The sequence below is a fragment of the Oncorhynchus gorbuscha genome, linkage group LG03 (genome assembly GCF_021184085.1).
Source record: "Oncorhynchus gorbuscha isolate QuinsamMale2020 ecotype Even-year linkage group LG03, OgorEven_v1.0, whole genome shotgun sequence".
Lineage (NCBI taxonomy): Eukaryota > Metazoa > Chordata > Actinopteri > Salmoniformes > Salmonidae > Oncorhynchus > Oncorhynchus gorbuscha.
The window spans coordinates 20,055,789-20,199,967 of NC_060175.1; the positions used below are offsets into that span (position 1 = coordinate 20,055,789).

The following is a 144,179-nucleotide window of genomic DNA, read 5'->3' on the forward strand; positions in this document are numbered from 1 at the left end:
TTAGAAATGAGTGCTAATTGGTATTGGCAATTAAAACATTAAATGAATTTAGAATTCCTCTATCAGTCTGGCAGACATATCAGTGTGGATGACGGATCACCACCTCAAGCTGAACCTCGGCAAGACGGAGCTGCTCTTCCTCCCGGGGAAGGACTGCCCGTTCCATGATCTCGCCATCACGGTTGACAACTCCATTGTGTCCTCCTCCCAGAGTGCTAAGAACCTTGGCGTGATCCTGGACAACACCCTGTCGTTCTCAACTAACATCAAGGCGGTGGTCCGTTCCTGTAGGTTCATGCTCTACAACATCCGCAGAGTACGACCCTGCCTCACACAGGAAGCGGCGCAGGTCCTAATCCAGGCACTTGTCATCTCCCGTCTGGATTACTGCAACTCGCTGTTGGCTGGGCTCCCTGCCTGTGCCATTAAACCCCTACAACTCATCCAGAACGCCGCAGCCCGTCTGGTGTTCAACCTCCCCAAGTTCTCTCACGTCACCCCGCTCCTCCGCTCTCTCCACTGGCTTCCAGTTGAAGCTCGCATCCGCTACAAGACCATGGTGCTTGCCTACGGAGCTGTGAGGGGAACGGCACCTCAGTACCTCCAGGCTCTGATCAGGCCCTACACCCAAACAAGGGCACTGCGTTCATCCACCTCTGGCCTGCTCGCCTCCCTACCACTGAGGAAGTACAGTTCCCGCTCAGCCCAGTCAAAACTGTTCGCTGCTCTGGCCCCCCAATGGTGGAACAAACTCCCTCACGACGCCAGGACAGCGGAGTCAATCACCACCTTCCGGAGACACCTGAAACCCCACCTCTTTAAGGAATTCCTAGGATAGGATAAAGTAATCCTTCTCACCCCCCTTAAAAGATTTAGATGCACTATTGTAAAGTGGCTGCTCCACTGGATGTCATAAGGTGAACGCACCAATTTGTAAGTCGCTCTGGATAAGAGCGTCTGCTAAATGACTTAAATGTAAATGTAAATGTAAAACAATTGGATACCACGAAATTGGGGAGAAAAAGGGGAAAATAAAAAATAAAATAAAAATTGATACTTAAATGAATGACTGAAGGAATGCCACTAACATAAAACTCAAATCCTTTTATAATTAACAACTATAATGTGTTTATTGGTGCACCACATCTGTAAAATAATCAGTGTTCCTTGCATGGTGAATGAAGGTTGTGCTCTCATACAAAGTATCATTAATTACATGAATTCAGGATCAAAGCACGTTGCTATTGAGGATGTCAGGCAGCCATTTCCTAATGATTGTTTGAAGAAAGGAACTGCCTTGGTAACTCAAATGCCTTAAATGCCATATTAGTTAGGAATGTGAAAAGTGTCTGTGCAAAAAATTATGCAAATTTCTGTTGAACGTAATTACAAAGAGGATTCCCTTTTGCTGGTGGGGCAATTGCTGTCCATTTTAAGGACCGACTATTCCTATGAATTAATGAATGAAGACACAAATTATCTGCGTTGATATATTGTCAGATAAGTCATAAGTTTACATACACCTTAGCCAAATACATTTAAACTCAGTTTTTCACAATTCCTGACATTTAATCCTAGTAAAGATTCCCTTTCTTAGGTCAGTTAGGATCACCACTTTATTTTAAGAATGTGAAATGTCAAAATAACAGCAGAGAGAATTATTTATTTCAGCTTTTATTTCTTTCATCACATTCCCAGTGGGTCAGAAGTTTACATACACTCAATTAGTATTTGGTAGCATTGCCTTTAAATTGTTTAACTTGGGTCAAATGTTTTGTGTAGCCTTCCACAAGCTTCCCACAATAAGTTGGGTGAATTTTGTCCCATTCCTCCTGACAGAGCTGGTGTAACTGAGTCAGGTTTGTAGGCTTCCTTGATTTTTCAGTTCTGCCCACACATTTTCTATGGGATTGAGGTCAAGGCATTGTGATGGCCACTTCATTACCTTGACTTTGTTGTCCTTAAGCCATTTTGCCACAACTTTGGAAGTATGCTTGGGGTCATTGTCCATTTGTAAGACCCATTTGCAACCAAGCTTTAACTTTAACTTCCATATATCCAATCCAATGTTACTTCCATATATCCACATCATTTTCCTACCTCATGTTGCCATCTATTTTATGAAGTACACCACACCCTCCTGCAGCAAATCACCCCCATAACATGCTGCCACTTCTGTGCTTCACGGTTAGGATGGTGTTCTTCAGCCTGCAAGCATTCCCCTTTTTCCTCCAAACATAACGATGGTCATTATGGCCAAACAGTTATATATATTTTTTCATCAGACCAGAGGACATTTCTCCAAAAAGTATGATCTTTGTCCCCATGTGCAGTTGTAAACTATATTCTTGTTTTTTTATGCCAGTTTTGGAACCATGGCTTCTTCCTTGCTGAGTGGCCTTAAAGGATATGTCGATATAAGACTTGTTTTATTGTGGATATAGACACTTTTGTACCTTTTCCTCCAGCATCTTCACAAGGTCCTTTGCTGTTGTTCGGGATTGATTTGCACTTCTCACACCAAAGTACGTTCATCTCTAGGAGACAGAATGCGTCTCCTTCCTGAGAGGTATGACGGCTGCGTGGTCCCATTGTGTTTATACTTGCGAACTATTGTTTGTACAGATGAGCGTGGTACCTTCAGGCGTTTGGAAATTGCTCCCAAGGATGAACCAGACTTGTGGAGGTCTACAATTTTGTCTTGGCTGATTTCTTTTGATTTTCCCATGATGTCAAGCTAAGAGGCACTGCATTTGAAGGTAGGCCTTGAAATACATCTACAGGTACACCTCCATTTGACTCAAATTATGTCAATTAGAAGCTTCTAAAGCCATGACATAATTTCTTGGAATTTTCCAAGCTGTTTAAAGGCACATTCAACTTAGTGTATGTAAACTTCTGACCCACTGGAATTGTGATACAGTGAATTATAAGTGCAATAATGTCTGTAATTGGAAATATTTATTGGGTCATGCACAAAGTAGATGTCCTAACCGACTTGCCAAAACTATTGTTCGTTAACAAGAAATTTGTGGAGTGGTTGAAAAAATGAGTGTATGTAAACATTAACTCTACTGTATATATAGAAAACATTGTGAAAAAATAAAGAATGTTCTTCACATTTTCAAACAGTCCATTTATATTTTCCAACGGGGCAAAACATTTGGGTGGATTTTGTTCTCGGCTGAATGATCTGAATCTAGGATTTACATGGACTCTCCACAACTATTTTGAATGTGCGGGACAAAATTGAGGCTATGATTATGAAGCTGGAGCTCTTCTCTGTCTGCATTAACAAGGACAACCCACAGGTCTTTCCATCATTGTATGATTTTTTGTGTGCAAATGAACTCAAGCTTACAGACAATGTCAAATGTGATATAGTGAAGCATCTGAGTGAGTTGGCTGTTATGCCCTGCCTCCAGTCCTCTTACCGACATCTGAACAAGAGAGCCTCATCAAAATTGCCAGAAGCGGTCCGGTGAAATTTTAATTTAATCAGAAGCCACTGACAGATTTCTATATATCCTGCCTTGGCAAATCGTGCTATTAAGACACTGATGCCCTTTGCAACCACGTACCTACGTGAGAGTGGATTCTCGGCCCTCACTAGCATGAAAACTAAATACAGGCACAGACTGCAGGTGGAAAATTATTCTCTCCAATACATCCCAACATTGCAGAGTTATGTGCATCCTTTCAAGCATACTCTTCTCATTAAACTGTGGTGAGCTATTCACAATGTTCAATTAAACAATCATGTTTAATATGTAAGAAGGCTAAAGAAAGAGCAAAATGATTGATTATTATTATATTATTATTTGTGCCCTGGTCCTGTAAGAGCTCTATGTCACTTCCCACAAGCCGAGTGGTGACAAAAACTCACACTCATCATTATGTTTAATAAATGTATTGTATAGCGTGTGTGTGGCAGGCTTACAATGATGGCAAAAAACAACATTTGAGAGTGCCCTGACCCTTGTGCTAGAGGGTGTACGCTGCTGGAGGTTGAATGTTTGAAGGGGTACAGGACTATAAAAAGTTTGGGAACCACTGCTCTACAGGGACTGTTAAGCTAACGCAGGCTAATGTGATTAGCATGGGTTTGTAAGTAACATTAACTTTTCCCAGGGCATAGACATATCTGATATGGGCAGAAAGCTTACATTCTTGTTAATCTAACTGCACTGTCCAATTTACAGTAGATATGTTTAAGGAGAGTGCACAATTATGAACTTGAAAATGTATTAATAAACCAATTTGGCACATTTGGGCAGTCTTGATACAACATTTTGAACAGGTAAAAAATTGTTCATTGGATCAGTCTAAAACTTTACACATGCACTGCTGCCATCTGGTGGCTAAGAAAATTGCACCTGGGCTGGAATAACACATTATGGCCTTTATCTTGTGTTTCAAAGATGATGGTACCAAAAAATATATATATATTGTCTTTGTGTTATCTTTCACTGGATCTAATGTGTTATATTCTCCTATATTCATTTCACATTTCCACAAACTTAATAGTGTTTCCTTTCAAATGGTATCAATAATATGCATATCCTTGTTGCTTCAGGTCCTGAGCTACAGACTGTTAGATTTGGGTATGTTTTGGCAAAAATGTTTTAAAAAAGGGTTGGATACTTAATTAAGCACATTTTTACTCCTGAATTATTTAGGCTTGCCATAACAAAGTGGTTGAATACTTATGGACTCAAGACATTTTAGCACTTCATTTTTGATTACTTTGTAAACATTTCTAAAAACATAATAAGACTTACATTATGGGGTATTGTATGTAGGCCCGTGACAAAATATTTCAGGATATAATACAACAAAATGTGGAAAAGGTTAAGGGTTGTTAATACCTTCTGAAGGCACTGTATTAAAATACATATGATGCTAATGTAAATAGGGCTTTATAAATACATTTGATTGATTGATATCCAAAAGATGAGATGAACCAGCAAACAATATACACCCCAAATCAGTGTCTTCTAATCCTAAAACCATTCCAACCGTTCAGAAACACGAGGAAGGATATAGCTGTAGGGACCAAAAGGCCTTTGATATAATCTAACCATGTTGAAACAGTCAATAGATGAGCCCTCTGATGATAAAGTGGTGAGAACTGACAGGCCAGATAATGGTCCAGACATAGAAAGTGAAGATTAAGCGTAAGAGTTAAGGCTCCTTTTCAGAGAGTTAAGTTGTCTGCCCAGAGGCCACTCAACAACATGGTTCATCTGTCACACAGAGAGTGACTGAATACCATTTTTTTTATACCTTTATTTAATTAGGCAAGTCAGTTAAGAACAAATTCTTATTTACAATGACGGCCTACACCGGCCAAACTATGGGACTCCCAATCACGGCCGGTTGTGATACAGCCTGGATTTGAACCAGGGTATCTGTAGTGATACCTCTAGCACTGAGATGCAGTGCTTCAGACCACTGCTCCACTCACCAAGCTAGGCTTCTCTCTTGTCAAAATAAATATAGATATACAGTGCATTCAGAAAGTATTCAGACCCGTTGACTTTTTCCACATTTTTTTTACGTTACAGCCTTACTCTAAAATTATTATTTTTTAAATGCTCATCAATCTACTCACAATACCCCATAATGACAAAGCAAAAACAGATTTTAGAAATGTTTGCAAATTTGTTATAAATAAAAAACTGAAATATGACATTTACATAAGTATTCAGACCCTTTACTCAGTACTTTGTTGAACCACCTTTGGCAGCGATTACAGCCTCGAGTCTTCTTGGGTATGACGCTACAAGTTTAGCAGACCTATATTTGAGGTGTTCCTCACATTCCTCTCTGCAGATCCTCTCAAGCTCTGTCAGGTTGGATAGGGAGCGTTGCTGCACAGCTATTTTCAGGTCTCTCCATGGATATTTGATCGGGTTCAAGTTTGGTTCTGTCTGGGCCACTCAAGGACATTCAGAGACTTATCCCGAAGCCACTCCTACGTTGTTTTGGTTGTGTGCTTCGGGTCATTGTCCTGTTGGAAGTTGAACCTTCGCCCCAGTCTGAGCTCCTGAGTGCTCTGGAGCATGTTTTCATCAAGGATCTCAAGGATGATCAATGAAAACAGGATATACCTGAGATCAATTTCAAGTCTCATAGCAAAGGTTCTGAATACCTATGTAAATAAGGTATTTATGTTTTTTATTTTTTATACATTTTCTAAAATTGTCTAAAAGCCTGTTTGTCTAAAATCCTGTTTTTGCTTTGTCATTATGGGGTATTGTGTGTAGATTGCTGAGGATTGTTTTCAATATTTAATACATTTTAGCGTAAGACTGTGACGTAACAAAATGTTGGAAAAGTCATCGGGTCTGAAAACGTTCCGAAGGCAAGTATTGTTCTACACAGCATCAAATCATTTATTTTATTTTGGCAGTTTATGGACTTCATATGACATGGTACTGAAAGTCAAACCCACTAAAATCCTGTAGATGACCATGAGATTTTTGAATTTATACTAAAATGCTAGAAGGTGCAATTGATAGACTAATTGTATATTTTCACCAAATCTGAAGTTAATAGCCTTTATGTTGAATGTAATAGCATGATGTATTTTTTTCATCAGCCTACTTTACATTGCTATATACATGGTAAAGCAGAGATTGTATGTTGTTATGATGAGAATGGATTTTTGCCTGCAAATAAGTCAAATAATTAACAGTGGTACAGGAGGCTATAGAAACCTGACATAAAACATACAGTAACTGTCACATCTATCATGCCAATTTCAAGCAGCTTTGAACTAGGCCTAAATGTTTGTCTATATATTCCAACATGGTTATTTCTCCTCTGGGCAATCTTTATACAAACTGAATTTTTCAAGGCAGCTTAAGTTAACAGCAACTACCATAACTCTTCAAGAATGCATGATTTTCCTCGATTTGGAATACCATTTTTGGATACCCCTCAAATGAACATATGGACGTCAAACCACCAGTCACAGTCTTGTGTCCATATAGCCTCAGTTCATGAAAGGAGCCTCTCTTTTGACAGGCAATGCTTGCCGAGGTGGAAAAACAGCTGACATGGAAGCAGCTGAGTGCTGAAGCTGCAGAAGACATAGTCACAGCGCTCTGTAAATGTCTGGCGCAACACTAACAAAGGAAATGAGCAAACCGCTCAGCAAATAACAGTGTTTTATTCACCATTTTGGGCCCCTCCCTCCACTTACATCTGGGTGCCAACCCAAGTGAAAAATATTATGTACAAATTACTACATTTGTCTAGACAGGACATTATTTTAGTTTTACTTACCTTGGCAATGTTGTAGTGTAATTTTTATAAATATGTATATTGGTTTATGTCAAACATTTACAGCATCCAAATGTGCACTTAAGCATAAATTACACAGCCTACTTCAACCCCAGCAATTAAATTACTTTTTGTACAATGCAGAACTATTCACATGCTGAAGAAGGCTCAGGATCCCACATTCTACAGTGCACTTAGGTAAGACTCCTAAAGAAGCACTCCTTCTAAATATTTGTATAACTAAACCAAGATAGACCACAGTCTGTCGTTTCCAATGGGAGCAAACTAATCATAGTGGGCAGAACAAGCAAGGAGGTGGGCAGAGTCAAACACGAGCTAGTGATGTATTTGCATATTTCCCCTAGGGGAACGCCTGCTCTGTTAGGTGCGGGTGTGCAATAACCAGGGTTGGGGAGTAATGGATTACATGTAATCTGTTACATGTAAAGGATTACAAAAATGGTCAATGTAATCAGTTACATTACCAGAAAAATATTGTAATCAGATTACCGATACTTTTGAAAAACTGGATGATTACTTCGAGGATTTCTATTAAATTCAGAAAGGAAGTTTTAGAAAAAAAAATCTTTGACACTTTTCTCAATGACATTCAAATCAGCATTGAAAAAAGGCACATTTGTTCCACCTGAGAGAGTCTGACCACAAGTCAGGTACCACTACGATGACACGCCAAATGTCTTTGATGGATCACGGGAAAAGAGCAGGGATAGCTTTTGTAGGCTACAGTACAGTGCAAGCTATGTCTTCCAATGGTGCAACTGCTGTCGGCATCCAAAGATTATCCAACTTGAGTAAAGGCTTGGAGGTAAGGATGACAGTAGTGGTGTAGTCTACAGTGATATCACTTATTATTGACATCTACAAAGCGCATTGATGTGAATCACACTCCTGCTCTGTGCTCTCTCATTTAGCTATTTGCGCCTTACGGATTGTGGTTGTTGTGGATGGCTGTTCACAAATCTAAATGTGTATTTGAACCCAATAATGTTTGATTTCAAGAAGTTTAAACTGACTATCAATCATTGTTTTTGAAACCAGTGGACAGCCAGTGAAAAATGCGCTCTTGCAAACAGCTGCATATTGCAGATCGAAGGCTATGGAATAAAAGTGGGGCTTTTATTTCTCAATCTAATTCATGCTGATAACAAAAATATATCCATAGGCTTAATGGACACATGCTCAATCTTGCACAATTTTGATAGACTTAAAGGGGCAATCTGTAGTTGCTACATCAATTTTTGGACTTGTAAATTATATATATATATATGTATATCCATTGATACTTGAAGAATATAATTTATAAATGCCTCATGAGCTCACAATCCATGAGAACCCAAAATACAAGCTTGTTTTTCTCCAATGTTTGTAAACATTGTAAATGTAAACAAACACTGTTTAGCCTCATAACATGGTTAAAATAATACTTTTTTATATAATGGATGGTCAATCCTTGCATTCATAGCTCTGTCTATTAATCTGAGAGTGGTTACATTTCTCCAGGCCCATCCCTCAGATATTTACCAAAACAGAGGCGGGGCAGTAATTTTGTTGTTGTTTCATTTTCCCTTCAGCTGCATATTATCAAGATATGAAAGTATCACCAACAAAAGGTAAACAATAGGCCTATACCGAATGCAGCATATGGCATTAATTTTTCTAATGTAAATAGCATTTTTCAGTAGTGCTCAAAGCATGCCATTCCATGAGTGCAGAATTTATTTTTCGACTTGAAACAATGAGCCAAATCAGTCCTCCATGACAACAAAATCAAAATCATAAACAACAGAGTAGGGCATTTTTGTCTTCTTCTAGTGGATTTGGCTAGTTCAGCAACACCTATTGCAGACAGGTGTATAAAATTGAGCACACAGCCATGTAAATTAACATAAACAAACATTTGCAGTAGAATGGCCTTACTCAAAAGCTCAGTGAATTTCAGCGTGGCACCGTCATAAGATGGAACCTTTCCAACACTTCAGTTTGTCAGTTTTCTGCCCTGCCAGAGCTGCCCCTGTCAACTGTAAGTGCTGTTATTGTGAAATGGAAAAGTCTAGGAGCAACAACGGCTCAGCCGCGAAATCGTAGGCCACCCAAGCTCACAGAACAGGACAGCAGAGTGCTGAAGTGCGTAGCAAGTAAACATTGTCTGTCCTCAGTGGCAACACTCACTGCTGAGTTCGAAACTACCTCTGGAAGCAACATCAGCACAATTGTTTGTCTGGAGCTTAATGAAATGAGCTTCCGTGGCTGAACAGCCGCACACAAGCCTAAGATCACAATGAGCAATGCCAAGCGTCAGCTGGAATGGTGTAAAGCTCGCTGCCATGAGACTCTGAAGCATTGGAAACGCGTTCTCTGGAGTGATAGATCAGGCTTCTCCATCTGTCAGTCTGACAGACTAGTCTGGGTTTGCTGGATACCAGGAGAACGCTACCTGCCCCAATGCATAGTGCAAGGTGAAAAGTTTGGTGGAGGAGGATGAATGGTTTGGGACTGTTCTTAATGGTTTGGGCTAGGCCTTTTCCAGTGAATGGAAATCTTATCACGACAGCATAGAGACTGGTCAAGGAGCATATCACCTTCTCCCTATCTGATACCCTAGACCCACTCCAATTTGCTTACCGCACCAATAGGTCCACTGACGATGCAACTCGGTCCTGGACATTCTGACAGGCCGCCCCCAGGTGGTGAAGGTAGGAAACAACATCTCCACCCCACTGATCCTCAACACTGGGGCCCCACAAGGGTTCGTTCTCAGCCCTCTACTATACTTCCTGAAACCCAATGACTGTGTGGCCCTGCACGCTTCCAACTCAATCATCAAGTTTGCAGACGATTCTGTACTTCCAACTTTGTGGCAAAGCTTTGACCTCAACGCCAGTTATGCCTTCTTCACCACTCTGTCTGTGTGGGTGGATCATTTCAGTTTGTCCGTTATGTGCATCCCGAGGAACTTAAAACGTTACATCTTCTCCACTACTGTCCTGTCGATGTGGATGGGAGGGTGCTCCCTCTGCTGTTTCCTGAAGTTCACGATCATCTCCTTTGTTTTGTTGACGCTGAGTGAGAGGTTATTTTCCTGAAACCACACTCCGAGGGCCCTCACCTCCTCCTTGTTGGTAATCAGGCCTACCACTGTAGTGTCGTCTGCAAACTTGATGATTGAGTTGGAAGCGTGCAGGGCCACACAGTCATTGGGTTTCAGGAAGTATAGTAGAGGGCTGAGAACGAACCCTTGTGGGGCCCCAGTGTTGAGGATCAGTGGGGTGGAGATATTGTTTCCTACCTTCACCACCTGGGGGCGGCCTGTCAGAAAGTCCAGGACCGAGTTGCATCGTCAGTGGACCTATTGGTGCGGTAAGCAAATTGGAGTGGGTCTAGGGTATCAGATAGGGTGAAGGTGATATGCTCCTTGACCAGTCTCTCAAAGCACTTCATGATGATAGAAGTGAGTGCAATGGGGCAATAGTCATTTAGTTCAGCTTTCTTGGGAACAGGAACAATGGTGGCCATCTTGAAGCATGTGGGGACAACAGACTGGGATAGGGATTGGTTGAATATGTCCGTAAACACACCAGCCAGCTGGTCTGCGCATGCTCTGAGGACGCGGCTAGGGATGCCATCTGGGCCGGCTGCCTTGCGAAGGTTAACACGTTTAAATGCTTCACTCACGTTGGCCACGGAGAAGGAGAGTCCACAGGCTTTGGTAGCGGGCCGTGTCAGTGGCACTGTAATTTTCCTCAAAGCGAGCAAAGAAGTTGTTTAATTTGTCTGGGAGCAAGACGTCGATGTCCGCGATGGGTCTGGTTTTCATTTTGTAAACCATGATTGACTGTAGACCCTGCCACATACGTCTCGTGTTTGAGCTGTTGAATTGTGATTCTGCTTTGTCTCTATACTCACACTTTGCTTGTTTGATTGCCTTGGGGAGGGAATAGCTGCACTGTTTGTATTCGGTTATGTTTCCGGTCGCCTTGCCATGATTAAAAACGATGGAATGCGATTTCAGTTTTGCGAATCAATCCATGGTTTCTGGTTAGGGAAGGTTTTAATAGTCACAGAGGGTACAACATCTATGATGCACTCACCGAGTCAGCGTATAAATCAATGTTGTTGTCTGAGGCTATCCAGAACATATCCCAGTCCACGTGATCGAAGCGATCTTGAGGCGTGGAATCAGACCAGCGTTGTATTGACCTGAGCACGGTCGTTTCCTGTTTTTGTTTCTGTCTATTGGCTTGGAGCAACAAAATGGAGTCATGGTCAGCAGACTTGCTGAAGGCAGGGCAGGGTTAGGGCTTTGTATGCATCGCGGAAGTTCGAGTAGCAATGATCCAGAATGCTACCAGCTCGTGTTGCTCATTCAATATGCTGATAGAATTTATGAAGTATTGTTCTTAAGATAGCTTTGTTAAAATCCCAAGCTACAATAAATGCAGCCACAGGATGTATGGTTTCCAATTTACATAGAGTCCAGTGTAGTTCTTTCAGGGCTGATTAGGGATCTGCTTGGGGGGAGATATACACGGCTGTGACTATAATCGAAGTGAATTCTATTGGAAGATAATGCGGTCGGCATTTGATTGTAAGGAATTCTAGGTCAGGTGAACAAAAGGACTTGAGTTCATGTATGTTGTTGTGATTACACCATGAGTCGTTAATCATAAGGCATACACCCCCACCCTTCTTCTTACCAGAGAGATGCTTGTTTCTGTTGGCGCGATGCGTGAAGAAAACAGATGGCTGTACCGACTTTGACAATATATCCAGAGTGAGCCATGTTTCCATGAAACAGAGAATGTTACAATCTCTTATATCTCTCTGGAAGGAAACTCGTGCCCTAATTTCATCCACCTTGTTATCTAGAAATTGGACATTGACAAGTCAGCGGGGGATGGTGTGCTCGGCCTTCTGAGTTTGACCTGTAGGCCGCTCCGTCTCCTTAGTGTACTTTCTCAGTATTTATCTTAACCTCATGTACTATCTTTCAATAAAAATGCCTTTACATAGCTAAATGAACCATAAACCAGTACAGCCACCTCAATACTGAGCCAGCTAATGGTAGCCGTTTAGCTAATAGCAACCCTAACCTTGACAAGCTAGCATTAGCGTATACAGCATTTTAAAACTCTGTAATATATAACACTTGGATAGGGAGATGTCCGTGCCTAGACCATATAAAGGGAAAAGAAAAACCCCAATAGATCAATAAATTGAAATCAAAATATTATTTTGCGCCATTTGTTCTTGTTATTCTATGGACTCGCTATGCTTAGCCACAAACCCAGTCATCTCTTATGTCAAGATTGTTAGCTAACAGTATCCACTAGATACATTTGCACATTTAAACTTTACAATTTCAACATAAAAGGTAAGTATCACTCAGATAACCATTTAGACTAACATTTTCTATAGATAATGTGCTAAAACACAACTGTTTAAGAGAAGAAAGAAAAAAGAGACAGGAGCAGAAACGGTAGAGTTGTCACAAGTGTCATCGAGGGGAGATGCAAACCACTGTGCTCCCCCGCCCCCTGCAGGTGGCAACAGGCATCAACAGTTCCCAATAGAAATCCTTGGATGACAGGCCAAAATAATAATGGATTGCAACCATTGTTGACTACAACAATATCATGTTTTATAAATACAATGTGATTCCATAAAATTAAATGGAAAGTATCATCTATAGTGGATAGATACGACAAAGTAGATGTAAGGTTGCCTAATACTGAATGCAATTAGAAGATAATGAATCATGTGAGATTTATGTATTTAAAAAAAATATATGCCATGTAAAAATAAAAAATAAAAATTCTGAAACAAAAATAAACAAATGTTTTGAGTACATTTTTCATAATTAAAATGCATATCCTTATGATAATTGTATGTATGGGGGGTGTGAGATTTATATATGTTATTAAAATATATGATCATATGTTTGAAAATATATGTCACTTTTATATATTGGTTTTAAATACATGATCATATATTTTAATTTATAAACTGGGTGGTTGGAGCCCTGAATGCTGATTGGATGAATGCCGTGGTATATTTAAGCAATACGGCACGAGGAGGGTAGGGTTGCTATTAGCTAAATGGCTACCATTAGCTGGCTCAGTATTGAGGTGGCTGTACTGGTTTATTTTTTAAATAATATATGGCCAATATACCACGGCTAATGGCTGATCTTACGTGCAACAGCTGTGATATACCACTGCTGTCAGCCAATCAGTATTCATGCCTCAACCCACCCAGTTAATAACAGACCATATACCACGGGTATGACAAAACATGTATTTTTACTGCTCTAATTACGTGGTTAATCAGTTTATAATTCCATTAAGGCACCTCGGGGGTTTGTGGTATATAGCCAATGTATCGTTCCATAAGAACAGCCCTTAGCCGTGGTATATTGGCGATATATCACACATTGCATAAATACTATATATGCCACTTTATATATATATATATATATATATATATGGCCATATATTATAACAGCTCAGTTTATAACAGACCGTATGCCACGTGTATGACAAAGCATGTATATTTACTGCTCTAATTACGTTGGTAACCAGTTTATAATAGCAATAAGGCACCTCGGGGGTTTGTGGTATATAGCTGATATAGCATAAAAACAGCCCTTAGCCGTTGTATATTGGCTATACATCACACCCCCTCTGGCCTTATTGCTTAAATATATGTCACTTTTTTAAAATATATAAGGCCATATATTACTTTTCCATATGGGATAATACTGTGAAATTGTTGAAATTACGATAATTCACTTTTAGTTTAAGATCTGTTTGAAAAGACTGCCTAAAATGTCAGTCTGGGGATGGAGTTTTGGCCTGCTTTGTGACATCACCAGGTGGTAAATGAGTTAATAGACTGATAAGAAAGAGTTTTAAACCTCTCTGCCAATTGATTGATTGATTTTATTTGTCAGTTAAAGAAAATACATATCTATATATACATACAGTACAAAGAATATAACAACTAGTTTTCCTATTTCCTCTCCCTATTCAGACCACTCCCAGACAGTCCTAGCTAAGTTTTTGCATGAGAAATTGCTCTTGCTAAGAAGCTTCTTTTTTTTATTTACCATTTTGATCAAAAATAATTACAGTAAGTTACTTAATTGTTACTCAGAAATGATTTAATATTGAGATAAAAACGGATGCATTGGGCCTTTATTAAAATTAATCTGTCCAACATATTAAGGCCACCACAGGTGGCTGCCGGAACCTTAATTGGGGAGGACGGGCTCATAGTGGCTCGAATGGAATCAATGGAATGGTATCGAACACATCAAACTCCCTCCATTCCAGCCATTATTATGAGTCATTGTCCCCTCGGCAGCCTCCTGTGAAGGAAGGCCACACTTGTATTGGCCTAATAGTCAGCAACTACCTGCACATCGCAAATATGATATTGAAATGGTCCTTCTGTAGCTCAGTTGGTAGAGCATGGCGCTTGTAACGCCAGGGTAGTGGGTTCGATCCCTGGGACCACCCATACGTAGAATGTATGCACACATGACTGTAAGTCGCTTTGGATGAAAGCGTCTGCTAAATGGCATATATTATTATTATTATTATTGAAATGGACCATTGATCCTATATATGAATGCTTTGTTTCTCGTGTTCTTATTTCTCATGTTTATTTATTGTGTGTTTTTGTTCCACCTTATGTTATTTTTTAGTGCTACATTGATATTGTTTACTGCATTGTTTGGTTTGGAGCTTGCAAGAAAAGCATTTCATTGTATTTATTCATGTGACATTAAAACTTGATACATTAACTATTCCTTGAAAGGATACATCTCTGCCTCCCACTGAATGCATTTATAATATCTGAACCTACTGGAATAAAACTAGCTAAGTCCATTCATTCTATTATTTTCTTATTTTGATCCCTAAATAATATTTCACTGGAATACTGCTACCATGATCTCATACTTGTCTCAAACACGCCCATGTGTCGCAAAAATATGACGTCAAATTGCTTACACGTCTGAGGGAGTTCTATTACGCGGGTTCAACCGGGCAATGTTCCTTACCATCATCGGGTGAAAGCGGTGAGGTAATCTTAGCAGTTCGGTAATGTTGTTGACAAGGCAGCATGGTGCATCGTCCAGAAACATATAACATCTCTTTTCCATAAAACTCATGTTTGAATTGTCGAACTATTTTTCATTGGGAAGGCAGATAAAACGTTTTTTTCAAAAGCTGTCACTTTTGCATGTGAAAACACAGAATCCTGCTCATTACATAATTTTGTTTTGAGCCGATTTCGCTATCGGACAGAGCAGGGCACCCCAACGGCACCTGGCTCAAGCCCGGGAGGCAGGCCGTTTCCTTATCGAATGGGATCAACTTTTAGACATTGAAAATCAAACCAACACGGGCGCCCGCTTGAAATTAATCGAACCTCCTCTCTGTGTTGACAGTGGACCTCCTCGGTGTTACTAACAGAATGGCTGTTGATATAACTTTACTGTTCAAAGCCAGTGTAAAAACGGTCAAAACCAGAAATAAAGCTATGGGAGTAGTGTTTGATTCGCCTAAAGATGAAATATTCAAGAAGAGCAGACCGAATAACGGATTTTCTCTCAAGGCGAAAGAAGTGGTGAGTGTCCATTCACTGGCAACACTGCACTGGCTAACGTTAGTCTTGCTAACTAGTTCATTTAGCTAGCTAAGATATTTGTTGTTGTAATTTATTTCCATAACATTTGTAGCTATAGATGGGGGAAATAAAATGTAGATAAATCAATAGAGTTCGGTTGCCGTTACAGGTAACGTTAGATAACTTGTCGACTAACTAACGTTAGCTAAAGGTTTCTTAACTAGCTTAGTCATGAACGTTTCCGAGCTAACCAACGTAGATGGCTATCTAATTTAGGCCTAAAGGTTAGGTCTATGATGTGCTCTTAGTCATGAAAGTTTCCTAGCCATCTACGTTGGTTAGCTATCTAATTTCGGCCTAAAGTTAGGTCTATGATGTGCTCGCTGCTTATATTATTTGACCTCTAACTTGCTAAGTTACCAAACCAATACAACGTTGCTCAAACGTTCAGTACTTTGCATGTAACTAATTAGCTACCTGGCAGCATTTGACAGGTTAGTGGTGTCTTCCAGAAAGATAAACAAGACGAGCTGTGGTTTAACGTGACCACGCCCCCGAGTAGGGTAGAGCGTTAGTGCATTCCTGCTACTCCCATGTAATTAGCCTAACTTTGGCGGTATCCTGAGTAAACTACTGACACATTATTTTTTTCGTTTCAACAAACGTTTTCAGAAGCCTCATTTGTCTTTATTAACATACTTGGCTGTCACAACTAAACATTAGCATGACACTTATTCTGCCACTCTCTGGGGAGGTTCCCATTGCTTGGAAGGCAGCCATTGTGTCCTTTATTTAAAGGGGGTGGTCAGGCCAATTTCTATTTTGCCCTGATTATCAAAAGTGTTGGAAAAACTTGGCAATAATCAACTGACTGACTTTCTTGATGTCTATAGTATTCTCTCAGGTATGCAATCTGGTTTCCGCTCAGGTTATGGATGTGTCACTGCAACCTTAATGGTCTAAAATGATGTCACCATTGTCCTTGATTTTAAGCAATGTTGTGATGCTATTTTTGTCATACCCGTGGTATATGGTCTGATATACCACGACTGTCAGCCAATCAGCATTCAGGGCTCTAACCACCCAGTTTATAAGTCCCCTTTTAAATATTGTATTTTCAGTGTCCCCGTATCTCATTGGCATTGGCTAATTATAACATTACTTCCTAGAGAAGAACAGTTACTTGGAGACAATAGTCTATATTCTATTAGGGGGAGGGACTATTGTCTCAACTTACTAGAAGCTTGCTTGTAAGTTTATCTATCAATTTTAAAAGCTTAATTTTTGTTTTGTTGTTTTAAATTTTACCCCCTTCTCCCCAATTTCGTGGTATCCAATTGTTAGTAGCTACTATCTTGTCTCATCGCTACAACTCCCATACGGGCTCGGGAGAGACGAAAGTTGAAAGTCATGCGTCCACCAATGTGTTGGAGGAAACACAGTGTACCTGGCAACCTTGGTTAGCGTGCACTGCGCCCGGCCCGCCACAGGAGTCGCTGGTGTGCGATGAGACAAGGATATCCCTACCGGCCAAACCCTCCCTAACCCGGACGACGCTATGACAATTGTGTGTCGCCTCACGGACCTCCCGGTTACGACAGAGTCTGGGCGCGGACCCAGAGTCTGGTGGCGCAACCCGGGTAGCCCTTAAACCACTGCGCCACCCGGGTGGCCCTTAAAAACGTAATTTTAACTATGTTGTCTGGCTTCTACATATAAACACAGTTTTGACGGTACATGACGGAGTTACCATCTCCCATGCGTCATATCGGTACGTGCATGTGCCTTCCCCTGGATTTCTTTCAGGTTTTTTTCAGGCCTAGATCGCAAACACATCATTGGTGTTGAAATAAAGAGAATAAGTGTGCCGCATGCAGCATGACCACTGTGATATGGAGAGGTCAGTTCCCCGACATGAGTGTCATGGATACAAGTCCCATCAAAGGCCCCTTGAAGAACTCCTCTGGATTTCCCAGGGGCTTCAGCTCTTGATCCGTTCCTGATGTTCCCACCCATCATCGGCAGGAGAAACGAGCCCAGTCACACAGCTCCACACAACTATACTTTGTTAAGCTTTGCTCACCCCTGTTGCAATGATATTGGAAATGGTGGTGTAATAAAAGCAGGGATGCTGATTTGAGGGAACTCAAACATAGCCTGTGGTGCCTGTCCATACTCTCCCCACCCCGGGCCCACACCCTCCCGCTGTCTGCCCTACTGCTACTGATATCATCTGAAATGATCTCGGTGAACCAACGTTTGGAAAAATTTCAATTGTGACTTTGGAATGTCCTGACTACATACAGTTATGTTGTGGTTTTCATCCGCCCCCGCCCGCTCATCGTCCTCTCTGTACAACTTCAGATACGGGCTACATTTTTTGTGTGTGCGAGCCCTCTCTTCGCATGTTTGATTCCATAAACATGCTGCAATAACATTTTTCTTTCTGCTTTCCAACAATTTCTTGAGGAAAGCCGATCCTCCCAAGAGCCAGTGATTAAAGGTGGAAGATCAAAAAAGATAAAATATTAAATTAGGTCCCCAGTAACAATGTTGATGGCCGGTTCCTAATGCTGAACAGATGTGGCCGCCCTCCCAACACATGTACTGCCTTCTCAGTTTTCAGTGACACTTCACTAAACAGATGAATAAAAATGTCAAAAGTAAACAAATATAAAGTAATGTGTATAGATTGCTTTTTTCATTTAAAACTTTACCCTTTGTGGAAAGTTAACTTCTTTTTGAAGAAGGCGAAGCGAAAGGCTCTATGGACTAGTAAGAGGGTTGATGTGTGCAGGGTGCGGTGGTTGGGGGGGGTTCTTTTACCTTGTTGGGGGCACTGTGATCTCAGTTTCACCGCTCTCCTTCTGGTCTTCACAGCAGGCTGGCATTCTCCTGTTTAAATGGAGGAGGTCACCCCAAAATTGTTAAATTGTGTGTAGAAAAATAGCCTTTGGCTACCCACCGTGCCTTCAGCAGTGCTGTTCCAAAACGGAACAGCTTTTTACTGTGTTGTCTTTGAATCTCCAAAAAGTGTGGCGATCAGCCAGTGCTTAGAAGTATGCATTATTGCTAAACTTGAGCGGCGCAGGGGGTGACCTCATATGGCGAATTTGAAATGGAATTGATAATCTGTTAAATTCTCAAAACATTGAGTTACATTTGGAAAACTCTGGTCTATTTTAGCTTAGTGTTTTGTGTTTGCAGTGAGCTGTGAGCGTCTCTCCTATTGGAGAACCTCGGGCTCTTGAACAGAATAACTTTGGATTCTGTCAGAAAGTTTAAGTGCTTCTACCGCGCCGTAAATGTGACACTCTGGTGGAATTTAGCTGCTCTGAAATTAGAATACCATAGCCTAGGCTATATTTATTGGCCCTATTACATGAGAATCCTAAATTGAGCAGTAAATAAATCTCTTCACCCCATTTCTTCCAGTTGACACAGACCAAGTTTTTACAAGTCACCCCACAATAATTGCCATGAACCTGCATCGGCTGTCATGATGATCAATGAACCCGCATCAGCTGTCATGATGATCAATGAACCCGCATCAGCTGTCATGATGATCAATGAACCTGCATCAGCTGTCATGATGATCAATGAACCTGCATCAGCTGTCATGATGATCAATGAACCTGCATCAGCTGTCCTGAATCTGCATCAATTGTTTTGTAGTCTCACTAGTCTTCTTCTGTCTGTCCCCCAAACTATCTCTTTCACAAACACACGCAGTGATTAGAGCGTTGGGCCAGTAACTGAAAGGTTGTTAGATCGAATCCCAAAGCTGACAAGTTAAAAATGTGTTGTTCTGCCCCTGAACAAGGCAGTTAACTCACTGTTCCTAGGCCGTCATTGTAAATAAGAATTTGTTCTTAACTTCTTGCGTCGAGCCATCCCGGATCCGGTATCGTGACTACAGCCTCAAGCTCATTACCATAATGCAACGTTAACTATTAATGAAAATCGCAAATGAAATGAAATGAATCTATTTGCTCTCAAGCTTAGCCTTTTGTTAACAACACTGTCATCTCAGATTTTCAAAATATGCTTCTCAACCATTGCAAAACAAGCATTTGTGTAACAGTATTGATGGCTAACGTAGCATTTAGCATAGCATTTAGCGTTAGCATTCAGCATGCAACATTTTCCACAAAAATCATAAAAGCATTCAAATAAAATCATTTACCTTTGAAGAACTTCAGATGTTTTCAATGAGGAGACTCTCAGATAGCACATGTTCAGTTTTTCCTGAAAGATTATTTGTTTAGGACGAATCGCTCCGTTGTCTGCGTCATGTTTAGCTACGAAAAAAACCCTGTATCCAGGATTGTGTAAATCTATCAGCAAGCTCATTAGCATAACACAACGTTAACTATTCATGAAAATAGCAAATGAAATGAAATTAATCTATTTGCTCTCAAGCTTAGCCTTTTGTTAACAACACTGTCATCTCAGATTTTCAAAATATGCTTCTCAACCATTGCAAAACAAGCATTTGTGGAACAGTATTGATGGCTAACGTACCATTTAGCATTAGCATTCAGCATGCAACATTTTCCACAAAAACCATAAAAGCATTCACTTAAAATAATTTACCTTTTGAAGAACTTCAGATGTTTTCAATGAGGAGACTCTGTTAGATAGCAAATGTTCCGTTTTTACAAAAAATATTATTTGTCGACTAATCGCTCCGTTTTGTTTCATCGCGTTTGGGTAAGGAAAAAATAAATCAAATAAGTCATTAAAACATTAACTTTTTTCCAAATTAACTCCATAATATCGACAGAAACATGGCAAACAATGTTTAGAATCAATCCTCAAGGTCTTTTTCACATATCTATCGACGATAAAATCCATCGTGGCAGTTTACTTTCAATTCTGAAGAAATGGAACGCGCATGGACTTACTGATTACGCACACAGGACACCGGGCGGGACACCATGTAAATGTAGTCTCTTATGGTCAATCTTCCAATGATATGCCTACAAACATGTCACAATGCTGCAGACACCTCGGGGAATATACAGAAAGTGCAGGCTCATTCCTGGCGCATTTACAGCCATATAAGGAGACATTGGAACACAGCGCCTTCAGAATCCGGGGCATTTCCTGTATGAAACATCATCTTGGTTTCGCCTGTTGCATTAGTTCTGTGGCACGCACAGATAATATCTTTGCAGTTTTGGAGACGTCAGAGTTGTGTGTTTCCAAGGCTGTCAATTCCATGCATTGTCAAGCATCTTTTCTTGAAAAATTATTGAGCTTAAAACGGGCATGTCTTTTTATCCAATAATGACACAGCGCCCCTATAGGTTCAAGAGGTTAAATGACTTGCCTAGTTAAATAAAGGTTCAATGGGATTTTTATTTTTTAACTGCGAATCATTCTCTCACAACAGGTTGTGATTTGAGGGGATTTACCTGAGCTGAATGTCCTGCTAAACAATTTTTTTACCATTTGGGTTCATCTCCGCTCTCTTTTCGTATTGAAGCCAGGCAAATTCCCAAAGATGTTTCAAAAAAGGGATTTCCCCTGTTTGCAAAAATGAAAAGAACAAAGTGTAAAATATGGAGACAAATGCACAAACACTGTCTGTAGACTAGTGTCAAACTTAAGGGCAGCAAGACAGAATCCAGATACTCAGCAAACTAAACAGTTTAATTCTAACAAAAGTACTGTACTGCTTCAGAGAGACAGGCTTTATAGGCAAAATTCTGATTGATATGTGCCATAACGGCATTCTGTAATTAAGACTCTTTCCTTGACAAATAGGCATAGGCCACATAAGACTATGTTATCTAAAGGATAATTGATTACTCAAACATGATCAATTCCGCTATCATTTTGCATATCTGTATTAAAATAGGCAGAAACATTTCCTTAATAATCACAAACTGTCAAACATCCACTCATGCTCAGGGAAAACAGAACAAACCTCGAGGAAAAGTGACATTTCTTGAAACAACTGTAAAAGGTTTCAAGACTTAAATGCCTGTCTCTTTCACAAAGACATAATAACCATTAACTCCTTTAAACAATTTTATTTTTTAAATAGGATAGCCTTAAATACAGATGGTGACCAGTTAACATTACGTTTGGGTAGCCTACTGTACATTGGTACACTCTAAGTCTGTTCTACTGTTTACCAAAAATGTGCATAATATACACAGGCATAAGAAGAGAAGAATGTGTTCCTTCATCTAAGTGTTTTGTTAATGAATGCCTTAAGTGCAACGACACCAAACATAAGGGTTGCTCAAATACCCAACAAACACCACATTCCAGTCGTGTTTTCCATCTAACTTCAAAATAAAAGTCTGGCCAAAAATAATTGGAGGGGTAGAGGATGATCTGACGGGAAGTCTGTGGTCTCAATTTCTTTCTTTTTCAGTAAATCTTCAACATGAAATTACTGTTTGCATCTATGGGAGTCAGGACAGACGGAGAGAGAGGTAGCTGCCTTGAATAGGATAAAACTGAGGCTTTTTTCATCATGTGAACACATTACTTGTTTTTGCCCCCAAGTGATATAGGTTTGTTCAAAGGGGGTAAAAAAAAAAGTCCCAGCTAAACAAACTGCTGTTTTAGAAAATAAATTATATATAATACAATTGGGGAGTATATCAACTTTAATATTTCAGATATATTGTAGCTTCCATCAATATAATTGTCTGCATCATTTTCAATCCCCTGTGTGTGTGTGTGCGTGCGTGCGTACATACATACATACAATATAAATATACACACTATACAGTACAAGTCAAAAGTTTGGACACCTACTCATTCAAGGGTTTTTATTTTTACTATTTTCTACATTGTAGAATAATAATAAAGACAAACTATGAAATAACACGTGGAATTATGTAAACTCAGCAAAGAAAGAAATGTCCTCTCACTGTCAACTGCGTTTATTTTCAGCAAACTTAACGTGTAAATATTTGTATGAACCTAAGATTCAACAACTGAGACGTGAAGACATAAACTGAACAAGTTCCACAGACATGTGACTAACAGAAATGGAATAATGTGTTCCTGAACAAAGGGGTAAAAATCTAAAGTAACAGTCAGTATCTGGTGTGGCCACCATCTGCATGAAGTACTGCAGTGCCTCTTCTCCTCATGGACTGCACCAGATTTGACAGTTGTTGCTGTGAGATGTTACCCCACTCTTCCACCAAGGCACCTGCAAGTTCCCAGACATTTCTGGGGGGAATGGCCCTAGCCCTCACCCTCCGATCCAGCAGGTCCCAGACATACTCAATGGGATTGAGATTCGGGCTCTTCGCTGGCCGTAGCAGAACATTGACATTCCTGTCTTGCAGGAAATCACGCACAGAACGAGCAGTATGGCTGGTGGCATTGTCTGCAGGATGAGCGTGCAGGAAGGGTACCACATGATGGAGAAGGATGTCTTCCCTGTAAGGCACAGAGTTGAGATTGCCTGCAATGACAACAAGATAAGTTAGATGATGCTGTGACACACCGTCCCAGATCATGACTGACCCTCCACCTCCAAATCGTTCCCGCTCCAGAGTACAGGCCTCGGTGTAACGCTCATTCCTTCAACGATAAAAGCGAATCTGACCATCATCCCTTGTGAGACAAAACCGCGACTCGTCAGTGAAGAGCACTTTTTACCAGTCCTGTCTGGTCCAGCGTTGGTGGGTTTGTGCCCATAGGTGACGTTGTTGCCGGTGATGTCTGGTGAGTACCTGCCTTACAACAGGTCTACAAGACCGCAGTCCAGACTCTCAGCCTATTGCGGACAGTCTGAGCACTGATGGAGGATTTTGCGTTCCCGGTCTTTTGTTTTTTTTCCAGGGTCAGTAGTGTTCTAATTTTTCATAGCTGACCTTAATTGCCTACCGCCTGTAAGCTGTTTATGTCTTAACGACCGTTCAACGGGTGCATGTTCATTAATTATGGTTCATTGAACAAGCATGGGAAATGGTGTTTTAACCCTTTACAATGAAGATCTGTGAAGTTATTTGGATAATTTAATGTAATTTTTACGAATTGTATTTTTTTGCTGAGTTTAGTAACCCAAACAAGATTTAAACACTTTTTTTTGTTATTCACCCAATGTTTGCAGGTCTGTTGAACCCACAACATTATTGGGTTTTTAAAATGATACAGCCATAATAATTTACGCAAAGACTTCAAAGTAGCAAAACAAATAAACAGCAATTCCAATTCCCTAAAAGGCTTTTTTTGTGTTCATTGGAGTGTCACCTATGCACTTATTATTTCTATTCAAGAATAAAGCCAATAATTAATTTTTATTGTGATTCATATGAATGTATCCATTCAGTATAACACTAAGTGTTTAAAAAAATGTATGCTCATTTTTCATCATCACAAGATTATACAGTGGGGCAAAAAAGTATTTAGTCAGCCACCAATTGTGCAAGTTCTCCCACTTAAAAAGACAAGAGGCCTGTAATTTTCATCATAGGTACACTTCAACTATGACAGACAAAATGAGAAAAAAATCCTGAAAATCACATTATAGGATCTTTGTTGGCAATGACAAACATTTTCTCTAAGTCTTCACAAGGTTTTCACACACTGTTGCTGGTATTTTGGCCCATTCCTCCATGCAGATCTCCTCTAGAGCAGTGATGTTTTGGGCTGTTGCTGGGCAACACTGACTTACAACTCCCTCCAAAGATTTTCTATGGGGTTGAGATCTGGAGATTGGCTAGGCCACTCCAGGACCTTGAAATGCATCTTACGAAGCCACTCCTTCGTTGCCCGGGTGGTGTGTTTGGGATCATTGTCATGCTGAAAGACCCAGCCACCTATCATCTTCAATGCCCTTGCTGATGGAAGGAGGTTTTCACTCAAAATCTCACGATACATGGCCCCATTCATTCTTTCCTTTACACGGATCAGTCGTGCTGGTCCCTTTGCAGAAAAACAACCCCAAAGCATGATGTTTCCAACCCCATGCTTCACAGTAGGTATGGTGTTCTTTGGATGCAACTCAGCATTCTTTGTCTTCCAAACACGACGAGTTGAGTTTTTACCAAAAAGTTCAATTTTGGTTTCATCTGACATTTGACATTCTCCCAATCTTCTTCTGGATCATCCAAATGCTCTCTAGCAAACTTCAGATGGGCCTGGACATGTACTGGCTTAAGCAGGGGGACACGTCTGGCACTGCAGGATTTGAGTCCCTGGCGGCGTTGTATGTTACTGATGGTAGGCTTTGTTACTTTGGTCCCAGCTCTCTGCAGGTCATTCACTAGGTCCCCCCGTGTGGTTCTGGGATTTTTGCTCACCGTTCTTGTGATCATATTGACCCCACGTGGTGAGATCTTGCGTGGAGCCCCAGATCGAGGGAGATTATAAGTCGTCTTGTATGTCTTCCATTTCCTAATAATTGCTCCCCCAGTTGACTTCTTCAAACCAAGCTGCTTACCTATTGCAGATTCAGTCTTCCCAGCCTGGTGCAGGTCTACAATTTTGTTTCTGGTGTCCTTTGACAGCTCTTTGATCTTGGCCATAGTGGAGTTTGGAGTGTGACTGTTTTGAGGTTGTGGACAGGTGTCATTTATACTGATAACAAGTTCAAACAGGTGCCATTAATACAGGTAATGAGTGGAGGACAGAGGAGCCTCTTAAAGAAGAAGTTACAAGTCTGTGAGAGCCAGAAATGTTGCTTGTTTGTAGGTGACCAAATACTTATTTTCCACCATAATTTGCAAATAAATTCATTAAAAATCCTGCAATGTGATTTTCAGGATTTTTTCCCTCATTTTGAACTTTCTCCATTGTTTGATTTATCCCTTTGCCACTGTTGCCATGAAAATTGGTGCATTCTCTTCAGGTAGGGCCAGCTCTACTTCATCATAGCAACACTTTGCACAAACATGGTACATGCATTGCTTGTTCTTGAGATCACAATGGAATACAGTAACATGGAAACGCTTGAGGTTTTCAGCAACCCGCTTTGGCTCAACCTGTCAACTAGAAGTTTCACATTCTCGTGATTGAGACACGCTCAGGTGTTGCGGTCATGTGCCTTTGTCTCTGTAATGTAAAATGCTGCAGTCGTAAAAACCCTCTGTATGACAGCGAGTGTCCCATCCACCTCTGAATTGTACTCTGCATGAAGTTCTTTTAGAGATTTAATGAGTATGCGCCTCTGAACCTTCTTGTTTTGCGTGACCGTGTCTTTCTTCCCTGAGAGAAGGTGACTATTTTCATCTCTACGTTTGCATGCCCTTTCGGAAATTGTCACTTTTTTGGTGTGATTGTTTTAGTTGCATTTCCAGTTGGAGAATTTTCTTCTTTAGTTTTCCTTTTTTCCTTCTGCAGCCACATACAACGCTTTGATACCTTTTTAAAAACTTTTTCTTGAATGGAGGAAGCAAGTGGTTGCTCCAGTGTTTGAGATTGAGTCTCAAGGGATTGCTCCTTGGAGTCAAGGATTCAGATGGTTGCTCCAGCTCTGGAGGCGCAGGTTCATGTTGTACTTGTAGAAGTTGTTCAGGGGGCTGCTCAAAAGAGTTTCCTTCAGTGGATACTGAAGTGCTTAGCCCGGTGCGGTTCATACCAGTCCTTCGTATTGGCCGGGCTAGAGTGGGCATCGAGCCAGGTAAGCTTGGGGCAGGCTCGGTGCTCAAGAGCTCCAGTGCGCCTGCACGGTCCGGTCTATCCAGAGCCACCTCCACACACCAGTCCTCCGGTAGCAGCTCCCCGCACCAGGCTTCCTGTGCGTGTCCTCGATCCTGTAGCACCAGTTCCAGCACCACGCACCAGGCCTTCTGTGCGCCTCGCCTGTTCAGCGCTATCAGAGCCTTCCTCCTCTACAGCGCTGCCGGAGCCTCCTGCCTGTTCGGAGCAGCCTGAGCTGTCAGTCTGCATGGAGCAGCCTGAGCTGCCAGTCTGCAGGGAGCTGTCAGTCTGCAAGGTGCTGTCAGTCTGCATGAAGCAGCCAGAGCTGTCAGTCTGCAAGGAGCTGCCAGTCTGCAGGGTGCTGTCAGCCTGCATGGAGCAGTCAGAGCTGTCAGTCTGTATGAAGCAGCCAGAGCTGCCAGTCTGCAAAGAGCTGCCAGTCTGCAAGGAGCTGTCAGTCTGCAAGGAGCTGCCAGTCTGCAGGGTGCTGTCAGCCTGCATGGAGCAGTCAGAGCTGTCAGTCTGCATAGAGCAGCTAGATCCGCCAGTCAGCCATGATCTTCTAGATCTGCCAGTCAACCAGATTCTTCCAGATCTATAATAATAATAATAATAATATATGCCATTTAGCAGACGCTTTTATCCAAAGCGACTTACAGTCATGTGTGCATACATTCTACGTATGGGTGGTCCCGGGGATCGAACCCACTACCCTGGCGTTACAAGCGCCATGCTCTACCAACTGAGCTACAGAAGGACCACCACGCAGATCTGCCAGTCAACCAGATTCTTCCAGATCTGCCAGTCAACCAGTCTCTTCCAGATCTGCCAGTCAACCAGTCTCTTCCAGATCTGCCAGTCAACCAGTCTCTTCCAGATCTGCCAGTCAACCAGTCTCTTCCAGATCTGCCAGTCAACCAGATCTGCCAGTCAACCAGTCTCTTCCAGATCTGCCAGTCAACCAGTCTCTTCCAGATCCGCCAGCCAGGATCTACCGGAGCCTACTACCTGCCTGAGCTTCATCTCAGTACTGGGCTTCATCTCAGTACTGGGCTTCATCTCAGTACTGGGCTTCATCTCAGTACTGTGCTTCCCCTCAGTTCCGGGCTGCCCCTCAGTCCCGGGCTTGCCCCTCAGTCCCGGGCTGCCCCTCAGTCCCGGGCTGCCCCTCAGTCCCGGGCTGCCCCTCAGTCCCGAGCTGCCCCTCAGTCCCGAGCTGCTCCTCAGTTCAGTGGGGTTCTGGGTGAGGACTATTAGGCCATGGTCGGCGGCAAGGGTGGATTATCCCAGGACGCGAAGGGGAGGAACTATGACTTTAATGGAGTGGGGTCCACGTCCCGAGCCGGAACCGCCACCATGGACAGACGCCCACCCAGACCCTCCCTATGGTTTTGAGGTGCGTCCGGGAGTCCGCACCTTAGGGGGGGGGGGGATTCTGTCTCGCCTTGGTCATTGTATTTTGTGTTTTCGTTGTATATTTGGTCAGGCCAGGGTGTGACATGGGTTTATATATTGTATTTTCGTATTGGGGTTTGTAGTATTTGGGATTGCGACCGATGTAGGGGTGTTGTATAGGCTTGGCTGCCTGAGGCGGTTCTCAATCAGAGTCAGGTGATTCTCGTTGTCTCTGATTAGGAACCATATTTAGGTAGCCGGGGTTCCACTGTGTACTTCGTGGGTGATTGTTCCTGTCTCTGTGTAGTTTCACCAGATAGGCTGTAATAGGTTTCACGTTCCGTTTGTTGTTTTTGTATATGTATAAGTTATTTCATGTATCGTGATCTCTTTATTAAAGACATGAGTAACCACTACGCTGCATTTCGGTCCGACTCTCTTTTGACAAACGAAGAACGACGTTACACCATCAAACTACTTCAATTCAAACTTGTAAAGTCTCGATTTTTCATAAAGTGCCCCAAATGTGAAGCAGCTATTAACTAATATAATTCATAATCCATTTTAATCCAATATTTGTGTGTTTGATATTATATGAAATAATATAATCTATCAATTATACCTTAACTGCAGTGCAATAAAACATTAATCTACAGTGTAATAGTGCAACTTAATGTTAAGTGTTATCCACCCAGCTTTATATCCTATTATATCCTATTCTGTTGCCGACAGTAGCATAAAACCATGAAAACAATACCTTGCTTTATTTCTGGCTAGTCTTTCCTCCCTAGTAACTGGATCTGCGTTGATCTTTTGTCTGTGCCGTGCAGCCACTTCTTATTAGACAACGACATCTACAGTATAAAGATAATGTGCCTTGTAATACCTTAAAATGCCATAAAATAGTTTTAAAATTATGATATTCAGTATTCATACAACAAGTAAATTTGAATTGCATGATTAAATGTGAGAACATGGGATAACAAATCAACTGTCATTCAGCATAACGGGTGACATTGGTATAACATTAAACTTTTTTTTGTGCTGAAGGCACAATCAGCTGAAGGCTGATTATCATGAGATATGCTTTAGAATTGATTTGTACCTTTGTTATACTGAATGACCTTGATGAAGTGAAAATGTCCGGACAAAAGTTATTCAAGTTAAAATATTTTTTTGGCCATTATTCTATATATTGTTCCAAACACTAACACAATTATGCCATGGGTGTTCATTTATAGTTTTAGGGTGAATTTCTACATTAAAAAAAAAATAGTTATTAGAATTTTTACCCGGGCAGTTACACTGAAAGACATTTTGACACTTTTAGAGCTTAATAACTCCCTTAATTTAATAGTTTGCATCACAGATATTTCTGGGTCAAAAGGGGGGTAAGAGTTGAGTGATTTAATATTATATTTATTTTTCTATGTTAAATGAATGGTCTTTGGACACCAAATTTACACGTCTCGTCTTTGACCCTTATATATATTACAAGCAATATAGACCGCATAGGTTAATATTTGCCATTTACCTCTGCTAGATCACATTTATCAATAAAAGCGCTAAAAATCATGTATGTATCTTGAACAAATATAAATGAAACACATTTTTCATCGCTATAGGTGTTTTTTGCTTTGAACTGATCAAATTGGAAGGACACATTTTACATACAGTATTTTATGGAAATAATAAATGGGCCTAATTGAAAACAAATGGGGGCTGGTCTACACACCACATGAGGGACAGAGTTTTTACTGTGTGTGTGTTGCAAATGTATTTCTTGCACTTGATGCATGTGTACTGTGTCTTCCTGTCCTTCTTGGTTCCACCCACATGGCAGTGCTTCTTCTTGTTGCTACCGGTTGCAATCTAGAATGATGAAAACTAGTGATCCACCAATTATTACATTTTTGCCCGATACCGATATGTCTTATTTTACATGCCAAAAAACTGTACTAGACTCCTTTTAAGCAGTCTAGTACAGTTAAATAGTTAACAGACACACACATAGACGCAGCGGTCTAAGGCACTGCATCTCAGTGCAAGAGGCGTCACTAAAGTCCCTGGTTCGAATCTTCAGGCTGTATCACATCCGGCCGTGATTGGGAGTCTCATAGCGCGGTGCACAATTGGCCCAGCGTCGTCCGGGTTTGCCCTGTCATTGTAAATAAGAATATGTTCATAACTGACTTGCCTAGTTAAATAAAGGTTACACACAAAACACTGACCGAAAAAGTTATTTTGTTGGCATTTACATATGTCCCCATTACCAGTAAAACATAATCAAAACCTATTTCTTTTACTTGCTGTGCATTTGGTCTTTGCGTGTCAAAAAAGATACACGTCAAATAAGCTTGTTGACCTATCAGGACCTGAATATGACTGCACATAATAATTTAACACGTTCATACATTTTTTACGTACACACAATAGGCTGACTGGGGAGGTGATTTCACACAGTCACAGTCCCGCGCTAAGAGCTACAACGCTAATATTCGCATAAACACTACACAGTCGTGTTTTGTGGGTGTCACCGAGTAGACTGATACCCCATTTCATTGCTTCACATTCCAACCTCGTTTAACATTTATCTAGTCGAAATATAGCATGATTCCACCGATTGTAACCTTCTGCATCACTTTTAAGAGGTACTTTTGAAGGTAACCCACAAATTCCACTATTGTGCCTAATCCTTATTGTGGCTAGCTTCACAACACATAACGTGGTCCGGTCGAGCCTCACTAGCCAGATAAAGCTAGCTGGCTGCTTGTAACGTTAGCTTTGGGCAGCAAGGTTAAGTTTATTTTCATGAACTGAAGTTCAATTTCAATAGGCGAACAACAAGTGGCTACCTAGCTAATACTTACTCACAAGATTCCTAAATCATTGCTAAGAATAATGAAAATGACTGCAGTTTCTACTAGTCATTGTTTTCCGGCTGGTTGTATTGGTGCTAGCTAGGTACCAAGCTAAAGCTAGCTACCCCAGACATTGCGGGCGACAGTGCTACTGATAGTAGTGGTGGTGCTTGGCTTGCACATGCCAATTCAGAACACACAATATTCTATAATAGAACTGTGTTATTTGACGTGTCAAATTTAAATATTTAACGGGTCAAATAGTGTTATTTGACGTGTATCTTTTTTGACAACATATGCGGCGACCTCACCCATTACAACCAGCATGTCCAGAGATAAAACCTCTCTCATCATCACCCAGTGCCTGGGCTTACCTCCGCCATACCCGCACCCCACCATACCCCTGTCTGCGCATTATGCCCTGAATATTCTACCATGCCCAGAAACCTGCTCCTCTAATTCTCTGTCCCCAACGCTCTAGGCGACCAATTTTGATAGCCCTTAGCCGCACCCTCATACTACTCTGTTCCGCGGGTGATGTGGAGGTAAACCCAGGCCCTGCATGTCCCCAGGCACCCTCATTTGCTGACTTCTGTGATCGAAAAAGCCTTGGTTTCATGCATGTCAACATCAGAAGCCTCCTCCCTAAGTTTGTTTTACTCACTGCTTTAGCACACTCTGCTAACCCTGATGTCCTTGCCGTGTCTGAATCCTGGCTCAGGAAGGCCACCAAAAATTCAGAGATTTCCATACCCAACTATAACATCTTCCGTCAAGATAGAACTGCTAAAGGGGGAGGAGTTGCAGTCTACTGCAGAGATAGCCTGCAAAGTAATGTCATACTTTCCAGGTCCATACCCAAACAGTTCGAACTACTAATTCTGAAAATTACTCTCTCCAGAAATAAGTCCCTCACCGTTGCCGCCTGCTACCGACCCCACTCAGCTCCCAGCTGTGCCCTGGACACCCTCATAGACATCATCCTGACCAACTGGCCCTCCAAATACACCTCCGCTGTCTTCAACCAGGATCTCAGCGACCACTGCCTCATTGCCTGTATCCGCTACGGTGCCGCAGTCAAACGACCACCCCTCATCACTGTCAAACGCTCCCTAAAACACTTCTGTGAGCAGGCCTTTCTAATCGACCTGGCCCGGGTATCCTGGAAGGACATTGACCTCATCCCGTCAGTTGAGGATGCCTGGTCATTCTTTAAGAGTAACTTCCTCACCATTTTAGATAAGCATGCTCCGTTCAAAAAATGCAGAACTAAGAACAGATACAGCCCTTGGTTCACTCCAGACCTGACTGCCCTCGACCAGCACAAAAACATCCTGTGGCGGACTGCAATAGCATCGAACAGTCCCCGCGATATGCAACTGTTCAGGGAAGTCAGGAACCAATACACGCAGTCAGTCAGGAAAGCTAAGGCCAGCTTCTTCAGGCAGAATTTTGCATCCTGTAGCTCCAACTCCAAAAAGTTCTGGGACACTGAAGTCCATGGAGAACAAGAGCACCTCCTCCCAGCTGCCCACTGCACTGAGGCTAGGGAACACGGTCACCACCGACAAATCCATGTTTATAGAAAACTTCAACAAGCATTTCTCAACGGCTGGCCATGCCTTCCGCCTGGCTACTCCTACCTCGGCCAACAACTCCGGCCCCCCCGCAGCTCCTCGCCCAAGCCTCTCCAGGTTCTCCTTTACCCAATCCAGATAGCAGATGTTCTGAAAGAGCTGCAAAACCTGGACCCGTATAAATCAGCTGGGCTTGACAATCTGGACCCTCTATTTCTGAAACTATCCGCCGCCATTGTCGCAACCCCTATTACCAGCCTGTTCAACCTCTCTTTCATATCGTCTGAGATCCCCAAGGACTGGAAAGCTGCCGCAGTCATCCCCCTCTTCAAAGGGGGTGACACCCTGGACCCAAACTGTTACAGACCTATATCCATCCTGCCCTGCCTATCTAAGGTCTTCGAAAGCCAAGTCAACAAACAGGTCACTGACCATCTCGAATCCCACCGTACCTTCTCCGCTATGCAATCTGGTTTCCGAGCCGGTCACGGGTGCACCTCAGCCACACTCAAGGTACTAAACGACATCATAACCGCCATCGATAAAAGACAGTACTGTGCAGCCGTCTTCATCGACCTTGCCAAGGCTTTCGACTCTGTCAATCACCATATTCTTATCGGCAGACTCAGTAGCCTCGGTTTTTCGGATGACTGCCTTGCCTGGTTCACCAATTACTTTGCAGACAGAGTTCAGTGTGTCAAATCGGAGGGCATGTTGTCCGGTCCTCTGGCAGTCTCTATGGGGGTGCCACAGGGTTCAATTCTCGGGCCGACTCTTTTCTCTGTATATATCAATGATGTTGCTCTTGCTGCGGGCGATTCCCTGATCCACCTCTACGCAGACGACACCATTGTATACACTTTCGGCCCGTCATTGGACACTGTGCTATCTAACCTCCAATCGAGCTTCAATGCCATGCAACACTCCTTCCGTGGCCTCCAACTGCTATTAAACGCTAGTAAAACCAAATGCATGCTTTTCAACCGATCGCTGCCTGCACCCGCATGCCCGACTAGCATCACCACACTGGATGGTTCCGACCTTGAAAATGTGGACACCTATAAGTACCTAGGTGTCTGGCTAGACTGTAAACTCTCCTTCCAGACCCGTATCAAACATCTCCAATCGAAAATCAAATCAAGAATCGTCTTTCTATTCCGCAACAAAGCCTCCTTCACTCACGCTGCCAAGCTTACCCTAGTAAAACTGACTATCCTACCGATCCTCGACTTCGGCGACGTCATCTACAAAATTGCTTCCAACAATCTACTCAGCAAACTGGATGCAGTTTATCACAGTGCCATCCGTTTTGTCACTAAAGCACCTTATACTACCCACCACTGCGACTTGTATGCTCTAGTCGGCTGGCCCTCGCTACATATTCGTCGCCAGACCCACTGGCTTCAGGTCATCTACAAGGGCATGCTAGGCAAAGCTCCGCCTTATCTCAGCTCACTGGTCACGATGGCAACACCCATCCGTAGCACGTGCTCCAGCAGGTGTATCTCATTGATCATCCCTAAAGCCAACACCTCATTCGGCCGCCTTTCGTTCCAGTACTCTGCTGCCTGTGACTGGAACGAATTGCAAAAATCGCTGAAGTTGGAGACTTTTATCTCCCTCACCAACTTCAAACATCAGCTAGCTGAGCAGCTAACCGATCGCTGCAGCTGTACATAATCTGTTGGTAAATAGCACACCCATTTTCACCTACCTCATCCCCACAGTTTTTATTTATTTACTTTTCTGCTCTTTTGCACACCAATATCTCTACCTGTACATGATCATCTGATCATTTATCACTCCAGTGTTAATCTGCAATATTGTAATTATTCGCCTACCTCCTCATGCCTTTTGCACACATTGTATATAGACTCCCCTTTTTTTCTCTGTGTTATTGACTTGTTAATTGTTTACTCCATGTGTAACTCTGTTGTCTGTTCACACTGCTATGCTTTATCTTGGCCAGGTCGCAGTTGCAAATGAGAACCTGTTCTCAACTAGCCTACCTGGTTAAATAAAGGTGAAATAAAAAATAAAAAACACGCAAAGACCCAAACAGAGGTCCATAGTATGTCGTGAAGCTAATAGCATTGACGCTATTACTGTGTAACTCCAGTAGGGCAACGTCTGAAAAATAGTCGGCGAAAGCCAACATCACCCATGACAGAGAACGGTTGATTGTCAAGGGCAATGAATTCCATTATCTTTGCTTTAATTGATTTCGCCTCTTGAGTTGTCTCGCTGAAATGTTCTTACTCTTTCAAATGACTACTCGACCTGTTGACTGCTCGATCCATACAACAGACATTGTGGGCTAGGTTAGGAATGCTGTGTTGCGCAAAATTTTACGCGGCGCCATTACGTCATGTAACTACGTTATATAGGTATGCACGTCAGCTGTGACATCGGTATTGCACATCGGCGTTAAACTAGACATCGGGTCGATACTGACAACGGCATTTTTAGCTAATATCGTCCGATTCCGATATGTTCACCAATATATCATGCATCCCTAATGAAAACACTTAGTTTAGGAATTTTACTAACATCTCACTCACTCACATATAGTTACAGCAGGCCAAGGTAGAAGAGTCATACAAACACATGCAACAACATCACTCACACTTACTTCCGGAATTGGAGTTGTGGGTCTGGCGAATGCGGCACCAGCATCCTCCTCCTGAATTCTCTTCACGATGGCTGCAGAAGCTGGGGTTCTTGGGATATGTTGCCTCCTCTGGATTTGAGGTCTTACCAATGCCTTGCCCAGCTCCTCGACAAAGAGCGGTCTCCTCTGGAGCTTCCCTCTGTTCCAATCTGGGTTCAACACCATCCAGATGTCAAACATTGTATCCCGAGCTGTCCAAAAAGTTGAAGAATATCACAAGTGGCCAGCTAAGCATTCTTCTTTTGCAGCTGTAGCTAGTCACCAGCTTGTCTAAATATCTACCCCTCCTTTTGTGGCATTGCAATCCATTATGATTTCTGGTTTTTGATGTTCCCGGCCACAGATTTTCACATCCCTATGCAGCATACTCATGAGTACCCCATTTTTGCCTTTTTTTGGCACGTTGGACAAGGGACGTGTCGGCCGTGAACACAAACTTAGAGGAATTGATAGTCCTGTTCTGTGTATTCAACAGCTGAGGTGGGAGCTCTGGCTTGTTTTTTTGTACTGTTCCTACCATCGTCAGCTTCCTCTTGAGGAGCTGCTGTCCCAGCTTATGTCCCTGCTTATGCAATGTATAAAAGTTATCGTATGTGATGCTGTAGCCACGGAGTCCCTGTATCACATCCAGGGCAACCCACATTCCTTCGTTCTTCTCAGGGGCTCCTCCATCTGGTTTCCCCCTATACACTTGGAAGTTCCATGCATATGATGAAGCTGCATCACAGGCACCCCAGATCTTGGTTTCGTATTTTGTGAGCATGTATTGCCTGAAGGGGCAGCGACCCCTAAATGGTATAGGCTGTTCATCAACCGTAACGTTGGGCCCAGGGTTGTAAAACAGGGGAAGGCGGTCCACCCACTTGTCCCACACTGACCTGATTGCAGCTAGCTTGTCTCTCTGCCGCCGAGCTCGTCTGGTGTCTTGGTTATCAAAGCCTGGAAATAATGTGAAAGTTTTCCATAGACATTGTTGCACGGAAAAGTTCTCTGCCAGTTTCTGCATCCCACAGGGATTTTGTGAATTCCCCATTGGAGCTGAAAAGAACAACAAGATAAGATCCCCAAACCTATTCCCCCTCAGGAGACTGAAAATATTTGGCATTGGTCCTCAGATCCTCAAAAAGTTCTACAGCTGCACCATTGAGATCATCCTGACTGGCTGCATCACTGCCTGGTATGGCAACTGCTCAGCCTCAAACCGCAAGGCACTACAGAGGGTAGTGTGAACAGCCTAGTACATCACTGGGGCAAAGCTTTCTGCCATCCGAGACCTCTATACCAGGCTGTGTCAGAGGAAGTCCCTAAAAATGGTCAAATACTCCAGACACCCTAGTCATAGACTGTTCTCTCTGCTATCGCACAGCAAGCAGCACCAAGTCTAGGTCCAAGAGGCTTCTAAACAGCTTCTATCCCCAAGTCATAAGACTCCTGAACATCTATGCAAATGGCTACCCAGAGTATTTGCATTGCCCCCCCCCCCCTCTCCCCCTTACACTTCTGCTACTCTCTGTTGTTCTCATCTATGTATTGTTACTTTAATAACTCTACCTACATGTACAGATGAAGTCTGAAGTTTACACCTTAGCCAAGTAAATTTAAACTCAGTTTTTCACAATTTCTGACATTTAATCCTAGGAAAAATGACCTGTCTTAGGTCAGTTAGGATCACCACTTTATTTTAAGAATGTGAAATGTCAGAATAATAGTAGAGATTTATTTCAGCTTTCACTTCTTTCATCACGTTCCCAGTGGGTCAGAAGTTTACATGCACTTGGAACATTGCCTTTTAAATTGTTTAACTTGGGTCAAACGTTTCGGATAGCCTTCTACAAGCTTTCCACAATAAGTTGGGTGAATTTTGGCACATTCCTCCTGACAGAGCTGTTGTAACTGAGTCAGGTTTGTAGGCCTCCTTGCTCGCACACACTTTTTCTGTTCTGTCCACACATTTTCTATGGGATTGAGGTCAGGGCTTTGTGATGGCCACTCCAGTACCTTGACTTTGTTGCCATTTTGCCACAACTTTGGAAGTATGCTTGGGGTCATTGTCCATTTGGAAGACCCATTTGTGACCAAGCTTTAAATTCCTGTCTTGAGATGTTGCTTCAATATTTCCACACAATTTTCTGTACTCATGATGCCATCTATATTGTGAAGTGCACCAGTCCCTCCTGCAGCAAAGCAACACGAAAACATGATGCTGCCACCCCTGTGCTTCACGGTTGGGATGGTGTTCTTCGGCTTGCAAGCCTCTCCCTTTTTCCTCCAAACCTAACGATGGTCATTATGGCCAAACAGTTATATATATTTTTTTCATCAGACCAGAGGACATTTTTCCAAAAAGTATGATATTTTTCCCCATATGCAGTTGCAAACCGTAGTCTGGCTTTTTTTATGGCGGTTTTGAGGCAGTGGCTTCGTCCTTGCTGAGCGGCCTTTCAGGTTATGTCGATATAGAACTCGTTTTACTGTGGATATAGATACTTTTGTACCTGTTTCCTCCAGCATCTTCACAAGGTCCTTTGCTGTTGTCCTAGGAATGATTTGCACGTTTCACACAAAAGTATGTTCATCTCTAGGAGACAGAACGCGTCTCCTTCCTGAGCGGTAATGACGGCTGCGTGGTCCAATGGTGTTTATACTTGCGTACTATTGTTTGTACAGATGAACGTGGTACCTTCAGGTGTTTGGAAATATCTCCCAAGGATGAACCAGACTTGTGGAGTTCTACAATATTTTTCCTGAGGTCTTGGCTGATTTCTTTTGATTTTCCCATGATGTCAAGCAAAGAGGCAATGAGTTTGAAGGTAGGCCTTGAAATACATCCACAGGTACACCTCCAATTGACCCAAATTATGACAATTAGCCTATCAGAAGCTTCTAAAGCCATGACATAATTTTCTTTAATTTTCCAAGCTGTTTAAAGGCACAGTCAACTTAGTGTATGTAATCTTCTGACCCACTGGAATTATGATACAGTGAATTATAAATGAAATTATCTGTCTGTAAACAATTGTTGGAAAAATGACTTGTGTCATGCACAAAGTAGATGTCATAACTGACTTGCCAAAACTATAGTTTGTTGACAAGAAATTTGTTAAGTGGTTGAAAAACGAGTTTTAATGACTCCAACCTTAAGTGTATGTAAACTTCCAACTTCAACTGTACATTTTACCTCAACTAACTGGAGCCCCCCGCACATTGACTCTGTACCGGTACCCCGCAGTATATAGTCACACTATTGTTATTTTACTGCTGCTCTTTAATTACTTGTTACTTTTATTTCTTATTCTTATCTGTATTTTTTTTTTACTTCTAAACTGCACCTCTGAACCTAAATGTATACACAAAGGAGATCTATCACCCCCCCCCCCCCTTCCAAACCAGCAGCATCTTCTCTCTATTCTCTCCTGAGAGCTAGTGGGGCTCTTACACTAGGGACCTATTGCCACATGCTGGTGAGGTGTTGCAAAGCAGAGACACGTTGGCTTGTATGGAATTTAAGAATATTTGATTTGAAGTAGATTTCAAATAGCACACCAGTGGTCTAGTGACCCTGGATTGTAGGTCTACTATGTGTGTATTGTTTTAACAAAATGCTGGGTATTATTATTGCGCTGTTGGAGCTGGAAACACAAGCATTTCGCTGCACTTGCGGGATTTGCAAATCTATGTACGCGACCAATAAACCTTGACTAGAATTGTATTTTATTTACAATAATTAGCATGTTATGGGATTATAGCTGTGAGAAAAACAGTGAAAGTGCCTGGGAGAATTGGAAAAACAACAAACACTCAGGCCTTTGACGGTTGGAGATGCCCAGACACAGTGACAACACACGCCTTTCAACCATGGAAATGTTTCCCTTCACTCAACCCTTTTACAAGCACAGGTTCTCTAAATAACAAATAACATTTGATCCCTTAAACCTGCTTGATTCTAATTGCCCTGAAGCAATGTCACACCTTAAGACTAAACTGTCTAAACTGCTTGGAGTAACCCTGGATTGTAAATTGCCATGGTCAAAACATATTGCTACAACAGTACCTAAAATGGGGAGACGTCTGTCCATAATAAAGCGCTGCTCTGCCTTAACAGTATCAATGAGGCAGGTCCTACGGGCCTTGGTTTTGTCGCACCTGTACTACTGTTCAGTAGTGTGGTCAGGGGCCACAAAGAGGGACTTTGGAAATTGCAGTTGGCTTAGAACAGGGCAGCACGGCTGGCCCTTAAAAGTACATGGAGAGCTAACATTAATGACATGAATGTCAACCTCTTATGGCTCAAAGTGGAAGAGCGATTGACTTCATCATTATTTGTTACATGCCACCAGAGCTCTCTTCACAGTCCCCAAGTCCAGAACAGACTATGGGAAGTGCAGAGTACTACAAAGAGCCATGACTACATGGAACTCTATTCCACATCAGCTAACTGATGCAAGCAGTAGAATCAGATTTAAAAAGCAGGTAAAAATACACCTTATGGAACAGTGAGGACTGTGAAGTAACACAGGCACATGAATACACACACATGATAACATATGCACTATACACACATGTACAGTCATGGCCAAAAGTTGAGAATGACACGAATATTAATTTTCACTAAGTCTGCTGTCTCAGTTTATATGATGGCAATTTGCATATACTCCGGAATGTTATGAAGAGTGATCAAATTAATTGCAAAGTCCCTCTTTGCCATGCAAATGAACAGAATCCCCCAAAAACATGTCCACCGCATTTCAACCCTGCCACAAAAGGACCAGCTGACATCATGTCAGTGATTCTCTCGTTAGCACAGGTGTGAGTGTTGACGTGGACAAGGCTGGAGATCACTCTGACATGCTGATTGAGTTCGAATAACAGACTGGAAGCTTCAAAAGGAGGGTGGTGCTTGGAATCATTGTTCTTCCTCTGTCAACTATGGTTACCTGCAAGGAAACATGTGCCGTCATCATTGCTTTGCACAAAAGGACTTCACAGGCAAGGATATTGCTGCCAGTAATATTGCACCTAAATCAACCATTTATCGGATCATCAAGAACTTCAAGGAGACCGGTTCAATTGTTGTGAAAAAGGCTTCAGGGCTTCCAAGAAAGACCAGCAAGCGCCAGGACCGTCTCCTAAAGTTGATTCAGCTGCAGGATCGGGGCACCACCAGTACAGAGCTTGCTCAGGAATGGCAGCAGGCAGGTGTGAGTGCATCTGCATGCACAGTGAGGCGAAGACTTTGAGGATGGCCTGGTGTCAAGAAGGGCAGCAAAGAAGCCACTTCTCTCCAGGAAAAACATCAGGGACAGACTGATATTCTGCAAAAGGTACAGGGATTGGACTGCTGAGGATTGGGATAAAGTCATTTTCTCTGGTGAATCCCCAATCCGATTGTTTGGGGCATCCGGAAAAAAGCTTGTCCGGAGAAGACAATGTGAGCGCTACCATCAGTCCTGTGTCATGCCAACAGTACAGCATCCTGAGACCATTCACATGTGGGGTTGCTTCTCAGCCAAGGGAGTGGGCTCACTCACAATTTTGCGTAAGAACAAAGCCATGAATAAAGAATGGTACCCACACATCCTCAGAGAGCAACTTCTCACAACCATCCAGGAACAGTTTGGTGACGAACAACGCCTCTCCCAGCATGGTGGAGCACCTTTCCATAAGGCAGAAGTGATAACTAAGTGGCTCGGGGAACAAAACATCGATATTTTGGGTCCATGGCCAGGAAACTCCCCAGACCTTAATCCCATTGAGAACTTGTGGTCAATCCACAAGAGGCGGGTGGACAAACAACCCCACAAATAGGACAAACTCCAAGCTTTGATTATGCAAGAATGGGCTGCCATCAGTGTGGCCCAGAAGTTAATTGACAGCATGCCAGGGCGGATTGCAGAGGTCTTGAAAAAGAAAGGTCAACACTGCAAATATTGACTCTGCATCAACTTCATGTAATTGTCAATAAAAGCCTTTGAAATGAAATTTGTAATTATACTTCAATATTCCGTAACATCTGACAAAAATATATAGACACTGAAGCAGCGAACTTTGTGGAAATGTAATACTTGTCATTCTCAAAACTTTGGCCACGACTGTACACATGGATTTTGCGTTGTAGATATGTGGTAGTGGAGTATGGGCCTGAGGGCACACACTTAGTGTGTTCTAAATTCTTTAATTAATGTATTGTAATGTTTTTAAAATGGTATAACTGCCTTAATTTTGCCAGACCCCAGGAAGAGCAGCTGCTGCCTTGGCAGGAACTAATGGGGAGCCATAATAAATACAAATACAAGACGTCTAGGCCTATTTGTTTTCTGGGAGAGGAGATGGGTTTCAAGCAAATTGTAGCTCTGTAAGAAAAGTAAAAAAATATTCTCAGAAAACCCTGTTAACACAGCGATTTGGTCACTAAAAGAAAAGGATTGGACCGAAGACAGTGGGCTTTGGCTTTACCAAAACAATCCAGCTCACCATGGGCTTCTGTCACAGTCAAAGTCATTGTGTCATTTTCAATACTTCGCTTGTCTGGATTATTTTCTGTTTTTTTCTTTTCTTTTCTCAAACAGAGGCTGCTGTGTGTGGACTCACACACACTTCTGTCCTTCTCGCGCTCCACTCTGTGGATGGGGAACAATTAGGTATTTTTCGATGTTGCCTGTATTACAGGATTAAATATTGGATTCCACCGATGTTTCCTCTGGTTTTCCTGCGCACACCTTTACTGACATTTTATCTGTGATAAATAGTTGACAGATTATACATTTTAGGAATATTTTAATGTTTTCTGTCAGGGCAGCTATATAGAAGAGTATAATTTTATTTACTGGTACTATTTAACAAGGAACTTGCCAGTTTGAATTTGCTACGTCCTGCCGTTAACTAATAGTAATTGGTAAACATTCTGAATGGATAGAGAGACACATGGACAAGGTTTGCCTGTTAGTCAATGAAAGCAAAGTTGTGTTGTTTTTTTGGCCTAACTTGAGACGTGTGAGCAAGGCCTGAAATTAACTCTTTGGTCCACCAGTGAAGGAATGAAATCTACCAACCTCTGACTTCTTTCCAGCATTTGGTTGTGCGAGACATAGTGTGCGAGACATCGTTGAGAGAGAGGCCTACTTCTCAAGATACTGCATCATTATCTCATAAGCCCTTTAGATGTTTACACTGGTTTGGTAAAAATAAAAAACAAAGGGGTTCCAGGTACATCTTACCAATGAAAGTCCACAATCATGAAGAGGAACTGTGATGTAGTCAACAAATGGAGGAGACATGAAGAAATTGATAAATGTTCATGTTATGTATTTTCTATTCATATTGACAGATCTCTAACATCACCAAGCTGAAAGACTTTCTACTGCAGCACAGGAAGGACTATGTCAATGCTGGAAGGTAAGCCTCCTATCAGGTTACCGAACCATGTCCTGTTTACTGTCTGTCTTCTGTCCATTTCAACTGTATGACTTTCATGTGGCTAACCCATTTTCACGTTTGACCCCAAAAATGCCCCCACCAATGTTTCAGCTCGGCCTTCGTGTGGATTGTGATATATTTAACCGTTGACAAAGTAGTTGATGTTACGGGAAGTTTACATACTTAGGTTGGAGTCATTAAAAGTCGTTTTTCAACCACTCCACAAATTTCTTGTCAACTATAGTTTTGGCAAGTCGTTAGGACATCTACTTTGTGCATGACACACGTAATTTTTCCTAAGGCTGATTGACATCATTTGAGCCAATTGGAGGTGTACCTGTGGATGTATTTTTTTTTGTTGCGAAAAGTGCAAATAGGAGGAAACAGGTACAAAATTATCTATATCCACAGTAAAACGAGTCCTATCAGCAAGGAAGAAGCCACTGCTCCAAAACCGCCATAAAAAAAGCCAGACTAAGCTTTGCAACTCAAATCAAAATCAAATGATCAAGGTAGAAGTTCAATCTTTGTGCATATAGATTTATATGACTCTATTGCAAATCAAATCACATTGTCAATCAAATGTATTTATATAGCCTTTCGTACATCAGCTGATATCTCAAAGTGCTGTACAGAAACCCAGCCTAAAACCCCAAACAGCAAGCAATGCAGGTGTAGAAGCACAGTGGCTAGGAAAAACTCCCTAGAAAGGCCAAAACCTAGGAAGAAACCTAGAGAGGAACCAGGCTATGTGGGGTGGCCAGTCCTCTTCTGGCTGTGCCTGGTGGAGATTATAACAGAACATGGCCAAGATGTTCAAATGTTCATAAATGACCAGCATGGTCGAATAATAATAAGAGAAAACAGTTGAAACTGGAGCAGCAGCACGGCCAGGTGGACTGGGGACAGCAAGGAGTAATCATGTCAGGTAGTCCTGGGGCATGGTCCTAGGGCTCAGGTCCTCCGAGAGAGAGAAAGAAAGAGAGAAGGAGAGAATTAGAGAACGCACACTTAGATTCACACAGGACACCGAATAGGACAGGAGAAGTACTCCAGATATAACAAACTGACCCTAGCCCCCCCGACACAAACTACTGCAGCATAAATACTGGAGGCTGAGACAGGAGGTCAGGAGACACTGTGGCCCCATCCGAGGACACCCCCGGACAGGGCCAAACAGGAAGGATATAACCCCACCCACTTTGCCAAAGCACAGCCCCCACACCACTAGAGGGATATCTTCAACCACCAACTTACCATCCTGAGACAAGGCTGAGTATAGCCCACAAAGATCTCCGCCATGGCACAACCCAAGGGGGTGCGCCAACCCAGACAGGATGACCACATCAGTGAATCAACCCACTCAGGTGACGCACCCCTTCCAGGGACAGTATGAGAGCACCCCAGTAAGCCAGTGACTCAGCCCCTGTAATAGGGTTAGAGGCAGAGAATCCCAGTGGAAAGAGGGGAACCGGCCAGGCAGAGACAGCAAGGGCGGTTCGTTGCTCCAGAGCCTTTCCGTTCACCTTCCCACTCCTGGGCCAGACTACACTCAATCATATGACCCACTGAAGAGATGAGTCTTCAGTAAAGACGTAAAGGTTGAGACCGAGTTTACGTCTCTGACATGGGTAGGCAGACCGTTCCATAAAAATGGAGCTCTATAGGAGAAAGCCCTGCCTCCAGCTGTTTGCTTAGAAATTCTGGGGACAATTAGGAGGCCTGCGTCTTGTGACCGTAGCGTACGTGTAGGTATGTATGGCAGGACCAAATCAGAGAGATAGGTAGGAGCAAGCCCATGTAATGCTTTGTAGGTTAGCAGTAAAACCTTGAAATCAGCCCTCACTTTGACAGGAAGCCAGTGTAGAGAGGCTAGCACTGGAGTAATATGATCAAATTTTTTGGTTCTAATCAGGATTCTAGCAGCCATATTTAGCACTAACTGAAGTTATTTAGTGCTTTATCTGGGTACCTGGAAAGTAGAGCATTGCAGTAGTCTAACCTAGAAGTGACAAAAGCATGGATTAATTTTTCTGCATCATTTTTGGACAGAAAGTTTCTGATTTTTGCAATGTTACGTAGATGGAAAAAAGCTGTCCTTGAAATGGTCTTGATATGTTCTTCAAAAGAGAGATCAGGGTCCAGAGTAACGCCGAGGTCCTTCACAGTTTTATTTGAGACGACTGTACAACCATTAAGATTAATTGTCAGATTCAACAGAAGATCTCTTTGTTTCTTGGGACCTATAACAAGCATCTCTGTTTTGTCCAAGTTTAAAAGTAGAAAGTTTGCAGTCATCCACTTCCTTATGTCTGAAACACATGCTTCTAGCAAGGGCAATTTTGGGTCTTCACCATGTTTCATTGAAATGTACAGCTGTGTGTCATCCGCATAGCAGTGAAAGTTAACATTATGTTTTCGAATAACATCCCCAAGAGGTCAAATATATAGTGAAAACAATAGTGGTCCTAAAACGGAACCTTGACGAACACTGAAATTTACAGTTGATTTGTCAGAGGACAAACCATTCACAGAGACAAACTGATATCTTTCCGACAGATAAGATATAAACCAGGCCAGAACTTGTCCGTGTAGACCAATTTGGGTTTCCAATCTCTCCAAAAGAATGTGGTGATCGATGGTATCAAAAGCAGCACTAAGGTCTAGGAGCACGAGGACAGATGCAGAGCCTCGGTCCGATGCCATTAAAATGTCATTTACCACCTTCACGAGTGCCGTCTCAATGCTATGATGGGATCTAAAACCAGACTGAAGCATTTTGTATACATTGTTTGTCTTCAGGAAGGCAGTGAGTTGCTGCGTAACAGCCTTTTCTAAAAATTCTGAGAGGAATGGAAGATTCGACATAGGACGATAGTTTTTTTTTATTTTCTGGGTCAAGGTTTGGCTTATTCAAGAGAGGCTTTATTACTGCCACTTTTAGTGAGTTTGGTACACATCCGGTGGATAGAGAGCCGTTTATTATGTTCAACATAGGTGGGCCAAGCACAGGAAGCAGCTCTTTCAGTAGTTTAGTTGGAATAGGGTCCAGTATGCAGCTTGAAGATTTAGAGGCCATGATTATTTTCATCATTGTGTCAAGAGATACAGTACTAAAACACTTGAGCGTCGCTCTTGATCCTAGGTCCTGGGAGAGTTGTGCAGACTCAGGACAACTGAGCTTTGAAGGAATACGCAGATTTAAAGAGGAGTCCGTAATTTGCTTTCTAATAATCATAATCTTTTCCTCAAAGAAGTTCATGAATTTATCACTGCTAAAGTGAAAGTCATCCTCTCTTGGGGAATGCTGCTTTTTAGTTAGCTTTGCGACAGTATCAAAAAGGAATTTCGGATTGTTCTTATTTTCCTCAATTAAGTTAGAAAAATAGGATGATCGAGCAGCAGTAAAGGGCTCTTCGGTACTGCACGGTACTGTCTTTCTAAGCTAGTCGCACATCATGACAAAGATTGTAGTTTTTGGAGAAATGTCCTCTGGTCTGTTGAAACAAAAATATAACTGTTTGGCCATAATGACCATCGTTATGTTTGGAGGAAAAAGGGGGAGGCTTGCATCATGGCATCATGAGGGAGGAAAATTATGTGGATATATTAAAGCAACATCTCAGGACATCAGTCAGGAAGTTAAAGCTTGGTCGCAAATGGGTCTTCCATATCGACATTGACTCCAAACATACTTCCAAAGTTGTGGCAAAATGGCTTAAGGACAACAAAGTCAAGGTATTGGAGTGGCCATTACAAAGCCCTGACCTCAATCCAATAGGAAATTTGTGTGCAGAACTGAAAAAGCACGTACGAACAAACCTGACTCAGTTACACCAACTCTGTCAGGAGGAATGGGCCAAAATTCACCCAACTTATTGTGGGAAGCTTGTGGAAGGCTACCCAGAATGTTTGACCCAAGTTAAACAATTTAAAGGCAATGCTACCAAATACTAATTGAGTGTATGTAAACTTCTGACCCACTGGGAATGTGATGAAAGAAATAAAAGCTGAACTAAATAATTATCTCTGCTATTATTCTGACATTTCACATTCTTAAAATAAAGTGGTGATCCTAAGACAGTGAATTTTTACAATTATTAAATGTCAGGAATTGTGAAAAACTGAGTTTAAATGTATTTGGCTAAGGTGTATGTAAACGTCCAACTTCAACTGTACATATATGAACGAGCAATGTCAGAGCGCCATGGACTAAGATACAGTAGAATAGTATAAAATACAGTATACATATATATGAGATGAGTAATGCAAGCTATGTAAACATTATCAAAGTGACCAGTGTTCCATTTCTTAAAGTGGCCAGTGATTTCTAGTCTATGGCTATAGGAGCAGCCTCTAATGTGCTAGTGATGGCTGTTTAACAGTCTGATGGCCGTGATAGAAGCTATTTTTCAGTCTCTCGATCCCAGCTTTGATGCACGTGTACAGACCTCACCTTCTAGATGATAGCGGGGTGAACAGGCAGTGGTTCGGGTGGTTGATGTCCTTGATGATCTTTTTTGGCCTTCCTGTGACATTGGGTGCTGGCTTGGCATAAGCTAATGTGTGGCTGCTTAGCCATTTCATCAAGCTCCCAAAGAACATTAATTGTGCTGACGTTGCTTCCAGGGACCATTTGGAACTCTGTAGTGAGTGTTGCAACCGAGAACAGCGGTCCCGTTTTGTGAGCTTAGGTAGCCTACCACTTTGTGGCTGAGCCGTTGTTGCTCTTAGACGTTTCCACTTCACAATAACAGCACTTACAGTTGACTGGGGCAGCTCTAGCAGGGCAGAAATGTGACAAAACTGACTTGTTGGAAAGGTGGCATCCTATGATGGTGCCATGTTGAAAGTCACTGAGCTCTTCAGTAAGGTCATTCTACTTCCAATGTTTCCTATGGAGATTGCATGGCGGTGTGCTCGATTTTATACATCTGTCAGCAACGGGTGGGGCTGAAATAGCTGAATCCAGTAATTCGAAGGGGTATCCACATACGTACGTGTGTTTTATTTATATATACACACACACTGCTCAAAAAAATAAAGGGAACACTTAAACAACACAATGTAAATCCAAGTCAATCACACTTCTGTGAAATCAAACTGTCCACTTAGGAAGCGACACTGATTGACAATATATTTCACATGCTGTTGTGCAAATGGAATAGACAACAGGTGGAAATTATAGGCAATTAGCAAGACACACCCAATAAAGGAGTGGTTCTGCAGGTGGTGACCACAGACCACTTCTCAGTTCCTATGCTTCCTGGCTGATGTTTTGGTCTCTTTTGAATGCTGGCGGTGCTTTCACTCTAGTGGTAGCATGAGACCGAGTCTACAACCCACACAAGTGCCTCAGGTAGTGCAGCTCATCCAGGATGGGACATCAATGCGAGCTGTGGCAAGAAGGTTTGCGTAGTGTCCAGAGCATGGAGGTGCTACCAGAAAACAGGCCAGTACATCAGGAGACGTGGAAGAGGCCGTAGGATGGCAACAACCCAGCTGCAGGACCGCTACCCCCGCCTTTGTGCAAGGAGGAGCAGGAGGAGCACTGCCAGTGCCCTGCAAAATGACCTCCAGCAGGCCACAAATGTGCATGTGTCTGCTCAAATGGTCAGAAACAGACGCCATGAGGGTGGTATGAGGGCCCGACGTCCACAGGTGGGGGTTGTGCTTACAGCCCAACACCGTGCAAGACGTTTGGCATTTGCCAGAGAACACAAGGATTGGCAAATTCGCCACTAGCGCCGTGCTCTTCACAGATGAAAGCTGGTTCACACTGAGCACATGTGACAGACGTAACAGAGTCTGGAGACGCCGTGGAGAACGTTCTGCTGCCTGCAACATCCTCCAGCATGACCAGTTTGGCGGTGGGTCAGTCATGGTGTGGTGTGGCAATTCTTTGGGGGGCCGCACAGCCCTCCATGTGCTCGCCAGAGGTAGCCTGACTGCCATTCGGTACCGAGATGAGATCCTCAGACCCCTTGTGAGACCATATGCTGGTGCGGTTGGCCCTGGGTTCCTCCTAATGCAAGACAATGCTAGACCTCATGTGGCTGGACAGAAGTTCCTGCAAGAGGAAGTCATTGATGCTATGGACTGGCCTGCCCGTTCCCCAGACCTGAAGCCAATTGAGCACATCTGGGACATCATGTCTCGCTCCATCCACCAACGCTACGTTGCACCACAGACTGTCCAGGAGTTGGCGGATGCTTTAGTCCAGGTCTGGGAGGAGATCCCTCAGGAGACCATCCGCCACCTCATCAGGAGCATGCCCAGGCATTGTAGGGAGGTCATGCATGTGGAGGCCACACACACTACTGAGCCTCATTTTGACTTGTTTTAAGGACATTACATCAAAGTTGGATCAGTCTGTAGTGTGGTTCTCCACTTTAATTTTGAGTGTGACTCCAAATCCAGACCTCCATGGTGTTACGCACGCCTCTATGAAGAAGGAACGCAACACCCTGCTACAACTAAACTCTCCGTGAAGTGAAAAAGGTATGGACTGTAGACGTAAGCAAGGATGACATCAGGCAGAATGTGGTACCGTTTACAAGGACTTTATTCCTTTACACGGTAATATGGGGAAAAGGGGCTGGACGGAACCAAAGCAAAGAAAGTGAATCTCGTAGCCCCCTCTCCTATCTTACCTGCCTAACCAATACTTACCTAATTTAGCACCACCTGGTGCCCTAACCAAAATACAGGGGGTGGTCCGCCCAGGTCTTACCTATTGTGCCTAGACAATGAATATACTACGGGTATATGTATGCCCACGGGCCTCTTGCCTAAGCACTCCCTAGGTTCCTCCCCCTTCTCCCCTGGGAACAAATGAAACAGGAGAACAAATAATTTCTCAAACAAACAAACTAAGAAACAAAGGACATCAAATAAGCTCTATCTGAGCAACAAACTCACACCAACAACTAACATAGTAAATTATCCACAGCCATCAGCCTCCTCTCTCAGCAATGATTCTCTATCACATTCAATCTCTCTGCAATGACCTCCCAGCAATGATCCCCAGCAATGAATCTCTCCTGAACAGAACACTGGCTTTTATATAGCTTCAGAATGAATGTTTAACTGGAGACAGCTGCGTCTTGACGAGGGGGCGGGGTCAGCTCTCCAATTAGCCATGGAGTCGACCAATCAGCTGCTTGAGGGATTTCAGGAAGCCATTTCCTGAAATAAACACATGCAAATACACCAACTACAACACATAAACTGGGGAACGTAACACATGGGTTGACATTTTATTTCCATTGAAAAAAAATTGTGATTTTGTTGTCAGCACATTCAACTATGTAAAGAAAAACGTATTTAATAAGAATATTTCATTCATTCAGATCTAGGATGTGTTATTTTAGTGTTCCCTTTATTTTTTTGAGCAGTGTATATTACAATGTTCACTCACTGTTGTCCATAAAGCAAACAGCACAAAAATAAACACATCTATAAACTGAGTCAATGAAATTGAGCATAGGCTACATAACTGTAAGTATAATACGAAATCCAAAAAACATGCCTCCGCACAAAAGCTTTACATCAAAGAAAATGTTCTTTCACCCTTGTCAGCCTGTTAAGGAAGAGTCATAGCTACTTCAGAGTAACCAGTAAGTAATTACCACTAGGATCAACATAAGCTCAAGAAACTAGCCATGATTGTCGGCCATGTTTACCAAGTTATATGCAGCTTCATGTCTGTGTCCTCTGTAGCTAAGCCCACATTTACCAGTAACTTTAACTACATCAATCACACGTTCCATGACTTGCCTCCTCTTTCTGACCTGTGTAACTCTTATCCCATGTAGGCTATAGGCTACCAAACTAAGCTGTCATTATGACACATTTTATCTGCTTCCACCTATCTTGGCCAGGTCGCAGTTGTAAATGAAAACTTGTTCTCAACTGGCCTACCTGGTTAAATAAAAAAATCTGATTGTATTAACTTGTAATGCTGGTACTAATGGCGCTAATGATCTTTGTCATTGCCTGTGCTGTGTCACACAGGCTACTGTGTTACATTCATGGATGTATTGTGGTTAGGTTACTGTAGCCTGTTTCGCTGTACAGTGTATGTATGCTTTCCATAGCTTATGTGGCATGAATTATGACTGAATGCTGGCACGTCTATAGGTTTACTTTTTTTTTTTTACTTGTTGAAACATATTGCCTTCAATGTCATATTATTTATTCGTTATTATGTCATTTTCTTGTTACTTTTTAATATTATTTTTTACTTTAGTTTATTTAGTATATATTTTCTTAACTCTTTCTTGAACTGCTTTGTTGGTTAAAGGCTTGTAAGTTCTACACCTGTTGTATTCGGTGCATGTGATAAATACAATTTTATTTAATTTGATCCCTCATTTACTCAAGTGTCTCCTTTTATTTTGGTAGTTACCTGTATGTAGCGATAGAGCAGTGGAATAAAATGTAGTATGGGCCTACGCCGAAATTCAGTATGAGCCACCAATTTAGATCCATTAGCAAAATTATAATATAATAATAATATATGCCATTTAGCAGACGCTTTTATCCAAAGCGACTTACAGTCATGTGTGCATACATTCTACGTATGGGTGGTCCCGGGAATTGAACCCACTACCCTGGCGTTACAAGCGCCATGCTCTACCAACTGAGCTACAGAAGGACCACTTGTTAATATGATTTATTTTAAACCTGTGTCCAATGGAGAATATTAAATAAAATGCTGTGAATGAAACATATTATTAGTTTAAATGGGAAGAAGTACATTCTATGACATTATCTTCCCATAGACTTGTATAATATGTACGTATATTGTTTCTTTATTAAACACGGCAAAGGTCTGGGTGCCCTTTTCATGTTTCTTTGACAGAAAATGAAGATAACTGTGTGTGTGTGTGTGTGTGTGTGTGTCAGTCAGCAGAGTAACTGATTTAATTTAACTGCACAGAATCAGCAGATCTGGTTTATAGCAGATCTGGGATCAATACTATCTAGCTCTCGATACCATCTCAACGACCATCTATCCTGACACTTTTAATATTGGTTTTGTTTAATTAAATGACTTGCATTTATGATATGTTGTATGCTCATGGATTGTATTGACTATATGAATGTAATAAAAAACTTGAATTTGAAATATGTTTTTTTATTTTATTGCTTTGTGTGTTTACAGTCTCATCTCATCAGATCTAACCCGGATGACAGACAATGAGCGAGACCAGATCGACCAGGATGCCCAGATCTTCATGAGAACCTGCTCTGAAGCCATCAAGCAGCTCCGCTCTGAAGGTTGTGTGTGTGTGTGTGTGTGTGTGTGTGTGTGTGTGTGTGTGTGTGTGTGTGTGTGTGTGTGTGTGTGTGTGTGTGTGTGTGTGTGTGTGTGTGTGTGTGTGTGTGTGTGTGTGTGTGTGTGTTGCTTAAATACACAATATTAATAACACTTTTTTTCTAATTTTCTGTCGCCCTTCCAGCTGAGAAACGGGTCATATCGACCCAGATTAAAGAGCACAGGGGGGCGGTCCTCGACCTAATCGAGATGTATTTGAAAGGTGGGCTCGTTAGTGATGCCGGTATATATTTGATGTCGGTGCGTATTGTATGTACTGTACTTTGTAGTAATGTTGACAATATATGATTTGTGTCAATCATTGTTTGCAGGAGTATGCAAGCTTTATTCCGAGCAGAGGGCTATACGAGTGAAGAGAGTGGTAGACAAGAAGAGACTGTGAGTGTTCGAGCAGCTATTATTCTCGATGGAAGGATAAAACAAAAAATACCTTGAATTATTCATTTATTGTTAGAATTCTTGATTTTAGGGACGCTTGAGCTGAATTCTGACAAATGTGTATTATTAGTCTGTATTTTTACATGTAATTTATTTGTGCATTATTCTTCATTCATTTACAACATTATGACAGTAATCTATCTCCATAAAACACGTTGTGACCTTGCCTTAAAGGGATAGTTTGAGATTTTATCTACTTCCCCGGAGTCAGATGAACTCGTCGATACCATTTTTATATCCCAAACACACTGCCAAACACACGGACTATCCCTTTAGTGTTTTTCTTGACATTTAAGAAGACTGAGCTTGCCTTTGGCGTTTTGATATTATTCTAGGTCCCGACTAGAGCCAGAGCACCACCACAGTAGGATGGTGGTGGAGAAGAGCCCACAGGTGGAACAGCACAGCGAGGAGAAAACATCCAAGGAGGAAAGCAGCAGCGGTGGTGAGTACAGAGACCAACAGGTGATCCCATTGAGTGGGAAAAAAATATATTTTGAGAACAGCTGACTATTTTTGTTCACCTTTATTTAACCAGGTAGGCTAGTTGAGAACAAGTTGTCATTTACAACTGCGACCTGGCCAAGATAAAGCAAAGCAGTGCGACACAAACAACAACACAGAGTTACACATGGAATAAACAAACATACAATAGAAAGTCTATTTACAGTGAAGTGAAGTGTACATCTCCTTGTTTTCTCCCTGAAGAGCGGAGCGTGATGGAGGTCCCGGAGAAAACTGTGAGCCTGTGGGAGGAGGGCCAGGGTCGTGTGGATGACGAGCTCTCACCTGAGGAGATGCAGATGGTATGGAACAGAAATGTTGTGTATGCTAACATGTGCTTGCTCTCTCTTTCCTCAATGCACTTTTCTATTATTGTCTCTACGTTGTTGTCTGATCTCATGTGATTCAAGTCACTTTTACCCCTGCCTACATGTACAGTGCATTCAGAAAGTATTCAGACCCCTTGACTTTTTCCAAATGTTGTTATGTTACAACCTTATTCTAAAATGTATTAAATTATGTTGTTCCTCATCAATCTACACACAATACCCCATAATGACAAAGCGAAAACAGTTTACATTTTTGGGGGGGCTAATTACTTTAAAATAAAAACAGAAATACCTTATTTACATAAGTATTCAGACCCTTTGCTATGAAACTCGAAATTGAGCTCTGGTGCATCCTGTTTCTATTGATAATTATTGAGATGTTTCTACAACTTGATTGTAGTCCACCTGTGTTAAATTCAAGTGATAGGACATGCTTTGGAAAGGCACACACCTGTCTATTTAAGGTCCCTTAGTTGACATTGCATGTCATACAACAAAAAACAAGCCGTGAGTTCGAAGAAATTGTCCTTAGAGCTCCGAGACAGGATTGTGTGGAGGCACAGATCTGGGGAAGGGTACTAAAACATTTATGCAGCATTGAAGGTCCCCAAGAACACAGTGGCCTCTGTCAATCTCAAATAGAAGAAGTTTGGAACCATCAAGACTCTTCATAGAGCTGGCCGGATGGCCAAACTGAGCAATCGGGGGAGAAGGGCCATGTTCAGGAAGGAGATCAAGAACCCGATGGTCACTTTGACAGAGCTCTAGAGTTCTTCTGTTGAGATGGTTGTCCTTCTGAAAGGTTCTCCCATCTCTGCAGCACTCCACCAATCAGGCATGTATGGTAGAGTGGCCAGACTGAAGACACTCCTCAGTAAAAGTCTCATGACAGCCCACTTGGAGTTTGCCAAAAGGCACCTAAAGGACTCTCCGACCATGATAAACAAGATTCTCGGGTCTGATGAAACCAAGATTGAACTTTGGCCTGAATGCCAAGCGTCACATCCGGAGGAAACCAGGCACCATCCATATGGTGGTGGCAGCATCATGCTGTGGGGATGTTTTTCCAGTGGCAGGGACTGGAAGACTAGTCAGGATAGAGGAAAAGAATAACGGAGCAAAGAACAGAGAAATCCTTGATGAAAACCTGCTCCAGAGTGCTCAGGACCTCAGACCTGGGCGACGGTTCACCTTCCAACAGAACAATGACCCTAAGCACACATCCAAAACAACACAGGAGTGGCTTTGGCACAAGTCTCTGAATGTCCTTGAGTGGCCCAGCCAGAGTCTGGTCTTTAACTCAGTCAAACACCTCCGAAGAGACCTGAAAATAGCTGTGCAGCGAAGCTCCCCATCCAACCTGACAGATCTTGAGAGGATCTGCAGATAAGAATGGGAGAAACTCCCCAAATACAGGTGTGCTAAGCTTGTAGAGTCATACCCAAGAAGCCTCAAGGCTGTAATCGCTGCCAAAGCTCCTTCAACAATGTACTGAGTAAAGGGTCTGAATGTCAATTTGATATTTAAGTTTTTTAGTTTGAATACATTTGCAAACATTTCTAAAAACCTGTTTTTGCTTTGTAGGGTATTGTGTGTAGTTTGAGGGAGAAAAAATGTTTTAATACATTTTAGAATAAGGCTTTAACGTAACAAAATGTGGAGAAAGTCTAGGGGTCCATCTACCAACTGCATATTGATATGATACTGGTACTGACCTTGTGTATATATAGTGTACATTCTCATGTGTTTTACTTCCCCTGTTTTTATTTGTAGATATCTGACCTAGTATTGATTCCGTGCTCTTTAAAATCCTATTCTGATTTTCTATTTTCGTATTTTGATATTAGACATTGCATTGTTGAGGAAGAGCTTGTAAGTAAGCATTTAGCTGTACTGTTTACACATGTTGTATCCTTTGCAAATGAAAAATAAATATTGATTTGATTGGGTTTCACTCTGTCTAGTTTGAACAGGAGAACCAGAGGCTGGTGAGTGAGATGAGCAACCTAGTAGATGAAGTCAGGTTAGTGTTTAATCAGCCCTTCAGACCATTCTTACCACTACATTCCTAAATATGACTGAGGTGACGCAAAGATTAATTCATCTCCTCCCAATGTTTTTCAGGCAAATCGAAGGCAAGGTTGTCGAAATCTCACGTCTCCAGGAGATTTTTGCAGAGAAGGTGCTAATGCAAGTGAGCGACTTCCTTATTCCCCCTGGTCCAATTCCCATCCCACTTAATAAAGTGTTATTGATGTGTTATTATTTCCTGTTTTGTGTTCTTCACAGGAAACTGAGATAGACAGTATCCATCAGCTAGTCGTGGGAGCCACTGAAAACGTCAAAGAGGGAAACGAGGACATCCGAGAGGTAATGGAAGGTTATGCTAAACAACCCCAGTAGTTTCCCCTGCTCTTTATACTGTACAGTATATTATTGTATGTAGATATTAAACATATTTTGAAATATTTATCTAAATATTTTTTATGAGGGTGTCCATATGTTTCCTTTGGTGTATGTAACTTTTAGAAAAACAAATGTACCAAATATTTGTGACTGACTCTTGAGGTGCTTAGCACAGCCAGTGATGTCTTTTAACTCTGTGGTTTCATCGTATGCTTGCCTTGCGTTTCCAGGCCATCCAAAACAATGCTGGATTCCGTGTCTGGATTCTCTTCTTCCTCGTCATGTGCTCCTTCTCTCTGCTCTTCCTGGATTGGTATGACAGCTAACCCCTTGAACATGGCAGAACCAGGAAGTAAGTGACTTCCGTCAGCAGGAATTGACATCAGCCTGGGCTTAAGTGGTTATCACATTGAAGTAAATGGTTGGATGGACGAAATGTTGGGTTTAGGACCAGCTTGTCCTACTCCGAAGAGAACTGACCCCAGACATGTGCTTTGAGGACGACTTCACTACTGTCAACCGTACTCGATCCACAAGAGGACAGTGTAAACGCATGTTTACAAATGCAGTAAAGCACACAGTTGGCTGAATGCAAAGTGCTGTCGTCCACCTGTACTGTGTGCATATATGGGCGATCAGTATCACATACTGACCACAATGCTTGTTATTGCATCAACAGCAACTGTCCTCTGCCGTCTTTCTCAAAGGGAGTAAGTGGTTTTTGAGCTATTCATCATTCTTTGTTTGTATTGAGGTCTTGACCATACACATTGTAGACTTATGCTTTGTTGAGAGGAAGAAAATGATTTTTCTTTCATATGTATTTATTTTTGTCGTTCAAGGGAAAAGATATGAGAGAACCACATACCATGTCTCTTGAAGATGGGTTATTTTCAAAAAAGGGTTATGAGTTACACAGACCATGTAAGCCTTTTGTTTGTGTAAATATGGTAGTTATGATCAATCAATGGGAGTATTTTTGTTGGTATAACTCCACTTGGCACTTGCTGCTTGTGTTGAAACCTAGTCCTAAGACATAAATTGAAGCACTGCTTGTGAAAGAAATTGACTATTTTCTCTTATTTCTCCAAATTACAGCAAGAGATCCACACATTCACTAGTTCATTGGTTCACAACACCAGTCCTCGAGTACCCCCAAGAGTACATATTTTTATTGTAGCCCTGGTGAAACACCTGATTCAACTTGTTAACTAATCATCAGGCCCTCAATGAGTTGAATCAGGAGTTTTTTGTCTGGGGCTACAACAAAAATGTGTACTCTTGGTGGTACTCGAGGATTGGCATTGAGAAATACTGTACTAGTTGATACATGTAACTGCCAAAATAAAGGAAATGCCAACATAGTGTCATAAATAGGGCATTGGGCCACCATGAGCCAGAACAGCTTCAATGCACCTTGGCATAGATTCTACAAGTGTCTGGAACTCTATTGGATGGATGAGACACCAGCAGCGGTGCGTGGGTAAGATCACTGGGGAAGCCAAGCCCCCCCCCCCCCTCCAAAAAAAGCCATATTACAACCTACACTATGTGTTGTGATAATTGCATTGTTTGCTGCTAATTCATATGCCTTGAGACTGTGATATATATAGATCTAAAGGCCAAGACAATAAGAAGACAGTGACAGAATAACTTCAACCACACCTTTGTTTTATCACAAAACCGGATAACGACCTCTGTCCGGTGAAGTCCACGATACATATTGCATGACCTACAACCTGGTTAAATAAGTAAATGTTTCCAACATTTTCGGACCACTAAACACTATTTGTTTAGAACCACAGGAACAAAGAAAACAGGAAGTGCCTCCTCTGTTCCAGCACCATTTCAACTTCAACATCCTCAAATCACCTTTGCTCAGTCTAATAACAGTGACATCTAAAAGATACCAAAAACAATTTAGTCCAGTCAACAGAAGCTAAATATGATGGCCTTCATTCTGATTTCTGTTTGCGCAAGTAGAAAAACATGTTGACTCGCCCTACTTGTAGAGAAACGCCAATGCCATCCCCCTCTCTTTCACAAGTCCAAATCCTTATCTCCACTCATGTCTAATTTAGGAAAGGGATCATTTTAGCTAGCTAGTTATTTAGCCACCGGTGGACAACAACACAAGATGCAACAATTCAAGTTGCTTCTGTTTATGACGTATGTCCTCAAAGCGATTTGATAGGAGAGACGCCAAATCCAAGCTGGCTTCCCTTGACACTTTTTTTTCCCCCGCCGGGAACATTCACAGTTGAGCTCGCTCAGTTTAGCTTAAACTGATTGGCAATTTCGTTATACTTTTTTTGTCAAGGGAGGCCAAATGCTTGCTGGCTTCCCTTGCATTCCATGCTACGGGTGGCAACAATGTCATACTCGTTTGGACCAGACAGTATCAGATAGATGGCCTACACGTAGAGAGACAGAGGGGCACTGTTTCGCTCGCTCTGATGTTCTCCTGTGTGATACAGTCATCAGCTTCTTGCAAATTGAAGGAAAATTATGAAAAATAAATTTGAGGGGTATGTTTTTGTGGGAAGCCTGGCTTCCCTTGGCATCCACAAATACACACCACTGTGCAAAACCATTCATCCACAAGAAATTCCATTATTTGGTGTTTTGTTGATGGTGGTGGGAAAGGCTGTCAAGCGCCACTCCAGAATCTCCCATAAGTGTTCCAAGGGGTTGCGATCTGGTGACTGAGATGGCCATGGCAGATGATTTACAAAGTTTTTAAACTCATCAAACCATTCAGTGACCACTTGTGCCCTGTGGATGGGGTCATTGTGATCCATAGCCATGGTAGCCAAAACAATGGCCTGCCCAGCATTTTCATACATGACCTGAAGCATGATAATTGCTTAATTAACTAGGGAACCACACCTGTGTGGAAGCACCTGCTTTCAATACACTTTGTATCCCTCATTTAATCAAATGTTTACATTATTTTGGCAGTTACCTGTATATTATACAAATTGTACTATAGCTATTCTCCAATCTAGTGTATCACAAACCAACAGTATCCAGATGTAGAACTCTGGGCCAACGGCATGAACCTCAATCCAGAAAATGGCCTTTGGAACAATGAGCTTTAGAGATTTCAGTCTCAGATTTATGCTTCTGAAAATCTGTTCATTTGGATGATCCTATATCCCAGCAAAAGGATTATAACACTGATCAAGGCCCTGGGGAAAATACTGTTAAAAGCCATGAGTTCCTTTATCTTAAGGGAATTGAACACTACTGAACTGATACAAGATTAAGCATTATTACACCATGCTCGTAAATACATGAATGAACTTCATCGTGTTGAGATATGATGGATTACTCAAACATTTTTGAAATGTGTGCATTTTAATAGATATTTGTTTACATTGGTTTCATTTTCCAGCTCAAAGCCTATTATTAATTTGTCCCAACAAAAAAACAGCATCAAATGTACTTCTGTTTACATCATTGTATAAAAAAAAATCAGTGAGAACAGAAGGCATTACTCTTAAATGACATGTTGAAAAGAAAAGCAATGTATTAATCACTCCTTTCAGAGGTTTCTTTTTTAGAGTTCTTGAGTTCTACTACACATCACTATGACTTGACTGCGCTCTATGGTGACTGACAGCTACAGAATCCTATTCATACAGCATTACACGTTTACATTCAATAGCAACGAGAAGAAAACAGGATATGCTATTCAGTGACAATAAGCATTCCCATGCTTTATGAAGGCATTGACATAGTGCCTGATCAAATATAGTGTAGTTCCCAATAAAGAAGAGCTCTAAGTGCTGCATGTGGAGACGGATAAACTACAGAGGGTTCAATTATGCAGGATAAATATAAAGAACATCATACCTGTGTCGAATTCAGGCCTTTTGAAATGGAAAACAAAAATTAGCATTTCTTATTGGACTAGTTTATGTAGTACCGCCCTTTTTCCCTATTGGACAAGAGTCAGAATTAAAAAAGTCCTCTACACAAATGGAGGAGTCAATTAAAGTCATTTAAAATACATCTTCAAGTGAGTCACACACACCCATTCATCCACAAATGGGAGAGGCAAAACAGTCTAGGAGCAAAAAGTTATACATTTCTGTATCTCAAGGGTTAAATGGCACATGCTCTGACAGTAATTCAAATGTTTTGTAGTAATGAAGACAAAGTATGGTTGTGTGAAATGCAGAAGCCTTACAAAATGAACCGTGCATGTGTTTAAACCAGCGCTGCAGACACTAGAATGGTTGTCAGTTTATATGTGGGATACTGAAGTGAGATTTTATTCCCCATTATGTTTATGTACAAAGATGTTTTGTCAACAAGTGTCTGTCTGTGTGGCAAGACTTGTTTGTGTATGTATTCAAACAAACCAGATACCCATCCAACCACAGTTCCTGTCTGTGCTTACACAAATGCATTTGTCAAATAATTTCACTGATTAAAACACATTATGCCTGATACATTGCAGTTATATCATATCGGTTAAAACTGGCGTAGCTCAAGAACAACCATTTTAGCTAAAGAACGTTTTTCCAGATTTCGGGTTGCCTTGAACGGCACCGTGTATACTATTTTTCACACGGCTGGATGTTGATCCTAGGGTCTGTTCAGAAGGGTGCAACGTTACAAAACACTCAGATTAGAAATACATTTTGTAGAACAGATGTGATTATCTCTCATGTTGAATTGGGCAACAGGTGAGCTCTATTTATTGTAGTTCTATTTGTAACATTCTTAACATTTCACCTCTGAATACAGCCCAGTGCGTTAGGCCAGCTTCTGGTGGGTCTCTGTCTCTTGCTGGGTGACCTTCTCCTCAGACATGACGGTCATCCACGGGGACACGGACCGGGTGATGGTCTGCTTGGCCATGTTGTAGTGGTTGATGATGGTGAAGAGACGCCCGCGCCCGCCAGGGGGGTAGTAACCATACAACCCCGTCGGCATGCACCGACCTTGCTGCAAGACAGGGAAAGAGAGGGAGAGAGATTTAACAGAGGAACAAAGGGAATAACTATAAAAATGTGAAGAGAAGCAAGACTTGTAGTCTAGGAAGTGCCTGTGAAAACCTGTCATTTCCAAAATTACCAAACATCAAGTTGCCAATAACAGAGAGAGAATTCATTTACCACAGCAAGTTCTATCTCGCAGATGCAATTGTATGCTGCCATTGAGATGATTAGTGGATTTCATAAAGATGTCGGTCTTCATTGGTACATTGAATACTTCAGAGGAGAAAAAAAGAGGCATGCTTAGTTGCTTACCACATACATGAAGCCATCTGGACAGGGCTGCTCATACTGGTAGACTTTATAGACCACCAGAAACACCACACAAACCAGAAACGCCAAAGCACAAATCACCAGCAGAGTGACCTGGGAAGATGAGACACAAACATCACATCACCTCTGGGTTACTGAAGGTGCCTAGCCCTAAAACAGGTTCATGTGAGCTGGGCACGGCGCTGCTCAGCAGCTATGGAGCTGAAGGTGCCTAGCACATCGATACTACTCTGTGGTGCTTTATGGATACAGGGCCAGAAGGCTAGGTGGAGTTATTACCATATTTCTTATTGCACCTATTCTATTGTTCAGATCTACAAGAGCTCATCAAGATGTGGCTGAGGGTTTGATTAGGGAATATGAATTTGATATTAAACTGAACAGTGAGAAACATGACGTCTTTAAAAGAGTCTGCACAAGAACATTGCACTGACATCGCTAGGGTGTTACGCAATGACTACTGGCACTTTGAGGAACTGAGGAGGCGGGGAGTGGGAGAGAGGTGTTGGAGAAATCACTCAGTGATGAGGCCTGGGCCATATTCATTAAAAGTCTCGGTAGCAGTGCTGATCTAGGATCATTATAATCAAAGGCAAAACTGGTCCTAGATCAGCTCTCCTACTCTCAGACACTTTATGAATATAAACCTTGATCTTGTCTTGGTCGGGGGACAAAACATAGTGAATTTTATTTGACAGGTTTAAGAAAAGTTATTCTGATTTCCAGGATATAGATGTCATATTTCTCAGAGTTAGAAACATCTTGCAAAAATAAAAAATAAAAAATGTAAATGAGGGGATGCTATGCAAAACCAGTCTTGGCGCCAGAGAAGAACCCATGTAATGAATGTCCCTTTCATCTACAGTGCATGTCTTACAAATTATAACATTACGCCTTATTAAGCTGGGAAACACCACGAAGAGCACAACAGTAATAGAAATCAAGTGCTATGGGATGTCATGGGATTCATTTGCTCCATTGGTGTTGATGGCCGACACTTTGATAGCTTGCAAATCAGAGCAGATATGGCTTTTTAAGATGATGATCTGTAGCAATCGAACAATTTGCTTCTCAAAGACCTCTATGGTTGTGTTTAGACAGGCAGCCCAATTCGGATTTTTGCTACAAAATTGGTCTTTTGACTAATCACATCAGAGCTTATCTGATTGGTCAAATGACCAATTAGTGAAAGAGGATACGAATTTGCCTGAGTGTACTGAGTGTGACAAAACCATTAAAAGGCCATTGCCATGGCAGCAGTTTTAATAATCATGAGGTTGAGGTGAAGAAGAATGTAACATGTCTTACTTTGAGTCGTTCAGATACCCCTTCAATTATGCTTATTGAGAATTCTGCTATTTTTGGCGACCGCAGCCTGCTCTTCTTGTTCCCCCCATCATAGTCTGTTTTGGTCTTTACCACCACCTGAAACACGGAAAAATACCAAGATGTATAAACAATGAGCTCATAGGCCAGCATGAAGGTGTTTATTCAAGTGGAATAAATTGTGGGCTATTTCCTTCATGTGTGTAATGGAGAATAGGTTTACATCTAGACACGTTTATTTCCTTTTGGGTCCTTATTTGACCACATTCATATTATTTCAGACTATGAAGAAAACGGACCCCATGACAATATTTGACAATGGGTAGCGTAGATCTATTGCATCAATAGGCATTCAAGTCACTTGAATAAATCTTACCTTGTCGAGTGCAGGGAACTGCAGTTGACTGGCATCTAAGGGTGTTATAAGGGGAATGGTGTCGAAACCATCTTCCGAGACGGCTTTGGCGTTGTTTTTGTCACTGAAATTATTCCCCAATTTAACCATTTTCCCAGACGAAAGGCTGTAAATGTATAACCTGCTCGAAGAGATACAAATCGTTCAGTGATTGTCTGAGAAATACATGTATGCGTCGTCCAAATTGAATGGCATGTGATTGTTTATTTTATTTTAACGTAGCGAATCACCCCTGATTAAGCAAAATCAGACCTACATATCACATTGCAATTGATAAAATACACTGTATGCAAGGTGGATTATTTTCGTTGATTTCATTCAAAATACACGAAGGAGCGCTCGAAAATAACACATCCATCGTATCCTATGAATGTTACGGCTGCAATAAGCACACTTTTAATGATACGAACGATAAACCTGTATATGCTATTGACAAATACATCAGCATTTACCTGTAACGTTTTGACTTGTAGTCCGTATTTCTTTTGTTGTCCTAATTTATTGCTTTAACTGAGAACGCCAGTGTAGGTGTGACGCAGACGATTTACGACAAGCTGGGTGCACAATATGGCCAAGCTCTCGTTGATGCTCCTCAAAGGCGTCCCTTCGAGCTATGGATGCTGCTGTTGGCAGCGTAAGTGATGTAACAACATTACATCCCATACATACGCAACACAAGACATGAACTCTTGAGAGCAGGTCCAGGGCAAGAAAATTGTTACATTAACAAAACAAACATTTTGTGTTATTATTCTCACCAACTTGGATTGCCGTTTTCCCTATTGTGACTTTTTTAGGGTTAGTCTATTACACAATATTTAGAATTATACAAAAATGACTCCTGTTATGGAAATAAACAACTTTATCATAATGTGTAGGTGGCCGTGTTTAGTTACAATTAGCTATAGTTCTTCAGCCCAAAAGTGAATAGTTGTGATCAGTTTGAGAAATATATAGTCCTTGTGTCAAGCACCAAAAACAGTACTGCGATCAACGCGAAGTGGAGGACTGATCTCCAATTTCAGCTCCATAGCTGCTGAACAGCGCCGTGCCCAGCTCACATGAACCTGTTTTAGGGCAGTGGCTGCGGGAAGGCCTTCTGATAGACATTTTGCTATGCTTTGCTATTGTTCCCATTCCACTTGATTGTGAATTTATAGTAAATATTACATTATAATAGCAATATTTCTGACGTTTTGATATATTCTATGCACTGCTGCAACATCGTCTGTGCCTATTCTCAATCCATAGACTTTAACTGTGATCATTCTCATGACTTCACGTTCATGCCTAATGTTATCTTCATGGGGGTCAGAGACCTCAGACTGCAGACTAAATCCCTGTTCTGAAGAGAGAATTTAGCCACTGGCTTGGAGCAACTAAAGGAGACATTTATTGAAGCCATAATGAACCAGAAATACATTTCCTCTGTTGTGTGGTTGACAGAGCAGGCTTACACAATACACCATTGTAACATTACTGCATGAAAATACAATATATTTTAAACTAAAGAAATATATTTTTGGCATATTTTATTTCAAAACAGTGCATACTTATCCAGAAAGAATATACATTTTTTGCCATCTTAATAACAATATCCTATAAAAGGAAAAACCTGAGTGTTACATTCTATTAATTGAAGTTAGATAATATCATAGTGCTAATCAGTCTTCCATCATAAGGGAACTCTATGGCTAGTTCTGAATAGACTAGTGACCTCCTTTCCTCATCTCCTTCCCGTCACCTACAATGATGTGAGAGAACTGAACAGACAAATGATGATCACCAGTAGGGATCATCATGTGTGTCTTCAAATCAGTGCTGACAAAAGAGATGAGGAAAGGAAGCCACATTAGACGCACTACTTGCTCCAGTTTTCACTGCTCCAGGTCATTGTCATTCTGCAGTGTTTTCATGGCCAGCCCCCATAGTGTTACACTGGAAAAGAAGGGTCCCTCACTTGCCCTGTAGGGGGTACCACTGGGGCGGCTAGCCCCTGGGAGGGCCCCACAGTAACTGTCTGGGGTTGAGAGGTACGGCCGGGCCACCACCGAGGCCCCAGACCCCTGCTGTTGTATCTCCACACCCACCGGCCCATTCTCCACATAGGGGCCAAACACAAGGGCCTCTTGAGGTAGGTGAGCTTTGCCCAGTTTCAGTGAGTCTGCTAGAGGAGGGCACTTCTCCTGCTGTTGGGAGGGGGCGGAGGGGAGGAGGTGCTGGGGCACGATGGAGCGCAGCTCGGGGAAGGACGTTGAGGTAGACGGGATGAGGTGGATGCTCGTCGACGGGGCTTCTGTATGTGCTGGTGGGGGCGAAGGCTTATCGAGCTCCATCACGGTATTGGAGGTTGGTGGTGGTTGCCTGGGCTCAGGTGCTTTACTGTGGCTGACAGGCTTGTGGAATGGGTCTCCTCCTCCTCCGTCAGTACTGCTACTGCCAGGCTGCTCTGGGTCCTCTACGTCAGGGCTGGAGTCGTCAGGCGTGGCCTTGCAGTACATGCTGCAGTGTCTCCTAAGGACAGCCGAGCGGGTGAAGCTCTTGCCGCAGGTGTTGCAGAGGTAGGGTCTCTCCCCCGTGTGCGTTCTCACGTGGCGACGCAGGTCGCCCGACCCTGCAAAGCTCTTCCCTGCGGTACGGTTTGATATGAGTCATGATATGTACCCAACCAACACAATCAACCATCCATTGACATTGTGCTCTCAACAACTGCCTTCACTCAGAAAAATATACTGTTGCCTGAATTTGGAAAACTACATTCATAGACACTTTTTTTTCTACCAAACTTTTCTTGTGGTCTTCATGTCTGTATCTATAAAACACAGTATCCATATTCGGACAGCCTCAGGGTCTGTCCCCTCAGAGGCTGTCCTAATACAGGTTGATACGCACCACAGGTCTGGCAGGTGTGAGGTTTCTCCCCAGAGTGTCTGATCTTGTGCTTCAGCAGTTTCCTTTGCATGTTGAAGGACTTGCCACACTGGTCACAGGTGAACTCTCTGTCTGTAGTGTGAGTCTTCTTGTGCTCCTTCAGGTTGCTGATGTTACTGAACCCTGAGTAAGGAAGGATACAACATGCATTCAAAAGAGGACTTGGTAACACTTAATATTAATGGATAGATAGATCGACATGAATCATCCTTAATAAATGCATGTTTATAAAACTAGTGATGTGCAGTTTGCAAACAATTAGTCTTTTTTGAACGACTCTTGCAACTGACTCGAGAGTCACGATTTGTTTTTCTGAGTGACTCATTCGTTTTAGTCGTTCATTTGACCCGCTAGTGCTGGTAGCAATGAGTCTTTCAGCAGGATTAATACACGCTCCTCCAGCTCAGCGGCTCCAGAGACGTGCTCAGACCACCAACTGTCTGTCATATACGCATGCAAGAAAATACATCATGAGCACAGAGAAGAAAAATACATGTTTAGAACTGATAATAGATTGCATGGTGCAATAATTAATGCAACTAATTTATTATTGAATTTTATGATGGACACAGCTTTGAAGAACCAAAACATACACAGCCCCTGGTCAACAAATTCGAACTTGAGAAAAAAAATGTGTTCGGGAGGTACGGTTTGCAAGCGACATTGTGCTTAAGCCTCACAGCAGTCAAGCAATGCATTCCGCCAAGAGTCGTTCACAATCTAGTCCGGTTGTTGCCACAACTAGACCCCGTTTCAAATAGATCAATAAATAATCTTATTTGTATGCCTAGCAATAAATTGTTTAAAGCACACAAGTCTCAGTCACAAATTACGCTAAGCCCGCTATGGTGAACGTCATGTGAAAGAGACAGGCTTGAAGACTCATGACTCTTTCAAGTTTTCAGTTCATCTTCCGCTAGTAGGGGGTCCAGCGTGCTCTGGCCATTGACTCAAATGAACCAAATGGGTCTAAAGATTTGTTCTTTTGACTGAACGAGTCAAAGATTAGTAAAATGAGCCAAACTTTCCATCAATATTATAAACACGTTTAATTGTTGTTTCTTTTTATTTTTAAATGATTATATATAGCAGGGCTTGTAATGTTATGAGAATGTTAGAATTATTCATTGATTGATTTCTCAAACATCATATACTGCCCACCTTAAAACGCACATAGGAACACTGTAACATCTAAGAATCCATGTTTATATTGTGCCAGGAATCCATACTGGGACAAGTAATTTATTGGTTGTAGCACTCACCGCGTCCACATATGTCACACAGGTGTGGCCGCTCTCCCGTGTGGATCACAATGTGACGCTGAACATCCCCCGAGGCAGCAAAGCTGGGAAATGCCACAGTGACGGAAGGAGAAGTAGTCAGCATAACACAAATCCACCACATTAGATGGCCGAGTCCATGTTATGACTCACATCCATTGTTATCTAGACAGCTGTGGCACATGCACATTCATGATGTTATGTTACTGCTTATGAAGGTCTAATGTATTGTTTGTAAATGTGTTATGTATATGTAGTGCCCTCCACAGTGCTATCTAGAGCAAGGGTCTACAAATGCTAACTAGATCAAAAGCCTGCCCACCAAGTAATTGACCAGAGTTGGAGACAACTGATTTAGAGCTGTCCATTCAAGCAGTATGGTGACAGATCACCCAATATGGAAAACTTTTCTAAATTGTAACATTTAAAAAAATTAAAAAATGTATACCTTTTCCCACAGAGTTCACAAATGTAAGGTTTTTCTCCAGAATGGCGTCGTAAATGGGTCTGCAAATTACCTGCCTGTCAAAAAAAAGTGTCCATGTAAACCTCCTTATTTTCCTAGTAGACACACTAAATTACTTTCGTAAATTGATTGAACAAAGGATAACTGTGCACCTTTACCTGTGAAAAGTTTTTCCTGCAAACATTACACTGGAATGGTTTCTCCCCTGTGAGAAAAAAAAACTAAAACAATTTTTCACCTTAAAAAAAGTCAGCATTTTTTCCACACATTTTAAGGCGCCAAAATTCAGTAATGACACAATAGTGAAATTAACAAACTACCAGTGTGTGAGCGCTTGTGAAGTTCCAGGTTGCTTGGGTGTTTAAAGGTCTTCCCGCACATCTCACAGCAGTACTGCACCTTATGCCCAGTTGGTTCTGTTGGATCACTGATGGTTGGTGGGTCCGGTTCCTCCTCTTGGTCAACAGGAGGTGGACTTGGAAGTTGAGAATCCATTGCGGTCTCCAACACCACTTCCCTGTCTCTGGCCAGGCAGTCTATGGGAGGTAGGCAGTCTACGGGAGCTTCAGGTGTCTCACTCTGGACCACTACCTCCTCTTGGTGAGTCTCCTTTGGGCAGTGGTTGACTGGTTCGCTGCTCTGTTCCAGGCACATCTCTTCTAGAGCCTTCTGAGGGCGTAGGTAGTTGTATTTCTTCAGGTAGACTGCTTTCTTTGGCCGCATGGGCTTGTTGACAGGGGAGACTTTTCCTCCTGGGTTGGCTGTGGTTGACAAGTCTTCAGCAGGCAACGTTGAACCAAACTCCTTCTCAGCTGGTATAGCCTGCGGACAGGGTGGGTTTGGCTGAATCGCATTGCCTGAACATACAGGGGCATTTGCGCATGGTTGTGTGACCCCAAATTGGTACTGCTGCTCTTCAACCAGCACCAGGGGACTTGGGCCTTGGTTTAATGCTGCATTGCTAGTTTCAGCAGCAGCACTCTGCTTGAAGTACTGCTTGCTGTAGAAGTTGCGGAGCTTGTAGCCGTGTACTAGCTGCTTCTCTGGGACTGGCTGGGTAATGGCTGTAGTCTCAGAGGTAGCGTTCCCACCATGAGACATTGGTGCCCCACTGCCAAAGGCAGACCTCTGGCCTACCGAAGAAGGGCAAGGAAGGTCCACGTCTTGGGCAAGGCCAGTCCCGAGGAGGTAGTCGTGTTCCGAGGTCAAGACACCAGACAATGAGAAAGAAGGGGCCTCCACGGCAGGAGCGCTGGGTTTCAGGAAAGTGTTGCACATGCTCTGTACATTTGGGACCTGTAAGCACTGGGCGATGTCCAACAGTGCTTGTACATTGTCCTGGTTGACATCTAGATGGGAAGTGTACATGTAGTCCAGTATCTGGCCTATACCTCCCACATCCTGAATGACCAGTTGAAAAACATCATTTTTTTGACTTGGCGAATTTTGGAACAAAGACCTGCTGGGACAAAAGTAAAAAGGTTATTTTACAATGTTGACACATTGCTAATTTATCCCTGTGGAGCTCTATCAGGCTATAATATGAGAACACAAAGCATGTTGAATCTCCATTTCATGTCTGTTTTGTTTAATAGCAGCAGTAGTAGTAAGGGAAAAACTAAATCCTAAGAATCAAGGTATTCATTTAGTATATATTCTTGAATATATACACTACATGACTTGTGGATGATTAATATTAATGACACACCTGAAATAGGAGCTAAATGCAGCAAGTACATTTTTGTGGGCTTTGAAGCATACTCCTTTGACTACTAGCATGCAGTCACAGAGTAGCCCCTGTATCCTCTGCTCCTGTAACTGCTGGAGAAGGTAAGCACTGTGACTGGACAACGTTTCCATGCTTTTAAGAGCAGTCTTCAGGTGATCCAGGGAAGTATGACCATCAAAACAACTAGAAAACATTCATAAAACAGAAGAACTGAGCATATATTATTTACAAACAAGCAATGTACTGCCTCTCATTGAAATGGTACCACTTAATTGTTGAAATGTATTACCATGGGCCCCCTGGATAGAATTCGAGTTATTTAGACAGCGGGAAAACATGACAGCAGTAGGCCTATTTATGAAACTACAACTCAATTATTTGGGGATTGACTAACGTGTGACAAGTGCAGAATATTTAGGCAACATAATTAATTTAGGAAGATAACATTGTATGGACAGCGCAAACACCTATTACTGTTTTGAGACCAACCACGAGAAAAATTTACCAATACGGGACTATCTGAGCTTTGCCGATGTGCCACATCTAAAATAAGTTACATTAAGCGACCTGAAACTGTACTAATAGACATGGTCCTAATTACAACATTTACTGATGTTATTCAGCCACGACATAACTATGTAATACTTCTTTCGCTGACTTACCTCTATAATGTATATTTCATTTGGATGATTGGTCCCTTTCAAACATGTTACATAACTTCCGGTGTGACTTTCCACACTTAACCAAAGAGAATATGCGTAATACCAACTCTTACGAGACAAGATTACCTCTACTTTATGTAGGAACGACCATTATACTATGTTCATCTCTGGGTACACACTAAAGTAGCATTTTTTTTGAACGTCTTTAAGATTCATAAACTGGAACCCCTCAAACCATCTGCTGTATTTTCGGAATGTAAATAATGTAACACTTCCTGTCTAAAAATAAGTCACGTGTGCGTTGACCGGTTATGCTGCGTTCGTTACGAAGTGGGAGGTGGGAATGTACCAGTGTAAAGCCGTAAATATTAGTTGAATGCATTTCGGTGCTTTGAACTCGGTGAGAAATGCCGATTGGATAATGACCAACGAGCTGCATAACCCATGAACTAAAATTACAGATATCACATTTGTAAACAAATAATATTGTTTAAAAAACAATTCCATCTCGGGAACTCTGGTCTCTTTCTGGAGCTCTGTATTTCTGACCTGACGATCACTGACGTCATGATTTGATCTCGTATTTTTTAGAATTCGCAGGTGTCTTGAACGCACTATAAACATCACATTTTCACTGGTTATGAACGCAGGGTAAGCAAAAACTAACAGGAAGGCAACCTCAACAATTGCTGTTAAAAATAGAAGTGTCTTGCAAACTATTACAGACTACAACGGGACGTCCAGCCGCGAGCTGCTCAGTGACATGAGCCTACCAGACGAGCTAAATGACTTCTATGCTCGCTTCGAGGCATGCTACACTGAAGCATTTATGAGAGCATCAGCTGTTCTGGATGACTGTGTGATCACACTTTCCACAGCCAATGTGAGTAAGACCTTTAAACAGGTCAACATTCACAAGGCCGCAGGGCAGACGGATTACCAGTACATGTACTCTTGAGCATGCACAGACCTAGCAAGTGTCTTCACTGATATTTTCAACCTGTCCCTGACTGAATCTGTAATACCAACATGTTTCAAGCAGACCGTCATAGTCCCTGTGCCCAAGAACACTTAAGGTAACCTGCCCAAATGACGACCGACCCGTAGCACTCACGTCTGTAGCCATGAAGGACTTTGAAAGGCTGGTCATGACTCACATAAAAAGCATTATCCCAGAAACCCTAGACCCACTCCAATTTGCATACCGCCCCAACAGATCCACAGATGATGCCAATCTCCATTGCACTCCACCCTGCCCTTTCCCACCTGGACAAAAGGAACAAACATCTATGTGAGAATTATATTAATTGACTATAGCTCAGCGTTCAACATCATAGCGCCCTCAAAGCTCATCACTATTGTTTTATTATTTTTTATTATTTATTTAACCAGGTAGGCCAATTGAGAACAGTGTTTGAGGGTGTGAGTTAGAAGCAGAAGTTACATATATAGCCTCGCTACTGTTATTTTACTGCTGCTCTTTAATTATTAGTTATTTGTAATATTTTGTATTTATTTTTGCACATTTATTTGACTTAGCACTTTTCTTAGGTTAAGGGCTTGCAAGTAAGCATTTCACTGCAAGTGTCACGACCATTGGAATAAATGGACCAAGGTGCAGCGTACGTAGAGTTCCACATGTTTAATTGAAATTAAACTCACAAAAACAATAAAGAGCAAACCGAAACGTGACGTCATGAAGTGCTCACAGGCCACTACACACAAACAAGATCCCACATAAACCCAGTGGGAAAAGGCTGCCTGAATATGATCCCCAATCAGAGACAACGATAGACAGCTGCCTCTGATTGGGAACCATACCAGGCCGAAATAGAAATAGAAAAACTAGAGCACCCACCCTAGTCACACCCTGACCAAACCAACATAGAGAACAAAAGGCTCTCTATGGTCAGGGCGTGACAGCAAGGTCTATCTATACCTGTTGTATTCGGCGCATGTGACATTTTTTATTTTATTTTAGTCCCCCAATGAAGATGATTAAAAAAACACTAATAGTTGAAACTCTTAACATTTTATTCGTAAATGTTAGCATACTTCGAATATTGTTTAGCAATATATTTTTTTTAAATAGCACAAATTATAATATGGCATTGACAATATTGTTAACAGCATCAACAGTAATGATTACAGCTCCCAAGTGGCACAGCGGTCAAATTGCTAGATAGTTATTATAGTAACAACAGTAATACAAAATAACAAAACATGATTTATATTGCTATTATTCTAATAATAATAGTAATAATAGTAATAACAATAATAATAATATCTTTTTTGTTTGTTATTTAGCCCATTTGTATTACACTGCACACAATGTTATGTCATTCATATTGCACTGTACACAATTTCCTGTACATTGTGTCACAGTAAACGAGGGCCCATTCTTCTCAGGAGCACCTCCAGTTTCCAAATCCACAGAGTTTACACCAGAGGAGGCTGGAATGGAGTCAAACACGTTGTTTCCATGTGTTTGATACCATGCTATTGATTCCATTCCAGCCATTGCAATGAACACGTCCTCATATAGCTCCTCCCACCAGCCTCCTCTGGTTTACATGTTGCTGTGAATTTTGTGGTCATTTATCTGTGGAAAACCAGTTAGATTCTGACTCTGATATGCATATTGAACATACATACTACACCTCTAGTTTCCAAATTCACAGCTGATGCCGGTTGTGTCCTATATTTCACCATCTCAGGTCCTGATTGCCTGTAGCAGGACAGAAGATATGCGGGGAGGGATGTCAGTGCAAGAGAAAGAAATGGATTGAAACTAACAAGCCAAGACAGGAAGCACACAACAAAAACTCCTCCCTCATTATACACATAATACATACCTACGCACAATTTGCATGTCACACACAATAATTAAGATTGGTGCATGGAAAGCCTGTTGATCCATTATCAGTAGTTTGCAAAATGGTTATACTAGCTTGTAGCTAGTAAAATGTCATCTGCTTCTTGGACCGTGTTGTTGTAGTGAATTTCCAGCTTGTAGAACTCATCATTATCCTGTCCTCCAATAGGGATGCCAGTGTTTTCTAGAAGCTAAAAAGCCAGAGAAGACTAATCGATAATGAAGAGACAGAGTGCAGACTAATGTGTGTGGGTGTTAATTCGTGCATGCATGTGTGTATGTATTAAAGTCTCCAGAAGGGGGCAGTCTGTCACCCCTCCTACACCACAGGCAGACTACACAGATGTATTCATAAGCTGGTTCTCCCATGTGGCATTTCTGCTCATAGGTCTGGTTTGCAGACAATTTGCAGCCATAGACCACCATGTGACGGACCAGGTCCAGTTGATCGATCGCCAGCTCCATCTAAGACCGGCAGAGAGAGAGGGAGGCAGAGAAAGCAGGAGCAGAGAAGGGAAGAAACGTCAGAAACCTCTGGAGGTTTAGACCATGAAAAGAGAAAGGGGTCCTTTACCCGAGTGATATGATTTTTCCTGTTGAGCTTTGGCACCTTCATGACCTTGCAGTGGTAATATGCAGGTTCTGTTAATATATCTGTGTATATACAAATACACTGACTTATATGGGTGGTTAACATTTAGACATAACAGAAATGTTGCATGTATTATTTAAAAATATAAACAAGAGGCATGTAAGCTAAGCCTTCTAAGGTCTCATATACAGTTGAAGTCGGAAGTTTAAATACACTTAGGTTGGAGTCATTAAAACTTGTTTTTTAACCACTCCACAAATTTCTTGTTTTAACAAACTATAGTTTTGGCAAGTCGGTTAGGACATCTACTTTGTCCATGACACAAGTAATGTTTCCAACAATTGTTTACAGACAGATTATTTCACTTATAATTCACTGTATCACACTTCCAGTGGGTCAGAAGTTTACATACACTAAGTTGACTGTGCCTTTAAATAGCTTGGAAAATTCCAGAAAATGATGTCATGGCTAGAAGCTTCTGATAGGCTAATTGACATCATTTGAGTCAATTGGAGGTGTACCTGTGGATGTATTTCAATGCCTACCTTCAAACGCAGTGCCTGTTTGCTTGACATCATGGGAAAATCAAAAGAAATCATTTTAAAAAATGTAGACCTCCACAAGTCTGGTTCATCCTTGGGAGCAATTTCTAAACACCTGAAGAACGTGGTACCTTCTGTACAAACAATAGTACGCAAGTATAAACACCATCAATCCCATAACAACAGCAAAGGATGTTGTGAAGATGCTGGAGGAAACAGGTACAAAAGTATCTATATCCACAGCAAAATGAGTCCTATATCGACATAACCTGAAAGGCCGCTCAGCAAGGAAGAAGCCACTGCTCCAAAACCACCATAAAAAAGACAGACTACGGTTTGCAACTGCAAATGGAGAAATGTCCTCCGGTCTGAAACAAAAATATGAAACAAAAATAGAACTGTTTGACCATAATGAGCATTGTTATGTTTGGAGGAAAAAGGAGGAGGCTTGCAAGCCGAAGAACACCATCCCAACCATGCAGCATGAAGGTGGCAGCACCGTGTTGTGGGGGTGCTTTGCTGCAGGAGGGACTGGTGCACTTCACAAAATAGATGGCATCATGAGGCTGGAAAATTATGTGGATGTATTGAAGCAACATTTCAAGACATCAGTCAGAAAGTTAAAGCTTGGTTACAAATGGGTCTTCCAAATGGACAATGACTCCAAGAATACTTCCAAAGTTGTGGCAAAATGGCTTAAGGACAACAAAGTCAAGGTATTGGAGTGGCCATCACAAAGCCCTGACCTCAATCCCATGGAAAATGTGTGGGTTTGAACTGAAAAAGTGTGTTAGCAAGGAGGCCTACAAACCTGACTCAGTTACACCAGCTCTTTCAGGAGGAATGGGCCACAATTCACCTATTGTGGGAAGCTTGTGGAAGGCTACCCGAAAAGTTGAACCCAAGGCAATGCTACCAAATACTAATTGAATGTATGTAAACTTCTGACCCACAGGGAATGTGATGAAAGAAATAAAAGATTAAATAAATAATTCTCTCTTCTGACTTTTAAAATTCTTAAAATAAAGTAGTGATCCTAACTGACCTAAGACAGGGGATTTTTACAAGGATTAAATGTCAGGAATTGTGAAAAACTGAGTTTAAATGTATTTGGCTAAGGTGCATGTAAACTTCAGACTTCAACTGAACATAGAACATACACATTTAAAGGCACTTGCATACCACTGTCTAAAGTCATTGATGCATGCAAAGTGACACGTATTGAAAAATTAAGCAAAGTCCGCCTCGAGGACAAGGAGCTGGAGGAGGAAGGGGGAAAGCAGGAGGTGGAGGAGAGGAGGGGGGAGGAGGTGGGGTAGGTGGAGGAGGACAGAAGGAGGGTAGTGAGGAGCGGATAAAGGTCGAGGAGGGGGGAGGGGTAGGTGGAGGAGGACAGAAGGAGGGTAGTGAGGAGCGGATAAAGGTCGAGGAGAGAGGAGGACAGGAGGACAGGAGTATCGGAGAGAAGCAGGACAAGAGGATGAGGGGGAGGAGGAAAGGATATTTTCCTCCTTGCTCTGCTGATTAGTATTTATCTCCACTCATACTTGAATAATAAAGGCCTAGTGCACACTTTTAAAACAAATAGATAGGATAGAAAGACATGTTTAAAACACCCCTATTTCCTGCGGCTATGGGTGAACAAACTGTACATAAGATGAAATAATCAGGGTTTTAGGAAGAAACTGGAGCTTTGCATGTAGGCCTGTAGTGATATTTTGAGAAGATGTAACATTACAAACAATGAAGTACAACAATGAAAAACCAAAGCACAATAGCCTAGAGACCTGGCTCTGAGCCCAGAAAAAAAAGGTAACACTCTTTTAAAAGTAATGTCCGATTTCTCAGGGGTGTGAGATCCTTTGTGTCCTGGAGGCCACGCCATTGTTACCGTGGCACAGATATTTATTGGAAAGGAGCATCAAGCTCATCACGTGCACTTTTACAACACTGTAAAGTTCATCATCATTTATTTCATCTGTAACCTAATAAACTGCATAGTTTCCGGAGTCGTAGAGGGAGGACCAAACAACATATCATCGCGTGATAGGTATAGCCTATTATACTGTATCAATATTTGCGCATAAATCCGTTTCCACCGCAATTTCACGCATTATTACTTTTGCCGACACAAAAAGATCCCACCATGTCGAACGAACAAATTCTGTCGGTATTTATACAATTCTATCGGCACATCCTGTTTCCATCAGCCCCGCTGTGACTTTTTTCATGGGTTAGGTAGCTAATTCATCTGCATCTGCATATTTTAATAATAATAATATTAAAGAATTAATTGTTTATTTAGTGGCACCACAAATGTGAAATAATATTTACAAAACAATTTACCAAAGAAAACACACTACGAAATTGCTAGTTTACTAGTTGTTAGTGTACCTATGATTCATTTTTAATGTATGTTGTTTTTATTGTACATCATTATTTAAAAAACATTTGAAATGTAATGAAAAGCACTATACAAAGTTAATGTATTATTTATTATGGTTGTAGACTTGCTAAATACAGTTTTCTTTTAGCTTTTGTGTGTGTGTGTGTGTGTGTGTGTGTGTGTGTGTGTGTGTGTGTGTGTGTGTGTGTGTGTGTGTGTGTGTGTGTGTGTGTGTGTGTGTGTGTGTGTGTGTGTGTGTGTGTGTGTGTGTGTAACAAGCACTTGCCCAACAACCACTTAGTTATGTTAGGAAGTTTGTCATCTTTATGACTGGCCCTGGTAACTTCACCCCAAATTGTCTTAACCCAGAACACAGTAACTTAAGAACATAAGTGTTTTTCTGACATTTTTGAGAATTTTAAGGGAAAAATACAGCCCTAACAGAGCCCCAAGTCCCATGGGGACGTCCTCTAGGGCGTGGATGTTCTCCCCATCAAAGGCCAGCGGGATTTCACTCTCATGGTGAAATGGATTTCCGCCAATGTGCAGTAAAGGAGTGAAGAGCGGTGAAACCTGTGTCAACAAAAGTAAGAAAAGATGAATACACATACAAAGAACATAACAAATGTTCAGCTGTAATTTTATTTAAAAGCATACACACCTATGTTTATGAAGAAACAGATCATTTGTGCAAAGGCCACTTTGTCCTCTTTGAAGAAGTAGGGCAAGAGCAGGATCGCTGCTGTGGTCTCGAGTCCTAGTAAGGTAAAGCAATGATCTTATTACACTTGCTAATTTTATTACAAAATACATTAGAGAAATGGAACGAATAAGAGCAAATACCTCTTCTGTATTGTCCTTCAGGGACTGTCAAAATAGCAAGGATGATGTCCTCACCCCTGCCTCACCTCTCTACCTCTGATAGTCCTTGAATTATCTTTTTGTCTATATCCATTACATGGACTTGATTAATTTCTGCGAAGATCTGAAAAGATAATTTGCACACATTTGTATGCTAATAGTGTTCAGTTTGTATTGACTGCTTTGTGGGTTAAATGTACACTTCAAATGCAGCAGTCCTACAACATATCGATACCTTCTTCTTGATCCCAAATGCATTGTGTCCATGTTCTTTCCTATAATAATTTCAAAGGAAGAGAAAATGTGTCAAAGAATAGTCTTACAAGCATTAATATATATATATCAGCTGGTAGAGCATGGCGCTTGTAACGCCAGGGTAGTGGGTTCGATCCCCGGGACCACCCATACGTAGAATGTATGCACACATGACTGTAAGTCGCTTTGGATAAAAGCGTCTGCTAAATGGCATATATTATATATATATATATATTAAATAAATATTGAAAGATAAATTGCATCGACATACAATTGAATGCAAAATATAAGAACATATTGGAGAAATCACTTGCTAATACAGCACTGCCATACAGTATAACTACTGCCATACAGGTCTAATGTAAAATTTCAAGCTATCTTTGTACACAAATTCTTCAGTATTTTATCAGGCTGACTTGAAAGATTATACGAAACATTTTTCTGCGTGCCAATAATGTGTTTGGATTCAGAAGGGCATGCATATATACAAAAGAGGTAGTCTAGTCACTGTATTAATACCATTATACATATTAATCCCAACCACAGCTACCACCTAAACTATTCATTTTCTCTTCACAAGGGGGCATACATGTAATGTTTCCTAAATGGGATAGTATTGTACATGAAATGTTATGCCTCCTTGTGAGTTAATAATATTGAATGCTGTACCAGGCTATATAAAGAGGAAGACCTCCATTGACGATTCAGTTCGTTGTAACATCTTGTCTGGGACATGTCACCATCCTTAGTTAGTTAGTTTAATTAGTTGGTTAGCTAGCTAGCTAACGTCAACGAAGCTAACGTTAGCTAGTTAATTCTCACAAAAGTGAGAACTGCTCTAGATTGGAAACTTACTTTAATGAGTGTAAAGCCATGTTGGCTTTATGGAAACGACATATAATATATTGGAGAGAATATACTTAAGGAAATAATACAAATCTAGTTCTGCCTAGTTAGGACATAACATTAGCTAGCTAGCTAAAGTTACTGTACTGTAGCTTATACAATGCCAAAGGTCCAACCCGGCTTTCTAATTTTTACGTTAATTCTTCTGAACTATAGCTATAGTAACGTTATGGAAGCTATTCACAGAAGACCATAATTGTCTTCGTTATTCATTAGTATTTTATATTATTATATAAATGATTTCAATACATATTCAGAGCCAAACATCAACCAAACTGTTGTCGCATTCAAACTTGTCATTGGCGTTTTCAGTTCCCTGAAGAACTCCAGCAACAATGGGGGTTCCTCGATGAAACCCACCAACTAAGAAGTTCTTTGAATAGCCTTTTGGAGTTGTTATTCATTGTCAAGAACCCTAATGTTCTTCGGGGATCTTTAAGGATCTTAGAAGAACTCCAGTTGAATCCCTAATTTTTAGAGTGTAGTACATTTGGAAATTAAAACGTTTTATGAATGAGTTTTGGGGAGTTACTTACAAAATGCTGAAAACGAAATATATAGAGATAACAACCGCAACCACAATTGACTGCTTGGCATCCAACTGCAAGGCGTTACATAGGGTAGTGCATACAGCCCAGTACATCATTGTGGCCGAGCTCCCTGCCATCCAGTACCTCTATACCAGATGGTGTCAGAGGAAGGCCCTAGAAATGGTTAAAAACTCCAGCCACCCAAGTCATAGACTGTTCTCTCTGCTACCGCAAGGCAAGCGGTACCGATGCACCAAGTCTAGAACCAACAGGACCCTGAACAGCTTCTAACCCCAAGCCATAAGACTGTTAGTCTGGAAAGCTATTTGGTTAACTATTTAACTATCTGCATTGACTCTTTTTGCACAAACTTTTTGGACTCATCACATAAACTGCTGCTACTAATTATAATCTGTCACTTTATTTCTAGTTGTACACACTACATTACCAGGTGTATGTGGACACCTGCTCATCAAACATCTCATTCCAAAATCATGGGCATTAATATGGACTTGGTCCCACCTTTGCTGCTATAACAGCCTCCACTCTTCTGGGAAGGCTTTCCACTAGATGTTGGAATATTTCTGCGGGACTTTCTTCCATTCAGCTAGCCACAAGATCATTAGTGAGGTCGGGCACTGATGTTGGGCAATTAGGCCTGGCTCACAGTTGGAGTTCCAATTCATGCCAAAGATGGTCAATGGGGTTGTGGTCAGGGCTCTGTGCAGGCCAGTTCTTCAACACAGAAGTTCTTAAACACCGATCTCGAAAAAAACATGTATGTATGGGCCTTGCTTTGTGCACCACGGCATTGTCTTGTTGAAACAGGAAAGGGCCTTCCTCAAACTGTTGCCACACAGTTGGAAGCACAGAATCGTCTGCAATGTCATTGTATGCTGTAGCATTAAGATTTCCCTTCACTGGAACTAAGGTGCCTGTACCATGAGAAACAGCCACAGACCATTATTCCTCCATCAAACTTCACAGTTGGCACTATGCATTGGGGCAGGCAGCGTTCTCCTGGCATCCACCAAACCCAGATTCGACCGTCGGACTGCCAGATTCATCACTCCAGAGAATGCGTTTCCTTTGCTCCAGAGTCCAATGGCGGCCAGCTTTACACCACTCTAGCTGACCCTTGGCATTGTGCATGGTATTTTAGGCTTGTGTGCGGCTGCTCGGACATGGAAACCCATTTCATGAAGCTCCTGATGAACCGTTCTTGTGCTGATGTTGCTTCCAGTGAAAGTTTGGAACTCGATAGTGAGTGCTGCAACCGAGGACAGACAATTTTTACACTTCGCGCTTCAACACTCGGCGGTCCCGTTTTGTGAGCTTGTGTGGCCTACCACTTCGCGGCTGAGCCATTGTTGCTCCTAGACATTTCCACTTCACAATAACAGCACTTACAGTTGCCCAGGACAGCTCTAGCAGGGCATAAATTTGACGAACTAACTCATTGGAAAGGTGACATCCTATGACTGAGACAAATTGAAAGTCACTGAGCTCTTCAGTAAGGCCATTCTACTGCCCATGTTTGTATGTGGAGATTACATGAATGTTTGCTTAATTTTATACACCTATGAGCAACGGGTGAGGCTGAAATAGCTAAATACACTAATTTGAATGGGTGTCCACATACTTTTGTATATATACCATATGTGCGCATCAGCCTCAATTACGTCGTACCCATGCACACCGACTCGGGACTGGTACCCCGTGTATATAGCCAAGTTATCATTACTCATTGTGTATTTATTACTTTTATTATTACACGCTTTACTTTTCTCTTATTTCTCTATTTTCTTTCTCTCTGCATTGTTGGGAAGGGCCCGTTTCTAAGCATTTCCCTGTTAGTCTACACCCATTGTTTGTGAAGCATGTGAGGAATAACCTTCATATGATGATAGGCACATGGGCCCCCAAAGCTCGTGGGCCCTCAGCCTTGCAGGGTTTAGTATGCCTGTGACAGTATATTTAGTTACAGGGGAGCAAATCTCAAAACGGGCGTAGGTTGATATTTGTCAATAAACCTTTTCTGAATGTTTGTACCATATAGTATCTCCCCATTTTACAACCCCTCCAGGGCTTCTCACCAATATTTTGGTGATATCTGTAGGCAGATATACTTCATTTTGCTGCACCAATTCTGACTTTTTTTCATGGCAATATGAATGAAAATTTCTCAGGGCCCATTACACCCGTTGTTTGTGAAGCATGTGAGAAATAACCTTTTGACCTTGAAGTACTTTCTTATTGTTGCTGATGAGACACTGGTATTCATTCGCTGGTCGTCTCGTGTGACATTTCTGCTTGTATGTCTGGTTCACGGTCATCAGTAGCTTCTATAGTTGGGATCATCAACTAGATTCAGCTGTGGGACATTTATTTAAATTTTAGACCGCTACCAGCCCAAACAGATATACCATTTGACTAAAACATAATCTCTTCAAACCTTGCTTTATTTGTATATGATCACATATATCTCTCTATTGTGTGTGGAAATACTTTGGAACAGGTTTCCAAAATTAAAATCACTTGGATCTGATTTGCTGGTGTTTTTACAGTCTTTTATGTCCAACAATAATACATATAAACAATTCTAACTTATAGAAACTAGTGGAAACCCTGGTTTACAGACAAGGGACCGCCATAGACCACCATGTGATGAACCAGGTCCAGGTGATCGATCGCCAGCTCCATCTAAGATCGACAGAGAGAGAGGGAGGCATAAAAAGAAGGAGCAGAGACAAGGAAGAGACATCAGAAACCTCTATGGACTCCATTGACAAATGTATGTCATAATTGTAAAATGCTTCGACCATGTAAAGAGAGAGGGGTCATTAACCCGAGCTATAGGGTTTTGAGCTTTGGCACCTTCATGACCTTGCAGTGGTACATACAGTACATGCTCTACAGGGACAGTAATCTGCAATGGAAGAGGAACTACTGTGTTCATTTGTCAGATTGACTGACAGGTTAACACATTTTGGCTTGGCTAGCTTGTGATTGTTTGAAAAAATGCATCTGGACACAGTGCCATCTTCTTTGTTTCACCTGGCTGCCAATACCTGATCTTTGAGAACATAATTTGAAGAGTCACCTGAGGCGTGAGAGGAATAGGAGATAGAGGAGTACAGCAGTGCTGAGGGCAGACGATTCGTAGAGAAGACGACAGGCTACCATTCTGAACTTTGTGTGGTGAGCTTTCTGCCACCCAGAGCTGTTGAGGCATCACTCTGATGGGTGCTACACAGAGAGGAAGAGGAGAAGTCCAGTGGCTATAAGACTCCTGGTTCCCAGACTTACCCTCTACAAGATCATGAACAGACTCCATCATCATCTGTCCAGCTGTCCATCTGTCTCAACTCAACTTCTTTCATCTAACATTTCCAAGCATGCGTGATAAAGATATATTGATATGCTATAGGCCTACCTAAACCAGTAATTGGCAGGGATTTTAGGTTGACAATTAGGTTATTGTTACTATAATCTGACTGTCAAAATAGTGCTCCAGAATTGCAGACTTATTTTGTTCAATATAAATGAATTTGCTTGCATATTTTTGTGTAAAAATAGGTAATCATATAAGCTAATTCACTTGGGGCTAATTGACGACGAAGGGGAAACTCGAAACCAAAGCCATTACAGTACCCTACTGTTTTTCTCACGATTGCATTTTTCTCTTCCTCTGCTTCTCTCCATCTAGGCAGTGGTGTAAAGTACTTTAAGTAGTACTTTAAAGTATTTTTACTTAAGTCGTTTTGGGGAGTATCTGTACCGTACTATTTCTAATTTTGACAGCTTTTGCTTCACAACATTCCTTAAGAAAATATTGTATGTTTACTCTATACAATTTCCATGTCATCCAAAAGTACTCATTACATTTGGAATGCTTAGCAGGTCAGGAAAATGGTACAATTCACACACTTATCAATAGAACATCCTTGGTCATCTAGTGGACTCATTACACACACATGCTTCGTTTGTAAATTATGTCTGAATGTTGGAGTGTGCCCCTGGCTATCCGTAAATTAGAAAAATAAGACAATGGTGCCGTCTGGTTTGCTTAATATAAGGAATTTGAAATTATTTATACTTTTACTTTTTATACTTAAGTGTTGTGAGGTATTACTTTTAGAATTTTACTCAAGTAGTATTCTACTGGGTGACTTTCACTTTTACTTGAGTCATTTTCTATTAAGGTATTTTTACTTTTACTCAAGTATGAGATTTGGGTACTTTTAAGGTATTTTTACTTTTACTTAAGTATGAGATTTGGGTACTTTTTCCACCACTGCATCTAGGCTATTCTGTGAGCACAGTGGGAAACAGGGGAAGGTTCAATATTTTCGTGCAGGAATCAGGATGCTACTGTTTGACTAAATCATGGTTTTAGCTGCTCTAAAAATAAAAAGTTGAGTGAAGTGAACCGTTAGAATTTGTGGCTCGAACGGATGCGATCACATCCACGCGTGGAAGTATAATTTCCACCTCTCCCGTATATCTACCAGCTGAATCTCGTTTCCTATTGTAACGAATACTCAATGAGAAAAGGTGTAGATTCACGCACAGAGCGCGGCACGTGTTTATTTTGCCTTCACAGAAGGCAGGAATTGTGGTCACAGGCAGGCAATGTTCATACACAGGTGAGCAAACAGGCAGGTGAATTAAATCTAGGACTGAAGGCTATAACTGATTCTCACAGACGAGCTAGGAAAAGGCTTTGTAGAGTCAAAACGAACAATACCTCACAAAGGCACAAACAGAATGAACTGAACTAAATAAGGAGCTGATGAGACCAGGTGAGTAACTAACACAGGTGAAAGTAATGAACACAAATGAAAGACAGGGCTACGTTCGAGAACACAACAAAGCAGAACGCAAGATTGACCAAGAAAATAAATACAGAACTTTACACCTATACGTTTTAGAGCCCGTGTTTATTTGACTCAATAGGCCTATATACCTTGCTTTATTGACAACATTATTTGAAAGAATTTGAGGGTTAGTTTAAGAAAATAGGGCAGCGCATCATCATGAGAAGCCATTAAAGATTTTACACAAACTAAAGCGCAGTAGTGCAGTTGATAGGCATACAGTAGCCTATCTTGGATATAACGGATTGCATGTTGCATATTAATATAACTATTGTGATATAGAAATCAGTATCATGGACAGCCAAATATTTAGCTTCCGTTGATTGGACCAAATCGTTTTTATAATTTGGTTGTCACTGTATTAGACTAAGCATAGGTGATTAGATGATGTTGAAATGGTGCTGGAATAGTGGAGGCATCTCGGTTTCCTTTGTGACTTGTGCTAACTCTCCATAGTTCTAAATCAATAGTTGTTTAGTAGTCCGAAAATGTTGGATACATTATCTTGCTTGACCATGATGTATGTCATGCAATATGTTTTGTGGACTTCACCAGACCAACCCAACAACAGATGTAGCTCTCTGGTTTTGTAATGAACAGGGACGTAAACTGGTTAGGGCTCAAAAAGGTGACACTGAAATGTGGCAAAAAATCCCTGCTAGGGGGGATAAAAATAAATAAAAAATATCAGCTTTAAAATGCTAATTTCTAGTGATTTAGGCTGGATCCCATCTTGAAATGCAGGTTCTAACTAATTAAACAACACATCATATGATCTACATGATCAGTCTCTGTGTGTAAAATAAAAAGTTATTCATGTGAACCTAACTCACAGCTAGAAAATGTAAGGAAAGTCATCCAATGTTATTTGTTGCCTAGACTTGACTGCAAATTACACTCAAGTCCAGAGAAAAAAACAATACATTAATATTGCAGTTAGCCATGGCAGCCTTTATAATAGAACACTTGTGATCACACACGTCTGAATATTGCACGTGGGGGAAAAAAAACATCTTATAGTAGAAATAGAATGAAACAGTCATTCTATTTTTTCTCTATTATAGTGGCCACTATAGTAGACATCGATCAAGTGCACAAGGCTACATGTGGGCAAAAAGAAGGTTCACTGAGTACATTTTTTATAATCCCCCCTCACTCACAAGTGTTACTGTCATGTTCAACACAACAAAAACAATAACTTTGGGCTTCACTGCACAGTATTACATTGTACACTTTCTGCCTGTGGACATCTGTTCTACAATGTGCCAGCAGCAGAGCATGAGACCCTTTGTTGGCATAATTGATCTCTCTGGCAGAGTACACCTGGCAAACCCCTTTTATCCACTGTATTGAACAAGTGAGAAAGAGGAAAAGTGTGTGGTGTTCCTTTCACCTCTATAGTGCCATCCAGCTTAAGCCAGGCCCTGCTCCAGCAACACTTCATCCCTCTTCCAAAGTGGAAGAGAGATTGACTTCCTCATTACTTGTTTTTTTTAAGAGGTGTTGACAAGCTGAAGGTACTGAGCTGTCTTTTTAAAATACTAGCACACAGCTCGGACACCCATGCATACCCCACAAGACATGCTACCAGAGGTCTCTTCACCAAGTCCGAATCAGAAAATGGGAGGCGCAAAGTCCTACGGAACTCTATTCCACATTAGGTAACTGATGCAAGCAGTAGAATCAGATTTTAAAAACAGGTAAAAAATACACCTTGTGGAACAGCGGGGACTGTGAAGTAACACAAACAGGCACAGACACATGTATACACCCATGATAACATATGTACTATACACACATACACAATTTTGCGTTGTATATATGTGGTAGTATGCTTGTGCAAGTATGCCTGAGGGCACACACTTAGTGTGTTGTGAATTCTGTAATGAATGCATTGTAATTTTTGTTAAATTGTATAACTGCCTTAATTTTGCTGGACCCCAGGAAGAGTAGCAGCTAATGGGGATCCATAATAAATACAAATACAAATCCACTTGTTTAACAAGCAATGCCTCATTTTCACCTAATTCTCTCATTCTGAATATTAACCACATATTGTAAAGGGAAAGTATTAGTTCATAGATAGCAGTTAGTTTGTTAGCTAGTTAACTAGTTTAACATTTCACACATTTTGCCAGGGTCCAGTAAACAACTAATGTTATAATTTGAGGAACGGCAAGGAGTCGTAGCCAAGTTAATACTATAGCGAATTGGTTAGGTTACTAACGTTAGCTCATCTGGCATTATAACATTAGCTTGCTAGCTGTCTGACTTTACTAGCCAGCAAATTTTCACACCATAAACTCAATTATTTGATAAGCTAAGTTGGCTAATGTTGCTCAACATTTCTATGGCTATCTATCAGAGAATTTGATCCAGCTAGCAAGATACTTAACAATGCTAACAATTATTGTTCCACCACACTTGCTCCCTCACCTCAAACTTTCCAAATGTCAGTTGTTTTTCGGTTACAGCTCATGAAGTACGCTTCTTCACCTTCTGACCCGGCATCTCACCTACCTCTTCATTATCATTCAGGGGACACGCTGATGTAACTGGCAAACTGCCTTTCCACTCTCTGCTGTCTTTCCGAAGCGAATCATGGTCTGTAGTGTTGCCTTAGACCGCTGTGCCACTCTGGATTCCTAAATATAAAGTGGACAACACCATGTGGGAGGACAACCCACTTCCTTTGAGAGTAAAATGAAGTAAATGGCGCCAGATGAAATGCCTGCCTATTTACGGCCTCCTAACCAATTGTGCTATTGTGTGTGTTTCTTCACCTTACGTTTGTTTATTTTGTACATAATGTTTCTGTCACCATCTCTTATGACCGAAAAGAGCTTCTAGATATCAGGACAGCGATTACTCACCTTGTCCTAGACAAAGATTTTTTCTTTAACAAGTCGGACATGAAGGATTTACTTCAGACACCCGACAAGGCCAAAATCCCTGTGATTCGCATGAGAAAGAGATGGAGATATTGAGGACGTAGGTCAGGGTGCCTTGTAAGGATGGGTGGGTAATCCGAGTGGGTAATCTGCCTCTACCATCAGTCCTATTAGCCAACGTACAATCATTGGATAACAAAATAGACAAGCTACGATCACAAATATCTTACCAACGTGTGATTAAAAACTGTAATATCTTATGTTTCACAGAGTCGTGGCTGAACGACGACATGAATAACATACAGCTGGCAGGGTTTACGCTGCTTTGGCAAGATAGAACAGCGGACAGGAGAAGAGGAGAAGAACATGAGGCGGGTAGTGGAGGAGCGGGGGAAGGAGGAGGAGAGGAACATTTATGTCGGGGGAGGGGTATTTATGATCTGTGCTCTGCTGATTTAGTATTTATCTCCACTCATACATGCGGAATAAAGGCATAGTGCACAATATATATTAAATACAAAATGTTTAAAGAACCCCTGCTTCCTGCGGATATGGATTGAACTAACTGTTCATAAAATAAAATAATCCGGGTTTTAGTAAGAAACTGGAGCTTTGTAATGTAGGCCTGTAGTTATATTATGAGAAGAAGATTAAACATTACAAACAATGAAGTACGACAATGAAAAAACACTGCACAATAGCGTAGAAACCTGGCCCTGAGCCCAGAGAAAATGTAACACACTAAACTAGGAACTGAACCTCAGTAATGTCCTATTTCTCAGGGGTGTGAGCTCATTTGAGTCCTAAAAGCCATGCCATTATTACCGTTGCACTGATGGTCTCCCGAGGAAGAATGTTTTGGCTCACACTTCCTTGAGAAACCAACTGATCTCCAGCTTTGTTTTACAGAATACAGTGCCATGCAAAAGTATTCATTCCCCTTGGCGTTTTTCCTATTTTGTTGCATTACAATATGTAATTTAAATAGATTTTTATTGGGATTTCATGTAATGGACATACACAAAATAGTCCAAATTGGTGAAGTGAAATGAAAAAAATTACTTGTTTAAAAAAAAAGTGTATATATATATATATATATATATATATATATATATATATATATATACTGAAAACTGATGTGTGCATATGTATTCACCCTCTTTGCTATGAAGCCCCTAAATAAGATCCGGTGCAACCAATTACCTTCAGAAGTCACATAATTAGTTAAATAAGGTCCACCTGTGTGCAATCTAAGTGTCACATGATCTGTCACATGATCTCAGTAAATATACACCTGCTCTGAAAGGCCCCAGAGTCTGCAACACTACTAAGCAAGGGACACCACCAACCAAGCGGCACCATGAAGACCAAGGAGCTCTCCAAACAGGTCAGGGACAAAGTTGTGGAGAAGTACAGATCAGGGTTGGGTTATAAAAAAATATCAGAAACTTTAAACATTCCACAGAGAACCATTAAATCCATTATAAAAAATGGAAAGAATATGACACCACAACAAATCTGCCAAGAGAATGCCACCCACCAAAACTCACAGACCAGGCAAGGAGGGCATTAATCAGAGAGGCAACAAAGAGTCCAAAGATAACCCTGAAGGAGCTGCAATGCTCCACAGTGGAGATTGGAGTATCTGTCCATAGGACCACTTTAAGCCGTACACTACACAGAGCTGGGATTTACGGAAGAGTGGCCAGAAAAAAGACATTGCTTAAAGAAACAAATAAGCAAGCATGTTTGGTGTTCACCAAAAGGCACGTGGGAGACTCCCCAAACATATGGAAGAAGGTACTCTGGTCAGAAGAGACTAAAATGTAGCTTTTTGGCCATCAAGGAAAACACTATGTCTGGCGCAAACCCAACAATACTCATCACCCTGGAACACCATCCACAGTGAAGCTTGGTGATGGCAGCATCATGCTGTGGGTATATTTTTCATCGGCAGGGACTTGGAAACTGGTCAGAATTGAAGGAATGATGGTGCTAAATAAAGGGAAATTCTTGAGGGAAACCTGCTTCAGTCTTCCAGAGATGTGAGACTGGGACAGAGGTTCAACATCAGCAGGACATTGACCCTAAGCATACTGCTAAAGCAACTCTTGAGTGGTTTAAGGGGAGACATTTAAATGTCTTGGAATGGCCTAGTCAAAGCCAGGACCTCAATCCAATTGAGAATCTGTGGTATGACTTAAAGACTGCTGTAGACCAGCGGAATCCATCCAACTTGAAGGAGCTGGAGCAGTTATGCCTTGAAGAATTGGCAAAAATCCCAGTGGCTAGATGTGCCAAGCTTATAGAGGCATACCCCAAGAGACTTGCACCTGTAATTGGTGTCTCTACAAAGTATTCACTTTGGTGGGGTGAATAGTTATGCACGCGCTCAAGTTTTCTGTTATTTTTTTCTAATTTCTTGCTTGTCTCACAATAAAAAATATTTTGCATCTTCAAAGTAGTAGACATGTTGTGTACATCAAATGATACCGAACATCTCATTCCAAAATCATGGACATTAATATGTAGTCGGTCACCCCTTTGCTGCTATGACAGCATCCACTCTTCTGGGAAAAGCTTTAAACTAGATGTTGGAACATTGCTGCAGGGAATCATCACTCCAGAGAACGGGTTGCCACTGCTCCAGAGTCCTTTACACAACTTCAGCCGATGCTTAGCATTGAGCATGATGATCTTATGCTTGTGTGCGGCTGCTCGGCCATGGAAACCCATTTCATGAAGCTCCCGACGAACAGTTCTTGTGCTGACGTTACTTCTACAGGTAGGTTGGAACTCGGTAGTGAGTGTTGAAACCGAGGACAGTTGATTTTTATGCATGATATGTTTCAGCATCGGTGGTCTCGTTCTGTGCTCTTGTCTGGCTTACCACTTTACGGCTGAGCCGTTGTTGCTCCTAGACGTTTCCACTTCACAATAACAGCACTTACAGTTGACTAGGGCAGCTCTAGCAGGGCAGAAATTTGACAAACTGAATTGTTGGAAAGGAGGCCTCTGATGACAATGCCATGTTGAAAGTCACTGAGCTCTTCAGTAAGGCCATTCTACTGCCAATGTTTGTCTATGGAAATTGCATGGCTGTGTGCTAGATTTTATGTGCGGGGAAGACATGCCTCTTTTGAGCCTAAAATTAAGAAAATCATCCCAAAATAGTAGGAGATCTTTCAGCAGCTTTGAATTCCTTAGCATATTATAATAGAGATGTTATGTAAGGCATATATCTAGCTAGTTAAGTTAACACATACAAATACACCACGGACATAAGGAAAAACATACACAATCTTACCAGATCCTACCAGATTATTTATTAGATTTCTGTACAAATAATATTATTCTGCCATACAAGATTCTTATTTAATTTTCATGATAATTTTTCCATATGGGTCTGTTCCACAGTCACCTGTTGTAGGCTAAGGATACAACCTTCCATATAACATGTATCACAATATCAATTCAATTTAATTGAATTCAATCATATTTGACCTGTTCAACGCCAATAATAAATTAAAAGACGAAGTGCCTGATCCACGTTGGACAATTTGCGACATGTGCGTGAGATAACTCTTACATTTGAGCAAGTGTCTTGCTCAAAGGCACATCGACAGATTTTCCCCCTCGTCGGCACAGGTATTCAAACCGGCGACCTTTCGGTTACTGGCCCAATGCTCTTTAACAGCTAGGCTACCTGCCACCCTCCACTCATCTCTAACTTTATTCTACAGAATAAATATATTTAGGTAAAAGGGGAACAACTCTCAAAACAGGCTTTAGGTTGCTAAGATATTTGTCCTCTTCAATCCTTTTAAGACTTCCATTACACATTACTTGTAGTTTGTGTCTCTGTGGGAAAAAGTTGACTCACGGTGATGTGTAAGTCATCCTCATCACATGATTGCATGGATCTCCAGAAGGTTATGGTGGTTTGACCGTCTGCCTTAGCCAGGGACAGGATGGTGCAGCTCAGTTTCTTATCCACCAGGGTAATCCAGTTCTTTGTGATATGATGATCCTGAAGGAGAGACAACACAGACTGATGTTATCATGAGTATCTATAAAGCCTTCTAGAGTTCTGTGTTAATACACTTCAATGTTGTGGAGATCTCTTCTCTAAAACTTGAGGAGGAGCGACACATTCACATGAACCTTTAAATAGTCATTTGATCTTCCAAAGGTTTTGGAGGTGTTGAGAACCAATACACCTACAACTCCAGACGACTAGACGACTAATACCACTTTACTATTACAGTAGCCTAGATCTACATTATAACTACTGCTACTCCTACAATAATATCATACATTTTCCCATAGGTATAGATCAGCTGGACTGACCTATGAGAGGAGGTGGGATAGAACAAAACAACAGAAATTGACATAAAACACACAAGAGCACAAAATAACAAAAATCTCAGGTTGAGGACTATGTGTGAAGAAAAGGCCTAGTACGCAGTAGGCACTAAGTGTGGCGTACATAATATTGTAACATTGAAATTATGACACTTGTTAGGACACCGTTAATTATTTATGAATGCTCTTATGTCTGCTTAGATTTCGGAATCCCTGGGAAACATGTAGGGCAGGGCTGCGCAACCCTCTTCCTGGAGATATACTATCCTGTAGGCTTTTAGTCCAACCCTAATTTCTAATTTCATATCTGATTCAGCTAGTTAAGGTCTTGTTGAGCAGCTAATTAGTAGAATCAGGTGTGTTAATTTAGGGTTGGACTGAAAACCCACAGGACAGTAGATCGACAGGAAGAGGGTTGGGCAGCCCTGATATAGGGTTATGGACAGGTCACTTTTGAAGAGATCTGCCTGTCTCCCTGTGTTCAGGCCATTATTCTACTCCCCTGATTGTTTGTGTTGAATTACTCACAGTAGCTGGATGTAAACAAAAGATGGCCCCCAGAGAGTTTTGAAAGAGCAGGTATAGTAGATTGAGCACACTGAGAGAAAATAATCAGGGTTTTAGGAAGATACTGGAGCTTTACATGGAGGCATGTAGTGAGAATATGAGAAGAAGATTTAACATTACAAACAATGAAATACAACAATGAAAAACCAGAGCACAATAGCATAGAAACCTGGCATTGAGCCCAGAGAAAAGGGTAACACACTTTCAACTAGGCATTGAAACCCAGGAATGTTAATAGAAGCAGATCCTATTTGTCAGGGTTGTGGTTAAGGATCAGACCCTTTTTTCAATTTCTGCCTAAAATGACATCTGACTCCCAAATCTAACTGCCTCTAGCTCAGTACCTGAAGCAAGGATATAATGTTGACTTGTTTTGGTTAGTGAAAGTCTTAGTTGCACCTTTTCACATTTTGCTATGGAGTTGTGTGCTTCAATGAGCCTTATTTCTGAAGTTTGACAATGGGCACGAGAGCTGGCATGAATTTCAAATCCACCGCTTTGCTTGTATTTTCTCACAATTGCAAACGATTAAAACAATTTAGCTAGTTATTCTGTTTAATGTGTGTAGAGGTATGCGAGTGCAGTGATATTATAAACAAGGCAACAGTAAAAATGTCATGGATGATGCAGTGACCCCCTTGGCCCAATCAGTGTCATTTTGTAAATGCCGGATCTCCATGGCAAGATGCCTCATTCACCCAAGTTTCATCAAAATTGTGCCAATGCTGTCTGAGATATTGTGTGATGAATGAACATACAAACGTACTAACGTACCGAGACAGATCCAAAGTTCCCTCCCTGATTTCATTGTGGGGGACAATTAGGAACTATGTTTTCATTTTTGAATGGTGGATGCTCTGGAATATAAACATTTTCATATACGTTACAAGTCCTACAAGACAGATCGGTTGAGGGACTAGCATCACGTAGGAATGACGCCATCTGATGAAAGACAATGCATGACATTATGATACATAGTTGCCATGGCACCCTTATGGCAGCCTTGGCTGATTGCTCTGCTATTTTAATAGCAATTTATTTTAAAGTGTTTTTAAAAAACTTCTTAGGGCTAGGTGTCCCGCTAGCGGGCGGGACACAATTCACCTTTATTTGAATTGGAGGGCATGCAATTCAAATAAACAATAACAATTATGGATATTAAATATAGGTGTCTGATGTAAGTTGAAAGATTAAATTATTGTCAATCTAACTGCACTGTTGACGTCATCTGAGACTGGCCAATAAAAAGAAGATATTAAGATGGGCAAAAGAACACAGACAATGGACAGAGGAAGATTGGGAAAAAGAGTTATGGACAGACAAATCTAAGTTTGAAGAGTTCGGATCACAAAGAAGAACATTTGTGAGATGCAGAAATAAATGAAAATATGCTGGAGGAGTGCTTGATGCCATCTGTCAAGCATGGTGGAGGAAATGTGATGATTTGCAGGTGCTTTGGTGGTGGTAAAGTGAGAGATTTGTACAGGGTAAAAGGGATCTTGAAGAAGGAAGGCTATCTCTCCATTTTGCAATGCTATGCCATACCCTGTCGACGGTGCTTAATTGGAGCCAATTTCCTCCTACAACAGGACAATGACCCAAAGCAAAGCTCCAAACTATGCAATAACTATTTAGGGAAGAAGCAGTCTGCTGGTATTCTTTCTATAATGGAGTGGCCATCAGTCACCGGATCACTGATCACTGTGAGAGTGCCTATCAAGCCAATCCAACTTGTGGGAGGTGCTTCAGGAAGCATGGGGTGAGATTTCTTCAGATTATCTAGATTGCCAAAGGTCTGCAAGGCTGTAATTGCTGCAAATGGATGATTATTTGGCGAAAGCAAAGTCAGAAGGACACAATTACTATTTCAATGAAAAATCATTATTTATAACCTTGTCAACATCTTGACTATATTTCCTATTCATTTTGCAACTCATTTCATGTATGTTTTCATAGAAACAAGGACATTTCTAAGTGACCCCAAACTTTTGAATGGTAGTGTATACAGTGCCTTGCAAAAGTATTAATCTCCCTTGGAGTTTTTCCTATTTTGTTCAATTACAACCTGTAATGTCAATGTATTTTTATTTGGATTTCATGTAATGGACATTCACAAAATAGCCCAATTTGGTGAAGTGAAATGAAAAAAATTAAAAACGGAAAAGTGGTGCATGCATATATATTCACCCCTTTGCTAAATAAGATCAGGTGCAACCATTTACCTTCAGAAGTCACATAATTAGTTAAATAAAGTCCACCTGTGTGCAATCTAGGTGTCATATGATCTGTCACATGATCTCAGTATACCTGTACTGAAATGCCCCAGAGTCTGCAACACCACTATGCAAGGGGCACCACCAAGCAAGCGGCATATTTGGTGTTCGCCAAAAGGCATGTGAGAGACACCCAAAACATATGGAAGAAGGTACTCTGGTCAGATGAGACTAAAATTGAGTTTTTTGGCCATCAAGGAAATCACTATGTCTGGCGCAAACCCAACAATACTCATCATAACAGTGAAGCATGGTGATGGCAGCATTATGCTGTGGGGATGTTTTTCATCAGCAAGGAAACTGGTCAGAATTTAAGGAATGATGGATGGCACTAAATACAGGGAAATTCTTGAGGGAAACCTGTTTGTCTTCCAGAGATTTGAGACTGGGACAGAGGTTCACCTTCCAGCAGGACAATGACTCTAAGCATACTGCTACTAGACCTGCAGCTGTAATTGCTGCAAAAGGTTGCTCTAGAAAGTATTGACTTTGGGGGGGGGGTGAATAGTTGTGCACACTCATGTTCTGTTTTCTGTCTTATTTCTTGTCTGTTTCACAATAAAACAAATTTTGCATCTTCAAAGTGGTAGGCACGTTTTGTAAATCAAATGATACAACCCCCCCAAAAAAAAATGTAACAAACTTCTTCGTCTGATGAGGAGTAGGAAGGATCGGACCAAAATGCAGTGTTGTAAGTGTCCATGATAATTTATTATATCAGAACACGAAAAATACAAAATAACAATGCAGGGGAAAGAAAATGGAAAATGTAAACAGTTCTGTATGGTGAAAAAAAATACCCACAACCCACAGTGGAAAAACAGGCTGCCTATGTATGGTTCTCAGTCAGACAACGATTGACAGCTGCCTCTGATTGGGATCCATACCAGGCCAAACACGTAGAACTATAACACACAGAACAAAACATAGAATGCCCACCCCAACTCACGCCCTGACCAAACCAAAATAGTGACATAAAAAAGGAACTAAGGTCAGGACGTGACTATTTTTTTTAAAATTCCAGGTTGTAAGGCAACAAAATAGGAAAAATGCCAAGGCGGGTGAATAGATTCGCAAGCCACTGTATATATTTAAAATATATTTTGGGAGGCATTTAGGATACGTGAAATATTTAATGTGTAAAATGTCATTTTGAAATGTATTTTAGTGCCTGACATACATTTGTAAATGTATTTGTAATTCTTTATATTTCACATGTACTTTTGGGGGGTATGGGTATAAGGTATAAGAAAGCGTTCTGCAACAGGGACAGCACATTTATTTTGGTTACAATTATTATGAACAAAACAGCGCTACAAGTTGCCGTGCTGCTCTTTTGACAATTGAGTTCATAAACATTTATCAGGAGAGAATTAACTTGCCTGTCCAGTCTGCCGTGGCTGCACGCCACTCTAGTCGTGAGGGGCATTTCTTTTTTTTACCCCATTTTTCTCCCCAAATTCGTGGTATCCAATTGGTAGTAGTTACAGTCTTGTCTCATCGCTGGAACTCCCATACGGACCGGTAGAGGCGAAGATCAGAAAAACAACCCAACCTAGCCGCACTGCTTCTTGACACAATGCACATCCAACCTGAAAGCCAGCCGCACCAATGTGTCGGAGGAAACACCGTACAGCTGGCGACCTGGTCAGCGTGCACCGCGCCCAGCCTGCCACAGGAGTCGCTAGTGCGCGATGAGACAAGGATATCCCTGCCGGCCAAACCTCCCTAACCCGGACGATGCTGGGCCAATTGTGCATCACCACATGGACCTCCCGGTCGGGCCGGCTGCGACAGGGCCTGGGCTCGAACCCAGTATCTATGGTGGCATAGACCAATGCGCCACCCGGGAGGACCCGTGAGAGGCATTTCTTTACAAATGGTTATTGTGACGACCCTCCCACTCTGTCTGTCGTATTCTCTCTTTGTTCTTGTTTCCTTATTAGGATGCCGGTGGGCGGAGTTGGGAGGGTCGTCAGCTACATGGGAAACACCTGGGCCAGGTGTCTCCCAGGATAAATAGACCTCTTCCACATTCATGGAGGAGACTCTCTCCATGCAGACACCTTTGTAGATTCTGTTGTGGTTCTTGGTGACCTTTTGTTTGTTGGCTTTGGCACCTTTCATCATCACATTCATGCATGCAAAACACTCACTTACACTACTGATTACTGATTACACACACCATTGTAAATTATACTTAGTTGCTTTAGTTAATAAATATATATTTTGCTACTCCTTATCTCCACGTTGTCTCCCTTTGTTACGGGCTTTGAGCCGGTTTGTGACAAGTGGGGGTTCATCCGGGATATTTGAACTATTGGTTTGGGAGACCGTGAAGGTACGTGTTTGGTTTGCATATTTTGTTTGAGTTTGATAGGCCCAGTATTGGTTTCCTTTGTTGTTTGGTTTGTGTGCTGTGTTGGAGAGAGTATAATGGTTAGTTTCCAGGCCCTGCCTAGCCTGAACTCTTGTTCTACTTTCTGTTGGGATGTCAGTCTGAGGTGAGTAATCTGCTGTGTACCTCGGTGGGAGATTTGGGTAGGGTAGTGGAACTTGCTACCCGGAGCTATAGCCTTTTTCCCCTGATAGGTTTAGCGACGTGTTTCATTTTTTGGAATATGTTGGGCATGTTTAATGTTTGTTATTTTTGTGTGGTGTCTGTGGACTGAGCAGTTGTCTCGGGGGCACATCCGTGGCTTGGTGGAATTTGCCAGCATGCTGGGGAGTTCTATTTCCTTGCCAGCGGGCTACAGTGCATAAATTCCCACCATAAATCTGCACGAAGACTAGGGTTGAGTTATTGTAGGTTTTGGGGAAGCTCCGTATCTCATCTCTCTTCTGTGGTGCTCAGGGTGATTGTCAATTCTCGGGTTGTGGTCTGGTGTGCTCAGCAGAAGGGAAGAGCGATATTTTTTTTTGCGTGATTATGGCATCTTATGTAGATAAGTTCATTCGCTTTCCATCAGAGGAATTGTTAGATTTAGGTACTAAAGAACAGCTGTTGAAGGTCGCGGAACACTACAAGGTTGGGATTAGTGATAAACGTCTAAATAATTCTATTAGGTTGATATTGAAGGCCAATCTGATGGAGAGTGGTATTCTTGAAGTTACCACTGGGCCAGCCTCTGCTGAGTATTTGTCGTCTCCCCATAACGTTACAATGGCCATTCCATTGGTTAGTCCTAGTAGCCTTCTTTTTGAACAGCAGAAAGAACTGCTTTTGTTACTATAATAATATAATAATAATATATGCCATTTAGCAGACGCTTTTATGACTTACAGTCATGTGTGCATACATTCTACGTATGGGTGGTCCCGGGGAGAACCCACATGATACCAACTGAGCTACACAGGACCCCATGATCGTGAGAAGAGAGCATGATCGGCAGCATGATCGTGAGAAGCTAGAGCTAGAGCATGATCGGCAGCATGATAGCGAGAAGCTAGAGCATGATCGTGTAAAATATGAAAAGGAATTGGCATTTAAACAAGATATGGAGCGTGCTAAAATCAAGTTGCAACAAGAACGTATAGAGTTGGTTAGGGAAGGAAAGATCTCAGGGGAGAGTTTGTTTTGGGAAGGTGACCCAGGTTTACCTAGGGTAGTTCTGCTTTTGGTCGTGCCCCAGAGACATTTGATATTGTTGGGAACTTACGGTTATTGCCTCGGGTTAATGAAAGGGACCCCGAGACATTCTTTTCGTTGTTTGAACGGGTTGCTGACGCTAGGAGTTGGCCGGATTCTGACTGCACTTTAATGTTGCAGTGTGTGCTGACTGGTAAAGCGCAGGAAGCATATTCAGCTCTTAGTGTACACGACAGTGCCAGTTATGATAAAGTTAAAACAGCTGTGTTACAGATTTATGAATTGGTCCCTGAGGCTTACCGCCAACGATTTAGAACTTTAAAAAGGGATGATAACCAGACTCATGTTGAGTTTGCGCGACAGTTATCTTTACAGTTTAATCGCTGGTGTTCCGCCTCTGCAGTTGTGACTTTCCAAGGGCTGTGTGATCTGATTATGTTAGAGCAATTTAAGGACACAATTCCTGATCGTATTGCCACGTATATTAATGAACAGAAAGTAAAGAATGTTGCTGAAGCTGCGGTTTTGGTGGACGAGTATGTGTTGACTCACAAAAGTGTCTTTGCAGAACCCCGTATTCGGAAAGAGTGGGGGCGTTCGGATAGATTTGGGTTCGCTCACCGAGATACTTTGGTTCTCCGGCAGAGTTCTATTCAACTAGGGTTGAACCTGACTCCCATGGTAAAGCTGACTTTGGGCAGGAGTGTCACTACTGTCAAGGTTCAGGTCATTGGAAAAACGAATGTCCACTTCTCAGGTCAAAGGGTGCTTACGCTAAATCTAAGCCTACTGCGTTAGCTGCACCTGTTCCACATCAGTTCATTCATGACTCATTTCCTCAGGCCCAGGAGAATGTGAAAGTCCATATTGATCCAGACTATTTATCTTTCATTACAGAAGGTTTTGTGTCTATGTTAGGAAGTAAAGACCTAGTGCCAGTGAAGATCCTGAGAGACACAGGTGCCTCTGAATAATGTGTGTTGGAGTCTGTGTTACCCTTTTCTGCTGAGACTAATTCGGGAATAGTGTTCTAATTAGGGGAATAGGTTTGAACACTCTGTCAGTTCCATTGCATAAACTGATGTTGGATTGTGGGCTGGTGAAGGGTGAAGTTGTTGTGGGTGTGCGTCCTTCGTTGCCTATTGAGGGTATCGATGTTATCCTTGGAAATAACTTGGCTGGTGAGCGTGTATGGCCTGTCGTGTTTCCATCTCTAGTGGTTTCCACTAAGCCGTCATTTGTTGGGATTCCTGATGAGAGTGTACAGAGTTTCCCAGAGGTGTTCTCTGCGTGTGCAGTGACACGTTCTATGAGCCGTGGAGAATAATACAAAGTATGTCACTGTTTTCCCTGTTATCCCGTTATCTGTAACCCGCTCAGATCTAATCAATGCGCAACGGGATGACCCCACGTTGGAAGAGTTGCGTGATCAAATTGTGCCTATAGAACAGTTGGATGATGTCGCCCATGGCTATTTTCTCCAAGAGGATGTCCTGATGAGAAAGTGGGTGTCTCATGATAGTGTTTTTCTGGGGGAGGCAATTAGTCAGGTTGTTGTACCAGTTAAGCTTCGTGAGTTGGTGTTGGAAACTTCTCACAGCGACGTTGCTGGACATATGGGGGTGAGGAAAACCTACAATCGCATATTAAGACATTTCTTTTGGCCTAGATTAAAGAGGGATGTTTCTGATTTTATCAAAACTTGTCACACCTGTCAATTAACTGGTAAGCCTAATCAAGCTATTAAACCAGTACCATTGTTTCCTATTCCTGTACTCAGCCAACCTTTTGAGTATCTGATTGACTGTGTGGGTCCTCTGCCTCTTTCTAAAAAGGGTAGCAGTTACCTGTTCACTGTGATGTGTCAGACCACTAGGTTTCCTGTTGCCTATCCTCTCCGATCTATCACGACTAAATCGGTGTTAAAAGCTTTGACTCAGTTTCTCTCATTGTTTGGAATCCCTAAGGTCATTCAGAGTGATCAAGGATCTAATTTAACCTCTAATCTGTTTGGTCAGGTTCTTCAACAGCTCCATATTAAACACAATTTGTCTAGCACCTATCACGCGCAAAGTCAAGGAGCACTGGAACGTTTCCATCAAACACTTACGTCTTTGTTGAGAGCTTATTGTACTGAGATGGATAAGGATTGGGAGGAGGGGTTGCCTTGGTTACTGTTAGCCGCTAGGGAAGTTTCACAGGAGAGCACAGGTTTCAGTCCAAATGACCTTGTGTTTGGACATAAGGTGCGTGGATTTTTATCTGTTCTCCAGGATGACTGGAAGTCTCCAGAGCCTCCTCAGTCCCTGTTATCGTATGTGTGTGATTTCCGGCGACGGCTGTATGCCGCTGATGAAATGGCTAAAGAGAAGTTATCATCTTCACAGGAGAGGATGAAGGGCATATTTGATCGCCGAACTGAGCCTCGTCACTTTAGTCCAGGTGACCAGGTTCTTGCTCTGCTGCCAATTGTTGGTTCTCCTTTTCAAGCCAAGTTTCAAGGTCCATATACAGTGGTGCGCCAGTACACTGAGCAAAATTATCTAGTTGCCACTCCAGAACGGAGGAAAGCACACCAGCTGTGCCATGTAAATCTGTTAAAACCCTATTATGCACGTTCCTCTGAGACTGAACAGTGGGATTCTACAGAGGACGGTAAAACCTGTTATTTTGGCTGATACCGTTGTTTCCTTGGGTTCTTGTCGTGCTAGATCTGTGCATGAGGAGGAAGATGTTCCTGGTCCTGACGATTGTATATTGCAGGGTAGATTGAAAAATTCAGAAACACTGGATATTTTAGACAGTCTTCTCACTCACCTACCTGTTGATGGGTGGAAAGAGATGGTTGGTCTGATTCAGAGATTTCCAGGTTTGTTTACTGATACACCTACACGTACAAACTTAATAGAACATGATTCTGACATTGGAGGTGCTGACCCCATTCGTCAGCGGTTCTATAGAGTTTCTTCAGAGAAACTACGTTGTCTGGATGCTGAGGTCAAGTACATGCTGGAGAGTAAGATAGCAGAGCCTTCTTTCTCCAGTTGGGCTTCTCCCTGTATCTTGGTCAGTAAACCGGATGGAACAAACCGTTTTTGTACGGACTACCGTAAGGTAAACCGTGTCACAAAGCCAGATTCATTTCCTCTTCCTCGGATGGAGGACTGTGTTGATCAAGTTGGTGCAGCTAAGTTTGTGAGCAAATTTGACCTGTTAAAAGGCTATTGGCAGGTGCCACTGACGAGTAGGGCACGTGAAATCTCTGCCTTTATTACACCCTTTGGTCTGTACTCGTATTCAGTTAGTTTCGGTCTGTGCAATGCACCTGCCACTTTTCAGCGACTTATGAACATGGTTGTCGCCGGTCTGACTGGGTGCGCTGTTTATTTGGACGATGTAGTGATCTATGCAGATACTTGGGAAGAACATCTGTCCCGTATTCAAGCCTTGTTCGAACGTCTGGCTGTGGGTCGATAAATCCATTAACTTCTTTGACGAAAAGATCATGATCATTAGAAAGCAAATTACGGACTCCTCTTTATATCTGCGTATTTCTCCAAAGCTAAGTTATCCTGAGTCTGCACAACACTGCCAGGACCTAGGATCAAGGGAGACACTCACGTTTTTCAATATTATATCTCTTGAGACATTGATGAAAATATTAATGGCCTCTAAAAGTTCAAGTTGCATACTGGACCCTATTCCCAATCTTCTGGATCATCCAAATGCTCTCTAGCAAACTTCAGACGGGCCTGGACATGTACTGGCTTAAGCAGGGGGACACATCTGGCACTGCAGGATTTGAGACCCTGGCGGCGTAGTGTGTTACTGATGGTAGGCTTTGTTACTTTGGTCCAAGCTCTCTGCAGGTCAGTCACTATGTCTCACCGTGTGGTTCTGGGATTTTTGCTCACCGTTCTTGTGATCATTTTGACCCCACAGGGTGAGATCTTGCGTGGAGCCCCAGATCGAGGGAGATTATCAGTGGTCTTGTATGTAGGCCCGTCTGAAGTTTGCTAGAGAGCATTTGGATGATCCAGAAGAAGATTTGGAGAATGTCATATGGTCAGATGAAACCAAAATATAACTTTTTGGTAAAAACTAAACTTGTCATGTTTGGAGGACAAAGAATGCTGAGTTGCATCCAAAGAACACCATACCTACTGTGAAGCATGGGGGTGGAAACATCATGTTTTGGGGCTGTTTGTCTGCAAAGGGACCAGGACGACTGATCCGTGTAAAGGAAACACACCGCCCGGGCAACGAAGGAGTGGCTTCGTAAGAAGCATTTCAAGGTCCTGGAGTGGCCTAGCCAATCTCCAGATCTCAACCCCATAGAAAATCTTTGGAAGGAGTTGAAAGTACGTGTTGCCCAGCAACAGCCCCAAAACATCACTGCTCTAGAAGAGATCTGCATGGGGGAATGGGACAAAATACCAGCAACAGTGTGTGAAAACCTTGTGAACGTTTGATCTCTGTCATTGCCAACAAAGGGTATATAACAAAGTATTGTGATGAACTTTTGTTATTGACCAAATACTTATTTTCCACCATAATTTGTAAATAAATTCATTAAAAATCCTACAATGTGAATTTCTGGATTTTTTTCTAATTTTGTCTGTCATAGTTGAAGTGTAGCTATGATGAAAATTACAGACCTCTCTCGTCTTTTTAAGTGGGAGAACTTGCACAATTGGTGGCTGACTAAATACTTTTTTGCCTCACTGTATATCAAAGTGCTGTACAGAAACCCAGCCTAAAACCCCAAACAACAAGCAATGCAGGTGTAGAAGCACAGTGGCTCGGAAGAATTCCCTAGAAAAGCCAAAACCTAGGAAGAAACCTAGAGAGGAACCAGGCTATGAGGGGTGGCCAGTCCTCTTCTGGCTGTGCCAGGTGGATATTATAACAGAACATGGCCAAGATGTTCAAATGTTCCTAAATGACCAGCATGGTCAAATAATAATAATCACAGTAGTTGTCGAGGGTGCAACAAGTCAGCACCTCAGGAGTAAATGTCAGTTGGCTTTTCATAGCCGATCAATGAGAGTATCTCTACCACTCCTGCTGTCTCTAGAGAGTTGAAAACAGCAGGTCTGGGACAGGAATGAACATCCGGTGAACAGGTCAGGGTTCTATAGCCACAGGCAGAACAGTTGAAACTGGAGCAGCAGCATGGCCAGGTGGACTTGGGACAGCAAGGAGTCATCATGCCAGGTAATCCTGAGGCATGGTCCTAGGGCTCAGGTCCTCCAAGAGAAAAAGAAAGAAAGAAAGAAAGAAAGAAAGAAAGAAAGAAAGAAAGAAAGAAAGAGAGAATTAGAGAGAGCATACTTAAATTCACACAGGACACCGGATAAGACAGGAGAAATACTCCAGATATAACAGACTGACCCTAGCCCCCCGACACATACACTACTGCAGCATAAATACTGGAGGCTGAGACAGGAGGGGTTGGGAGACACTGTGTCGGGAGACACTGTGGCCCCATCCGATGATACCCCTGGACAGGGTCAACAGGCAGGATATAACCCCACCCACTTTGCCAAAGCACAGCCCTCACATCACTAGAGGGATATCTCCGACCACCAACTTACCATCCTGAGACAAGGCTGAGTATAGCCCACAAAGATCTCCGCCACGGCACAACCCAAGGGGGGCGCCAACCCAGATAGGAAGACCACGTCAGTGACTCAAGTGACGCACCCCTTCTAGAGACGGTAGAGCACCAGTAAGCCAGTGACTCAGCCCCTGTGATAGGGTTAGAGGCAGAGAATCCCAGTGGAGAGAGGGGAACCGGCCAGGCAGAGACAGCAAGGGCGGTTCATTGCTCCAGAGCCTTTCCGTTCACCTTCACACTCCTGGGCCAGACTACACTCAATCATATGACCTACTGAAGAGATGAGTCTTCAGTAAAGACTTAAAGATTGAGACCGAGTCTGCGTCTCTCACATGGGTAGGCAGTCCAGTGTGCATTCTGAATGCTCTGAATTTACCAATGGACAATCTGACAACGCTCTGAATTTCTGAACACCCAGAGCACACTCTAGCACTCCAGATTGAATTTACAAACACACCCTTAGACGTAAAATGTCAAGTTAGTCATTTGTTATGCTAACAAGCTAGCAAGAGGTTGCGTAGCAACATAATCAAATTCCGGTAGACAGGTGAAGCTCTTAGTACGCTCATCTGAAAGAATACTGTTAATTTACGCTATACTAAAATGAAGTAATACTAAACTCTGCAAAAAAGAAACGTCCCTTTTTCAGGACCTTGTCTTTCAAAGATAATATGCAAAATCCAAGTAACTTCACAGATCTTCATTGTAAAGGGTTTCAACACTGTTTCCCATGCTTGTTCAATGAACCATAAACAATTAATGCACATGCACCTGTGGAACGGTCGTTAAGGCACTAACAGCTTACAGACGGTAGGCATTTAAGGTCACAGTTATGAAAACTTAGGACACTAAAGAAGCCTTTCTACTGACTCTGAAAAACACCCAAAGAAAGATGCCCAGGGTCCCTGTTTCCAAGTAATTTCAATGAAATTACATTGAACTGATGTTGAATTGATCTGGGTGCCCAGTGGATATTCCTCTTATATTTCTTGGACCAGTAGCCTAATCCAATAAATGTCCCAGAAGTAGCAAAGTAGTTTGGTCACAAATTGTAAGCAATTACATGTTTTTATATTTATTAGATAAAATTAATATTTTGCTATAGCTTGTTGCAAAATAGGCTACAACGTTTAAATGGCAAGAGCATCTGTTGGGATGTGATTACATTGGCTGGTGGTAAAAATGCAATATATGGGAATCCTCTGCGTTTATGTTTACAATTAAATATATTACGTCAGAATGCTCAATGTTAGAATGTTTCCAATCAGCAACCGGCCGTTTTCCTATCCGTCTAATTTGCATAAACATTGTGATTGGATGAGGGTTATCGAATCAGCATCAAATCCTCTAGCTCATTAATGATAGAATGTTCATATTTGAAATTCACATTTCATATTTGAGTCATTATTCACATCATAAGAAGGAATTCCCCTCATCCACGCCCACAAATTGGGGAAAACAAACAATCTTTACCATTGACCCTCGTTGTAAAATAGCCAACTTCGTCGTCAATTTTTAGTTATATAGAAATAACAAAACATGCTGAAAAGCTGTTGTGTTTTCAACGTACACTACCATTCAAAAGTTTGGGGTCACTTAGAAATGTCCTTGATTTTGAATGAAAAGCACATTTTTTTTGTCCATTAAAATAACATCAAATTGATCAGAAATACAAAGAAAACATTGTTAAATGTTGTAAATCACTTTTGTAGCAGGAAACCGCAGATTTTTTAATGGAATATCTACATAGGCGTACAGAGGCTCATTATCAGCAACCATCACTCCTGTGTTCAAATGGCATGTTGTGTTAGCTAATCTAAGTTTATCATTTTAAAAGGCTAAATGTTCATTTGAAAACCCTTTTGCAATTATGTTAGCACAGCTGAAAACTGTTGTGCTGATTAAAGAAGCTGTCATGCCCTGATCTGTTTCACCTGTATTTTTTATTTGTCTCCACCCCCCTCCACCCCCCTCCAGGTGTCACTCCAGGTGTCACTCCAGGTGTCACTTATTATCCCCGGTGTATTTATCCCTGTGTTTCCTGTCTCTCTGTGCCAGTTCGTCTTGCTTTGCCAAGTCAACCAGCGGTTTTCCCAGCTCCTACTTTTCCCAGTCTCTGTTTTTTCCCTAGCCCTCCTGGTTTAGACCCTTGCCTGTCCTGACGCCGAACCCGCCTGCCTGACCACTCTGCCTGATCACTGAACCCCTGCCTGTCCTGACCTCGCGCCTGCCTATCACCTGGTACTGTTTGGACTCTGACCTGGTTTATGAACTCTCGCCTGTCCCCGACCTGCCTTTTGCGTACCCCCTTTGTTATAATGAAAATCGGAGCTCAACCATCTGCCTCCTGTGTCTGCATTTGGGTCTCGCCTTGTGCCCTTATAGAAGCTATAAAACTGGCCTTATTTAGACTAGTCGAGTCTCTGAAGCATCAGCATTTGTGAGTTAAGGCTCAAAATATCCAGAAACAAAACTTTCTTCTGAAACTTGTCAGTCTATTCTTGTTCTGAGAAATGAAGGCTATTCCATGCGAGAAATTGCCAAGAATCTGAAGATCTCGTACAACGCTGTGTACTACTCCCTTCACAGAACAACGCAAACTGGCTCTAACCAGAATAGAAAGAGGAGTGAGAGGCCCCGGTGCACAACTGAGCAAGAGGACAAGTACATTAGAGTGTCTAGTTCGAGAAACAGACACCTCACAAGTCCTCAACTGGCAGCTTCATTAAATAATACACACAAAACACCAGTCTCAACGTCAACAGTGAAGAGGCGACTCTGGGATGCTGGCCTTCTAGGCAGAGTTGCAAAGAAAAAGCCATATCTCAGACTGGACAATAAATAGAAAATATTAAGATGGGGGAAAAGAATACAGACACTGGACATAGGAACTCTGCCTAGAAGGCCAGCATCCCGGAGTCGCCTCTTTACTGTTGACGTTGAGACTGGTGTTGTGCGGGTACTATTTTAAAAAAGAAGCTTCAGTCTATTTGGCGTAGGAGGGTGGAAATTGTGGGGACCCGGTGTCCAAGTAGACTACACGTCTGTGTGTGGAAAACATTTCATCAGAGATGAGACATTTAACTTGTTTAGTATAGTCCGTTTGTAACGCCACTTACTACTTGTAGCTGTATAGTCCATTTGTTTGTGTTTTAGTGTTGTTGGTCTTGGCTATCTTAATGTTCAGATCAGTAGCTAGCACTCACTCACGTGGCTGCTAGCACCTTCATGAAAGTGGCATGAGGGAAGCCCTACAATATTGCGTTTTTGTAAGTAGTTATAACAGGCAATGTTGAAAAGTTATCTTTAGACATGTTGTATTTTTCTTATGTAGTTTTGTAATTGACTAAAACAAGTCGACAAGAAAATTGCATTTGAAAATTGACAAGTTTTTTTCTGTGAGCCAATAGGGTAACCTAGGTAACCAGAGGTTGTTTTCCCCACAGGCAGGTGGGGCCAATACATTCTATCTAATACAGACTGGGACTATTGAAAGGCCAGTCTCTTTGGCAAATGACAGGAGTGGCAAGTAGTGTCATAGCTGAACATACTGTAGAAGGCAACCAGACTTACTCTTCAGGGTTTTCGGCTCGGTTTCTGTATAAGCACTTTGTGACAAGTGCTTGTGTAAAAAGGGCTTTATAAATACATTTGATTGATTGACTATTTGTCTCACTGCCCAATGTGTGAGAGTTGGCAGCCCTGTAATTATACAAAGTCAAAAACAAACATTTAGCTAGATGTTTAGGCAAGTTTATATATTTTGAGGCTTAAAATCAAAGCTAAGACGTTTCGTGGTGGAATTGCAGTATGTATTTAGTTAGAGAATTTAGACATGAGCCGTCAACTTTTGACATACTGGTTTTCGTCTGGACAACAAAAAGTGCTTGCTTAGCAACTAGATACTAAATCAATCTGTGGAGATATAAGTGATAGTTTTAATATTTGCATAACCTTTGTGTTTGGAGGATAGCTATGAGGGTTATTGATTCAGGATCAAATCCTCTGATCTGCTCAAGGTTATTAATGACGATACTCTGAGTAGATATTCACATCATAGGAAGGAATTCCCCTCGCCCACGCCCACAAATTGGGGGAAACAATCTTTCCCAGTGACCCCATTGTAAAAGAGCCAACATAATAATAATAATAATAATAATAAATTAGCAGACGGAAAGTCATGTGTGTATACATTCTTCCCATGGGTGGTGACGAACCCATTGGCGTTACAAGCGCCAAAACTGAGCCAGGACATCATTGTAGATTTCTTTGTTATACAGAAATAACAAAACATGCCAAAAAGCTGCTGTGTTGTTCAATTTACATGTAACCACGTCAAAAATATCGCCCTTCGCAATGCTCCCATGTAGGGATAGAGAGCCTGAAATAAGAGTCCTGTGCTGTGGATTCAGGCTATTTGGCATTTGAAATGTGGGTGCCCAGTGTCCAAGTAGGCTACATTTAGCTTTTTGTGTGGAAAATATTTAATCACAGGTAAGAGATGTAGGGACCCAGGGTCTAAGGAGCCCTGTGCTGTGGCTTCAGGCCATTCGAGAGTGGGTAATTTGGGAACTCTGTGTGAAAGTAGGCTACACGTAGCTATGTGTGTGGAAAACATTTTATCACAAGTAAGACATTTAACTTGTTTAGTATAGTTAGAACGCTCAGGAGCAGGCCAGTTTGAAAAGTAATCTTTAGACATTTTGTTGTACTTCTCTTAAATGTAATTTTGTAATTGACTAAAACAAGCAGATGACAAGAAAATTGTGGCTGAAAAAGGTCAAGGGTTTGCTGTGGGCCAAAGGAGTAACCTAGGTAACGAGAGGTTGTTTTCCCCACAGGCAGGCAGGGCCGTGACATCTTATCTAATACTGACTGGGACTATTGAAAGGCCAGTCTCTTTGGCAAATGACAGGAGTGGCATGGAGTGGGATGTAATAGCTGAAAAGAGATGGTAACCAGACTATGTGTCTCATGCCCAATGCGTAATAGTTGGCAGCCCTGTAATTATAACATATTATACACATTATAACAAGTCAAAAACAAACATTTAGCTAGATGTTTAGGCAAGTTTTTGTATTTTGAGACTTAAAATCAAAGCTAAGACATTTTCTGCTTGGAATTGCTGTATGTATTTAGTTTGAGAAATTCAGATATGACTTATCAACTTTTGACAGACTGGTTATCTTCTGGGGCTGGATTCACAAAACATTACTTACGAATAAACTCAAGAAGTGTCTTAAAGAAAAAATAAGAAGTTCATAAGATAATTAGTTTGTAAGTGCAATTCCTCTTATGTCCTTAGAAATTCATAGTTTTCTTAGGAACTTTGTAAATATCTTCTTATGTGCATTGACTTTAGTGACGTTCTTGAAACCAATAAACAAGCCTATGTGACAGGGATGATAGGAATTGGTCAACTATAATAAAGTATTGATATTTCCATTTTATTGCATTTATTTATCTGCTTTATGTCTCGAAATTATACTTTTTTTGTTGGCTTGCGAACCCTTTATGCACAAAAACAAACGTCATTTTTTTCACACATTAAAGTCATCAGACTAGCTATATCAAAAACAATGATGGATAACCAAGGAAAGCAAAAAAAACTTCAGCAAACAAGAGCTTGATGTGATGGGGAAATAGCACCCTGGAAAAAGTTTTTGGGGAAACTGGAAAACTGTGAGGTCACTGTAAAGATCCAAAAGAGAGGATGGGCGAGACTGGGCAAATCTGTCTCTGCCGTCAGCGCAATGGCAAGGGACAGTGATGCCGCAGTAAAAAATAGTGGTCCAGGGCATCCCGAGTGGCGCAGTGGTCTAAGGCACTGCATTGCAGGGCTAGCTATGCTACTAGTGATTCTGGGTTAGAGTCTGTTGCAACCGGCCGTGACCGAGAGACCCATGGGGTGGAGCACAATTGGTTAGGGGAGGGTTTGGGCGGCAGAGATGTCCTTGTCCCATTGCGCACTAGTGACTTCTGTGGAGGGCTGGGCACAGTGCCTCTCCCGAGACCGTACGGGAGTTGCAGCAATGAGACAATTGGATACCACGAAATTGAGGAGAAAAAGGGGTACACATTTTTATAACAAAACAAAAATATAGTGGTCCAACATCAAGTCGACTGCTAAGAAGAAGGGAGCTGAGAGACCATTCATGTGGACCAGCTGGAGGAGAAGGTGTTGTCCATGATAGGAGAGATGGTGGTAGAAGGACTGCGTGACCGTTAAGTTACCTAGCTAACGCGTAATGACATTATAGCCAACATAGCTAACCACGTTAACGTTAGCTAAGTTAGCCAAGTTCTTCTTCGCAAAATGAAGGAAAACCTTCATGGTTACAAAAGTCCATTCCATTCATCACAAGACAATCATTTAGCTAACCTAAAGTTAAGTACATTTACAAGGAGAAATCCTAGAACATAATTTTCAAGAATCTTATTTTTCTTAGGAAGAAACAAAGGGGGAAAAAAAGTCAAATATTTCCAATAACTTTATTGAGGAATAGCAACTTTGCTTAACTTTCTTCATGTCTATAGTTAAGGAAATAATGTCAGTTAAGAATACATTTACTCTTAAGGTTTTGTGAATCTGGCCCCTGGATTACAAAACATGGTTGCTTGGCAACCAGACACCAATGATCTGCTATGAGCGTTATCAAATCAGCATGAAATCCTTTGATCTGCTCAAGCTCATTAATGATAGAATGTTCATATTTGTAGACACTCCAAGTCAATAGTCAAGTCATAATAAGGAATTCCCCTCAACCACGCCCACAAATTGGGGAAAACATTCTTTCCCATTGACCCCAATTGTAAAAGAGCCAACTTCGTCGTCAAGTTTTAATTATACAGAAATAACAAAACATGTCGGAAAGCTGCTGTGTTGTTCAATTTACATGTAACCAGGTAAAAAAAATACTTACCTACTGTTCGCAATGCACTCATGTAGGGAAAAAGAGCATGGGAGAAGAGCCCTGTGCTTTGGTTTCAGGCTATTCGGCTAAAACAAGCAGACAGCAAGAAAGCTAGAAAATGCAGATTGAAAAAGATGACGTTTTTTTTGCTGTGAGCCAATGGGGTAACCTAGGTAACCACAGGTTGTTTCCCCACAGGCAGGTAGGGCCGTTACGTCCTATCTAATACTGACTGGGACTATTGAAAGACCAGTCTCTTTGGCAAGGAGTGGAATGTAATAGCTGAACAGAGAAGGCAACCAGACTATGTGTCTCACGCCCAGTGCGTAAAAGTTGACAGCCCTGTAATTATAACAAAGTCAAAAGCAAACGTTTTGGCAATTTGTTTTACTTTGAAGCTTAAAATTGAAGCTAAGACATCTTGTGGTTGGAATTACAGTATGTATTAAGTTTGAGAATTTAGAAGTGACCTAGCAACTTTTGCCAGACAGGTTTTTGTCTGGACAACAAAAACGGTTGCTTAGAAACCAGACACTTGATCTGTGGAAAACATTAGATTTGTTCAACCTGTGGTTACCTAGGTTACCTCATTAGCTTACAGCAAAAAACGTCACCTTTTTCAATCGCAATTTTCTTGTCTGCTTGTTTGTCAATTAAAAAACGACATTTAGGAAAATTGCAGCCAAAGGTGCGGGCGACTGCGGACAGAATGATTTACAAAGAGTCTTGAATAAAAAATAACAACGTAGTATTATTTGTAGATCAATCAGTCACAATTTACCCATGATACATTACGGTTTTGACCCTCTCTAACATGGCCACTGGGCTTGTTTGTTTGACAGTGCAGGCGACTGCCTACTGACTGATTTACAAATCACCTTCCATCATAAATAACTACTCATTATTATTTGTAGATCAGTCAGTCAGTCACAATTTACTCATGATACATTACGGTTTTGATCCTCTCGAACACTGCCAATTGTTTCAGTATGATATGTTAGATAAAGGAATAACGACAGACACCAATGTCAGGTTCAATAGCCTTGTTTGTGCATTGTACGAATCCCTACAACTGGAGTCCGGGGAACAGTCCGGCTAGTCGATTACCTATCAACTAGACTCCGTAACATCATCCTTTTCAATAGAAAGTACAAACATAAAGGCATAACATTAAATTCTTAACAGTCAGGTCATAACAATAGAAAAAGCATTACATTTTCTTTTTTATTTCAGTTGTCATCTTCCTTTTTTAATTTCAATTAAATTATTTAAGAACAAATATAGATTTTAATTAACCGAGGGCAAGTTCACAGTCGCTTGCTTACAGAGTAAGCCTGTCCGGTGACTTGCACAGCCGACCCACCCGTGAGTACGTATTGGCTCATACAGGGGTAGGATTAGGGGCACGAGCTGGAGAGCTTGGTGGGGTAGAAGCCTCACCTTCAGTTGGCCCATGTCTCAATTCTGCACCCCTTACCCTTAGGCCTGGACTGTGATCCAGCTCATCTAGGTGAGTGTATGGCGTGTTCTGGTTTGTCTGCTCTGCTACGCGCAGATCCACCCGATTGCGATGATAGAGGGAGCCACCAACATCCACCAGGTAAGAACGTGGTGCAACTCTCTGCAGGCATGTGGCCAGCCTCCAAAGTCCAGTGTGGTCTCCCGGCAGCGGTTACATCCTTATCGTTTCACCCACCTCCAGCTCTGGTAGGTCCCGAGCAGTCCGGTTGTAGAAGCACTTAGCGAGCTGCTTTCTGTGACGCACTTTGTCCGTGACGCCAACCATGACGCAGGGCTCAAGTAGCTTGTTAGCTACGGGGATGGTAGTCTTCAGACGTCTGCACAGAAGGCGTTGTGCTGGGCTGCTGTCCATGTTTTCAGTGGGTGTGTTCCTCCACTGTAAGATCGCTTTCCATGGGTCGTTGCTGTCGCGCAAGGCCCTGCTTAACAGGTTTTTTGCAATCTTGACAGCTGATTCTGCCTTGCCATTTGCTTTTGGGTGTCTTGGAGAGGAGGTCACGTGGTCAAACTTCCATTCTGAGGCGAAACGCTTGAACTGTGCAGTGAATTGTGGGCCATTGTCCGTGATTACCTTGTCAGGCTGACCTTGCCTTGCAAACTGCACCTTGCAGCGCTTTATGACCGTCTCTGCAGACAAGTCAGGGAGCAGTTCAATTTCCCAAAAGTCAGAGTAGTGATCAACGATGAGAAGATAGTCCTTTTGTCTGTGGCTGAATAAGTCCATGCTGACGATTTGCCAGGCCCTTGTGGGCAGTTCATGTGACATCATGGTTTCCTTTTGCTGTTCGTGAGCGTACTCGTTGCATGTGGTACAGTTGCTGACAAAGTCTTTAATTTCTGCTTGCATGTTTGGCCAGTATAATGTTTCACGAACCTGGCGGTAGCATGCATCACCCCCAATGTGACTGGAGTGTATGCGGGTAAGCATCTCTGGACGTAGTGATTTGGGAAAAATGACCTTCTGACCTCTGAACAAGACGCCATTTTGCACGCTGATCTCATCTCGAAAGGTCCAGTATTCTCTCACTGTGAAAGGTGTCTCCTCTTTCAGGTATGGCCAACCTGCGAGAGCCATGGACTTCAGTGACTGTAGGCGTTCGTCCTTGTCAGTGTGTTGCCTTATCTGGGCTAGGCGGTGATCTGTGACGTTTAAGTAGTCTGCCTGATTGATCTGTTGAACATCTTGTTGTTCCTGCTGTAGCAAACAGATGGCCTGTCGCTGATAGACAGTGCCTCTGCCTGTACATTGTGTTGTTGCCCTGCTCAGTGTGTCGCTGATGTACATCTCTGGTCCTGGCTTGTAAATGACCTTCAGGCTGTAGTTTTGCAGAGTCAGGAGCATGCTTTGAAGCCTCTTGGGCGCGTTGAGGAGAGGTTTACTGAATATGGCAATGAGTGGTTTGTGGTCAGTTTAAGCGATGACCAGGTCTCGCCCATATAAGTAGTGATGGAATCGCTGGCAGGAGAAGACGATGCTGAGGCACTCTTTCTCAATTTGTGCATAGTTTTGTTCGGTGGGGGTGAGCACTCTCGAGGCAAACGCAACGGGCTGGCCTTCCTGCATAAGGCAGCATCCAAGTCCCCTTTGGCTGGAGTCGCTCTGGATTGTGACAGGCTTCATGACGTCATAGTAGCGCAACACTGGCATGGATGAAGCCAGAGATTTCATCTCCTGCACTGCGGCCTCGTGCTTGGGTAGCCAGTGCCATGGTGTGTCTTTGTCCAGCAACCGGCGCAGAGGCTCACAGACCGCTGATAGGTGTGGCATGAACTTGCAAGATAGTTTGCAAAGCCGATGAGACGCTGTACTCCTTTTGCATCAGACGGGTTTGGCATGTCAAGGATTGCTCTGACCTTGTCTGGGTCCGGCTTCAGGCCTTTTGCAGAGAGAATGTGGCCATGGAAGTGGACGTCTTTCACCTTGAACTGCAGCTTCTTCAGGCCAAGGCGAAGCTTAACTGATCGGCAGCGCTCCATCAGTGCCGGGAGCTTCACATCGTGGTCACGTACTGCTTCTTCGTCTGTGTCACCACAGCCTACGATCAGGACATCATCTGCGATGGGTTCAATGCCCTTGAGCCCAGCCAGTAACTCGTGCTGCTTACGTTGGTATATCTCAGGCGCCACCGAGACACCAAACGGGAGCTTGAGCCATCGTTTCCGACCCCAGGGGTCCAAAAGGTAGTCATGAGGATGCTTTCTACATACAGCTTGCATTGAAGGAATGCATCTCGGGCATCCACCAAGGTGAAAATCCTGGCCTTGGGAAGCTTATAGAGGACATCCTCTAGTGTCGGCATGATGTAGTGGGATCGTTTCAGTGATTGGTTCAGATGCTTTGGGTCGATACAGACCCTCAGCTTCTCTGTTTTTTTTCACTATGACCATATTGCTGATCCAGTCAGTTGGTTCAGTCACAGATGTCATGTGGCCATCGGCCTCATACTTGTCCAGCTGGGCCTTCACAGCCACTTTCATTGCAATGGGCACATTGCGAGGAGCACACTGGACTGGAGTGATGCTCTCATCCACTTCAAAGTGTACCTCCCCAGGCACAGATTCAACGGGCATGTTGAATACATCGTCATATCTGCTAAGTAGTTGTTCTTTGGACAGGGGTCCATGCTGGACATGATCCACAATGTGCAGGTCATTTGGTACAGTGAACTGCATCAGTCCCAGGCGTTCGCATGTAGAGCCTGAGAGGAGAGAATGTTGACTGGTTTTTACAATCTCAAACTTCAGCTTGTGTTTGCGTCCCCGAATAACACATTCGGTCTCAAAGGTGCCCATAGAGCTCATTAGCTCTCCTGAGTAGAGCTTTAGTCTAGTATCGCTGGGCAATAGATGTGTGTCAGGTGCCAGATTGATTTTGTCTTTGTAGCTCATTACGTTGCATGTAGCACCAGAATCCAGTTGACATTGTTGTTGCTTGTTGTGTAATCGTAGTGTCACAAACCATTTCTTCCCTCTTGAGTGTACAGCCCCAATGGATTCATGCATGTAAATGTCACTTTCACTTTTCAGCTCTGAACATTGAATGACATCATCAACACAGTGAATCTTGCCCTCACTCACCCTTCTTTTGCTTTTGAGACACACTTTTGCAAAATGATTATTAGTTCCACAAGCTCTGCATGATTTTCCGTAGGCAGGGCAGTGCTCTTTGCCACGTGTGTGTGTATTCCCACAGTATTTACATGCTACGGGGCTCTCTGTGTTCACCGTTCGTGGTGAATTGCTCTGCCTCGATTGGTTTAGCCTGAATGTCTGCCTAGCAACAGCGTGAACGTTATCAACATCGGAGCGTGGAGTTTCGATTTCCATTGCTCTCATTCTCATGTCAGTGACTTCAGCAGTGCGGCACATTTCAATGGCAGTTACTAATGTTAAGTCTCTCTCAGTAGACGCCGGCGTGTATCCTCATTTACAATTCCCAGCACTATTTTGTCACGAATCAATTCATCTTTCAATCCCCCGTATTCACAAGTGACGGATTGCTCTCTCAAACGGGTTACAAAGTTGTGTACTGACTCTCCCTCTTCCTGTTTACAGCTCCCGAAAACGAACCGCTCATAAATTACGTTTCTGGCGGGTTTGAAGTAATTCTCCAATGCATCCAGTATAGCCTTTGCATCACACTGTTGACGTGTTGTGAGGGTGAGATTGTGCCGGTAGATATGCCTGCATTCGCTGCCCATTAAACTCCTCAGAGTTGCTGCTTGTACCTCAGTTGGGTTTCTCATGTAGACCGGTCACCAGCGCATAGTCCTCAAATCCATCCCTGAAGTTGTCCCAATTAGTATTCCAGTCCCCTGTGAGAACCATGGGATTTGGTGGCGGAATGTTCGCTGCCATAGCAATGGAATATGAGATTTCTTTGCCTTCAGTCATCGACGTAGGTAGTGATGCTAGCTAGGCAGCTAACAACGAGTTGATCAGTGTTGTGAGTAGGAAAAGGCGTGTGTTCGCATATGGAACGTAACTGCGCCTATACTGTACTTAGCTGCAAAAATAACAAACGTGTGTTTTCCGAGCCACTTCTGATACCATGTTTCAGTATGATATGTTAGATAAAGGAATAACGACAGACACCAATGTCAGGTTCAATAGCCTTGTTTGTGCATTGTACGAATCCCTACAACTGGAGTCCGGGGAACAGTCTGGCTAGTCGATTACCTATCAACTAGACTCTGTAACACAAATGTCTCATGTCAGATAGTGTCATTCTTATGTGATCCTCGTCCCTCAACCGATCTGTCTTGTAGGATGTGGAACTCATCTCTAAAAATCGCTCATTCGCCTGACTCTAGATTCTAATACTGAAAATCACTCCGCTTTCAGTAGCTATGAAGCACTGGCTACTACGGCAAACCATGCGCGATCAGCTGAACAAACTTACTCCAGCTAGCAGGCTAGTTTGAATTGCCATAGGGTATAGTAGCTACCTAGTTTTCCAGCTTGTGGAGGAATTTGTATTGCACCAAAATTATGGGACTGTTCTATGACTGTCAGGACTCCCACCGAAGGTGGCTCCTCTTCCTGTTTGGGCGACACTCGGCGGTCGTCGTCACCGGTCTTCTAGCTGCCCTCGATCCCCTTTTCCTTTTCTGTTGGTTTTATCTTATTGGTTACACCTGTTTCTTATTTAGGTTTTAGTTAGGGCTATTTAAGCCGGTTATGCCCGCCTGCTTTTGTGTGGGCTTATTCCTCTGTTCATGTTTGTGGTTGAGCTATATTCTTGTTTTCTCCAGACTGTTTGGGTCCTGTTTTTGGGCCGGGCATTTTTGTTTGCGCCTGGTGATTTGGCCGTGACCGTTTTCCTGTGCCGGAATAAACATGATTGTCTTTTACCCTCTGCTCTCTGCGCTTGACTTCGCACCCACTACTCCTAGAAGTGCGTAACACTGACTCTGACAGCTGGCGCTGTGCCTCGCTACTTTGTAACACTTGTAGAACTCGGCTCACTAATCACAGATATCATGAAAACTCATTTGTGCATTAGCTACAACTTTGCTACACTAACTAGCTAGCTAGCTGGAGTGTGTGAACTGTTATTGTCAGCATCCTTGCCTTTCATTTCATATGGATTGAATTGTGACCCGTTCAGCCAGCAAGCAGAATGCGTCAGCTAGCAAATTAGGTAGTGAAAACTTGGTCGTGAAAAAAAATCAATATTATCTACAGGTTTATAGTTTTTGGTAAGATTAACTCTAACTCAATTGAGAATGAAAGGTGGTTCAGTGGACGATGTTAACTTGGTAACATTTTCAAATGTTAGTACAGCATATTGTAGCCTAACATCTTTTTAGCTTCCCCATGAGTGTTTGCGAGTTATCAGTGCAGACAGCCATCACGTTATTTGACATAAGACAATGCTGTGGTTTCCACTAGCTGTGGTTTCCACTAGTTACCACATCCACAAAGTCAAAATTGGCTATTTCTTTAAAAATTCATGAAAACCAAAAACTTAATTTAAGTTTAGGGTTAGGCTTAAAATCTGAAGAAGAGAAATCGTATTTGGTATTTGCATAACCTGGAGGATAGCTATGAGGGTTATCGAATCAGGATTAAATGCTCTGATCTCCTCGAGCTCATTAATGTTCATATTTAAAGATTGGGGCGGCAGGTAGCCTAGTGGTTAGAGCATTGGACTAGTAACCGAAAGGTTGTAAGATTGAATCCCCGAGCTGACAAGGTAAAAATCTGTTGTTTCTGCCCCTGAACAAGGCAGTTAACTCACTGTTTCTAGGCTGTCATTGAAAATAAGAATTTGTTCTTAACTGACTTGCCTAGTTAAATAAAGGAAAAATAAACAATTGAAAGGCCAGTCTCTTTGGCAAATGATAAGAGTGGCAAGGATATATATGATATGCACACTTGTGGGGCCCCAGTGTTGAGGGTCAGCGAAGTGAAGATGTTGTTTCCTACCTTCACCATCTGGGTACTATGGTGTTGAAGGCTGAGCTGTATTCAATGAACAGTAATCTTACATAGGTATTCCTTTTGTCAAGATGGAATAGGGCAGTATAATGTCGATTGCGTCATCTGTGGACCTGTTGAAGCGGTATGCAAACTGAAGTGGGTCTAGGGTGGCCGGTAAGGTGGAGGTGATATGATCCTTGACTATTCTCTCAAAGCACTTCATGATGACAGAAGCGAGTGCTACGGGGCGGTAGTCATTTATTTCAATTATCTTTGCCTTCTTGGGTACAGGAACAATGGTAGCCACCTTGAAGCATGTGGGGACAACAGACTGGGATAGGGAGGGATTGAATATGTGTGGAAGCGTGACGTTGGTGTCCGTTACGTGGCTGGATTTCTTTTTGTAGTCCTTGATTTCCTGTAGACCCTGCCACATACATTTTGTGTCTGAGCAGTTGAATTGCGACTCCACCTTGTCCCTGTACTGGCATTTTGCTTGCTTGATTGCATTGAGAAGGGAATAACTACACTGTTCATATTCAGACATATCCCCAGACCTCTTTCCATGGTTAAATGCGGTGGATCACGCTTTCAGTTTGTCGCCAACCATCCACTGTTTCTGATTAGGGTAGGTTTTAATAGTCACAGTGGGTTCAACATCTCCAATGCACTTATTTTTAAACACACTCACCACGTCAGCGTATTGGTCGATGTTGTTCTCAGAGGCTGACCAGAACAAATTCCAGGCCGCGTGTTCAAAACAAAATTGAAGCATGGCTCCAACTGGTCGGACCAGCGTTGAATGGTTCTTGTCACTGGTACGTCCTGTTTGAGTTTCTGCCTATAAGACGGAAGGAGCAAGATGGCGTCGTGGTCGGATTTGCCAAAGGGAGGGCGGTGGAGGACTTTCTATGCATCTCGGAAGTTAGAGTAGCAGTGGTCGAGGGTATTGCGCATGCGCGTAGCACAATCAATATGCTGGTATAATTTAGGTAGCCTTGTTCTCAAATTTTCTTTGTTAAATTACCCAGCTACAATAAATGCCGCCTCAGGATGTAGGGTTTGCATGTAGTCCAGTGAAGTTCCTTGATGGACATCTTGGTGTCTGCTTGAGGGGGAATGTATACAGCTGTGACTATAACTGACGGGAATTCTCTTGGTAGGTAAAATGGCCGGCATTAGATTGTAAGGAATTCTTGATCAGGTGAGCAGAAGGACTTGCGTTCCTGTATGTTGTTATGATTACACCTTGAGTCGGTAATCATAAAGCATACACCCCCGCCCTTCCTCTTCCCAGAGAGGTGTGTATCTCTGTCGGCACAATGCATGGAGAAGCCTGGTGGCTGGACCGATTCCTATAATATATCCAGAGAGAGTCATGTTTCCGTGAAACAAAGAATGATACAATCTCTGATGTCTCTCTGGAAAGCAAGCCGTGCTCGAATTTCAGCTACCTTGTTGTCAAGAGACTGGACATTGTCTAGTAGTAAACTCTGGAGCGGTGGGCAATGTGCATGTCTACGGAGCCTGGCCAGGTGACCGCTTCATCTGCCCCTTCTGCGGCATCGTTGTTTTGGGTCAACTACTGGAATTAAATCCATTGTCTTGGGTGGTAGTCCGAACAGGGAATCCGCTTTGGGAAAGTTGTATTCCTGGTTGTAATGTTGGTAAGTTGACATTGCTCTTATATCCAATAGTTCTTCGCGGCTGGATATAATAAGACTTAAGATTCCAAGGGGTAACAATGTAAGAAACAATAAATGAAAACAAAATACTGCATAGATTCCTAAGAACTCGAAGCAAGGTGACCATCTCTGTTGGCACCAAGGAGATACATAACTTAGAGTCATATGATCTTCCACAGGTTTTGGAGGTGTTGAAAACCAATATACAGTACCTACAACTCCAGATGACTAAATTATGATTACAATTACTAATTTCACTCTACAGTTATGTAGCCTACTTCTAAGACCAAGGCTGACAATATAACTAATGCTACAATGATGTCATCAGTTTTCCCATAGGCATAGATCAGCTTCACTGGACAGACCTATGAGAGGAGGGGGGGGGTAGAATAAAACAACACCAATTGACATAAAACATACAGAAGAACATAAATCACAGGTTGAGAACTATGTCTGAAGAAAATACCTAGTAGACAGTAGGCACTAAGTGGGGCCTACATAATGTTGTGACATTGAAGTTACCACACTTGCTATGACACCACTGTCTTTATTAATGCTGTTTTGACTGCTTAGATTTCTGATTCCCTGGGAACCAGGTAGGGTTACTGACAGGTCACTTTTGAAAATGTTTGCGTGCCTCCCTGTTTTTAGGCCATTGTTCTACTCCCCAGATTGTTTGTGGTGAATTACTCTCAAAAGAACCAGTAGGTGGATGTAAACGAAAGACGGCCTCCAGAGAGTTTTCAAAGAGCAGGTACCGTAGATTGAGCACACTGTACAGAAGAGAAAAGAATCAGGGTTTTAGGAAGACACTGGAGCCTTGCATGGAGGCCTGTCATGATATTATATGAAGAAGATTTAACATTTCAAACAATGAAGTACAACAATGAAAACCCAGAGTACAATAGTGTAGAAACCAGACACTGAGCCCAGAAAAAAATGTAAACGGGCTGGAACTGAAGTTATTTTCCAATCATTTAATTCTGAACCCAACCATACTTTTTTAATGAGTTTGAACAACAACAACAAAAAAATGGTTTACAGTACCAGTCAAAAGTTTGGACACACCTACTCATTCAAGGGGTTTTCATTATTTGGACTATTTTCTACATTGTAGAATAGTAGTGAATAATTTCAAAACTATGAAATAACACATGGAATCATGTATTAACCAAGGAAAGGTTTAAACAAATATATTTTATATTTGACATTCATCAAAGTTGCCACCCTTTGCCTTGATGACAGATTTTGGCATTCTCTCAACCAGCTTCACCTGGAATGCTTTGCCAACAGTCTTGAAGGAGTTCCCACATATGCTGACCACTTGTTGACTGATTTTCCTTCACCTTGCGGTCCAACTCCTCCCAAACCATCTCAATTGGATTGAGGTCGGGTGATTGTGGAGGCCAGGTCATCTGAAATTTGATTTAAAAGTTGATGCCAAAATATTGCCAATCCGTTCTTATTCTACTAACGTAGATTTTGCCCTCCATGGCCCAGTCATAGTTAGTAGAATAAGAACAGATTGGCAATATTTTGGCATCAACTTTTAAATAAAATTTTATGTAACTGAGCCGTGGAGGGCACAATCTTAAAACGTTGCAGTCCAGAAATGAGAGCTTTAACATCTATGCCAAAAGCCTGTACCTCTGATGGAGACTGTTGAACTGTCATCAACGCATGCTTCAGTATTCCCCCTTCTCTCTAGGAGCATTGGTGTGCCCAGGCCCCATTGGCATATCATCAGGATCCCACCCTGGTCACCAATGTAGCTGACCAATGTAGAGAGCAACAAACCCCTTAGCAGAATTATTGTGTGGTCTAAAGCTTGTGTTGTCCAGAGACGAGAACTACCATCTATGGCAAAAGTCAGTCCTTTTGACGGGAACAATAGAATTATTACCACTGCATGTTACAATAGGAAAATAATCTGTTTGTCACCTGTTCAACTGATTCTACATTGAATTTAGTTTGAGATGCTCAAACAAGCATGTTTATCTGCAGTTGGTGTTCTTCAACTCTAAAATGCACTAGACTGTAAGACAGAACCCACAAAGAAAAAACAACAGGCAAATGCATATGTGGTCCCAAAGTCTAAATAGTGACAGCAGGGCGAGTTCAAACTGAAGTAGGATGGTTATCCTCACAGGTGAGTGAATCGGCTCATGCTAGGTGTATAGAACTTGGTTGATCTCTGGAAGCAGGACACAGGAGACCTGAAAGATCATGTAAAGTGAGGGGCAGGAATGAATCAAATAAATCATCACAGCAAAGTAATGTAGTTTGTGAGCTAGAAAAGGAACATCCTGACAGTCTCTGCAGGGTGCTCTGCAATCATCCAACTCCAACTATTGACAGGGATATTGGGGCATTTCTTATTTGTCCGTATGAATGAAATTAGTGGGTCCCGCCTTGATGACTATTAGCTTGCACTACTTGTCCTATAGATTTTTGTAGTCTTAAATTTTTACTTGGAATAAAATTATAGCTAATTATAGCTAAAACGTTCCTTGTATAAGCATATAAATTATTCAAGTAAATTATCAAGGATTCCATAGATTGCCACAGATTACCAAAATTACGGTTAGCTTTGGTAAATAACCAGTAGTTTTGCAACCCTAGCTACAACCAAGAAAGGTCTATGTAACTAAGGTTTAAAAAATGTTCTTAACTGTGTTTTCATTATGCAGTATATACACTGAGAATAATAAAATAAAATAAAAAATATATACATATATATTACACTGAGCATACAAAACATTCTTGGGTTTTGGCAACGGGCACTTTTCATCGGGAGCTTGCCGATCGGCATCTCACATCCCTCAATGAGCTAATGTTTTGGATCATAAGCAAAAATGAACTGTAACATACAATTTCCCTAGGCTTACAACATCGGATAACCGGTAGAAGTCAAGAGGGGGTTCTTTGCCATCAATGGGTTACAAAATACGAACAGAGCAATTAGACGGCACCCCATCGCCATAAAAGTGCCATCCCTAAATGAGTTCAACTATGTGAACATAAAAGATTTGCACTCTTAATGTGCAGTTGATGTTAGGCACAAAGAAACGCTGCTGAATGTGGTGGCAAAGTGGCCAGGGGGAACGCACACCTTGTTCATTCTGCCGAACAGCAATGTTGTCGTATATCGTTGTCCCTCCTACAGGAGGGAGTTGTTGAGGACGGATGGCTTATTGGTGAGTGTTGCTTACTCATTTGAAGTATATTTGCCATTGCTAAGGCAACACAAATTGTCCTAATGGCCCTCTATAGTTTGTTAACAAGAAATTTGTGGAGTGGTTGAAAAATGAGTTTTAATGACTCCAACCTAAGTGTATGTAAACTTCCGACTTCAACTGTATATCAACTCAACTGATATTACAAAAAATACATCCCATTGAATGAGCCACATTAGTTAATCATTTGAATTAATATTCTAGATTAAAATGGAAATGATTGCAACACAATTCCAGGCAAAGTGGTTCTGACGAGAGGGAGTACAGCTATGTATGGAAGTGAGTTTTCGTAGCAGGTTAGGAAAACATGCAGCAGGTTTGTATTATTAACGTGGCAGGTTAGAAGACTTAGGTTAAGGTTAGGAAAAGGGTTAGGTAAAAATGCTCTCCTAACCTGCTACTTCCGGTTGTAGCTGTACTACCTCTAGTCACAACCATTTCGAGTGTACCCATGGGTTTGCCAGTCAAATTGCCAGGGTTAGAGGTTCCAAGTAGAGGTCGACCAATTATGATTCTTCAACACCGATACCAATTATTGGAGGACCAAAAAAAGCCGATACTGATTAAATCGGCCGCTTTTATGTATATATTTGTAATAATGACAATTACACAACAATACTGAATGAAAAATGAACACTTTTATTTTAACTTAATATAATACATAAATAAAATCTATTTAGCCTCAAATAAAATGAAACATGTTCAATTTGGTTTAAATAATGCAAAACACAGTTTTGGAGAAGAAAGTAAATGTGCAATAGGTGCCATGTAAAAAAGCTAGAAATGGGTCCCGAATGGACGGGAGACTCCGGCAGCGCCGGACAGGCGGGAGACTCCGGCAGCGCCGGACAGGCGGGAGACTCCGGCAGCGCCGGACAGGCGGGAGTCTCTGGTAGCGCTGGACAGGCGGGAGACTCCGGCAGCTCCGGAGTGAAGGGCGATTCTGGCATTGCCTGGCTGACTGACGGCTATGGCAGCTCCTGGCTGACCGACGGCTCTGGAGGCTTCTGGCTGGATGGCGGCTCTGGCGGCTCAGGACAGACCGGCGGCTCTGGCGGCTCAGGACAGACAGGCGGCTCTGGCGGCTCAGGACAGACCGGCGGCTCTGGCGGCTCAGGACAGACGGGAGACTCTGGTAGCGCTGGAGAGGAGGAAGGCTCTAGCAGCGCTGGACAGGCGGGAACACCTGTAGGCAGAAGACTGAGAGACAGCCTGGTGCGGGGGGCTGCTACCGGAGGGCTGGTGCGTGGAGGTGGCACTGGATAGACCGGACCGTGCAGGCGCACTGGAGCTCTTGAGCGCCGAGCCTGCCCAACCTTACCTGGTTGAATGCTCCCCGTAGCCAGGCCAATGCGGCGAGGTGGAATAGCCCGCACTGGGCTGTGCTGGCGAACCGGGGACACCATGCGTAAGGCTGGTGCCATGTACGCCGGCCCGAGGAGACGCACTGGAGACCAGATGCATAGAGCCGGCTTCATGGCACCTGGCTCGATGCCCACTCTAGCCCGGCCGATACGAGGAGCTGGAATGTACCGCAGCGGGCTATGCACACGCACTGGGGAAACTGTGTGCTCCACCGCATAACACGGTGCCTGCCCTGTCCCCCTCTCTCTCTCCGGAAAGCACGGGAAGTTGGCGCAGGTCTCCTACCTGACTTCGCCACACTCCCCGTGTGCCACCCCCCAAGACATTTTTGGTTTGGGTCTGCCTCTCGGGCTTCCTTCCGTGCCGCCGTGCTGACTCCATTCGCCGGTATCCCTCCTCACACTGCTCCAGAGAATCCCAGGCAGGCTCTGGCACTCTCCCTGGGTCGACCGACCACCTGTCTATCTCCTCCCAAGTAATGACATAGTCCAGATCTCGCTCCCATGTCCAGGAGTCCTGCGATCGCTGCTGCTGCCCGTTACCCTGCTGCTTGGTCCTTTTGTGGTGGGTGTTTCTGTAACGGCATTCCTCCTCCTCTTCTGAGGAGGAGAGGCGAGAAGGATCGGAGGACCAATGTGCAGCGTGGTAAGTGTCCATAACGTTTATTTAAAGACAAACTGAACACTACAAAACAATAAACGTGAAACAAACGAAACCAAAACAGTACCGTGTGGCAACACATGGAAAACAAACACCCACAACTCAAAAGTGAAACCCAGACTACATAAGTTTGATTCTCAATTAGAGACAACTAACGACACCTGCCTCTGATTGAGAACCATACTAGGCTGAACTCAAAACACCAACATAGAAAAACACACAGACTGCCCACCCCAACTCATGCCCTGACCATACTAAATAAAGACAAAACAAAGGAAATAAAGGTCAGAACGTGACAATGGCACCATTCATTTTCCTTCAAAGTATTGTCAGCTGACTTCTCATTCAGTGGAGAGGGAAATGTCTAATCAGAAGAGGAGCTGCTATTACTCTTCAAGAAGAAGATTAAAGGCAACCCCAAGTTTGGAGAATTGAAAGACAAAATTTATTTAGATTTGTCAAGTAGATGCAAAACTTTCACACGTGCATGAATTCCAACATGGTCATTTTAATACCACAACTCACCGTCGTCCTCCATGGTACGCGTGTCATTTTTGTAAAGGTAACGTAATCTTTAAGTTAAAGATTAAATAATCTTTAACACCAAATCATGACCCTTTAGTGACTCTTGATTGGACACATGTTGTCTTGTTTCTTAAAGACTAGGAGGAGTGCAGGCATTTAGTTTAACCTGTTTTCCAAATGAGTTAATTTGAATAAAGACCCTTATTTAATGATTGGTGTGGACGGACCTAGTGTTCTGTAAAAGCAAGACTGACAAACGGAGGTGGTTTAGAACCACTCTCACATGATAAGAACCCTTGCCTGATGTTGAAAAACTTGTGTTAACATCCCAAGCTTATTCATCAAAAGGGCTTACCAAGAGAAACATCTAAAAGGAGATGAATTAGTCGAGTTAGTCCTTTTGTACGTTTTTCCTGGTAAGCCCCTTTGATGGATTTCTGTCATTGTTGTCAAGCACCCCTCCTATTTTCCTTTGTTTGCTGTAGTGTGGAGGCCTACCTGAACTCACCCCAAGCTAATGCTTTAGCTCAGCTCATAACACTGTTTTGTGGCAGGCTACGTTTGTTTAATTGTTCGCTCCCTGTTACTTGGGTACAAGAGCAAGAAGAATTGACCAACATTTTTTCACATGACTTCAGGATAATAATGGCAGTGGAGGATACCGCCTCTTTTTCACATTCCCAACCCACAGTACGGCTGGGAAACGATACTTATCTCTGGGACTGGATGTGGAAGGAGGGGGGGCAAGGGGAGAGGGCACCTGAGGTGAATTTGACTCACACAGGACTGGGTTAATGCACATTTTTGGCTCCTAGAACGGGGTTCACTTGTCCGGGTACACAGAAGCTCCATAGAATCATTGGTGTCAGCCTCAGGTTAAGTTTGAATGCTGTCTGATTACCACTGTTCGAATGAGCAGCCTGTTACCTACACACACACGCACTCACTGCACAGCACAGGAGGTTGGTGGCACCTTAATTAGGAAGGATGAGCTCATAGTGATGGCTGGAACAGAATAAATGGAATGGTATGGAACTCATCAAACACCTGGTTTCCATGTTTGATACCATTCCAGCCATTATTATGAGCCGTCCTCCCCTCAGCAAACTTCTGTGCTGCACCGTGGGCAGACACACACCCACACAGTCACTGGGAGATGCTGGAGGAAATCTCCCCAGCTTTATGAAGCTCCTGCTAATCCTGCCGAGTTTAACACTGATTCTCATTCATCGCTGTGCTTACCTATAATTATACATTGCATATCTTTGGTATTAGCAAAGATATTACTCAAGTTTCCAAGTACAGTGTTTTCTGGCCTGTATAAGGGCTCCATTTCATTCTGTTTCAGTGCAGGCCCCACAGAATACTCACCAAAGCAGAAGTGTAATTCCACAAATAGTGTGCCTTTTTGGGTAGTGTAATTTTGTCAAATTCTATTTAACCTAATTTTAACATTCTGTCATAAAGAGCACATGTATAACTTCATAACAAACATGTTTTCCCATTTGATCTATGGGTAACAGGGTTGAACATTTTCAACAGTGTTGAAAATGACCAAAAAGAGTAGAACCAGCTCATCTGCTTTTATGCTATGATTTTACTATTACATTTCTTTAAGTAATAGTTTTACCATATTAAAATGACAGTTCAGTTGATGTTAGAGGGTGGACCTTAAACTTGAGGGGGACATATAGTACCAGTCACACCTACTCATTCAAGGGTTTTTCTTTATTTTGACTATTTTCTACATTGTAGAATAATAGTGAAGACATCAACACTATGAAATAACAAATACGGAAATGTTTCATTTTTTAAATTTGAAATTTGTCCTTTATTTAAATAAGGAAAGTCAGTTAAGAACACACTTGTATTTACGATGACGGCCTACCCCGGCCAAACCTGGACGACACTGGGTGAGTTGTGCACCGCCCTATGGGACTCAGACGGTTGTGATACAGCCTGGATTTGAAACAGGGACTGTAGTGACAACTCTTGCACTGAGATGCAGTGCCTTAGACCGCTGCGCCACTCGGGAGCCCCCAGAATCATGTAGTAACCAAAAAAGTGTTAAAAAAATCAAAATATACTTTATATTTGAGATTCTTAAAAGTAGCCAACCTTTGCCTTCATGACAGCTTTGGACAAATATGATTACAAGTAGGCAATTGCATTGGTTTTCTCTAATAGGGTTAGGGTTATTAATACAATTTAGTGAACTGGCCACCAGAGGCAGCACCTTCAACCCTTTCAAAGGCCCAATGCAGCTGTTTTTATTTCAATATTAAATCATTTCCAGGTAACAATTAAATACTTTCCTCTAATTGTTTTCTATTCAAGTCGTCAAAAGAAACAAAAATAGATTTTTGGCAAGAAACTTTTTGGCATTTCACAAGCAAAACCTTTGCTAGGACTGTCTGGGAGTGGTCTGAATGGGGAGGGATATGTAATCTGAAAACTAGATGTTATTGGCAGAAAGGTTTGGAAATCTTTGTTATTGGTCTCTATACAGTGCCTTCAGAAAGTATTCAGACCCCTTGACTTATTCAAAATCAAAAATCAAATCAAATCAAATGTATTTGTCACATACACATGGTTAGCAGATGTTAATGCGAGTGTAGCGAAATGCTTGTGCTTCTAGTTCCGACAATGCAGTAATAACCAACGAGTAATCTAACCTAACAATTCCAAAACTACTACATTATACACACAAGTGTAAAGGGATAAAGAATATGTACATAAAGATATATGAATGAGTGATGGTACAGAACGGCATAGGCAAGATGCAGTAGATAGTATCGAGTACAGTATATACATATACATATGAGATGAGTAATGTAGGATATGTAAACATTATATTAAGTAGCATTGTTTAAAGTGGCTAGTGATATATTTTACATCAATTTCCATCAATTCCCATTATTAAAGCGTCTGGAGTTGAGTCAGTGTGTTGGCAGCAGCCACTCAATGTCAGTGGTGGCTGTTTAACAGTCTGATGGCCTTGAGATAGAAGCTGTTTTTCAGTCTCTCGGTCCCTGCTTTGATGCACCTGTACTGACCTCGCCTTCTGGATGTTATTCTACATTTTGTTACCGTATAGTCGTCATCAATCTCCACACAATACCCCATAATGACAAAGCAACAGCAGGATTTTGATATATTACATAAGTATTGAGACTGTTTACTCAGTACTTTGTTGAGGCACCTTTGGCAGTGATTACAGCATCGACTCTTCTTGGGTATGACGCTACAAGCTTGGCACACCTGTATTTGGGGAGTGTCTCCCATTCTTCTCTGCAAATGCTCTCAAGCTCTATCAGGTTGGAAGGGAAGCGTTGCTTCACAGCTATTTTCAGGTCTCTCCAGAGATGTTCGATTGGGTTCAAGTCCGGTCTCTGGCTGGGCCACTCAAAGACATTCAGAAGCCACTACTGTGTTGTCTTGACTGTGTGCTTAAGGTCATTGTCCTTTTGGAAGGTGAACCTTCGCCCCAGTCTGAGGTACTGAGTGCTCTGGAGCAGGTTTTCATCAATGATCTCTCTGCACATTGCTCCGTTCATCTTTCCCTTGATCCTGACTAGTCTCCCAGTCCCTGCCTTTACAAAAACATCCCCACAGCATGATGATGCCACCACCATGCTTCACCGTGAGAATGGTGCCAGGTTTCCTCCAGACGTGTTTCGTGGCATTCAAGCCAAAAAGTTCAATCTTTATTTCATCAGACCAGAGAATCTTGTTTCTCATGGTCTGAGAGTCTAAAGGTGCCTTTTGGCAAACTCCAAGTGGGCTGTTATGTGCCTTTTACTGAGGAGTGGCATCCGTCTGGCCACTCTACCATAAAGGCCTCCTTGGTGGAGTGCTGCAGAGATGGTTGTCCTTCTGGAAGGTTTTCCCATCTCCACAGAGGAACTCTACAGCTCTGTCAGAGTGACCATCGGGTTCTTGGTCACCTCCCTGACCATGGCCCTTCTCTCCCGATTGCTCACTTTGGCTGGGCGGCCAGCTCTAGGGAAAGTATTGGTGGTTTCAAACTTCTTCCATTTAAGAATGATGGAGGCCACTGTGTTCTTGGGGACGTTTAATGCTGCAGACATTATTTGGTACACTTCCCCAGATCTGTGCCTTGACACAATCCTGTCTCAGAGCTCTACGGTCAATTGCTTAGAACTCATGACTTGGTTTTTGCTCTGACAACTGTGGGACCTTATATAGACAGGTGTGTGCCTTTTCAAATCATGTCCAAGTAATTGAATTTACCACAGGTGGACACCAATCATGTTGTAAAAACACCTCAGGGATGATCAAAGGAAACAGGATGCACCTGTGCTCAATTTTGAGACTCGTAGCAAAGGGTCTGAATACTTATGTAAATAAGGTATTTTTGTTACTTATTTTTTATAAAATGTAAAAATAAAAATAAATGTTTTTGCTTTGTCATTATGGGGTATTGTGTATAAATTGCTGAGAATTTTATTTTATTTAATACATTTTAGAATAAGGCTGTAACATAACAAAATGTGGACAAAGTTATGGGGGCTGAATATTTTCCTAAGGCAAGCCAGAACTCCACCCATGCAAAACCTGCTGATTAGAAGGTCCTGTGTACCAGGAAATAACACTGATCAATTTTCTTCACACTTTTACAATGTTATTTTAGGGATCTATCTCAATTAGTGTTACAAAATAGCATCTTACAATTACGATACTTTTACTACATTTATGTAAATGTCTTTCTTAGATCTAATTAAGGAAGTAATGTAAACATTTGATTAAAAAACGGCACTTAACTGTAAGCCCATATAGATTGCCAAATATTATGTATCTCAACATAAGATGAGGCAAGTTTCAGATTAGTTTCTGATAAGGCCTCAAAAAGCATAATTGATTCCCCTGCAGTCCTATCCCTGATGTATTACAAATACAGGGCTGCCATCTGGCATTTGTACAGGATTTAAGTTACTCTGCAGTGTAGCATTCAGGCCAAGTACCCTATAGACCTACATGTAAAGGTATACACAACAGATAATGAGTGCAATGTGCTTGGATAGTCACCTTAGGCAGCCATTTCTGCAGTCTGTCTTTTGGAACTTTCTTCACCTACTTTTCAAAGTCATACCCATTTAGGCATACCCATTTATATTTTACATTTTAGACTTAGTTATTTAATTTTGTTGCGTAGGATTCATAAATAAGAATATAAGAAGATTTCAATTTTAAAGCATAAGGCACACAGATTAAGTCTATTGCTGGACTAAAAACCATGCTCAATGGAGAATCCAGGACTAGGCTTTATTTCTGTCATAATTGATCAAGTCAAGCTTAATTTATGAGATACTGGCCTAATTGGCCTAATTATTGCCTGCCTATTTAACACCCTCCCAATTTGGACTAGCCACTTTAACTATGCCACTTTGTTTACATACTCATCTCATATGTATATACTGTACTCGATACCATCTACTGTATCTTGCCTATGCTGCTCTGTACCATCACTCATTCATGTATCCTTATGTACATATTCTTTATCCCTTTACACTGTGTATAAGACAGTAGTTTTGGAATTGTTAGTTAGATTACTTGTTGGTTATTACTGCATTGTCGGAACTAGAAGCACAAGCATTTCGCTACACTCGCATTAACATCTGCTAACCATATATATATATATGTGTATGTGACAAATAAAATTTGATTTGATTTGTTTAGGTACCTTATCGGCAATCAAAAGGAAAACTGAAGGTGAAAAAAAAAAATTGGTCAGGAATTTGTAAATGCTTTAAGTCAGAAGTCAGACACTGTAAAAAAATGCATTCTTCATTTTCAAACTGATGGATGGCTCTAATCAAATATTTTCTAGATTTTCCCCCTCGGTCCTTGCCACCCGGAATCCTTGTGATGTCCCTACCCCATTAAAGTTGACATTTTAAATGTTTTAAGGGTTAGGTAATGGTTATGGTTAAGGTTAGGGCAAGGATCGGAGTTTGGGGTAGGAACGTCCCAAGCATCCCAGATAGCACTGACCTTTCCCCGGCTGGTACATCTGTCGCTATAAAAAAACATCAACATCAACAGCAGTCAGCAGACGTGCCCCCTAGGAATGTATGATTAGTCTTTTGTTGTTCTGTATTATGATTGATGATGTATTGTCCCAGGTGTGAGCAGATATTGGGAGGTCAGTGTTTGCGGAAGATGGGGCGCTGTGGAAGGCAGGGAGAAATATTCCCCATACAGCCTGGAGAGTTCAAGAAGTGACCATGTTGAGAACACAGCTTGTGTTTTTTACTAGAAGGAAGGTTGGGAAGGAAATATGTCTGAAGCTGTACGAGAGGAATCTGTATGATGTGGACGGAACATGAAATACTGAATGTGATGCGTTGCCTGTCAGGTGTTGAAAACGTTATACTATATAGCACTATCTAGGTCATCACTGGACTGTGGTACAGTGGAGGCTGCTGAGGGGAGGATGGCTCATTTAAAAAAAAACATTATTTAACCTTTATTTAACTAGGCAAGTCAGTTAAGAACACATTATTATTTACAATGATGGCCTACCAAGAGGCAAAAGGGCTCCTGTGGGGAGGGGAGCGAGGATTCAAAATAAAATATAATAATCATGGCTGGAATGGAGTAGGATCATAGACAAAGACATGGCTTCCATGTGGTTGATATCATTCCATTGACTCTATTCCAGACATTGAGGTATAATTGAGGTAAATTGGTGCATTCACCTTATGACATCCAGTGGAACAGTCACTTTACAATAGTGCATCTTAATCTTAAAGGGGGGGGGGGGTGAGAGGGATTACTTAGCCTATCCTAGGTATTCCTTAAAGAGGTGGGGTTTCAGGTGTCTCCGGAAGGTGGTGATTGACTCCGCTCTCCTGGCGTCGTGAGGGAGTTTGTTCCACCATTGGGGGGCAGAGCAGCGAAAAGTTTTGACTGGGCTGAGCGGGAGCTGTACTTCCTCAGTGGTAGGGAGGCGAGCCTGCCAGAGGTGGATGAACGCAGTGCCCTTGTTTGGGTGTAGGGCCTGATCAGAGCCTGGAGGTACTGAGGTGCCGTTCCCCTCACAGCTCCGTAGGCAAGCACCATGGTCTTGTAGCGGATGCGAGCTTCAACTGGAAGCCAGTGGAGAGAACGGAGGAGCGGGGTGACGTGAGAGAACTTGGGAAGGTTGAACACCAGACGGGCTGTGGCGTTCTGGATGAGTTGAAGGGGTTTAATGGCACAGGCAGGGAGCCCAGCCAACAGCGAGTTGCAGTAATCCAGACGGGAGATGACAAGTGCCTGGATTAGGACCTGCGCCGCTTCCTGTGTGAGGCAGGGTCGTACTCTGCGGATGTTGTAGAGCATGAACCTACAGGAACGGGCCACCGCCTTGTTGTTGGTTGAGAACGACAGGGTGTTGTCCAGGATCACGCCAAGGTTCTTAGCGCTTTGGGAGGAGGACACAATGGAGTTGTCAACCGTGATGGCGAGATCATGGAACGGGCAGTCCTTCCCCGGGAGGAAGAGCAGCTCCGTCTTGCCGAGGTTCAGCTTGAGGTGGTGATCCGTCATCCACACTGATATGTCTGCCAGACATGCAGAGATGCGATTCGCCACCTGGTCATCAGAAGAGGGAAAGGAGAAGATGAATTGTGTGTCGTCTGCATAGCAATGATAGGAGAGACCATGTGAGGTTATGACAGAGCCAAGCGACTTGGTGTATAGCGAGAATAGGAGAGGGCCTAGAACAGAGCCCTGGGGGACACCAGTGGTGAGAGCGCGTGGTGAGGAGACAGATTCTCGCCACGCCACCTGGTAGGAGCGACCTGTCAGGTAGGATGCAATCCAAGCATGGGCCGCGCCGGAGATGCCCAACTCGGAGAGGGTGGAGAGGAGGATCTGATGGTTCACAGTATCGAAGGCAGCCGATAGATCTAGAAGGATGAGAGCAGAGGAGAGAGAGTTAGCTTTAGCAGTGCGGAGCGCCTCCGTGATACAGAGGAGAGCAGTCTCAGTTGAATGACTAGTCTTGAAACCTGACTGATTTGGATCAAGAAGGTCATTCAGAGAGAGATAGCGGGAGAGCTGGCCAAGGACGGCACGTTCAAGAGTTTTGGAGAGAAAAGAAAGAAGGGATACTGGTCTGTAATTGTTGACATCGGAGGGATCGAGTGTAGGTTTTTTCAGAAGGGGTGCAACTCTCGCTCTCTTGAAGACAGAAGGGACGTAGCCAGCGGTCAGGGATGAGTTGATGAGCGAGGTGAGGTAAGGGAGAAGGTCTCCGGAAATGGTCTGGAGAAGAGAGGAGGGGATAGGGTCAAGCGGGCAGGTTGTTGGGCGGCCGGCCGTCACAAGACGCGAGATTTCCATAAAACAGGTGGCAGTGACAAAAAGCGCATTGGATAATTTATCCTTATACACATTGGAGTTGCTGGCCATACCCTTGGCTGCTGAGTGGGTGGATTATGCAAGGCTAGACAGGGTAGTCATCTGCTCTGACTCATGTGCAGCACTGATGAGCTTAACGTCCTTTGTGTCTTGGAACATAAAGGATGAATTGTATGACATTTTGCAGTGCCTGTTTAGGGTGAGACAGATGGGGGTATTTGTGAGGTTAAGAACAGTGGTTTAAAACAGATGGTAAGAGTTGTAGAACAGGAAGAGAAAGGGAAGACACCTGTATAAGATCAAGGAAAAGGTGGGGGCAGGGAGGTCCTCAGGTTGACAGAGAGGGGAACAGATCCAGAGAGGGAGGGATAACAAACAGCAACAAACAGACAGATCCAGAGAGGGAGGGACAACAAACAGATCCAGAGAGGGAGGGACAACAAACAGATCCAGAGAGGGAGGGACAACAAACAGATCCAGAGAGGGAGGGACAACAAACAGATCCAGAGAGGGAGGGACAACAAACAGATCCAAAGAGGGAGGGACAACAAACAGATCCAGAGAGGGAGGGATAACAAACAGATCCAGAGAGGGAGGACAACAAACAGATCCAGAGAGGGAGGGATAACAAACAGCAACAAACAGATCCAGAGAGGGAGGACAATAAACAGATCCAAAGAGGGAGGGACAACAAACAGATCCAGAGAGGGAGGGAGAACAAACAGATCCAGAGAGGGAGGGACAGCAACAAACAGATCCAGAGAGGGAGGGAACAACAAACAGATCCAGAGAGGGAGGGACAACAAACAGATCCAGAGAGGGAGGGAAGAACAAACAGATCCAGAGAGGGAGGGAAGAACAAACAGATCCAGAGAGGGAGGGACAACAAACAGATCCAGAGAGGGAGGGAAGAACAAACAGATCCAGAGAGGGAGGGAAGAACAAACAGATCCAGAGAGGGAGGGAGAACAAACAGATCCAGAGAGGGAGGGAAGAACAAACAGATCCAGAGAGGGAGGGAAGAACAAACAGATCCAGAGAGGGAGGGAAGAACAAACAGATCCAGAGAGGGAGGGAAGAACAAACAGATCCAGAGAGGGAGGGAAGAACAAACAGATCCAGAGAGGGAGGGATAACAAACAGATCCAGAGAGGGAGGGATAACAAACAGTAACAAACAGATCCAGAGAGGGAGGGATAACAAACAGATCCAGAGAGGGAGGGACAACAAACAGATCCAGAGAGGGAGGGATAACAAACAGATCCAGAGAGGGAGGGATAACAAACAGATCCAGAGAGGGAGGGAGAACAAACAGATCCAGAGAGGGAGGGATAACGAACAGATCCAGAGAGGGAGGGATAACAAACAGATCCAGAGAGAGAGGGACAACGAACAGATCCAGAGAGGGAGGGATAACAAACAGATCCAGAGAGGGAGAGATAACAAACATATCCAGAGAGGGAGGGATAACAAACAGATCCAGAGAGGGAGGGACAACAAACAGATCCAGAGAGAGAGGGACAACGAACAGATCCAGAGAGGGAGGGATAACAAACAGATCCAGAGAGGGAGGGATAACAAACAGATCCAGAGAGGGAGAGTTAACAAACAGATCCAGAGAGGGAGGGATAACAAACAGATCCAGAGAGGGAGGGACAACAAACAGATCCAGAGAGGGAGGGACAACAAACAGATCCAAAGAGGGAGGACAACAAACAGATCCAGAGAGGGAGAGATAACAAACAGATCCAGAGAGGGAGGGATAACAAACAGATCCAGAGAGGGAGGGACAACAAACAGATCCAGAGAGGGAGGACAATAAACAGATCCAAAGTGGGAGGGAAGAACAAACAGATCCAGAGAGGGAGGGAAGAACAAACAGATCCAGAGAGGGAGGGAAGAACAAACAGATCCAGAGAGGGAGGGAAGAACAAACAGATCCAGAGAGGGAGGGAAGAACAAACAGATCCAGAGAGGGAGGGAAGAACAAACAGATCCAGAGAGGGAGAGATAACAAACAGATCCAGAGAGGGAGGGACAACAAACAGATCCAGAGAGGGAGGGATAACAAACAGATCCAGAGAGGGAGGGATAACAAACAGATCCAGAGAGGGAGGGATAACAAACAGATCCAGAGAGGGAGGGATAACAAACAGATCCAGAGAGGGAGGGATAACAAACAGATCCAGAGATGGAGGGATAACAAACAGATCCAGAGAGGGAGGGATAACAAACAGATCCAGAGAGGGAGGGATAACAAACAGCAACAAACAGATCCAGAGAGGGAGGGACAACAAACAGCAACAAACAGATCCAGAGAGGGAGGGACAACAAACAGATCCAAAGAGGGAGGACAATAAACAGATCCAAAGCGGGAGGGACAACAAACAGATCCAGAGAGGGAGGGACAACAAACAGATCCAGAGAGGGAGGGACAACAAACAGATCCAGAGAGGGAGGGACCACAAACAGATCCAGAGAGGGAGGGACCACAAACAGATCCAAAGCGGGAGGGACAACAAACAGATCCAAAGAGGGAGGACAATAAAACAGATCCAAAGCGGGAGGGACAACAAACAGATCCAGAGAGGGAGGGACAACAAACAGATCCAGAGAGGGAGGGACAACAAACAGATCCAGAGAGGGAGGGACCACAAACAGATCCAGAGAGGGAGGGACCACAAACAGATCCAAAGCGGGAGGGACAACAAACAGATCCAAAGAGGGAGGACAATAAAACAGATCCAAAGCGGGAGGGACAACAAACAGATCCAGAGAGGGAGGGACAACAAACAGATCCAGAGAGGGAGGGATAACAAACAGATCCAGAGAGGGAGGGACAACAAACAGATCCAGAGAGGGAGAGATAACAAACAGATCCAGAGAGGGAGGGATAACAAACAGATCCAGAGAGGGAGGGATAACAAACAGATCCAGAGAGGGAGGGAAGAACAAACAGATCCAGAGAGGGAGAGATAACAAACAGATCCAGAGAGGGAGGGACAACAAACAGATCCAGAGAGGGAGGGACAACAAACAGATCCAGAGAGGGAGGGACCACAAACAGATCCAGAGAGGGAGGGACCACAAACAGATCCAAAGCGGGAGGGACAACAAACAGATCCAAAGAGGGAGGACAATAAACAGATCCAAAGCGGGAGGGACAACAAACAGATCCAGAGAGGGAGGGACAACAAACAGATCCAGAGAGGGAGGGACAACAAACAGATCCAGAGAGGGAGGGACCACAAACATAGCAATGATTAAAACATTCCCAAACCAGAAACCGTGGATTGATGGCAGCATTTGCGTGAAACTGAAAGCGCGAACCACTGCTTTTAATCAGGGCAAGGTGACCGGAAACATGACCGAATACAAACAGTGTAACTATTCCCTCCGCAAGGCAATCAATCAAGCTAAGCGTCAGTATAGAGACAAAGTAGAATCTCAATTCAATGGCTCAGACACAAGAGGTATGTGGCAGGGTCTACAGTCAATCACGGATTACAAAAAGAAAACCAGCCCCGTCACGGACCAGGATGTCTTGCTCCCAGGCAGACTAAATAACTTTTTTGCCCGCTTTGAGGACAACACAGTGCCACTGACACGGCCCGCAACTAAAACATGCGGACTCTCCTTCACTGCAGCCGACGTGAGGAAAACATTTAAACGTGTCAACCTAGCAAGGCTGCAGGCCCAGACGGCATCCCCAGCCGCGCCCTCAGAGCATGCGCAGACCAGCTGGCTGGTGTGTTTACGGACATATTCAATCAATCCCTATCCCAGTCTGTTGTTCCCACATGCTTCAAGAGGGCCACCATTGTTCCTGTTCCCAAGAAAGCTAAGGTAATTGAGCTAAACAACTACCGCCCCGTAGCACTCACTTCCATCATCATGAAGTACTTTGAGAGACTAGTCAAGGACCATATCACCTCCACCCTACCTGACACCCTAGACCCACTCCAATTTGCTTACCGCCCAAATAGGTCCACAGACGATGCAATCTCAACCACACTGCCCTAACCCATCTGGACAAGAGGAATACCTATGTGAGAATGCTGTTCATCGACTATAGCTCGGCATTTAACACCATAGTGCCCTCCAAGCTCATCATCAAGCTCCTGCTCTGTGCAACTGGGTACTGGACTTCCTGACGGGCCGGCCCCAGGTGGTGAGGGTAGGCAACAACATCTCCACCCCGCTGATCCTCAACACTGGGGCCCCACAAGGGTGCGTTCTGAGCCCTCTCCTGTACTCCCTGTTCGCCCACGACTGCGTGGCCACACACGCCTCCAACTCAATCATCAAGTTTGCGGACGACACAACAGTGGTAGGCTTGATTACCAACAACAACGAGACGGCCTACAGGGAGGAGAGGAGGGCCCTCGGAGTGTGGTGTCAGGAAAATAACCTCACACTCAACGTCAACAAAACTAAGGAGATGATTGTGGACTTCAGGAAACAGCAGAGGGAACACCCCCCTATCCACATCGATGGAAAAGTAGTGGCAAGGGTAGTAAGTTTTAAGTTCCTCGGCGTACACATCACAGACAAACTGAATTGGTCCACCCACACAGACAGCATCGTGAAGAAGGTGCAGCTGCGCCTCTTCAACCTCAGGAGGCTGAAGAAATTCGGCTTGTCACCAAACGCACTCACAAACTTCTACAGATGCACAATCGAGAGCATCCTGTCGGGCTGTATCACCGCCTGGTTCGACAACTGCTCCGCCCACAACCGTAAGGCTCTCCAGAGGGTAGTGAGGTCTGCACAACGCATCACCGGGGGCAAACTACCTGCCCTCCAGGACACCTACACCACCCGATGTCACAGGAAGGACATAAAGATCATCAAGGACAACAACCACCCGAGCCACTGCCTGTTCACCCCGCTATCATCTAGAAGGCGAGGTCAGTACAGGTGCATCAAAGCTGGGACCGAGAGACTGAAAAACAGCTTCTATCTCAAGGCCATCAGACTGTTAAACAGCCACCACTAACAATGAGTGGCTGCTGCCAACGAAATGATGTAAAATATATCAATAGCCACTTTAAACAATGCTACCTAATATAATGTTTACATTAGCGTAGCAGTAAGTCGTCCTGTCGTATCGTCTCTCTGTAAATATCTGTAAATATCGTCTCTTTTTCGTTTTAGATATTTTTCTTCGCATATCTTTAAAAACATTTTGCTAAACCTAAGCTTCCAAATACTCTCCTGCAATCCGCCTCACCCAATGTAGCTACTTTTCATAAAGTATTTATATTTACTTCGGAACCGGAACCCCTCAACTGAAGCTAGCCAGCTAACCACCAGCTATGCTAGCGGTCTTCAGCTAACCGGTCATCAGCTAACCTTTAGCTCGGAAAGCTCTCGCCAGTTCGAACAACGCAACGCTAACCAGAGCATAACGGACCTATTTATTTTTTATCCCCGGATTCCCTCCGCAAACGGAACATTTTTTTCAGCTGGATCTTCACAACTAGCTATCGAGCTAAACCGCAACCCTGGTTGATTACTCCTGGCTAGCGTTTCCACCCACGTAGCTTGAAGCTAGCCCGGCCAGAGCTCCTGTGTTCCTAGCATACTCCTGGGCTTCTATACCCGGATCCACGACCGGTCTATCGATGTCACTGCATGAAGAGGAATAAACAGACTCACCCCATCGCGACGTCCTCCAAAGGCTAACTCTCTAGCCCTCGCTATCTCCTTGCTTGCTAATTCGGCATGCTAACTGCTAGCTTGTTTAGCCCAGGTCCGCTAACTACTACCTTGTTTACCCCGGCCTGCTAATCTGTTAGCTTGTTAGCACAGGCCTGCTAACCGTCTGCATCGCAGTGGCCCATATGTACTTTCTATCTCTTCCCGATTTTTAAAATTTGTTTATACCTTCCGGAAATCTGCCTCACCCAATGTGATACGGAATCGCTATTATTTTTAATTTTTAGAACACACTCAAGAACCTCCAGAAGCGAACCAGCTAACTAGCTACAAGCTACTTAGTCATTGTTAGTTTTTTTAAACCTGGATAACACTCGCCAGTCCAGCCCCCCTGCCCCATCCACCGCTGCCCCTGGACTCTGATCACTTGGGTACATAGCTGATGCACGCTGGACTGTCCATTAATCACGGTACTCCATTCTGCTTGTTTGATTTATCTGGTGGCCCCGTTGCCTAGTCAATGCCATTTTACCTGCTGTTGTTATGCTAGCTGATTAGCTGTTGTCTCACCCACTGTTTTAGCTAGCTTTCCCAATTCAACACCTGTGATTACTGTATGCCTCGCTGTATGTCTCTCTCAAATGTCAATATGCCTTGTATACTATTGCTCAGGTTAGTTATAATTGTTTTAGTTCACAATGGAGCCCCGAGTCCCACTCCTCATACCCCTGATACCTCCTTTGTCCCACCTCCCACATATGCGGTGACCTCACCCATTACAACCAGCATGTCCAGAGATAAAAACCTCTCTCATCATCACCCAGTGCCTGGGCTTACCTCCGCCGTACCCGCTCCCCACCATACCCCTGTCTGCGCATTATGCCCTGAATATATGCTACCATGCCCAGAAACCTGCTCCTCTAATTCTCTGTCCCCAACGCTCTAGGCGACCAGTTTTGATAGCCTTTAGCCGCACCCTCATACTACTCCTTCTCTGTTCCGCGGGTGATGTGGAGGTAAACCCAGGCCCTGCATGTCCCCAGGCACCCTCATTTGTTGACTTCTGTGATCGAAAAAGCCTTGGTTTCATGCATGTCAACATCAGAAGCCTCCTCCCTAAGTTTGTTCTATTCACTGCTTTAGCACACTCTGCTAACCCTGATGTCCTTGCCGTGTCTGAATCCTGGCTCAGGAAGGCCACCAAAAATTCTGAGATTTCCATACCCAACTATAACATCTTCCGTCAATATAGAACTGCCAAAGGGGGAGGAGTTGCAGTCTACTGCAGAGATAGCCTGCAAAGTAATGTCATACTTTCCAGGTCCATACCCAAACAGTTCGAACTACTAATTCTGAAAATGACTCTCTCCAGAAATAGGTCTCTCACTGTTGCCGCCTGCTACCGACCCCCCTCAGCTCCCAGATGTGCCCTGGACACCATTTGTGAATTGATTGCCCCCCATCTAGCTTCAGAGATTGTTCTGTTAGGTGACCTAAACTGGGATATGCTTAACACCCTGGCAGTCCTACAATCTAAGCTAGATGCCCTCAATCTCACACAAATCATCAAAGAACCCACCAGGTACAACCCTAACTCTGTAAGCAAGGGCACCCTCATAGACGTCATCCTGACCAACTGGCCCTCCAAATACACCTCCGCTGTCTTCAACCAGGATCTCAGCAACCACTGCCTCATTGCCTGTATCCGCTACGGTGCCGCAGTCAAAAGACCACCCCTCATCACTGTCAAACGCTCCCTAAAACACTTCTGTGAGCAGGCCTTTCTAATCGACCTGGCCCGGGTATCCTGGAAGGACATTGACCTCATCCCGTCAGTTGAGGATGCCTGGTCATTCTTTAAGAGTAACTTCCTCACCATTTTAGATAAGCATGCTCCGTTCAAAAAATGCAGAACTAAGAACAGATACAGCCCTTGGTTCACTCCAGACCTGACTGCCCTCGACCAGCACAAAAACGTCCTGTGGCGGACTGCATCGAACATCCCTGTGATATGCAACTGTTCAGGGAAGTCAGGAACCAATACACGCAGTCAGTCAGGAAAGCTAAGGCCAGCTTCTTCAGGCAGAAGTTTGCATCCGGTAGCTCCAACTCCAAAAAGTTCTGGGACACTGTGAAGTCCATGGAGAACAAGAGCACCTCCTCCCAGCTGCCCACTGCACTGAGGCTAGGGAACACGGTCACCACCGACAAATCCATGATTATCGAAAACTTCAACAAGCATTTCTCAACGGCTGGCCATGCCTTCCGCCTGGCTACTCCTACCTCGGCCAACAGCTCCGGCCCCCCGCAGCTCCTCGCCCAAGCCACTCCAGGTTCTCCTTTACCCAAATCAAGATAACAGATGTTCTGAAAGAGCTGCAAAACCTGGACCCGTATAAATCAGCTGGGCTTGACAATCTGGACCCTCTATTTCTGAAACTATCCGCCGCCATTGTCGCAACCCCTATTACCAGCCTGTTCAACCTCTCTTTCATATCGTCTGAGATCCCCAAGGATTTGAAAGCTGCTGCAGTCACCCCCCTCTTCAAAGGGGGAGACACCCTGGACCCAAACTGTTACAGACCTATATCCATTCTGCCCTGCCTATCTAAGGTCTTCGAAAGCCAAGTCAACAAACAGGTCACTGACCATCTCCGAATCCCACCGTACCTTCTCCGCTATGCAATCTGGTTTCCGAGCCGGTCACTGGTGCACCTCAGCCACACTCAAGGTACTAAACGACATCATAACCGCCATCGATAAAAGACAGTACTGTGCAGCCGTCTTCATCGACCTTGCCAAGGCTTTCGACTCTGTCAATCACCAGATTCTTATCGGCAGACTCAGTAGCCTCGGTTTTTCGGATGACTGCCTTGCCTGGTTCACCAATTCCTTTGCAGACAGAGTTCAATGTGTTAAATCGGAGGGCATGCTGTCCGGTCCTCAGGCAGTCTCTATGGGGGTGCCACAGACTCTTTTCTCTGTATATATCAATGATGTTGGTCTTGCTGCGGGCGATTCCCTGATCCACCTCTACGCAGACGACACCATTCTATATACTTTCGGCCCGTCATTGGACACTGTGCTATCTAACCTCCAAACGAGCTTCAATGCCATACAACACTCCTTCCGTGGCCTCCAACTGCTCTTAAACGCTAGTAAAACCAAATGCATGCTTTTCAACTGATCGCTACCTGCACCCGCATGCCCGACTAGCATCTCAACACTGGATGGTTCCGACCTTGAATATGTGGACACCTATAAGTACCTAGGTGTCTGGCTAGACTGCAAACTCTCCTTCCAGACCCATATCAAACATCTCCAATCGAAAATCAAATCAAGAGTCGGCTTTCTATTCCGTAACAAAGCCTCCTTCACTAACGATGCCAAGCTTACCCTAGTAAAACTGACTATCCTACCGATCCTCGACTTCGGCGATGTCATCTACAAAATCACTTCCAACACTCTACTCAGCAAACTGGATGCAGTTTATCACAGTGCCATCCGTTTTCTGTATCTGTCTCCTCACCACGCGCTCTCACCACTGGTGTCCCCCAGGGCTCTGTTCTAGGCCCTCTCCTATTCTCGCTATACACCAAGTCACTTGGCTCTGTCATAACCTCACATGGTCTCTCCTATCATTGCTATGCAGACGACACACAATTAATCTTCTCCTTTCCCCCTTCTGATGACCAGGTGGCGAATCGCATCTCTGCATGTCTGGCAGACATATCAGTGTGGATGACGGATCACCACCTCAAGCTGAACTTCGGCAAGACGGAGCTGCTCTTCCTCCCGGGGAAGGACTGCCCGTTCCATGATCTCGCCATCACGGTTGACAACTCCATTGTGTCCTCCTCCCAGAGCGCTAAGAACCTTGGCGTGATCCTGGACAACAAACTGTCGTTCTCAACTAACATCAAGGCGGTGGCCCGTTCCTGTAGGTTCATGCTCTACAACATCCGCAGAACGACCCTGCCTCACACAGGAAGCGGCGCAGGTCCTAATCCAGGCACTTGTCATCTCCCGTCTGGATTACTGCAACTCGCTGTTGGCTGGGCTCCCTGCCTGTGCCATTAAACCTCTACAACTCATCCAGAACGCCGCAGCCCGTCTAGTGTTCAACCTTCCCAAGTTCTCTCACGTCACCCCGCTCCTCCGCTCTCTCCACTGGCTTCCAGTTGAAGCTCGCATCCGCTACAAGACCATGGTGCTTGCCTACGGAGCTGTGAGGGGAACGGCACCTCAGTACCTCCAGGCTCTGATCAGGCCCTACACCCAAATAAGGGCACTGCGTTCATCCACCTCTGACCTGCTCGCCTCCCTACCACTGAGGAATACAGTTCCCGCTCAGCTCAGTCAAAACTGTTCGCTGCTCTGGCTCCCCAATGGTGGAACAAACTCCCTCACGACGCCAGGACAGCGGAGTCAATCACCACCTTCCGGAGACACCTGAAACCCCACCTCTTTAAGGAATACCTAGGATAGGATAAAGTAATCCTTCTCACCCTCCCTCCCCCCCCTTAAAATATTTAGATGCACTATTGTAAAGTGGTTGTTCCACTGGATGTCTTAAGGTGAATGTACCAATTTGTAAGTCGCTCTGGATAAGAGCGTCTGCTAAATGACTTAAATGTAAATGTAAATGTAAATGTTTTGTCACTAAGGCACCTTATACTACCCACCACTGCGACTTGTATGCTCTAGTCGGCTGGCCCTCGCTACATATTAGTCGCCAGACCCACTGGCTCCAGGTCGTTCCAGTACTCTGCTGCCTGTGACTGGAACGAATTGTAAAAATCGCTGAAGTTGGAGACTTTTATCTCCCTCACCAACTTCAAACATCAGCTATCTGAGCAGCTAACCGATCGCTGCAGCTGTACATAATCTATTGGTAAATAGCCCACCCATTTTCACCCACCTCATCCCCACAGTTTTTATTTATTTACTTTTCTGCTCTTTTGCACACCAATATCTCTACCTGTACATGATCATCTGATCATTTATCACTCCAGTGTTAATCTGCAGTATTGTAATTATTCGCCTACCTCCTCATGCCTTTTGCACACATTGTTGACTTGTTAATTGTTTACTCCATGTATAACTCTGTGTTGTCTGTTCACACTGCTATGCTTTATCTTGGCCAGGTCGCAGTTGCAAATGAGAACTTGTTCTCAACTAGCCTACCTGGTTAAATAAAGGTGAAAAAAAATAATCTCATCTCTACTCTATATCATCTACTGCATCTTTATGTAATACATGTATCACTAGCCACTTTAACTATGCCACTTTGTTTACATACTCATCTCATATGTATATACTGCACTCAATACCATCCACTGTATCTTGCCCATGCCGCTCTGTACCATCACTCATTCATACATATTTATGTACATATTCTTTATCCCCTTACACTTGTGTCTATAAGGTAGTAGTTTTGGAATTGTTAGCTAGATTACTTGTTGGTTATTACTGCATTGTCGGAACTAGAAGCACAAGTATTTTGCTACACTCGCATTAACATCTGCTAACCATGTGTATGTGACAAATAAAATTTGATTTGATTTGAACAAGCAACTCCTCCCAGTAATG

The 144,179-nt window shown here is 42.7% G+C and overlaps 3 protein-coding genes and 1 long non-coding RNA gene across 5 annotated transcripts; 1 reads left to right on the forward strand and 3 right to left on the reverse strand.

Annotated features, from left to right (window-relative positions):
- The first annotated feature begins 15,385 nt into the window (after nt 1-15,385).
- LOC124027435 (syntaxin-18-like) lies at nt 15,386-56,567 on the forward strand. The gene is made up of 11 exons (XM_046339867.1): nt 15,386-15,942; nt 42,394-42,461; nt 51,652-51,767; nt 51,950-52,027; nt 52,137-52,203; nt 52,599-52,708; nt 52,972-53,069; nt 55,061-55,119; nt 55,221-55,290; nt 55,386-55,466; nt 55,733-56,567. The coding sequence occupies exons 1-11, from the start codon at nt 15,790-15,792 to the stop codon at nt 55,826-55,828; spliced, it is 996 nt and encodes a 331-aa protein (XP_046195823.1). The 5' UTR covers nt 15,386-15,789; the 3' UTR covers nt 55,829-56,567.
- A 2,276-nt stretch (nt 56,568-58,843) lies between these two features.
- LOC124027446 (neuronal vesicle trafficking-associated protein 1-like) lies at nt 58,844-63,162 on the reverse strand. Its single transcript, XM_046339874.1, has 5 exons — nt 62,978-63,162; nt 62,487-62,646; nt 62,093-62,209; nt 60,767-60,877; nt 58,844-60,461 (listed from the first exon to the last, which is right to left on the reverse strand). Exons 2-5 carry the CDS (start codon nt 62,613-62,615, stop codon nt 60,270-60,272), a joined length of 549 nt encoding a protein of 182 aa, XP_046195830.1. The 5' UTR covers nt 62,616-62,646; nt 62,978-63,162; the 3' UTR covers nt 58,844-60,269.
- A 738-nt stretch (nt 63,163-63,900) lies between these two features.
- zbtb49 (zinc finger and BTB domain containing 49) lies at nt 63,901-69,840 on the reverse strand. 2 transcript variants are annotated; one of them, XM_046339883.1, is made up of 8 exons: nt 69,594-69,840; nt 68,911-69,114; nt 67,523-68,661; nt 67,361-67,407; nt 67,185-67,258; nt 66,719-66,801; nt 65,418-65,579; nt 63,901-65,154 (listed from the first exon to the last, which is right to left on the reverse strand). In XM_046339883.1, exons 2-8 carry the CDS (start codon nt 69,060-69,062, stop codon nt 64,403-64,405), a joined length of 2,409 nt encoding a protein of 802 aa, XP_046195839.1. In that variant the 5' UTR covers nt 69,063-69,114; nt 69,594-69,840; the 3' UTR covers nt 63,901-64,402. The 2 variants fall into 2 exon arrangements, with proteins under 2 accessions (XP_046195839.1, XP_046195844.1); XM_046339888.1 differs by lacking the exon at nt 69,594-69,840 and adding an exon at nt 69,221-69,581.
- A 6,551-nt stretch (nt 69,841-76,391) lies between these two features.
- Nucleotides 76,392-76,969, reverse strand: LOC124018790. Its single transcript, XR_006835682.1, has 3 exons — nt 76,832-76,969; nt 76,650-76,745; nt 76,392-76,561 (listed from the first exon to the last, which is right to left on the reverse strand). It is a non-coding gene; the product is annotated as an uncharacterized LOC124018790 (long non-coding RNA).
- Between the last annotated feature and the right edge of the window lie 67,210 nt (nt 76,970-144,179).

Excerpts from the sequence above, each read along its gene's own strand:
- LOC124027435 (XM_046339867.1), top strand. The coding sequence starts at position 15,790 with ATGGCTGTTGATATAACTTTACTGTTCAAAGCCAGTGTAAAAACGGTC. Across the intron at positions 51,768-51,949 it reads CAAGCAGCTCCGCTCTGAAG|CTGAGAAACGGGTCATATCG; the intron begins GTTGTGTGTGTG and ends TCGCCCTTCCAG. Across the intron at positions 53,070-55,060 it reads CACCTGAGGAGATGCAGATG|TTTGAACAGGAGAACCAGAG; the intron begins GTATGGAACAGA and ends CACTCTGTCTAG.
- LOC124027446 (XM_046339874.1), bottom strand. The coding sequence starts at position 62,615 with ATGGTTAAATTGGGGAATAATTTCAGTGACAAAAACAACGCCAAAGCC. Across the intron at positions 62,210-62,486 it reads AGTTCCCTGCACTCGACAAG|GTGGTGGTAAAGACCAAAAC; the intron begins GTAAGATTTATT and ends TCCGTGTTTCAG. Across the intron at positions 60,878-62,092 it reads GGGTATCTGAACGACTCAAA|GTCACTCTGCTGGTGATTTG; the intron begins GTAAGACATGTT and ends TCATCTTCCCAG.
- zbtb49 (XM_046339883.1), bottom strand. The coding sequence starts at position 69,062 with ATGGAAACGTTGTCCAGTCACAGTGCTTACCTTCTCCAGCAGTTACAG. Across the intron at positions 67,259-67,360 it reads GCAGGAAAAACTTTTCACAG|GCAGGTAATTTGCAGACCCA; the intron begins GTAAAGGTGCAC and ends TTTTTTTGACAG. Across the intron at positions 66,802-67,184 it reads TGTGAACTCTGTGGGAAAAG|CTTTGCTGCCTCGGGGGATG; the intron begins GTATACATTTTT and ends GGCATTTCCCAG.